Below are 111612 nucleotides of genomic sequence, written 5' to 3' on the forward strand. Positions count from 1 at the left end.
ATTGAACACAAATTACGGTCCAGTGGCGAAGCAAAGGCTTTCGCCGCTGGCCCAGAAGAAAGCTGTTCACAAAGATCTCGGGCTAGAACCCCCACTTTTGTGCTTATCGCCCAAAAATGGGCATTATTTCCGGCATGGGCGTTAAAAAAGGGTTTTCAGATCGCCTGCTTCTCGCCCACTCAAAACATCTAGTTTACATTTTTGAAAATGGGAGTTACCGTGAGCAATATCAAATGGGCGGTAGCGTTAATTTTTTTTTACCTTTTGCCGTAAAGTGTGGCTATTCTTAGCAACGGCATGGCAACGCTCGATTCCCGCGATTCTGGAGGTCGAGGGTCACCATGATATGCGCAGGAGGAGACAGAGAGAGAGGGAGGTCAGAGGGACTGAAGACATGGCTGGGTGTAGTGTGGCTGCTTTGGGAGGAAGGAGGGAGACTTTAAAGCTTCACAGCAAGTAGCCAAACAAAAATTAGCTGTTACCAGCCACATATTTGACCGAATTTGCCCTATGATGGAGAGCGAGGAGGAGGCATCACAGCATGCTGTGGAGACTGATGCTGGAGAGAGCAGCGAGGTGGGAGAGGAGCACATTGGGGGCTGCAAAACAGCCAGGAGGTTCTCGAATGAGGCAAATGCCTCCCTTCTGCAGGAGGTCGAGTTATGCTGGGGTGATTTGACACGCGGAGGGCATGGGAAGCCCACCCCAATGGCCTACCAGAGGATATGGACCGAGATAGCAGAGGTGGTCTCATCGGCGACCAACAAGGTGCATGAGGGCAACCAATGCCACAAACGATGGAACGACCTTGTGGGATCCGCAAGAGTAAGTATTACATTTATTTACATGTACTTATGTATTTATATAATTTGATTTGTAACAGTCAGGAGTGACTATCAGCAGATGTGAGGTCTTGTACTTTTACCGGGAATGTTTTACTCAAAGCCTGCGGTCACGGTGTACATCTTCAGGTAAAGAATAATTATAATCATAATTACATCTGTCGGTTATGTGTTGTATCAGTCTCTGTGACAGTACCTAACAATGATATCACGCAATGATCTCATGCCATATCGTCCTGTCACCTTTTACAGAAGAAACTATCGACGATGAGGTCCTTGCAGAGGCGAACGGGTGGGGGTCCACCAGTCCCTAGCGACATCAGAGATGGAAGAGCAAGTGCTCGCAATCATAGGGAAGCACCCCCGGACAGCCACGGATGCATTTGCAGACCCTGAAGTGATGCCATGTGAGTAAAGTTTACACCATTGTGTCTATAGATGCCACCCACACCCACTCATATCCGAACAATCATATATGATAGATGATTTCTAAAAGTGTCATAGAAATGATGCTGGCCTAATGAGAATCATTGCAATGCACAATGTGTTGATGGTCATGAAATGTGATGTCTGTGATGATTTTGATAACGGTGGTGCTTTTGTCGTGCATATACTGTGTGTAGTGCTGGAATCACCTTGTCACCCTAGCACCCCCTTCTCCTCTAATAACCTCATTTGTGTTTTGCAGCTCAGCCAGCAGCGCGGCCGCAGGCAAGACCACAGAGGCCAGAAGGTGGGGGCACGGGACAGGAGTCGGCGCTGAGGAGCTCCGATTCTCGCCCGTCAATCTGCTGGGTTTGTTCTCGATGGATGAGAGCACGGACTTCGAAGATCTTGCATCGCTATGCTCCATAAGCCATTCCACCCCAAGGCCATCTAGTGGTTCTCCAGTTATTCCCGCCTCCACTCTGGAGGTACCGGCCCCAAGCACCTCTCCACAGGACACGCCATTTGTCCCCAGGACGGCACCGACCCCGCGGAGGCCTCGTGGATGCGGCAGGTCTGTTCCACGAGCGCGACATGACAGCGGAAAGATGGTACAGTTGTCCAGGAGGACTGTAGACATTGGTGACCAGCTCATTGAAGCATTCGGGGGCATATCCCGACAGCTGGCCACCATGACCGAGTACATCCCTCGCATGGCAGAGTCCCTGGATGCGATAGCCAGGAACACTGCTGCCACAGGCCTCCCAGTGGTCCCCGAGCGCGGCACTCCACCCCTAGGTTCTACACCACCACTGCGAACGACAGATGAGAGCAAGGACCAAGATCCTGCTTCTGCATCAGAGAATGTTGCCCCCTCGGCACCTCCTGCTCCCGTACCCGTGCAACCACCGCATCTGCCTTCATCCCCCCCAATAAGGCACTGCCTGAGGAGCTCCTTGGCCAGGTGCCGTCAAGCAAGGAGGGGAAGGGGTAGAGATGGGGAGGAGAGGGGGGAAAGAAAGTGAGGTGCATGTGCTCAGGTGATGGCTCTGTTATATCTCCATCTGGGTGTATGCAATTTGTTGCAATGTATGGGAGCTGGGGATCACGCTCCTGCTTTGCCTTTGTATTCTGTATTGCTGGACATGTTGAACATGTGATTGATATCAATGGTGGAAAAAGTGGGGTGTGGGCAGGGGCTGAGTGTTATTGGCTGTGATACTTATGATTTCAGACCAATGTTGGTATTAAACTTTTGTTATTGAATATAACCTTGTTGCGCATTGTTTCAGATAGCTGGACTGTTACACACTGGTGATTCCTCACCATGAAAGGGTTAAATACAATGTAAACTTTAACTGGCACCAAGGTGATGGGCACTATTGATGTCTAAGCTGCACACACACAGCAGTGTGTCAGCGTTGTCACTCACATCAGTGCCGCAGGGCTCAGTGCTGAGACCTCAGCTCTTTACAATATACATTAATGATTTTGATGAAGGAATTGAGTGTAATATCTCCAAGTTTGCAGATGACACTAAACTGGGTGGCGGTGTGAGCTGTGAGGGGGATGCTAGGAGGCTGCAGGGTGACTTGGACAGGTTAGGTGAGTGGGCAAATGTATGGCAGATGCAGTATAATGTGGATAAATGTGAGGTTATCCACTTTGGGGGCAAAAACATGAAGGCAGAATATTATCTGAATGGCGGCAGATTAGGAAAAGGGGAGGTGCAACGAGACCTGGGTGTCATGGTTCATCAGTCATTGAAAGTTGGCATACAGGTACAGCAGGCGGTGAAGAAGGCAAATGGTATGTTGGCCTTCATAGCTAGGGGATTTGAGTATAGGAGCAGGGAGGTCTTACCGCAGTTGTACAGGGCCTTGGTGAGGCCTCACCTGGAATATTGTGTTCAGTTTTGGTCTCCTAATCTGAGGAAGGACATTCTTGCTATTGAGGGGGTACAGCGAAGGTTCACCAGACTGATTCCCGAGATGGCAGGACTGACATATGAGGAGAGACTGGATCAACTGGGAGTTTAGAAGGATGAGAGGGGATCTCAGAAACATATAAGATTCTGACGGGACGGGACGGGACAGGTTAGATGCAGGTAGAATGTTCCCGATGTTGGGCAAGTCCAGAACCAGGGGACACAGTCTTAGGGTAGGCTATTTAGGACTGATATGAGGAGAAACTTCTTCACTCAGAGAGTTGTTAACCTGTGGAATTCCCTGCCGCAGAGAGTTGTTGATGCCAGTTCATTGGATATATTCAAGAAGGAGTTAGATATGGCCCTTATGGCTGAAGGGATCAAGGGATATGGAGAGAAAGCAGGAAAGGTGTACTGAGTTTGAATGATCAGCCATAATCTTATTGAATGGTGGTGCAGGCTCGAAGGGCCGAATGGCCTACTCCTGCACCTATTTTCTATGGCAGTACACCACAAGGCCAGAACGGTGCCGTACGTGATGCGGGAAAAGGTAGAAGGCGAATTGGACCACCTGCTGAGGGAAGGCATCATCTCGCCAGTGGAATTCAGTGACTGGGCGAGCCCGATTGTGCCGGTGCTCAAGGCGGAGAGGTCGGTCAGGATATGTAGTGATTACAAAGCCACCATCAATCGGGTGTCACTCCAAGACCAGTACCCGCTACCGAGAGCGGTGGACCTCTTTGCCACGCTATCCAGTGGCAAACGGTTTTCAAAATTGGACCTGACTTCAGCTTACATGACCCAGAAGCTGACGAGTGAGTCGAAGAAGCTGACCACCATCACGACACACAAGGGGTTGTTTGTGTACAACAGATGTCCGTTTGGGATTCGCTCGGCCGCCGCGATTTTTCAACGAAATATGGAAAGCCTCCTCAAGTCGATTCCAAGGACAATGGTTTTTCAAGACGACATCCTCATCACGGGTTGTGATACTGAAGAACACCTCCGCAACCTGGAGGAGGTGCTACGCAGACTGGACCGGGTAGGTCTGCGACTGAAAAAGGCGAAGTGCTACTTCCTAGCTCCAGAGGTAAAATTCCTGGGGATGAGGGTAGCAGCACACGGGATCAGACCTACTGCGCCCAAAACAGAAGCGATCCAGAGAGCACCCAGACCCCGTAACACGACGGAGCTGCGTTCGTTCCTGGGGCTCCTGAACTATTTTGGTAACTTTCTTCCCAAATTGAGCACGCTGTTAGAGCCGCTACACGTGCTCCTACGCAAAGGTCGCGAATGGATCTGGGGGGACAGCCAGGAAAGAGCTTTTGATAGAGCACGAAATTTGTTATGTTCCAACAATCTGTTAACGCTATACGATCCATGTAAGAAACTTGTTTTAACGTGCGACGCGTCGTCCTATGGGGTCGGGTGTGTGTTGCAGCATGTGAATGACAAGAGTCAGTTACAGCCGGTAGCTTATGCCTCCAGAAGTCTGTCCCAGGCAGAACGGGGCTATGGGATGGTAGAAAAGGAAGCGCTTGCATGTGTATATACTGTAACGTCCTAACGTCCCTTTTGGCCAAAAACAAGGCCATAAATGCAAATGCATCGGCCCGCATACAGAGGTGGGCACTCACGTTAGCCGCCTATAGCTATACAATTCGGCACAGACCGGGCACTGAAAACTGCGCCGATGCACTCAGCAGGCTCCCACTAGCCACCACCGAGGGGGCAACCGAGCATGCTGCTGAGATGGTCATGGCTGTTGAAGCTTTCGAAAGCGAAGGCTCACCCGTGACAGCTCGTCGATTAAAGTCTGGACAAATATAGACCCGCTACTGTCTTTAGTCAAGAAATATGTCCTGAATAGGGACTGGGCAGCCACGTACGGGGCATGCCCTGAGGAATTCAAACCATTTCACAGGCACAAGGATGAACTCTCGATTCAGGCCGATTGCCTACTATGGGGAAACCGAGTCGTCATGCCCCAGATGGGCAGAGAGGTGTTCATCAGAGAACTCCACAATGAGCACCCGGGCACTGTCATGATGAAGGCAACTACCAGGTCACACGTTTGGTGGCCAGGGATAGATGCAGACCTGGAACTTTGTGTTCGCAGGTGAAACACGCGTGCCCAGCTGGGCAATGCGCCCAGGGAAGCCCCCCTTAAGCCCCTGGTCCTGGCCCGCCAAGCCATGGTCACGCATCCATGTGGACTACGCAGGTCCTTTCATGGGAAAAATGTTTTTGGTTGTAGTAGACGCCTACTGCAAATGGATCGAGTGTGACATTCTCAATTCAAGCACATCCTCTGCCACAGAAGAAAGTCTACGGGCAATGTTCGCCGCCCATGGTCTACCGGACGTCTTGGTCAGCGACAATGGCCCGTGCTTTACAAGCATTGAATTCCAGGACTTCATGGCAGGCAATGGAATCAATCATGTCATAACGGCACCGTTCAAGCCGGCCTCAAATGTCCAGGTGGAACGAGCAGTGCAGATAATCAAACAGGATGCTCAAAATCCAAGGGGGTTCCCTACAAAGCCGCTTATCACGTCTCCTGTTGGCCAATAGATCCCGACCACACTCGCTCACAGGGGTCCCACCCGCAGAGCTGCTAATGAAAAGGACGCTCAAAACCAGGTTATCCCTTATACACCCCACGCTGAAAGAAATTGTTGAGAGCGGGCGCCAGTCACAATGTGACTACCACGACGGGAATGCAAGGGCGCAATGTATTGATGTCAATGACTCTGTCTTTGTCCTCAACTACGCTGCAGGGCCTAAATGGCTCATAGGCACTGTGATTGCCAAAGAGGGGAATAGGATTCTGGTAGTTAAACTTACCAATGGACAAATCTGCTGCAAACACGTGGATCAAACAAAAAGGAGGTTCAGCAACACCATAGAAGCAGAGGAAGAACACGATATAGAGTTCACTCCTCCACAGTTGACCGAACACCGGAACCAAGCGGAGGAGAGCCCAGTCACTGTGGGCAGTCCAGACAGGCCTGAGGCACCGCAAACAGCAAACACTCAGGCCAGCGCCCAACAACCGGAGCGCCAACTCAGGCGCTCTACAAGGGAGCGTAAACCACCAGAGAGACTTAACCTGTGATCCCAATAAGACTTTGGGGGGGGGAAGGAAGTGATGTCATGTATTTAACCGTCATAGTAACCCATGTATAAACTGACCTAAGTTGTGCACTGTGAGAACATTGACCACCAGGTGGTGAATTTGTGGGAGACAATCCTAACCTGGACTTTCAGATATAAAAGGGGACGCTCCACCCACCTTCTGTACTTCAGTGCTGGCTAATAAAGGTTACTGGTCACAGAGAGACCTTCTCTCAAGTATGGGCCTCGTGTGCATTTATACGGTATAGTAAAGACATATTACCGAGCCACGTAAAGAAGTATTAGGACAGATTACCAAGGTTATAAGAAGCGTCTTAAAGGGAGGAGAGAGGTAAAGAGGCGGAGAGGTTCAGGGAGGGAATTCTAGAGTTTAACGCCTCGGCAGCTGAAAGCACTGCCGCCAATGGTGGAGCATTTAAAACGGAGTGCGTAAGAGGCCAGAATTGGAGGAGCATAGAGAGGGTTGTTGGACTGGAGGAGGATACAGAGAGAGGGAGGGGCAAGGCCATGAAGGCATTTGAAAACAAGAGAATTTTAAAATTGCTGGACCAGGAGCCAGGGTGATGAGTGAACAGGGCTTGGTGCAACTTAGGATATGGGCAGAAGTGTTTTGGATGAGCTCAAGTTTACAAAGGGTGGCTGGCCAGGAGAGCACTGGAATAGTCGAGTCTAGAAGTAACAAAGGCATGGATGAGGTTTTCAGCAGATGAGCTAAGGTAAGGGCAGAGATGGGCGGTATTACGGAGGCGGAAGTAGGCAGTCTTGGTGATGGAGCGGATATTAGATCGTCAGCTCATCTCGGGGTCAAATAGGATACCAAAGTTGCGAATGATCTGGTTCAGCCTCAGACTGTAACGAGGGAGAGGAATGGAGTCAGTAGCTAGGGAACAGAGTTTGTGCCCGGGATATGTGGTGGGGATGAGTCAGATATGTTTAACCCTTTCAAAAAAAGGCAATTAATGGATTTAATAGCTATGAGCTGCTTTTAGAAAAGATGGAAAGAAGTTGGAAACTGGTAGATGATATATCAATATTGTAGTGAGGCAGTGAAATACATTAAAAGAACAAAAGGATATAAAACATTTATCACATTGCTGTTTGTGGGATCTTGCTGTGCATATATTGGCTGTCATGTTTCCTACATTACAACAGTGACTACATTTCAAAAATAATTCATTGGCTGTAGAGCGCTTTGGGACCTCATGTGGTCATGAAAGGCGCTATAGAAATCCAAGTCTTTTCTTAAATACGGTGCTGAAAAGACATGAAAGGAACATGGGGAAAAACTCAAAATATGGGACAATGTTGTGGAACGGGGATGAAAACAACAGTTAAATTGAGGAGACAGGAAAGATCCAAAGTTGCTAAAGTCAATATTCAGACAAGAGGGCTGCAGAATACCCAGGGCAAAGAGATATGAGGGTCTATTCCCAATTAGGAAGAGGTGCTGATATAGCCTCCTACGCTGACAGAGTGGTCTGCAGAGCTCACCAAATTTGGCAAAGTCATCTAATTTAATCCTTTAAACATGCTTCCTGCATGTTTTCCATTGTTCAGGGAGCACCATGGCAGCAGGTGGGGTTGGGAGACGAGGGCAATCATCATCATCATAGGCAGTCCCTCGGAGTCGAGGATGACTTGCTTTCACTCTAAAAATGAGTTCTCAGGTGTCTGAAGAGTCTCTGTCACAGGTGGTTGAAGGAAAGGGGTGTCGGAGAGCCTGAGTTGACGCATACTCCTTCCACTGTCTGCGCTTGGTTTCTGCTTGCTCTCGGCGATGAGACTCGAGGTGCTCAGCGCCCTCCCGGATGCTCTTCCTCCACTTTGGGCAGTCTTGGGTCAGGGATTCCCAGGTGCCGGTGCTGATGTTGCACTTTATCAAGGAGGCTTTGAGGATGTCTTTGAAGTGTTTCCTCTGCCCATCTGGGGCTCACTTGCCGTGACGGAGCTCCGAGTAGAGCGCTTACTTTGGGAGTCTTGTGTCGGCATGCGGACAATGTGGCCCGCCCAATTAAGCTGATCGAACATTGTCAGTGCTTCGATGCTGGGGATGTTGGCCTGAGTGAGAACACTGACATTGATGTGTCTGCCCCCCCATGGATATGCAGGATCTTGCAGAGGCAGCGCTGGTGATACTTCTCCAGTGTTTTGAGATGTCTGCTATATATAGTCCACGTCTCTGAGCCATATAGGAGGGCGGGTATCACCACTGCCTTTTAGACCATAAGCTTGGTGCCAGATTTTAGGTCCTGATCTTCAAACTCTTTTCCTCAGGTGAGCAAAGGCTGCACTGGCGCACTGGAGGCAGTGTTGGAGCTCGTCATCGATGTCTGCCCTTGCTGACAGTAGGCTATGGAAAATGGTCCATATTGTCCAAGGCATTGCCGTAGATTTTGATGACTGGGGGGGGGGGGGGGGGCAGTGCTGTGTGGTGGGGGCAGGTTGGTGGAGGACCTTTGTCTTACAGATGTTTAGTGTAAGGTCTATGCTTTCATACACCTTGGTGAAGGTGTTGACGGTAGCATGGAGTTCGGCCTCCGACTGTGCGCAGACGCAAGCGTCGTCTGATTGCTGTAGTTCAATGACAGAGGATGGGACAACCTTGGATCTAGCCTGGAGGCAACGAAGGTTGAACAGATTCCCATTAGTTTTATAGTTTAGTTCCACTCCTGCGGAGCTTGCTGAGGGTGAGCTGAAGCATTGCAACAAGGAAGATCGAGAAGAGCGTTGGTGCGATGATGCAGCCTTGCTTGACCCCGGTCCGGATGTGGATTGGGTCTGGTCCGTTGGTCAGGATCACGGCTTGCATGTCATCGTGGAGCAGGCGGAGGATGGTGACAAACTTTTGAGGGCAGCTCCATAATTCCTCACATTGACCGTGTCAGAGGCCTTTGTGAGGTCAAAGAAGGCCATGTACAAGGATTAGCACTGTTTCCTGCATTTCTCTTGTAGCTGTTGCGCGGTGAAGATCATGTCCATTGTACCCCTTAATGGATGGAATCCGCATTGCGACTCTGGGAGGTGCTCTTCAGCCACAGGGAGAAGACGATAGAGGAGGATTCTCGCGATGACTTTCCCTGTGGCTGACAACAGGGAGATTCCTCTGTAGTTTCCGCAGTCAGACTTGTCCCTTTCTTGAAGATGATTACGATCATGGCGTCTGAGATCTCCTGGCATGCTCTCCTCTTTCCAGATAAGAGAGATAAGGTCATGCATTCGTGCCAGTAGTGCTTCTCTGCCATGCTTGAGTGCCTCGGCAGGAATTCCATCTGCTGCTGATGTGTTGTTGTTCTTCAGCTGACGGATGGCCTTTTCTACCTCGTGCCGGACTGGGATTGTGCTGAGATGGTGGCAGGTAGCATGCTGCAGGATGGAGTCGAGGACACTCGCGTTGAAGACAAGAGTCTCGGTTGAGGAGTAACTTCATGTTACTTCCTCATGCTGAAAGCATCTATTATTGTTTGCATAGTTCATTGATGGCTCTGGTCAGTTATGTGAGAGTATTGTAAAAGTGAATAGGGTGTTAGGATGTTTTACTAGGAGTCACGCCATGACAGGAGCCGACGACTGCTGGACGGACCACTGCTTAATCCGCTCTATCAATATAGCCCCAAAACAGCGACGGCAACAGAAATAATGCCGCAGGAAAATCAATGCAGAGGCACTCAAAGACCCTGATGAGAAAGCTCTATTCAGCCAGCGCCTCACTGCCAATCTGGCGACCCTCGATGACCCAGAGACGCAGAGTGCCCACAGCGTCTGATCTGCCCTCGAGGCTTCCATAATCAGCACCTGCGAAGAGACGCTCGGTCACAAAACCAGGAAACACCAAGACTGGTTTGGCGGGAACAACCAGAAGATCCAGGAGCTAATAAGCCGTAAGCAAAAGGCATTTCTGAACTTAAAGCAGCAACCCAACTCGAGAGTAAGAAAGCAGCTCTACAGACGGCTGAAGGCCGAGAAAAAAACCATGACCTAAAGAATAGATGATGAGTGGAGAAAGCGAAGGAGATCCAGCAGCAAGCCGACAACCACAACATGCGAGGATTCTTCAGCGCAGTTAAGACCAACTACGGCCCAAACACCCAAGGATCTACCCTACTACTGGTCAAGAACGGAGAGGTACTCATGAAGGACAGAGAGGCAGTCAGTACCCGCTGAATGGAGCACTTGGAAGATCTCCTCAACTGAGACCGTCTTCGACGTGAGTGTCCTCGACTCCATCCTGCAGCATGCTACCCACCACCATCTCAGCATGAGGTTAGCAGCTCTTAAAGGGCTGTTGTTGCTGTTAAACAGGTGCTCTTCATTTTTCATTGAACTCAAGTGTTCTGGCGGACTGTCGTAAAGAAGATGCCTGGAGCAAATAATAGAATTGTCCTCTTTGATAAAGTAAGAATGGATGTGATGCTGTAGTAGTTAGAGCAGAGGGACGTGGCCATTTTTGGGATTGAGGGGAATTGCTAAGGTAGAGTTGGTTAAAATGTGCCCACTCAAAAGGAAAAGAATGCATGTAATATGTATGTACCAAATATTGAGCACAATGTAGTGCCACATCAGCAATCTAGCCTTCAAAGTGGGTCCCTCATTCCTTATTTTTTTAGGTTCCAGTTGGAGTATTTTTTTTACTCTTCAACTGTGTTCTTTAATAAAAAATCATTTTATTACAATGGTTTATACATTAAACTTTGAACAATTTTGTTTCCCAAAGCCTTTAGCATCACAGCACATTCAATGAGTTGTTGAGTTCTCAAGCTCTCCATTTTGCAATCAAATAAAAAAAAACATAATTAAAACCAGGATAGCTATAAAACTATTTGCTCAACGGTTAGACAGTTTATACTAGGAGGCAGGAATCTCATTCTTTTTCTCTGGGGGTTCAACTATTTGTAGACATCGATCTGCAAATTCCACAAAAATTGTTTCCTGCATAGCTGTCTTCGTGATGCTTTCTTTATCCTCTGCTTTGTCTACTGTCAATAGCAAACGTCTAAGGTGAGGGTTACAAAGTAAACAATTCAACTCCTCCGATTCCAACAGTTTCAGTTTCTCTAATGGCACCCGATCAGATTCTTCATCTTCGCCCAAGATATCATCTGTGGACCAGTGGTGTCCGTTTCCCCTCAGTGCTGGCGAAAGCTCCAAAATTGTTGACACTGAACCAGACTCTTGTGATTTACAATCACCTTTGTGTTTCTTGTAGCATCCCACAGAACAATAGCACAGGCCACAGCACAGACACCGGTATTTCGGCGGCTGCTCCTCATACATGCAGCAGCTCCTTTTAAAGCCTACTGCACCTGGTATTCCCAGGCAGTCTCCCATCCAAGTACTAACCAGGCCTGACTCTGCTTAGCTTCCAAGATCAAGCATTTTCAGACTAGTCATTTAACATGTCTGTTAAGCTACAGCTGCAACTTCTTGATTGCCAAAGGTACAGGCTTCATTACTGCACATAACTGCTGCATGTTCTGTCACCAGGTTGCTATAGCTCCTCAAACTATTTGCACGCTCCGAGTCATCTTTTAAGACCATGCAGAATGTAGTCTCATCATCGGGGTGCACCTCATGTTACTTCCTCATGCTAACAGCATCTATTATTATTTGCATGGTTCGTTGATGGTTCCTGGTCAGTTTTGTAGGAGTATTGTAAAAGTGAATAGGGTGTTAGGATGTTTTATCGGGAAAAGTAAGTATACAACAAGAAGCACTACCCATTCTTTCTATATGGCATTGTACATTTTGGTGGATATAAAGGACCTGGAAAAGATTTAGAGAGCCACTAAACTGATACCTAGTTTAAGGGTCCTTAGTTACTGGGACTGGTTTAGGAAACTGGGGCTTTTTACTTTGAAAAAGCATAGAGTTTGAAAAGATATAAACGACTTCTTTAAAATAATGAAAGTATGAGACTCAGTCTAAGTGGATAAGCTATTTGAACTAGATAGGTCGTGGAAAACCAGGGAAAAATAAGTATAAGTTCCAAAAGCATAGCTTGGATGCTAAGAGATACTTATTTTAAAGAGTGTTGTCAATCTCTGGAATAAGTTGCGGGCATGTGAAGATTTGCTGTAAACATTCTAAAGAAGCTGGTTGAGTTCCTGAAAGTAGCTAAAGAATCTCCACATGAAAGATAGGTTGATTGTTGGGGTGTTTTGTCACCCAGTCACTGTGGTCTCTTGGAGCTTGCTTGATCATCTTCAGGGGTTGGAGAGGAATTGTTCAGAATTTTTTCCTAAAATATTTTTCTCTCTGTTTTTGCATTTCGAAGGAGATTTCATGGGGTAATGGGGAGGGAGGGGGGTGGGGGTGGGGGCGGGGGCGGGGGCAGAAGCTTGATAGTGACTGGAAGTTACACCATGCCGGGATGGGACCAGCTGGACTTTTCCTGCCATTTTTCATACATTCATATGTTCTTAAAGCAGAAGATACCTATATCCATCAAGAGAGAATCAGCACTAGTAGTGGTGGTTCAGTCAACCTGCATTTGTCCTGAGAAATTTTCCCTCCAAATCACTGGGGTGAAGGACATACAGGGAGTAGCAAAGAACTTCAAGACAGCCCAAAGAGATGTATTTTCTTCAAAATATATGGGGGCTCCTAAGATGTGGCAGAGGGCATCAGGGATGAACAAGAAGCTGGCTATTCATAACTGACACCCATCAAACACTCCTCAACATAGGCACCAGCACAAAAACTTCCACTTTGGGGAATCAGACAAAGAGAATCAGGAAACAACATTTGGTGAAGCACCCAGCACCAATGCATTTCTTCCCTTTGCATCGATTCCTCCAAATCCATGACAGTCCTTGGAGGGCCCAATGGAATGTCCATGCTGAGCAAGGTGATTGGAGATATGCTTGCAGTTGGTGGCAGCAACTGCTATGGCTGCAGCTGTGTACAACAAGAATCCTCTATGGCATGAAAAAAACAGGAAAATAAAAGCTGTACACGCAATAATGCAGAAACAGCACTATTCCAAGACAAAAATGCATCAAAAACACTTTCAAAAACCATGTATATGTGTGAAGTCTAATCTTTAACACATGCTTTATTTCACATATGTGGATGGTTTCATAAACTGCACATAATATTTTATAGGCAATATTCTTTCAGACTCTCATTGAATCTGTGGATGGCTGAGAAAAACTCAATTTGCTTGTAGAACCCAATCATTGCTAGAAGCCTAAGTGCTTGGCTGGAAATAATATACAAACATGGAGGGCCTAAAAGGGAAAGTAACTTTAAAATATATTAATGTCATTTCTTTTATAAAACATTATTTATGAAGTATTCAGCACTAAACACACACATGAATCCTGTGCGGGTTTTATTGCCAGAAGTTCAAAGGGAAAGAACAATGGGCAGTAGTATGGAAACAAAGGACACATTAATAGCATTGAAATTCTGCTGCAAAATATCTTCAAAACAAAATGCACCAGAAAGATCTTTAAAAATAGACGTCTTGAGGACTGGCCAGTGGCCCAGAGGATCATTCTACTAATTTAATGAATCATGGCACGGCATAGGATTGTTCATATGATTTCCCTATATAGCAACTTAACAATTTTAACGTAACATAAGTATTAGGAGCAAGAGTAGGCCATTCAACCCCTCGAGTCTGCTCTGCCATTCAATAAGATCATGGCTGATCTTCTACTGCAACTCCACTTCCTTGCACTATCCCCATAATCCCTTGATTCCCTTAATATCCAAAAATCTATCGATCCCTGTCTTGAATATACTCAAAGACTGAGCATCCACAGCCCTCTGGGGTAGAGAACTCCAAAGATTCGCCACCCTTTGAGTGAAGAAGTTTCTCCTCATCTTAGTTCTAAATGGCTGACTGCTTATTCTGAGACTGACCCTTGGTTTTAGATTTCCCAGCCAGAAAAAACATCCTCCCTGCATCTACTCTGTTAAGCCCTGTAAGAATTTTGTATGTTTCAATGAGATCACCTCTCATTCTTCTGAACTCTAGAGAATATAGGCCGAGTCTACTCAACCTCTCCTCATCGGACAATCCCAGGAATCAGTCTGGTGAACCTTTGTTGCACTCCCTCTATGGCAAGTATATCCTTCCTTAGGTAAGGAGATCAAAACTGTACACAATGTTCCAGGTTCGGTCTCACCAGGGCCCTTTATAATTGCAGTAAGATGTCTTTACTCTTATACTCAAATCCTCTTGCAATAAAGGCCAACATACCATTTGCTTTCTTAATTGCTTGCTGTACCTATATGTTAACTTTCAGTGATTTGTGTACAAGGACATCCTGGTACCTCTGAACACCAACATTTCCCAATATCTCACCATTTAAGAAATATTCTGCTTTTCTATTTTTCCTACCAAAGTGGATAATTTCACATTTCTCCACATTATATTCCATTTGCTATGTTCTTGCCCACTCACTTAGCCTGTCTATATACCCATGAAGCCTCTTTGCAACCTCCTCACAACTTACATTCCCACCTAATTTTGTATCAGCAAACTTGGATATATTACATTTGGTCCCCTCATCCAAATCGTTGATATAGATTGTAAACAGCTGGGGCCCAAGCACCAATTCTTGTGGTACCCCACGAAATCCCGTCCGAACTGACCCCCGTCCAGACGGAATTCCTCATCGGTGCCAAACCCCGGAACCTCCCTCGGGAGCCGGCGCCTCACAGCTTGAGCTGCCTCGGGGAAATCCCCTCCGTTCTGCGCGGAGGGGTTTCCTGTACGGGCTGCTCCTGCACACTCTCAACCTTGCCATCCTCGTCTGCCGTCCGGACACGCCATGGCGTACCATCTTGCCGTCCGGAAGAGGCGGGGGTCCCCGATGGAGTGCACTCTACGCGGGAGTCCTTCCACTATTTATCGGGGACTTGGCCTGGAGGGTGGTGCATGGAGCAGTCCCATGCAATAAATTTTTAGGACGGTTCACGGGCTCCCAGGCCGCCTGCAATTTCTGCGGTCTGGAAGAGTCCATGTTCCACGTTTTTATTGAATGTACGAGGTTGCAGCCCCTGTTCCATTATTTAAATGGGCTGCTCCTCAATTTCTGGTTGCACTTCAGTCCCACACTCCTGATCTTTGGGCACCCTGTGCGGAGGGGAGCGGGTAAGTCCGAGGGCCTCCTCGTAGGACTGCTCCTGGGCACGGCCAAGGGTGCCATCAGCCGGTCCAGGCAGCGGGCGGTCGAGGGGGTCGTTTAGCCTGACTGCCTGCCTCTCTTCCGCGCCTACATCTGGGCCAGGGTGTCCTTAGAGATGGAGCACGCGGTGTCCACCGGTACGATCGCGGCCTTCCACGAGAGGTGGGCGCCGGAGGGACTGGAGTGCATTGTCACCCCCGGCAACCAAATTTTAATTTGATTTTATATGTTTTAAAGTTTAATTTGTTTTAATTGCCGGGTTTTTAGTGTTCCCCATCCACTTTTATAGGGGGCACTTGAAAAAATATGATTTTAGTGCGCAAAAAACCCCCAAAAAAACACAAAAAAGGGCCTTGAAAAATTTTTGTAGTGTCCCCCAGATCGGGGGGCACTTGATTTAATGTCTACTTTTCTCCCCAAAAAGAGTTGTGGTACCCCACTAGTTACAGCCTGTCAACCTGAAAATGACTCATTTATTCCTACTTTCTTTTTTCTATCCATTAACCAATCCTCAATCCATGTAGTATATTACTCCCAATCCCATGAGCCCTAATTTTGTGTAATAACCACTTGTCTGGCCCCTAATTGAATGCCTTCTGAAAATCCAAACACACCACATCCACTGCTTCCCCCTTATCTATTCTGCTGGTTACAACCGCAAAAAACTCTTTAACAGATTGGTCAAACACGATTTCCCTTTCATAAATCCATGTGGATTCTGCCCAATCCTATTATTATTTTCTAAGTGCCCTGTTACCACGTCCTTAATAATAGATTCTAGCATTTTCCCTACTACTGATTTCAGGCTAATTAGTCTGCAGCTCCCCATTTTCTCTCTCCCTCCTTTCTTAAATAGCAGAGTTACATTAGCTACCTTCCAATCTGCAGGAACTGTTCTGGAATCTATGGAGTTTTGGAAGATGACAACCAATGCATCCACTATCTTTATCGCCACCTCTTTCAAAACTGTAGGCCATCCGGGGGATTTAGCGGCTTTCAGTTTCATTAACTTCTAGGTTACTGGGGGAGGATGGAAAGCAGTAATGCGTGGTGGCCAGTTTTTTTTCCTTGGTTGCAGCTAGTTGCAGTTATTTATAAAGGTAACCAACTACATAGGAACAGGAATAGGCCATAAAGCCTCTCGAGCCTGTTCCGCCATTCAGTGAGATCATGGTTGATCTACGATCTAACTTCATATACCCGCCTTTGGCCCATGTCTCTTATTACCTTTTGGTTAGCAAAAAGCTGTCAATCTCCAACTTTAAATTAACAATTGATCTAGCATCAATTGCTGTTTGTGGAAGAGAGTTCAAAACTTCTACCACCCTTTGTGTGCAGAAGTGTTTCCTAATTTCACTCCTGAAAGGTCTGGCTTTAGACTATGCCCCCTAGTCCTAGAATCCCCAACCAGCTGAATAGTTTCTCTTTACCCTATCTGTTTCTCTTAATATCCTGAAAACTTTAATCAGATAATCTCTTAACCTTCTAAATTCTAGGGAATACAACCCTAATTTGTGTAATCTCTCCTCGTAACTTAACCCTTGAAGTCCGGGTATCATTCTGGTAAACCTATACTATGCTCCCTCCAAGGCCAATATATCCTTCCTAAAGTGTGGTGCCCAGAACTGCTCACAGTACTCCAGATGTGGTCCAACCAGGGTTTTGTACTGTTGCAGCATAACTTCTATCCCCTTGTACTCTAGTCTTCTAGATATAAAGACCAGCATTCCATTAGCCCTTTTTGATTATTTTCTGTACCTGTTCATAACATTTTAATGATCTATGTACTTGAACCCCCAAGTCTCTTTCCATTTAGAAAGTACCCTGTTCTATCCTTTTTAGGTCCAAAGTGGATGTTCTCACATTTGCTTACATTGAAATCCATTTGCCACAGTTTTGCCCATTCACTTAATGTATCAATATCCTTTTCTAATTTTATGCATTCATCTACACTGCCTACAATGCCATCTACCTTTATGTCATCGGCAAATTTGGATGTATGACTTTCTATGCCATCATGTAAGTCGTAAATAAATATTATGAATACCCTGTAGTTGAGGCCACAATACAGATTCCTGCAGGACACCACTAATCACATCCTGGCAATTTGAGTACTTACCCATTATCCCTACTCTGATCACTTGCCCATTTTTATAGACTATTAGGACATGCCTGAGTGACCATTTTGCACCCATCAGTTTGCTAGAAGCTTTCCACAATTGGCAGGCCCCATACAGAATTGACTGCCTTATTAATTCAGATTTGACTATTGCTGTTTTAATTATTTAATACTGATTTTACATGGGGCAGAATGCCCATTTTTTTAATTAGTATCTTCCCAATGCAAGGGGGTTGTTTGTAGATGTTCTGGTGATCTCCAGTCTCCAAAACAATAAAGGGTGGTGCGTATAAGCCAATATCACAGTATCTATTACTATTGGGGTGGTGACCCGCCTTTAACATTACTATGAGTGTCAGTATGCTTTAATCGCAAACACAAGATAAAGGCAATTTCTCTGGCAGACAAGTTTAGCTTTAAAGAAAGAAAAAGACTTGGATTTATATAACGCCTTTCACAACCACCGGACGTCTCAAAGCGTTTTACAGCCAATTAGGTACTTTTGGAGTGTAGTCACTGTTGTAATGTAGGAAACTCAGCAGCCAATTCGTGCATAAGCAAGCTCCCACAAACAGCAATGTGATAATGACCAGATAATCTATTTCTTTGTTATGTTGATTGAGGGATAAATATTGGGCAAGACACTGGGGATAACTCCCCTGCTCTTCTTCGAACTAGTGTCATGGGATCTTATACGTCCATCTGAGAGAACAGACGGGATCTCGGTTTAATGTCTCATCCAAAAGACAGCACCTCCAACAGTGCAGCACTCTCTCAGCATTGCACTGGAGTGTCAGCTTAGATTTTAGTGCCCAAGTCCCTGGAGTGGGACTTGAACCTACAACCTTCTGACTCAGAGGCGAATGTGCTACCCACTGAGCCACAACTGATACTTGTTTTAATAAAATAGTGAACTGTCGAGATTGCAGATTTACTTAGCATGCACATATTTAAAAATAGCTGGGGGACATTGCTTGTAGTTTCTGGAAAATCCAATTTAAAATAAACCTGGAAAAAGAATAAAGAAAATGGAAAATTGCTCGACCTGCTTTCATTTACATTTGGAAAGAGAAATCCTGATAAAAATCAGATGTGAATCTATTTTGAAAATATAGATGGATAGATGAGTTAAATTAATCCCACTACCCTGCTCTGTTCCCATTGCCCTGCAAATCTTTTTCCCTTCAAGTATTTATCCAATTCTCTTTTGAATGTTACTATTAAATCTGCTTCCACAACCTTTCAGGCAGTGCATTCCAGATCACAACTTGTTGTGTTAAAAAATGTTTCCTTATGTCACCGCTGGTTCTTTTGCCAATCACCTTAACTTGGTGTCATCAACCAGAAACTGGAAACAGTTTCTCCTTATTTAATGTATCAAAACCATTCATGATTTTGAAGACCTCTATCAAATCTCTTCTAACCTTCTCTGCTCTAATGAGAACAACCCCAGCTTCAGTATCTCCACATAACTGAAATCACTCATCCCTGGTACCATTCTAGTAAATCTCTTCTGCAGCCTCTCCAAGGCCTTGACATTCTTCCTAAAGTATGGTGCGCAGAATTGAACATAATACTCCAACTGAGGCCTAACCATTGTTTTATAAAGGTTTTGCATAACTTCCTTGCTTTTGTACTCTATTCCTCTATTAATAAAACCAAGGATCCCAGATGCTTTTTCCTGCACCCTTTTAAAATTATACCATTTAGTTCATATTGCCACTCCTCATTCTTCCCACCAAAATGTATAATTTCACACTTCTCGGCATTAAATTTAATTTATCCATTTTATCAGTCTGTCTATGTCCCACTGAAGTCTGTTACTATCTTCCTCATTATTTACTACATTTCTGAGTTTTGTATCATCTGCAGATTTTGAAATTATGCTCTGTATACCCAAGTCCATGAACCCGAGTTTAGTCGACTTACCGTCGGTTACCACCGAGTTTTCTCGGCAGTCTCGAATGTTTTTTGGGCGCTCTCCCCTCCGAGCGAGTTTCGGCAGGTCCTCATGCCTGCAGGGAGAGAAGACCGCTGAGGACCGTCCGCTGGCATTCGCTGCCATACAACACCCACAAGAGCCCTCCCGCTCCAGCAGGGGGAAAAACCCGCCGCGTAGAGGCAGGTCTTATCTGAACAGTAAGTATGAAGACCTGCAAAAAAAGTTAGTCCACTTTTCTTTATTTCTTTTGCAGGGATTTAGGTGGATGGGGTCCCCTGAAGGATTTCTGGTGGGTTATTTTTATTGCTTTGAAAACTTTTTATTTTATCAGTTCCCTCCTCCCTGGGCCCGACTCTATCCTCGGCGGCACTTTGCCGAAGATCACATTTGCCACCCAGAATGGGATCTACCGCCCGCTGCCGCCCAGAATTGGCATGCAAGGCCCATTTTTGCCACCGGGCGGTCTTTCCCACATTTTTTCATGAAACATCTACCCAAAGTACAGTCAGGATTTTCGCGGTCCTTTGGGCGGTACTTAAGTTTCACCAAACTCGGGCCCATGTCATTAATATATTTCAAGAAGAGCAGTGATTCTAATACCGACCCCTGGGGAACACCACTGTATACTTCCCTCCAGTCTGATAACTAATCATTCACCAGAACTCTCTGTTTTTAGTCATTTAGCCAATTTTGTATCCATGTTGCCACTGTCCCTTTAATCCCATGGGCTTTAATTTTACGAACAAGTCTATTATGTGGTATTTGTCAAACACCTTTTGAAAGTCCATATTCACAACATCATCACACAGCCCTCATCAAGCTTCTCCATTCAAAGAACTCAATTAAGTTAGTTATACATAATTTGCCTTTAACAGATCCGTGCTGACTTTCATTTATTCGCCCATACTTTTCCATAATGCCAATTAATTAATTTTGTCCCGGATTATTGTCTCTAAAAGTTTCTTCACCACTGACTTTGGGCTGGTGATGCCAGGTTTATCTCACACCCGTTTAAAAAAAGGGGAGAAACATTCGCAATCCTCCAGTCTTCTGGCAGTGTTCCCATGTCAAAGGAGGATTGGAAGATTGTGGCCAGAGCCTCTGCAATTTCTACCCTTACTTCCCTCACATCCCATCTGCACTGGGTGACTTTTCAACTTTGAGGGCTGCCAACTTTTTACATCCCCTTTATCTATTTTTATCCTTTGCAATAGTGCTACTGCCTCCTCCTTTACTGCTTCATTGACAGTATCCTCTTTTCTCGAGAAGGCAAATATAAAGTACTTATTTAGTATCTCAGCTATGCTCTCTGCCTCCATAAGATCTCCTTCTTGGTCCCTAATTGGACCCATCCTATGACTGCCCTTTTACTATTTATATGTTTTTAAAAGACTTGTGGGCTCCCTTATATATGCTAACCTATTCTTATATTCTCTCTTTGCCCCTCTTATTCCCTTTATTAGATCTCCTCTGTACTTTCTATATTCAGCTTGGTTCTCTACTGTATTATGATACTTACAATTGTCATAGCCTCCTTTTTCTATCTCATTTTAATCTCTATATCTTTAGTCATCCAATGAGCTCTAGCTTTGGATGCCCTTCCTTTACCCCTTATTGGAATGTGTCCACTGTGTACCCGAACCATCTCCTCTTTTAAGGCTTTACATTGTTCAATTGCTATTTTTGCAATTGTCATCGTCCGAGCCAGGAATTGCAAGGATGTGCGCTTCACCCGCATCATGACAGGAGCTGTCGACTGCTGGACGGACCACCGCCTAATCCGATCCATCATTAATATCAACATAGCCCCAAAGCGGAGGGGGCAGCAGAAGCAGTGCCGCAAGAAAGTCAATGCCGGGGCACTTAAAGACCCAGCTAAGAGAGCCCGATACAGTCAGCACCTCACAGCTAACCTGGTGTGCCTTGATGACCCCGAGTCGCAGAATGCCCACAGCGCTTGGTCTGCCCTCCAGGCCTCCATAACCAGTGCCTGTGAAGAGACGCTCGGTCACTCAACCAGGAAACACCAGGACTGGTTTGATGAGAATGACCAGGAGATCCAAGAGTTAATAGATCGCAAGCGAAGGGCATTTCTGAGCCTTAAACAACCCAACTCAGGAGCAGAAAGGCAGACGGCTTAAGGCTGAGGTCCAACAAAAAACCCAGGACCTAAAGAACAGGTGATGGATAGAGAAAGCACAGGAGATACAACAGCTGGTCGACAGCCATGATTTGCGCGGATTCTTCATCGCAGTCATGGCCACCTACGGTCCAAAAACCCAAGGCCCCACCCCAATGCTGGCCATGAACGGGGAAACGCTCATCAAGGACACCGAAGCAGTCAGGGCCCGCTGGAAGGAGCATTTTGAAGATCTCCTCAATCGAGACTCTGCCTTTGACTCGAGTGTTCTCGACTCCATCCCGCAGCATGCTACCCGCCACCACCTCAGTAAAACCCCAGCACTGCATAAGGTAGAAAAAGCCATAAGACAGTTTAAGAACAACAAGGCTACAGGAGCAGATGGAATCCCCGCTGAGGCACTGAATTATGGCGGAGAGGCACATACATGACCTCATCTCTCTCATCTGGAGGGAGGAGAGCATGCCGGGGGATCTCAGAGATGCAGTGATCGTGACCATCTTTTAAAAAGCGGACAAGTCCGACTACGGCAACTGCAGAGAAATCTCCCTATTATCAGCCACTGGGAAAGTCGTCGCTAGAGTTCTCCTTAACCGTCTTCTTCCTGTAGCTGAGGAGCTCCTCCCAGAGTCACAGTGTGGATTTCGTCTGCTACGGGGCACAAAGGTCATGATTTTTACAGTGCGACAGCTGCAGGAAAAATTGCAGGGAACAGCACCAGCCCTTATACATGGCCTTCTTGACCTTACAAAGGCTTTTGACACTGTCAACTGCGAGGGTCTATGGAGCGTCCCCCTCCATTTCAGATGCCCCCAAAAGTTCGTCACCATCCTCCGCCTGCTCCACGACGAAATGCAGGCCATGATCCTTACCAATGGATCCATTACAGACCCAATCCACGTCCAGACTGGGGTCAAACAGGGCTGTGTTATCGCCCCAACCCTCTTCTCAATCTGCCTCGCTGCCATGCTCCACCTCAGTCAACAAGCTCCCCGCTGGAGTGGAACTAAACTACAGAACCAGTGGGAACCTGTTCAACCTTCAGGCCAGGTCCAAGACGTCAGACAGCTCCAATGTCTGTCGTCGAGCTACAGTACATGGATGACGCCTGCGTCTGCACACATAGAGGCTAAACTCCAAGTCACAGTCAACATACTTACTGAGGCGTACGAAAGCACGGCCCCCCCCAGTCATCAAGAACCACGGTGAGGCCCTGTACAATTTGGACCATTTCCCATACCTCGGGAGCCTCTTACCAAGAGCAGACATTGACGATGAGATTCAACACTGCCTCCAGTATGCCAGCACAGCCTTCGGAAAAGAGTGTTTAAAGACCAGGCCCTCAAATCCACCACCAAGCTCATGATCTACAGGGCTGTAGTAATACCCGCCCTCCTATATGGCTCAGAGACATGGACCATGTACAGTGGGCACCTCAAGTCGCTGGAGAAATACCACCAACGATGTCGCCACAAGATCCTACAAATCCCTGGGAGGACAGATGCATCAACGTTAGCGTCCTCGACCAGGCCAACTACCCCAGCATTGAAGCACTGACCACACTTGATCAGCTCCACTGGGCAGGCCACATCGTTCGCATGTCAGACACGAGGCGCCCAAAGCAAGTGCCCTACTCGGAACTCCTTCACAGCAAGCGAGCCAAAGGTGGGCAGAGAAAACGTTACAAGGACATCCTCAAAGCCTCCCTGATAAAGTGCAACATCCCCACCGACACCTGGGAGTCCCTGGCCAAAGACTGACCTAAGTGGAGGAAGTGCATCCGGGAGGGCGCTGAGCACCTCGAATCTCATCGCCGAGAGCATGCAGAAATCAAGCGCAGGCAGCGGAAAGAGCGTGCGGCAAACCAGTCCCACTCACCCTTTCCCTCAACGACTATCTGCCCCACCTGTGACAGGGACTGTGGTTCTCGTATTGGACTGTTCAGCCATCTAAGAACTCATTTTTAGAATGGAAGCAAGTCTTCCTCGATTCCGAGGGACTGCCTATGATGATAATGATGCTATTTTGCCTACCAGTTTTTGATTCCAATCCACCTGGGCCATTTCCCTTTTCAACTCAGTGAAGTTAGCCCTCCCCCAGTTAAGTATTTTTACTTTTGATTGTACTTTGTCCCTTTCTATAACTATTCTAAACTTGATGGTATTATGATCACTGTTCCCCAAATGCTCTCCCACTGAAACATTGGGCTGGAAGCACACTGATCAATAAAATTCTCTTGTACACAAATTCAGAAAATTCCTCCCCCTTTACACTGTTACTATCCCAATCTATATTAGGATAAGTGAAGTACCCCATTATCACTCCTCTGTATCTTTCTTTAATCAGTTTAGCTTACTAAACAGCAGCTGATAAAATGAAAGTTCTTGTTAAGAGCATTTTGTCCGGTCCAGGGTGTCCTTGGAGATGGAGCACGCGGTGTCCACCGGTACGCTCGCGGCCTTCCGCGAGAGGTGGGCACCGGAGGGACTGGAGTGCATCATCACGCCCGGCAACCAAATTTTAATTTGATTTTACATTTTAAAGTTTAATTTGTTTTAATTGCCGGTGCTTTTAGTGTCCCCTTCCCTTTTATAGGGGGCACCGGAAAAAATTTGATTTTAGCGCCCCAAAAAAAAACCAAAAAAAAAGAAAAAAAAGGGGCCTTGTAAATGTCTGCTGTGTCATCCAGGGCGGGTGGCACGGTTTAATGTTTTATGTTTTACAGATAAACTCTAAAAGAGTTAAGAGCATTTTGTTAAAAGATCATACATAATTCAAGAGATACAAGATATTAACTGGGGCTATCTTATAATTTATTCTTTACTGTATCATCCACTTACTAATATAGACAAAACATAGGACATTTTGCTCAAAATATTTTAGATTGTGGGAAATATTTTCTTTTGTTTGAAAGTTTTTTTTTAGATAAGTAGATCCTTAGGATGGAAATAAAATATTTTAGTTTTTAAAAAAAAACATAACGACAAATGTAATTTTACTTCATGAAATAGAATGTCCGAGCTCATGTTGTTATTTTACATAATGGGGTAGAATCTGCAGTCGGAGGTGTACCTCCGGCGTACATCTCTGACTCGTAAAACAAATCTGAACCGAACTCCAGGCTGTGGAGAGTTCCAGTCTCAGGCCTCTCGGTGGATGTCAACTTAAAGGCCCATGGATCCCAGGGATGCAGGCGGATCAGAAGCATCCCTGGGATCACGTGGGCCCAGCCCCCCAATCACAAAGGAGGATTCCATTGCAGTCATTTACGAAGGACTCTAATGATATGCAATGGAATCCCCAAAGAATTCTAATAAATATAAATGTACTGAATTTCAGTTTTATTCATAAGTTTTGTCATTGCACCAACCTCAATAAAAAATTAATTTTTTGATAAATAATTTTGAACATCTTAATCCGGACCAATATTTCAATAAGCTAAGTAAGTGTATGTGCATCATTTTTGATTTGTTTAAGGCTTATAAACATAAGAACATAAGAATTAGGAACAGGAGTAGGCCATCTAGCCCCTCGAGCCTGCACCGTCATTCAACAAGATCATGGCTGATCTGGCCGTGGACTCAGCTCCACTTACCCGCCCGCTCCCCATAACCCTTAATTCCCTTATTGGTTAAAAATCTATCGATCTGTGACTTGAATACATTCAATGAGCTAGCCTCAACTGCTTCCTTGGACAGAGAATTCCACAGATTCACAACCCTCTGGGAGAAGAAATTCCTTCTCAACTCGGTTTTAAATTGGCTCCCCCGTATTTTGAGGCTGTGCCCCCCAGTTCTAGTCTCCCCCACCAATGGAAACAACCTCTCTGCCTCTATCTTGTCTATTCCTTTCATTATTTTAAATATTTCTATAAGATCACCCCTCATCCTTCTGAACTCCAACGAGTAAAGACCCAGTCTACTCAATCTATCATCATAAGGTAAACCCCTCATCTCCGGAATCAGCCTAGTGAATCGTCTCTGTACCCCCTCCAAAGCCAATATATCCTTCCTTAAGTAAGGTGACCAAAACTGCATGCAGTACTCCAGGTGCGGCCTCACCAATACCCTGTACAGTTGCAGCAGCATCTCCCTGCTTTTGTACTCCATCCCTCTCGCAATGAAGGCCAACATTCCATTCGCCTTCCTGATTACCTGCTGCACCTGCAAACTAACTTTTTTTTGGGATTTCATGTACAAGGATGCCTACGGCCACACTAGTCTGAAAATGCCCGATCTCGTCTGATCTCAGAAGCTAAGCAGAGTCAGGCCTGGTTAGTACTTGGATGGGAGACTGCCTGGGAATACCAGGTGCAGTAGGCTAAAAGGGCCTTGTAAATGTCTGGAGTGTCACCCAGGTCGGGTAGCACCGTTTAATGTTTTTATGTTTTGCAGGTAAACTCAAAAGAGTTTCATGTACAAGGACCCCCAGGTCTCTCTGCACCTCAGCATGTTGTAATTTCTCCACAAATAATATTCCCTTTTACTGTTTTTTTTCCCAAGGTGGATGACCTCACACTTTCCGACATTGTATTCCATCTGCCAAACCTTAGCCCATTCGCTTAACCTATCCAAATCTCTTTGCAGCCTCTCTGTGTCCTCTACACAACCCACTTTCCCACTAATCTTAGTGTCATCTGCAAATTTTGTTACACTACACTCTGTCCCCTCTTCCAGGTCATCTATGTATATTGTAAACAGTTGTGGTCCCAGCACCGATCCCTGTGGCACACCACTAACCACCGATTTCCAACCCGTAAAGAACCCATTTATCCCGATTCTCTGCTTTCTGTTCACCAGCCAATTCTCTATCCATGCTAATACATTTCCTCTGACTCCGCGTACCTTTATCTTCTGCAGTAACCTTTTGTGTGGCACCTTATCGAATGCCTTTTGGAAATCTAAATACACCACATCCATCAGTACACCTTTATCCACCATGCTCGTTATATCCTCAAAGAATTCCAGTAAATTAGTTAAACATGATTTCCCCTTCATGAATCCATGCTGCGTCTGCTTGATTGCACTATTTCTATCTAGATGTCCCGCTATTTCTTCCTTAATGATAGTTTCAAGCATTTTCCCCACCACAGATGTTAAACTATATATATACTCTTATGCTGATGGGCCTGATTTTGCAAGCGGTAAGAGTTTCGTGGGCAATTGCTGAGCAGTTTTTTCGGCAAATAGCCCAACTCAGTGCCAGCAATTCTGATTTCCCATGCGCCTCGGATGATTTGTCAAGGCGACAGGTTGCAAGTTCCTGATTTCGCGCATGGAAGTTGCGAGGCCCTTCAAATGGATTACGACGGTGTACTCGCAGAGAGTGCGCCGTCACGGAGACCCCAAATTCTGGCCCAAATATGTTATGTTTGTTTCAAACAGTATTTCCTTAGCAGACAATAAGATAATGTAATGTAACCGTTACACCAGTCATTTTGTCACTGAAGAGAATTGTATTTGGACAGTCCAGCAGGCAATTCAATTAAAGATAATAAGCACGTACGGTTATTTTGTTTCTCTGTGACAGAGTTTGAGATGCCTTCCCTCCTGGCAATAATCTGAGGATGTTAAAACAGTTCATTTATTAGCAGCCAAACAAACCATAAGCGGATTCCCACAATGCACGCACAGAAAATCCTAAACCCGTCTCCAACTTTCTTTGGTCCTTTGCATGTGTCGCTTGGTTGTAAATTGTAAATAGTCTGCTTGTGTGGCTGGGTGTGAGTCTGCGGCGTGACGTGCTGGAGCAGTGGTGGCAGACGTTGTGCACAGGGAGAGGCGGCGTCTATTGTCCCGGTTGGTTGGGAATCGACGTGGAACGATGGCTCACCTGAGGCAAATTGGAACGGCAATAGGAGCTGTGGCTGCAATCCTGGGCAGCGTTGTGTTCATCTCGTGGAAATACTTTAACAGAAAAAGGCGTTATTCCGAAGAAGAGTACGACATCATCAAAGAGGTAAAAAGAACCAGTTCAATCGGCGCATTCCTCCACAAGGGGGAAACGGGAACTGGCAGATGTCGATATCAAATCCTATTAAGATTTATGTGGTTTGTGACACGGTTTTTCTTTGCGCAGAGTTAGAACATTGAATGTTTTGCCGCAAAAAGTAACCGAGGCAGCGATCATTGTACCTTTCTAAAGAAAAGATGGCTAAATTTGAAACAGAAGATACAGCAGGGTTAGTACGGTTCGTTTTAGATTTGCCCCAGCAAAGAGTTGGCACAAACCTGATTTGCCGAATGATCCCCTTCTCAGCCATAAACATCAATGGTATAAGCAGGCTCAGAAATGAGCTGCACTAAATGTCATGCTATACTTTACTGAGAAAAGAACATTTTAGGAAAAATATTCTACAGAAATTACTATTTTTTTTTGTTTACAAATGTTCAAAAATAAAATTGTTTTGGCGAATTTTAAATTCGTCTGTGAGTAATAAAAATTACGGTAAACTAACATCATCGTGATAAAACAGTATTTCTATCTTTGTTTTAGTTTTTAATTCGTAGCTACAGACTTCATCCAGCTTAGAGAGTCACGTCTGTTAATTCTTTCTGTGGTTTATACTATGTAATTAAAGCACAGATTATGTTTGGAATTAGCAGTAAACATTCTTCTGCTAATATCTTTTAGCTACAATAGATGAAGACAAAAGTGCCAACGTAAAATTATTGAGAAAGTAAATGGCAATTATGGTTAAAAATGCTGTATATATCTTTGTCTTAAAAAGAAGAAATAACCAAATGGTGTGGTAATGCAATCACAGTTGATTGCTGTAGAACTGGCAGTTATTGGAATCCATAATCAAGGACAGAATGACTGAGCACTGATGAGAAATTTGAGCTGATTAGAGAGAGCCCTACATGCATTTGTAAACAACAACAACAACAACTTGTATTTATATAGCACCTTTTAATGTAGTGAAATATCCCAAGGCGCTTCAGAGAAGTATTATGAGACTTTTACAAAATTTGACACTGAGTCATATAAGTAGAAATTAGTGCAGGTGGCCAAAAGCTTGGTCAATGGGATATATTTTAAGGAGCTTTGAAGGAGGAAAGAGAGGTGGAGAGCTTTGGCAGGGAGTTCCAGAGCTTGGGGCCTAAGCAACAGAAGGTATGGCCACCAATGGTTGAGCGATTATAATCAAGGATGCTCAAGAGGGCAGAGTTAGAGGACCGTAAAGGGTAAATCCTGTCCAACGAATCTAGTTGAATCTTTTGAGTAAGTAACTAAACTAGTAGACAGGGAATGTCTATGGTAGTTTATATGGACATTCAGAAGGCACTCAATAAGCAAAAAGGCTAATGGAATGTTAGCCTTTATAATTAGAGGGCTAGAATATAAAGGGGAGGAAGTTTTGCTACAGCTATACAAAGGCCTGGTTAGACTACATCTGGAGTACAGTTCTGGGCACAGCATCTTAGATAGGATATATTGGCCTTGGAAGGAGTGCAACGCAGATTCACCAGATTGTTACCAAGGCTCCAAGGGTTAGCTTATGAGGAGAGATTACATAAACTAGGCTTGTATTCCCTGGAATATAGACAGTTAAGGGGTGATTTGATTGAGGTTTTTTAGGATTTTGAAAGGATTTGATAAGTTAGAGAGAAACCTTTTCTGCTGGTAGGGGAGTCTAGGACAAGGAAACACAACCTTTAAATCACAGCCACGCTATTCAGGAGAACAGTTAGGAAACACTTCTTCACACAAAGGTTGGTAGAAGTGTCGAAAACTCTCCCACAAAAAGCGGTAGATGGTAGCTCAATTAATAATTTAAAATCTGAGATTGATAAATTTTTCCTAGACAAGAGTACAAAAGAATATGGTGCAAGGCAGCTGGACAGAGTTAAGATACAGATCAGCTGTGATCTCATTGAATGGCAGAACAGGCTCAAGGGGCTGAATGGCCTACTCCTGTTCCTATGTTCCTAAATGTTGCTTGGCTGTATTTATGCATTTCCAATGATTGTGCAGTCATGCCTGCAGCAAATTAGATTTTTTTTGGTTTGGAAATAAATGGCATGGAGTTATGAAAAATCAACAAACTGATCCCAAACCACAAACTCTTCTTTGTTTTGCCCTCCCCACATTTTCTTTCTCTCATTCCAGATGATGTTAATTCCTGTACAGTTACTTACTGACCTCCACCCACTCACCCAAATCACCAGTTTCCAGGTGTGAGTCAAGACAGTGAGTGTTGGCAGGTTAGTCATCTGGTGGGGATAATCACCAAACATTCACAAATATGTATTTTCGAAAGGGATCACTTGATAGCAGATGTCAGTGGGAGCTCTCCCAGATTTTTCTCTTCTCTAATCTAGGGAGATTGAAGCTAATTGTTGAAATCCTATGGCCTGAGATTACCTTACTTAGAACAAACCGGGGATTGGACTGGGAAATCAGTCTCTATGACTTAGTTCAATAACGAGAGAACGCATTTACCAGCTGAGCCACCAGAGCCGTTCTCAAAGCATTAACTCGGTCATTCATCTTTCTTTATATTTTAAATGTTAGGTGTGTCTATTTATACTGTCCTTTTTTTTGTCCTTCTGCACCTGTGTCCTCTCGACTCCGCCCCCGAGGCCTCCCACCCGAAACTGGAAATAGGGCCTCGCAATGGGAAGACCACGTTATTCCTCAGAGCCTGCGGGCGGGGGGAGAGATGGGGGAAGAGAGATAGATGCGGGGGTAGGGGGGAAGAGAGAGAAAGAGACACAGCGGGGGCAAGAGAGAGAGGAAGCAGGAGGGGGGAGAGGGAACTCTGGGAAGACGGATCACATTCTTACAACCCCCTTTACACCCACATCCAATTTCTCGAAAAACTCGTGCATGTGTTACAAGGGACATCGTTCGAGTGGATGGAATCCAAAAGTCACAACACTGTCATTATTCACTTCATACCAAATGTGATATATTCACAGAGCACAGCACACACAGCTTCCTAACATGGCAAGCAGCTCTCTCGGAAGTCTCCGGAAATCTGCCGGTTCTGTTTATTATTAACCCTGCACTTGCAGTACACAATACGTCCACATCCACAGTGTGGGCTACAAACATTACAAGCTTACAGACATTACACTTCCTCCTTAATGAAGAAGTTATTATAACAAACATTATACATAACACAGGATATAAACTTTTTTTTCCATATTTTCAAATTTAACTTTATCACTTGTTTTCTGTTTCGAAGAGGATACCTTCACTCTCTAACAGAACCTTCCAAACATGGTGTCAAATCTAAACTCATTCGAGGCTCATCCTGAGGAACGTTTTCCTCCATGGAATTTCCTTGATTTTCATTTGAACTCACTCTAACTTCAGGCTCTTTGTTTACCTGACTTAGACTCAGACTTTCATTCTGATTCTCTCCTGGAATTGTTTCCAGTACTTTGGATTTAGAATTTGCTACTAGTATATCAAAACTATCTGATGAGTCAGAAATAATTGAATCATTCCCACCTTCAACTCCTTCCATGTCTGTAGGTAAAATATGATCAATATGAACAAACCTAACCTGTCCATTATCAAACATCTTTACTAAATATGTGCGAGGATCACATATCTTCACCACTCTTCCTGGTAACCACTTTAACCATTTATGGTGATGGTTCTTCACTCTCACCTTCTGGTTTAATTTCACACTTCTCTCTTTTACTCTACCTCTATCATGATTCTCTTTCTGTCTTAATTGTGTCTCTTCTACGGACTGTGCCAAATTTGGCTTTAACAACGAGAACCTGGTTCGTGGCTGTCGTTTGAGAAACAACTCTGCTGGTGTTCTACCAGTAGTTGTATGAGGAGTATTTCGATATGTAATCAAAAAATTAGCCAATTTGTGATCCAATGACAACTGTTGTTTCCTTGGATTTGGATCTAACATTTGTTTTATCAGGGCATGTTTAACAATTTGTACAGTGCGCTCTGCTGCACCATTCGAAGCAGGGTAGTATGGTGGAACCTTGGTATGTTTCACACCATTTTTGCTCGTGAATTGTGCAAATTCTTCTGAATGAAATTGTGGTCCATTATCCAAAACAATCTCTTCAGGGAGGCCAAATGAAGAAAATTTTCGTAAAATGTCCAATGTTTTACTTGTTATTTTCCACTTTGGAATCACCTCAACCCACTTCAAATGGCTATCAATCACAATGAACAATTGTTGTCATTCTAACTCAGCAAAATCAATATGTAGCCTTTGCCACACCCTGGGAGGCCATTTCCATGGCTGTAATGGTACTGGTGGTGGTTGCTTGCTTACCAATTGACATGTCGTACACTGACTCATGATGTACTCTATATCTTTATCAAGACCTGGCCACCATAAATAACTGCGTGCAAAACTCTTGGTCAAGCACATTCCCAGGTGCTGGTCATGGAGGTCTCCTAATAATTTGGACCTGAATTTATTTGGTATAACCACTCTTGCACCCCACATGATACAATCTTTATCGACTGATAATTCATTCCCAAGAATGAAGAATGGATGTGTATCTTTGTCTGTTACCTGGTTTAGCCATCCATTTGCAATATACTCATACACCTTTGACATCACTGGGTCACGTTTGATTGCTCTACCAATCTCTTCAGCTGTGACTGGCAGTTCATCAATATATGAAAAATAAACACTTCTTCCCTATCGAGTGTAACTTGTGATGGGGAAGGCAATCTAGACATTGCATCAGTATTACTGTGATCAGCTGATCGTCTGTATTCAATATTATATGTATATACTGACAAAATCAAAGCCCATCTCTGCATTCAGGCTGCAGCTAATGTTGGAACTGGGGACTTTGGATGGAGGATTGCTGTTAGGGGCTTATGGTCCGTAATGATGGTAAACGTACGACCATACAGTATTTGTGAAACTTCTTGACCCCAAAAATGAATGCCAAAGCTTCCCTTTCAATTTGCACATAATTACTCTCACTGGCACTGAGAGTGCGTGAAGCAAAAGCAATTGGTCTCTCCTCCCCAGTACTTAATACATGAGAGATTACTGCCCCAACTCCATATGGAGAGGCATCACATGCTAGCTTAATCGCCTTAGATATGTCATAGTGAACTAACATGGTGCTCTCTACCAATTTGCTTTTACATTCCTTGAATGCTGTATCGCATTCTTTTGACCACTTCCAATGGACCTGTTTTTTCAAACGTTCATTCAGTGGATGTAGTACAAATTTGGTAGGAACTTCCCATAATAGTTCAAAAGACCCAAGAATGAACGAAGTTCAGTGACATTCCTGGGAGTGGGTGCATTTCTAATTGCATCCAATTTTTCCATGGTTGGATGTAAACCATCTTTGTCTACTCTGTACCCTAAGTATTCCATTGAGTTTTTAAATAACTCACACTTACGAGCAGACATTCGTACTCTGTGCTTCTCCATCCGTTTGAGGACTTCATTCAATATGTTATTATGAATTTGCCTATTTGGTGTTGCAATTAGTATGTCATTCAAATAACATACTACCCCTTCAATACCTTGCAAAATGTGGTTCACCACCCCTTGGAATATGGCAGGGCGGAAGACACTCCAAATGGTAGCCTATTAAATTGATATAGGCCTAGATGAGTATTTACAGTCAAACATGACTTGGACTCCTCATCTAGTTCAAGCTGTAAGTAGGCATTCGTAAGATCCAGTTTTGAGAAGATCTGATCACCTGTCAGTGTTGTGAACAAATCTTCTATATTCAGCAATGTATTGGGGACATTACCCTCTAGAACCTGGTTTACGGATACTTTATAATCACCACACAATCTTACCTTATCATCGGACTTGGGGACTTGGGTACAACAACAATGGGTGTAGCCCAATTACATCACTCTATCTTACAAATAATGTTCTCAGTCTCTAGTCTTTTGAGTTCTTGCTCAACTTTCTCCTTGAGTGCATATGGTACGGAACGTGGTTTGTAGTAAACCGATCTAGCATCCTTCTGTGCCCTGACACGCTCCTTGAAGCCTTGGATCGGACTGCCCGTTTCGTAGAACACCTTCGGATACTTCTTGATACCTTATCCGTTGATGAAAATCTCACTTCCACACACTAAATCTTACTCCAATCTAGCTTCAGTGAGCTCAAACAATTTCTTCCTAGTAAGGCAGGCTTGTCTCCTTTCACTATTATTAGAGGCAAGTGCTGAAATTGATCTTTATATTTCACCGGTACGGTGATACGACCTACCACAGGAATTTTCTCTCCCGAGTAGCCTTGCAGCTCTGTCTTGGATTTCTCCAGTTGGGAATCACGCAATTTGTCACGGTATAGTGACTCCGGTACTACACTCACGAAGGCACCCGTGTCAATTTCCATTGATATCTTGAATCCCGCAACATCCATGTGGATTTTGATGCTTTCCGAATCGCTGTCCGTTAACCTCGTGCTCCTGATGACATGTAACTCTAACATCTCGTCCTGTTGTTGTTCTTCCATGCTATGTAGTCTCTTGGGATTTCTACTCATAGCTTTGAACGCTGGACTCATAGCTTTAAAAGCTGGGTTTCCCTTCAGTCGGCATGCCTTCGCAAGATGCCCAGTCTTCCTGCAGAAGAAACACTCTGCCTTCACGTATGGACAACTTTGAGCAATGTGTTGTCCCAGGCACCTATAGCATGTCTTCGACGCTCTGTCAGAATTTCCAGTTTTTGAGACTTTGAGCCCCCATTGTCTTTTACTTTGAACCTGCAGATGATTTACCTCAGTTGACTGACGACCGTAATTATTATTTAATTCTTGGGAATATTGTTCGGCCATGCCCATCAACCTCGCTGTCTGATAAGCAATCTCAAAAGTCAAGTCATCCATCGTCAATAACTTCCTTCTGATCGCATCATTTTTCACTCCACAAACAAAACGATCCCGTAATGCTCGGTTTTGAAAGTTTCCAAAATTACAGTGTATCGATAGCTTTTTTTAATGCTACGATGTAATCACTGATACTTTCATCAACCTTTTGATTCCGAATTCCGAAACGATAGCTTTCAGCAATTTCTAACGGTTTTGGGTTATAGTGCTGCTCCAGCTTCGTTAAAATCTCATTAAGCGTTGTGTCCCTTGGCTTGTCAGGCACAAGCAGATTTACAAGAGTGTCATATAATGCCAGACCTGCCTCCGATAAGAAGATCGCTCTCTTATGTTCCAACACAGCCCGGTTCTGGACTGCATTGTCTGGAATTTCGATTATGTTATTTGCAGTGAAGTACATTTCTAGCCGATCCGCATACGCTTTAACATTTAAAATGTTCCCGGTCGTGTCTATATTTACCCAAATATCCCAATACACCTGCCATTTTAATCTGTATTTTATCTTGGATTTTGTAGCTTTTTTCCAAAAGACAGAAACTTCCAAAGTGTCTCTGTCGGCTGGCTGAATCCCTCACCAACAAAATTTCAGCTTTAAATCAGCCAAAAAATCCCATCCTTGTCGCCAAATGTGATATATTCACAGAGCACAGCACATACAGCTTTCTAACATGGCAGGCAGCTCTCTCGGAAGTCTCCGGAAATCTGCCGGTTCTGTTTATTATTAACCCTGCACTTGCAGTACACAATACGTCCACATCCACAGTGTGGAGCTACAGACATTACACCAAATAAACCTGTTAATAGTCTGTGACACACACACACACAATGCCCCATTGAGGGTGGGCGGGTGGGGGTTAAGGTCATGCAATTGTTCTGAGGTAAGGGACTTCGGCTGGGGGAAGCAGCACTTGTGCTGGGGTAAGGGACTTCGGCTGGAACTTGGTGGCTTTTGGGGAGATCTATCCTCTGTGGCTTCTGAAGTCAAAATGGAGCGAATTGCAATTTGCAAAGTAGTCAGAACTTGGGTTGGGCAGTTCCAGTTACACATTCCAGAGAAACTTCAGGATGTGGCTTATCCTCCAAGGGGACCAATCAGCAATACGTCATGTGATAATGGAGAGCCAATCAGAGACAAGGTGGCCATTTTGGCAATACAATTAAACACTTCCATAAATATTGGCCAGGACACCGGTGATAACTCCCCTACTCTTCTTTGAAATAGTGCCACAGGATCTTTTACATCCACCTGAGAGGGCAGACGGTGCCTCGGTTTAATGTCGCATCCAAAATACATGGGCGAAAGGCTTGGATTAGGATACTGTGAATATAATAGGAGTAATAATAAAACTGGCATATGGTAAATAAGTTGTTGCTAAGTGGAGCCTTTTGATAATCTCTACATCCCAGTATACATAATTCATAGCATCTGGTACTATATGGTTACTGTTTACTTCATTGTCCATTCCCATGGAGGCCACAAGAACATAAGAAATAGGAACAGGAGTAGCCCATACGGCCCCTCGAGTCTGCTCCGCCATTCAATAAGATCATGGCTGATCTGATCATGGACTCGGCTCCACTTCCCCGCCCGCTCCCCATAACCCCTTATTGCTCAAGAAACTGTCTATTTCTGTCTTAAATGTATTCAATGTCCCAGCTTTCACAGCTCTCCGAGGCAGCAAATTCCACAGATTTACAACCCTCTGAGAGAAGAAATTTCTCCTCATCTCTGTTTTAAATGGGCGGCCCCTTATTCTAAGATCATGCCCTCTAGTTCTAGTCTCCCCCCATCAGTGGAAACATCTTCTCTGCGTCCATCTTGTCAAGCCCCCTCATAATCTTATACGTTTCAACAAGATCACCTCTCATTCTTCTGAACTCCAATGAGTAGAGGCCCAACCCACTCAACCTTTCCTCATATGTCAACCCCCTCATCCCCGGAATCAACTTAGTGAACCTTCTCTGAACTGCCTCCAAAGCAAGTATATTGTTTCGTAAATATGGAAACCAAACCTGCACGCAGTATTCCAGGTGTGGCCTCACCAATAGCTTGTATAGCGGTAGAAAAACTTCCTTGCTTTCATACTCCATCCCCTTTGCAATAAAGGCCAGGATACCATTGGCCTTCCTGATCATTTGCTGTACCTGCATACTATCCTTTTGTGTTTCATGCACAAGTACCCCCAGGTCCCGCTGTACTGCGGCACTTTGCAATCTTTTGCCATTTAAATAATAACTTTAATTTTTTTCTGCCAAAGTGACTTTCTAACATTATACACCATCTGCCAAATTTTTGCCCTCTATGTCCTTTTGCAGATTTTTTGTGTCCTCCTTACATATTGCTTTTCCTCCCATCTTTGTATCGTCAGCAAACTTGGCTACGTTACACTCAGTCCCTTCTTCAAGCACTGATCCCTGCGGCACCCACTAGTTACTGGTTGCCAACCAGAGAATGAACCGACAGTGTGTTTTCTGTTAGAAACATAGAAAATAGGTGCAGGAATAGGCCCTTCGAGTCTGCACCACCATTCAATAAGATCATGGCTGATCATTCACTTCAGTACCCCTTTCCTGCTTTCTCTCCAAACTCCTTGATCCCTTTAACCGTAAGGGCCATATCTAACTCCCTCTTGAATATATCCAATGAACAAGCATCAACAACTCTCTGCAGTAGGGAATTCCACAGGTTAACAACTCTCTGAGTGAAGAAGTTTCTCCTCATCTCAGTCCTAAATGGCTTACCCTTTATCCTTAGACTGTGTCCCCTAGTTCTGGACTTCCCCAACATCGGGAACATTCTTCCTGCATCTAACCTGTCCAGTCCCGTCAGAATTTTATATGTTTCTATGAGATTCCCTCTCATACTTCTAAACTCCAGTGAATACAGTCCCAGTTGATCCAGTCTCTCCTCCTATGTCAGTCGTGCCATCCCGGGAATCAGTCTGGTGAACCTTCGCTGCACTCCCTCAATAACAAGAACGTCATTCCTCAGATTAGGAGACCAAAACGGAACACAATATTCTAGGTGAAGCCTCACCAAGGCCCTGTACAAGACCTCCCTGCTCCTATACTCAAATCTCCTAGCTATGAAGGCCAACATACCATTTGCCGCCTTCACCGCCTACTGTACCTGCATGCCAACTTTCAATGACTGATGTACCATGACACACAGGTCTCGTTGCACCTCCGCTTTTCCTAATCTGCCGCCATTCAGATAATATTCTGCCTTCGTGCTTTTGCCACCAAAGTGGATAACCTCACATTTATCCACATTATACTGCATCTGCCATGCATTTGTCCACTCACCTAACCTGTCCAAGTCACCCTGTAGCCTCTTAGCATCCTCTTCACAGCTCACACTGCCACCCAGCTTAGTGTCATCTGCAAACTTGGAGATATTACACTCCATTCCTTCATCTAAATCATTAATGTATATTGTAAATAGCTGGGGTCCCAGCATTGAGCCCTGCGGCACCCCACTAGTCACTGCCTGCCATTCTGAAAAGGACCCGTTTATCCCAACTCTCTGCTTCCTGTCTGCCAATGAGTTCTCTATCCACGTATTACCCCCAATACCATGTGCTTTAATTTTGCACACCAATCTCTTGTGTGGGACCTTGTCAAAGGCCTTTTGAAAGTCCAAATACACCACATCCACTGGTTCTCCCTTGTCCACTTCACTAGTTACATCCTCAAAAAATTCCAGAAGATTTGTCAAGATGATTTCTCTTTCATAAATCCATGCTGACTTGGACTGATCCTGTCACTGCTTTCCAAATGTGCTGCGATTTCATCTTTAATAAATTATTCTAACATTTTCCCCACTACTGATGTCAGGCTAACCGGTCTATAATTACCTGTTTTCTCTCTCCCTCCTTTTTTAAAAAGTGGTGTTAGCCAATCCTCTATCCATACTAATATATTACCCCCAACCCCATGAACTTTTATCTTGTGCAGTAACCTTTTATGTGGCACCTTGTCAAATGCCTTCTGGAAGTCCAAATACACCAACATCCACTGGTTCCCCTTTATCCACCCTGTTTGTTACATCCTCAAAGAGCTCCAGCAAATTTGTCAAACATGACTTCCCCTTCATAAATCCATGCTGACTCTGCCTGACCGAATTTTGCTTCTCCAAATGTCCTGCTACTGCTTCTTTAATAATGGACTCCAACATTTTCCCAACCACAGATGTATGTAGGCTGCAAAGAGGGATACATTGAAAGCCTTCTACAGCAGGTATATTAGTGTTTGAGACTGGGGAAGTTATGTTGATGGTAGAGCAATTATTTGTCTAGCATATTAGATGGGTTTTGTCTCCTAGCCACATGTTACACCAATGTTATCTTTTATGTTCTACGTACTGTGGTTTCATTTCTTTGCTTCACTTTGATTATGTTATATAGCTTGCTTCTTAACTAAATTGTTGGAATTTTTTTCAAACAGACGCCAGCCAGGGAAAAGCAAATTCTGGTTCTCGGTTTAGATGGTGCTGGAAAAACCAGCATTCTTAACTGTTTGGCCACCCGCATAGTAAAACGTAACAGATCACCTACCCAAGGCTTTAATGCGGTCTGCATACATACGGGAGGCTGCAAACTGGACTTTCTTGAAAGTGAGTATAACATTCTGGCTTCAGCATTGTGACAGGATTCAGAAGAGTTGTAAAAAAACTGTTACTATTATGAGGTATGTTGGTCAAATTGGCTCAGATGGGATCAAAGTTTGAGTCTTTCCACAGGAAAAGCTATGGCATAAAAATGGGTTGCGTTTTGACAATCCTACTACTTGAGATTACTGATAAGATGCAAGATCTTATTGAGAAACCAGGGTGAAAAGCCAAGGCACATTGTGCAGAGTTGAAAGGACTAAGCAGAGATGAAATAGTCGTGATAAGATGAAGCAAAAAATGTTTTTAAAGCCTGAAGATTGTAGGAGGGAGGGATGGAGGTAAAGTGTGCACCGTTTTGATATCTTGGGAAAGAATATATTAGTTAATTTCAACAGAGAGGTTAAAGAGGAGGGAAAGTGTACCAAATGGATAATTTTAGTTTAGGAGGAACAAGAGGGGAAAGTTAAGGAGAGCACTTGCCATAGCAGTTTTCATAAATTAGAGACATACAAATAACCTTGTAAAAGAGGAAAGGAGAGGTTAAAGGCTAGAGAAAAATTACTTGTCAGATAACCAGCTTTTTCTATAATCCTGTTGAGAAGTAGGAGAATGGAAGAGCCTTCCCAAATATAGGAACAGTCTTCAAGTCTTGAACAGAAAATAAGAACGACAAGCTTCCTGGAGATAGCTATGGAAGATGTAGGATGAGGTCAGATCAGAGACCGAGATCAAGAATGCCACAAATGAAGGGGTAAAGGCGGAGCTCCAAAAGTAAGGCTGTTCTAGTTTGACTAGTGAGAGATTAAGGAACAATATTTCTGAGAAACTGAGTTTTTTTTTATAGACACATTGAGCAGAATAGAGATCAAGATGTAGTGATTCAGCTACCGCATTGAGAGAGAAATGGAGATTTTGCGCATGAGGGTGTGAAATATAAAGGATGTTGCTGAATGTAAAATGGAATTTTCAGAAAACCGTGGATAGGATTAGATGATGAATTGGGGAGGCCATTGATAATGAAAAAGGAGAGCCATTGGGACCCAATGAATTAATGAAAAATGATTTTTTTTTAAAAGAGCCATTTACTACAGTGCATTGGGGAGGAATTTAGATTGCAATAAACAGAGTTTTGTTGGAGACCATGTATGATGGTAAATTACTCCTTGCAAACATTGTCCGAGGCTTTGGAGGTGTCACAAACAGTAACCACTGATTCACCAGAATGATCATGAGGGTGTAACTTAGGCAACAAGATCACCAGCAAACAAGCATGCTGAAAAGCATACTGGTAATCATTAGCGCAGAACTTTCAAGGTGATGGATAATTTAAGTTAATTTCAATAACCATACAAATGATCAATGTTGGGCAGTGGAGCAGCAGATCTCCTCTTGAAGTTTAGAGAGTGGAGGATCCAACAGATCTGGCAAAAATAAAAATTGATGTCAGCCTTGTTGCTAGAACAGGATGGAGCAATGGAGGAAGATTCTTTCTGATGCTAGAGATTAGTACTGAAAGAGTAAAGTAAAGAGGTCAGCCTTTCAGTAAATGCATAATGTTCTATCTGTACAACATACAGCCATGCAATTTTATAATTGTATACAGAAGTACAGTGGGGGTAACCCATCAGTAGCGGTTTACAGCTAGTACAGGGGCTGATTCTGGTAAGTAATATTGGTCATTCTAGGGCATAGCTATAACTTTATGAATTTCTATAGGCAGGTGGATTATTGTATGTTTCTTTCATGCAGCACTTGGGCCATATGGGGGATGTTGTTGGTGTGACAATCTATCATTGGCAGTAGGTCAAGAATTGAGGGTCAGCTTTCTCTTTAGGATAAATTGTGCAGTCGGGATCAAAGAAGCATAGAGAGGAAGTTACAAGGCAGCTTTGACATGACCTAAAGAAGGGAGGCTGTTGTAGGAGCGGGAACATAGCTGTTTCCTTTCAATGAAATTGCACTTAGCATTGTGACAAAATATGAATTTCTGAATTATATTTTCAATTAATTTAGATAAACAGGATCAGTTTTATTTACAAATGAGCTTCAGCCAGCTGTATCTTTGGGCAAATAACTATGGTCTCTTTGACAGGTGTTACCATTACAAATAACGAAGCCAACCTATCAGCATATTCAATATGGATTGGCTAACTAACAGAAAACAGCGAGTCGGGATAAATGGGTAATTTTCTGGTTGATAGACAGTAACTTGTGGGGTGCTGCAGGGATCGGTGCCAGGGCCTCAACTATTTACAATCTATATTAATGACTTGGATGAAGGGACCGAGTGTAATGTAGCCAAGTTTGCTGATGATACAAAGATGAGTGGAAAAGAAAATCTACAAAGGGATATAGACAGGCTAAGTGAGTGGGCAAAAATTTGGCAGATGGGAGTATAATGTGGGAAAATGTGAGGTTATCTACTTTGGCAGAAAAAAATAGAAAAGCAAATTATAATATAAATGGAGAAAAAGTGCTGCAGTACAGAGGGACCTGGGGGTCCTTGTGCATGAAACACAAAAAGTTAGTATGCAGGTACAGCAAGTAATCAGGAAGGCAAACGGAATGTTGGCCTTTATTGCAAGGGGGATACAGTATAAAAGCAGAGAAGTCTTGCTACAACTGTACAGGGTATTGGTGAGGTTACACTTAGAGTACTGCGTACAGTTTTGGTCTCCGTATTTAAGGAAGGATACACTTGCATTGTTCAGAGAAGGTTCACTAGGTTGATTCTGGAGATGAGTGGGTTGACTCATGAAGATAGGTTGAGTAGGTTCAGCCTATACTCATTGAAGTTCAGAAGAATGAGAGGTGATCTTATCAAAATATATAAGATAATGAGGGGGCTCAACAAGGTGGATGCAGAGAGGATATTTCCACTCATAGGGGAAGCTAAAACTAGGGGACATAGTCTCAGAATAAGGGGCCGCCCATTTAAAACTGAGATGAGGAGGAATTTCTTCTCTGAGGATTGTAAATCTATGGAATTCTCTGCCCCAGAGAGCTGTGGAGGCTGGGTCATTGAATATATTTAAGGCGGAGATAGACAGATTTTTGAGCGATAAGGGAATAAAGGGTTATGGGGAGCGGGCAGGGAAGTGGAGCTTAGTCCATGATCAGATCAGCCATGATTTTATTAAATGGCGAAGCAGGTTCGAGGGGCCAAATGGCCTACTCCTGTTCCTATTTCTTATGTTCTTATAAGGAGCATCTATTCTGAAATAAATGTCTCTACTGATGCATTTGCTTCTGTTCAGGAAGGAACTAAGTCAAAGGTCACTAGGGCAATCTCTGTGAAATATTAGCATATGCGGGTCAATAGACCTGGGAGTAGACAAATTCAGTTTCTCTGGGTAAACCATATGAGAGGAAGGTAGTTAACACCTTACCATACAAGGTGTGGGTCCTGTTGAACACTGGTTGCTACTTGTTCTTCAATGAGCAGCTGTGACATGAAAACTTTCTAATGCAATAAATCAAAACTCTGGTTGCACCATTTCATTTCTATGTAGAGATATGTACTCTTGGAATGGTCAATCACATCAATCACATACAACTTTACACTGTTGAAGGTATATGAAAGATTGTCTTATCCAAGAGTTCTGTTACATTTTAAGCTTTATACTTGAGCATATTGACAAACAACTGGCTTGGCCATCCATTGTCAGATCTGAGTTGACCACATCAAGCTCACTTGAGGCCTCAATGTCCTCTTCCAAAACTGGCCATTACTCGAGGAACTTCCTGGAAAGCAAACTCTGGCTCCTTGTCTCTACTACCAACCACCTCTTTAAACCCCTTTCTCTTGCCCCTCCGCCCCACCTCTAACAAGTGCTAAGAGCTCATGGATTTCTTTGTCATGAAGACAGAGACCATATATTCTGCTGCTTGCCCCTCTCTCTTTGCCCATCAAGCCAAACTTTCATCCAGTCCCATCCCCACTCTAGCCTTCAGCCACCTCACTCCAGTTACTCCTCTACCATCTCCAAAGCTCATCTCATCTACAGGACTTGCATCCTGCTTTTTTAACTCCATTTCCACCATATTGCTGATCACCCAACTTCTCTTCATTGCCCCGTACTAGTCAATATTGTAAATGATCCATTCTCCTCAGGCACTGTCCTCCCCTCCTTAAGAAAAATAACCCTCAATTCCTCTGACCTAGCTAACTACTGTTTCATCTTAAATCTTTCTTTCCTCTCCAGGGTCCTTGAACATATCATTACCTCCCAGGTCCGTGCCCACCTCTCCTACAGCTATCTGTTTGAATCCATCCAATCATGTTTCTACTCCTCCTACACCCTAACAAAAACCATGAACAACATTTTCTATGACTATGACATGGTGCATTATCTGTCCTTGTCCTCTTCAACATTTCCTAAATACATTCAATCACACAATCCTCCTCCAGCGCCTATCCTCTGTTGTTCAGCTCTGTGGGACCTCCCTTGCTTGGTTCCACTCTTATCTATTTGATCGTAGCCAAAGTATCTCGAGCAATGGCTTCTCTTCCCATCCGTCAACATCATTTCTGGAGTCTGCCAAGGATCTATACTTGGCTCCTGGCTCACTTGCATATTTCCGCTTAGCGACATCATCTAGACGTGGAGTCAGCTTCTATGTATATGCCAATGACATCCAGCTCTAACTCTGTCAACTCCTTCACTGCATCTGAGCTGAGACTGCTTGTCAGATGTTCACTTTGGATGAGCTTTCTCAGCGAAATGTTGGGAAGATTGCAAATTCACAACATCTATAACCTCACCACCAATTCCACCCCCCCCCCCCCCCCCCCCCCCCCCCCCCGGGCCACAGTCTCCGGTTGAGCTGAACTGTTTGCAACTTCTGCATCCTGTTTAATCCTGAGCTGAGTTTCGGATTCATGCCTTTGTTGCAGTACAGAGGAACCTGGGGGTCCTTGTGCATGAAACACAAAACGTTAGTATGCAGGTACAGCAAGTAATCAGGAAGGAAAATGGAATGTTGGCCTTTATTGCAAGGGGGATAGAGTATAAAAGCAACGAAGTCCTGCTACAACTGTACAGGCTATTGGTGAGGCCATACCTAGAGTGCTGCGTACAGCTTTGGTCTCCGTATTTAAGGAAGGATATACTTGCATTGGAGGCTGTTCAGAGAAGGTTCACTAGGTTGATTTCTGAGATGAAAGGGCCATCTTATGAAGATAGGTTGAGTAGGTTGGGCCTATACTCATTGGCATACAGAAGAATGAGAGGTGATCTTATCGAAACATGATAATAAGGGAGCTCGACAAGGTGGATGCAGAGAGGATATTTATACTCATAGGGGAAACTAAAACTAGGGCACATAGTCTCAGAATAAGGGACTGCCCATTTAAAACTGAGATGAGCAGGAATTTCTTCTCTTAGGGTTGTAAATCAATGGAATTCTCTGCCCCAGAGAGTTGTGGAGGCTGAGTCATTGAATATATTTAAGGCAGAGATAGACAGATTTTTGAGCGGGCAGGGAAGTGGAGCTGAGTCCATGATCAGATCAGCCATGATCTTATTAAATGGCGGAGTAGGCTCAAGGGGCAAAATGGCCACCTCCTGCTCCTATTTCTTATGTTCTTATCTCAGGCTTAGTTATTGCAATGCTCTCCTAGCCAGTCTCCCATCCTGTATTCTCCGTAAACTTTAGCTCATCCAAAACTCTGCTGCCTGACGAATGAGAATTTCATTGCAATCATTTATGAAGGGAGTCCTTAATGATGTACAATGGAATCCCCAGATAATTATACTATGTACAGAGCTCTAATAATTGTACAATGTAGAGAATTGCTATTTTATTTATAAGTTCCTTCATTGCACCAACCTCAATAAAAATGTAATTTTCTGATCATTTTAAACATTCATTAATTGGGCCTAATATTTGTATAAATTCATTTAAAGTGTATGTGCATCATTTTGAATTTTTAAATGTTTTATTTAAGCCTTATATATACCCTTGCACTGATGCAAGCAGGCTCTATGCCTGCTTTTACCAGCTGTAAGAGTTGCATGGGAAATGACTGGGCAGTTGTTGGGCAAATAGTCCCAACTCTGCACCAGCAATACTCAGTTTTCAGGCGGTTCAGATATGTCAAGGTGTACCTCGACAGATCTCAAGTTCTGGATTTTGCACAACGGAAATCCAGAACTTGCGGCGATTTTCAAAGGGAATACAATGGCGTACTCAGAGTACACCGTCGCAGACACTGCAATTTCAGTACTATTATCTTTTTCTTACAGTTGGTGGCAGCTGCAACTTGCGCTCATACTGGAATCTATATCTAAATAAAGCCCATGTGTTGATTTATGTGGTGGATTCCACAGACCAGGAACGTTTGCCTCTTGCTGGGCAGGAGCTGCATCAGCTGCTGAAAGAAGATCTATTGCTGCCACTGGTGCTGTTGGCAAATAAACAGGCAAGTGCAGCCTCCAAGGGGTGTTTGATGGAGGTCCTCTGTTGGGTGGATGGAAGAGAAGGGAATAGAGAATGGACTGTTGAGCTTCAGGCTTCTTTGTCTCACTCACTAAAAATAATCAATTTCAAGAGAGTATGCTCTGTCTCAAGTTTTCATTCTGTGGATAATTCATGTGGCATTCTAGCTGAGAATTTATTAAACTTACTAAATTTGTGGCTGGTATATTCTAATGACAGACAACTATGAGACTCAGATCCATAATCACAGGTTCATGAAAGGATCATCTTATCTACAATGCTCCCGGGCTTTAAAAAAAAACTAAATTAAATTGTCTGGCTAATGTCCACTCATCATGTTTAGATGGTGGAAATATTTTGCGCTATTGGATTTTGTGGAGGATTTAATACATATACTGTAGAAATGGTGTAGTTTGTGCTACAATTGATGGTAGGACCTGAGTTTGTGTGTCTCGTTCCCTGAACAGCAAGCACTTGCCTCCAAAGCCTGCCTTGCTTGGTTTCACTTTTACCTACCCGATTGCAGCCAGAGCATCTCTGGCAATGGCTTCTTCCCCATCCCTACACTATCTCCTTGGGAGTCACCCAAAATTTCATCCTTGGCCCCATCCTCTTCCTTATCTACATGCTGCCCCTTGCAACATCATCCACAGACATGAGGTCAGCTTTCACATGTATGCTGAGGATACCCAACTCCACCTTGGCTCTTAAACCCTGCATTGCCTCAGTGCGATCAGACTGTCTGACATCCAGTCTTGGATGAGCCAGTTTCCTCCATCTAAACATTAGGAAGACCAAAGTCATCGGCTTCAGCTCTTGCTGCAAATTTAGTACCGTCACTACAGACTACATCCCTCACCCAGCCACTGTCTCTGACTGAGCCAGACTGTTCACAACCGTGGCATTCAATTTGACCCCCAACCTCAGCTTCCCACCTCGAATCTTTTCCATCACAAAGACTGCCTACTTCTACTTCTGCTATTGCTTGCCCCCACCCATCTTCCATTGAAACCCTCATTTAAGGCTTTGCTAATTCCAGATTCAACTATTCGAATGCTTTCCTGGCTAGCCTCCCATCCTCCATAAACTACAGCTCATCGAAAAACAGCTGCCCGTATTCTATCTTGCGTCACTCACCCATTACCCCTATCCTTACTGACCTATATTATATCCTGTCCATCAACACCTCAAATTTAAAATTTGCGTCCTTGTGTTTAAACCCCTGCATGGCCTTGCTTCTTCCTACATTGGTTCCTCTGACACCGGCTTCTTGTGCATCCCTCATTCCTTCACCCCATCATTGACGACTGTGCCTTCAGCCACCTAGGCTCAATACTCTGAAGTGTTTCCTCTCTAGGAACAGTGCCACCACTCTGGGGAGCACAATATGAATGTTTGTAGGATGTGTTGTTCCTTCTGTATTCATTAACTGTTCTTTAGTAAAAAGTAAGTTATTTGTAACCTTTTATTTCAATAGCTGTATTCATTTTGTTCCTATAGGACCTTGATGGGGCTCTTAATATTTCTGATCTTCATAGAAAGCTCCTACTCCATAATGTGAATTATGAAAGAAAGATTTTCCTCATGGCTACTAATGTCACCGAGGATGGAACAGAGATCCCTAAAAGTATCCACGATGTTAAGGAACTTATCACTCAATTAATCTCTCAGAAAGTCTGAGCAGACATTAATTCATGTTTCTGGAGGAGTGTTAGAAATTTACTTACTGGATAATACTGTAATGTTTACCTGTAATTCATCTGTCTTTTCATAATTTATTCAGCCAGATCCAGGGGAGGGAAGAAGGAAGCAATGGATTTATCTTTGCAAGAAATTACATACTACTATGCATACTTAAAAAAACATTTATTTTTAAACAGGAGTCCTTGAATGCAAGGACTACCTTCCATAGCAATAGTGTTACAGCATCCTTGAATATATGTTACGTTTTTGACAATCCTAATGTCAGACATTGATTTCTGTAGCTAGTGGAATTTACTCTACTTTTTCAACCTACATTCTTTGGTGTATTTTTTTCTTTATGGCAAATTGGCTGCTGTATTTGCCCAATAACAGTGACTACATTTCAAAACAAAATCATTGGCTGTAAAGTGCTTTGGGACAATCTGAGGACACAACAGGTGCTGGAAAAAAGGAAAGTTTGTTCTTTTCAAATCTGCATTTTTGGACTTAATTTTATATTTTTTTCAAATCAGTCTTTATCCATGTCTTAACAATCTTCCCATTAATTTCCACTGTTAATTTGGGGGCGTAATTCCAACTTTCATTCTTGAATGTATCTGTAATCGGGAGTTTCACTACGTTTTTTTGCCAAGCTGCTAAACAAAAGTAGCTTACAACAGCAGATAATGCATGTCTGCTCATCAAATATGTATAGACAACAGCAGATTCTCATGGCAGTAGTGAAAATCTTAACAGGCATTTCTTAAATTGGAGGGGAAAAAATCAAATTGATGTAAATAATTATAAACACTACATGGGGTATTCACCTGGAGTAAAGGCAATAAATTGTTTTTGAGCACATTTTAAAGCATTGTTGAAAAGTGAAATAAAAAACATTTCAGGTTGACCACTATTTAACACATTAAATACATTAATTTAGAACATAAGGTAAATGGATACTGGAAACTTTTACTCCTTTGGATTCAGACCTTGCTTCAGAATCTGCATGGAGGCATGGGTAGAGGCTAGAGCCAGAATAGTGTTGCTCGAACGGCAATTTCGCTAGTCATGTGACTAGTAGTTGGCTGCGACGGTTCTTGAGTTAAATACCAAATGATACACTAGACAATGGCGGTACGGTTAATATTCGTTTAATACAGTAAAAGTACAAGACTCACCACTTATACTTTATAGTTACCTAATAAGTTCCTGGATGATCAGTCCCGTCCAAACTCTGTTCTATCAAGAGTTTCTTCCCTGGTGCCTACTTCTGCAGAGTGTTGCTCTTAGTTCTTGCTGCCTAGGTGGGGTTTCCCCTCCTGGTTTATACTATTCTATAATCTGGCCCATCTCCTTTGACTACACATGTCTGTGCCCTGGTGATTGGGTTATTCTAGTTACAATTTGTCCTATTTCCTTGATTATATTTTGTCTGTACCCTGTTGATTAGTATATTCTGTCCCATTGATTACATTTTGTCTGTATCCTTATTGATAGAGAATTCAAACAGGCTGCATTTAGACAGGCTGTGAAAAAACACAGGCCACATTGCATTAAGTCATCAATCAACTTGACATTTTTGGACCTTGGGTAGCGAGCCAATTAAAGTGTTAAAAGACTTTCAATTGAGCCAATAAGGTCAAAGAAGGCGAGTTCTTTTCTGTAAATTGATCCAGGTATAAATACAGCCATTTTGACCATGTGGTTTCAGTAAGACAAAGAAACTGGCAATCGGCCAGCAGCTTGTTACTCTGCTAAGTTTAAAAAGTTAAAACTACCATCGGAGTTTGTATTTCATTAAAATTAAGAGATCTAACAATTTTGGCGCTGCGAGCAGGGTCGCTGAGGAAAGAAACTGAATTTTGGACATCGGAGCTACATACTGAAGTAAGGACATCTCTTTTTCAAAAAAAAGTCCTCGGTCAAAAGTCTAAATTCGCCTCTCCTTCTACGCGATTCCGAAAGCCTCCGGTTTGCGAACCCTCCGGTTGGTAGTCGGCTCGAGGTCCCATAGACGTCTAAACTTCGGCGGGTGTGTTAGTTAATTAATCACTGACCTATTGATCGCCTAGCAAGCCTACGACTCGAGACCCGAGTAAAGAACTCAGTATAATGGCAGCAGGAGATAAGAACAAAGAATTGCCTACAACTGTTAAAGGTGGGCAGGCACCACCTGAAGTTTCGCTAGATTTAATTCTCGAACAGTTGAAAGAATACATAGAGCAACAATTCAACTTATCTAAAACCTGTATTAAGATCGAACAAAAGTACGGAACCTCCAAAGGACAATGGTCCTTGAACAAGATTAAAAGGGTCTGGGGAAAAACGACCCGTATGAAAAATAAAGAGCAAACTAGATGGTCCCGAGCGGTTATGGGACAGATTCGAAACCGGAATGAAATTATAATGCGTTCCCAACATGATCGAGAACTGACCAGTACAAAGGATCAATTGCAAGCAGTTTGTGCACAGCTGTGACAGAAAAAGCTTGAACTTGAAAAGCTGGAAGCGGAAGTTAAAGATCTTAAAGGTGAAATTAAAGAATGGAAAAAATCATTAGGTCAAGAGACAGTAATAGGAAAAGGAAAATGCATTGATCAATTCCCAGGGTACCCATGTTTGGATAAATTAAAAGCGCAAACCCGAAGACACGACCGAGGAATAGATACGAATTCTGAATCCTCCGACAATACAGTGTCGGAGGATGACGAATTAGGGGTGCGCTTTGCCCCGTTTATGAAAAGACGAGTTGTAGTCAAATCAGAAGAGACTGCGGATGAGGGCACAACCAAAAAAACAAAGAGAAGGGTGTATGCAGAATACTTAGTTCATGCTCCGGAAAGGGGGAGTAAAAACGTGGGACCAATTGGACCGCTTAAGAAATATATATCAACTTCATCTCTGGGACGGAGTGCAAATTTTGACCATAATGGTGCCCAAAACACAGGGAAGAAAATTGCACGACAAGGTAGATGAAGCTTTGGGGCAGAATGAGCAAGAATTAGACGCAGGATGGGAGGCGATTAAACACTGGCTGCAAGCCTTCAGTCCAGCTAAGACAGACTGGAGAAAAATTGCAGCCTGCCAACAGAAAGGAACAGAGGAGGTCCTGGAGTATGACGAGCGGTTTAGATGCACGTGGCTAGAACATTCGGGTATGAATTAAAAGGATGAGGAAATGGATGAACAAGTGTTTGGACCCCTGAAAGCAGCTTTCGTGGCAGGTCTAAAGCCAGAACTGTCCAAAATGCTTAAGGTAGTGTTACCAGACTGGGAAGGTAGAGGAACTACCTTTGCAGCATTGGTGGATCGATGTAACCAATTAGATCGGGATATGGGAGCTAAAGTCCGAGCTGTATAGGCTATGGGATGGAAATCCCAGGATTCCGATAAACAGTCATGAGGAAAATTACCCAGAAAATGTCATTATTGTGGGAAAGAAGGTCACTGGGCCAAGACGTGCAGGGCAAAACAGCAAGGTCGTGGCTGGGGAAGAGGACGCAGCCAGGGATACAATTCAGCCAACAAGCCAGGATTGTCACAAGATAACGACCTCATAGAAGCATTTAAGCGACTGACAATACAACAACAGAAAGAGTTACTTGGGATAGCAAAAAACGATTAGAGCCCACCCTGGCCCCCCTCCTCGCACTAATACAACAAAGGGGAGATGGGCTATATATAACTATGAGGGTGGGCGATAAGGATGTGGACTGTCTTTGAGACACAGGCGGAATTAACATGCTTACCCCTATAATATGGAGACTTTTTGCCGTTGGATGGTAGGGCAGGTACAGCCTATGGAGTTGGGGGCCATAAAATGGAAATTAAAAGGATAACACCGGTACTTATAGGGCTGGGTCCACATGAACTAACCACGCCGGTCTGGACAGGCCCAGTAGATCAACCCCTTTTGGGAATGGACGTTCTAATCCAAATAGATTCATCGTTGCATTTCGAGGATGGTCGGGTGACATGGTCAATTAGAACTTTGAAGAAAGAAGAATTGAAGGAACACCCGATATGGGCTAAAGATAAGAACGATTGTGGCCTAATCCAGATGGAGCCTGCGTCATTTACTGGGACCAAGCCTCCATGCACTAAACAGTATCCCATCAGTCCAACTGCCATCGCGGGAATCTTTCCGGTTATTCAGCAATTGGAGAAACAAGGGGTACTCATTAAAACTCATAGCTCCTCCAATAGCCCCGTGTGGCCAGTACAGAAATCTAATGAGACTTGGCGTTTGACTGTTGATTATAGGAAAGCTAACCAGTGTATTGATCAAAAAGCTCCATTGGTCGCAGATCCCGCCACCATTTTCAATGCCCTCAAACCGGAACATAAATATTTCTCGGTTATAGATATGGCCAACGGATTTTGGTCGGTGCCTCTGGCACCGGAGGTTTGACAGTGGTTTGCTTTCACTGGCCAAGGACAACAGTGTACTTGGACCCAGTTACCGCAGGGTTTCCACAACAGCCCTACGGTATTCCACATGGCTTTACAAAGCCATTTGCGAGAATTATCTCCCCTGTCATCCACAGTCATCCAGTATGTAGACGATAGCTTGCTAGCGTCAAACACGGAAGAACAGCATGAACAAGATTTACGAGCTTTGCTGGATCACCTTCGGCTGAAAGGACATAAAGCCAGCATCGACAAAGCACAAATATCCCAAGAAGAGGTTGTATACCTGGGACAAAAGATTTCACAAGGAAAGAGAGAACTGCAGCCATTCAGGCTGCTAAAAAACCCACCACTATTCAGGAACTAAGGTCTTTTTTGGGATTGTGTAACTTTAACAGAAATTGGATTGACTCCTTCACACAGCTTGCTCAGCCACTGAATGATATTTTAAAGGGGAAACGTGCCTCTAAAGAAGCCATCACCCTCACTAAAGTACAGCAAGAGGCCTTCCTGAGTTTGAAAAAGGCTTTGTGTTCGGCACTGGCTCTGGGAATCCCCGACAGTGGTAAGCCATTTACCCTGTTTGTCCATGAAAAAGAAGGATATATGACAGCAATACTGACACAAGAACATGGGGATCGGCAAAGACCTATTGGCTATTATTCAGCAAAACTGGATGTGGTAGCCCTCGGATGGGGAAGTTGCCTAAGGGCCATGGAAGCTACATGTCGAGCGGTAATGATCACTGCGGGTCAAGTCCTCGACCAAAAGCTGATTGTCAAGTGTCCCCACACCGTACATGCTTTGTTGTCTATGAATAGAATGTCTCAGGTGACGGCAGCAAGATGGACCCGCTGGACAGCAGTTTTGGAAGCTCCTAATCTCCATATCGTCCGGGCCAGCCCGGTTAATTCCGCAACTATGCTCCCGATGTCAGAATCGAGGGAGCAAGATGGGGGAGAATGTGAAGAGCATGACTGCGTGGAGATTTTAAAAGAAACAGAAGAAGCAGCCTTAGCAGCAGAGGAGCCTCTGCACAACCCAGACCTCATCCTGTTTACAGATGATTCCTCCTTTATTGACAATGGTACCAGAAAAGCAGGATGGGCAGTTACAACCTTATATGAGGTCGTGGCAAAAGGATGTTTACCCTCAGGAACGTCAGCACAACAGGCCGAGTTACAGGCCCTGTCAGAAGCATGTCGAATAGCAGAAGGACAGACAGCTAATGTCTACACAGATTCGCGTTATGCTTTTGGAGTCGCTCACGACTTTGGTATGTTATGACGGAAAAGAGGATTCCTCACTGCTGCTGGTACACCTATCCGAAATGGAAAAGAAGTCCGAGACTTACTGGAGGCCATACAATTACCTCAGGAAGTGTCCATCCTGAAGTGTAAGGCCCATACCAAGGAAAATACCACGGAATCACAGGGAAATGCCCTAGCTGACCAGGCAGCTAAAGATGCCGCTTCACAGGGCGTTCCTCCAGAAGAATCAACACAGATGTGCAGATTGAAAGCACTCAGGACTCTTACACGAGACCTTCAAACAATGCAAGGCGAGTGCTCCCGAGAGGAGAAATGGACATGGATTGAGGCAGGAATTAAGCTATGCGATGATGGTGTCTGGAGACAAAGAGTTACCGACAAGCCAGTCGCGCCACAAGCGCTTATGCCTTTTTTAGCCCAACAGATCCACTCGTGGGGACACTTGGCCTCACAACAGATGACGGCATGGTTCCAGAAAAGCTGGTGGGGTCGGGGATTTAAAAAACATGCCCAGCTGGTAACAGACCGCTGTGTGGTCTGCCAGAAAAATAATTCTGGACCCATCACGGTAATGCCCCAACTGAGGCCCCCTGTCCCTGTCGGACCATTCCAGCATCTGCAGGTTGATTATATATCTCTTCATTCATGCCAAGGATACACTAACATTCTTGTCATGGTCGACAGATTCTCTAGATGGGTAGAAGCTGTCCCAACTAAAAGAGCCACAGCTAATCACACTGCAAAGGTCTTGTGTAAGGATTACATTCCCCGATGGGGAGTCCCGAGTAGTATTGACTCAGATCAGGGAACACACTTCACAGGTGCTGTCTGTCAAGAAATCTGTAGGTTACTGAACATTACGTGGGATTTACACTGTCCTTATCATCCATAATCATCAGGACAAGTAGAGCGAATGAATCGAACTCTGAAACAACGGCTTGCCAAATATCACCAAGAAGGAACACCATGGCCCCAGGCACTACCAATAGTGCTATGTAGCATTAGGGCAAACCCGAACAGAACTACAGGTCTAAGCCCATTTGAAATTATAACAGGAAGACCCATGTCGCTGCCAGGAACTATCGATTTATGGAAAGCTGATGTTCACTTAATGAGTGACACTTTGTTATCATACTGTCAGAACTTAACCAATGCTATTAGTTCTGTTTCCAGACAGGTATTGGCAGCTTGGGGTAATCCACCCGAAGGAGGACACGACATCATCCCGGGAGTCTGGGTGTATGTGAAAAAGTTACATAAAGAACCTTTGGGTGCCAAGTGGGAGGGACCTTATCAAGTATTATTGACCACCCAGGCAGCTGTTAAAGTCCAAGGAAAGAAAGCCTGGATCCACGCTTCACACGTTAAATGAGCACCCGTAACTGAAGCTGAAATCTAATAAGGACAATTACTTTTCGCGAGAATGTATAAATTTACTGTAGTATTGATTGTAGGTATTCTAGGCATAGGCCTACTTCTTACTAGCCGACCCTCTGCACCAAAGGGAAATAGTAGGGTAGCTAGGGAATTACATGTAAATACCTTTTACTTTTATATTGTTTATGTTGATTAAATGTTGTTGCGACCAGGCGGCTGTAGCTGCTGTCCCGCAGGTGAGACACCTTGCAGGTCCCAGCAGACCGTCTGTACGTGGCACAGGGGTATGTTATGCTTAAGGAAAGGTGGTTTACTGATTGAATTAAGATATTGATTTGGATTAAATTGGAATAAGGTTAATTAACCTACTAAAACCAGACTTCCATTTTGGCCACGATGGAACTCGGGTTGGTGTAAATTTGTGTGGAAGCTACTAGTCCGGACATGTGGCGAAACACATCAACAAATTTTAGAAGGAAACTCTGTTAACATGTATGAAATTATTTTGTAGAATGTTTAACCAGTAATACCTGATGTTTTATGATTCAGTTTGTGAAAGAATCAAAGGGGGGATTGATAGAGAATTCAAACAGGCTGCATTTAGACAGGCTGTGAAAAAACACAGGCCACATTGCATTAAGTCATCAATCAACTTGACATTTTCGGACCTTGGGTAGTGAGCCAATTAAAGCGTTAAAAGACTTTCAATTGAGCAAATAAGGTCAAAGAAGGCGAGTTCTTTTCTGTAAATTGATCCAGGTATAAATACAGCCATTTTGACCATGTGGTTTCAGTAAGACAAAGAAACTGGCAATCAGCCAGCAGCTTGTTACTCTCTGCCAAGATTAAAAAGTTAAAACTACCATCGGAGTTCGTATTTCATTAAAATTAAGAGATCTAACACTTATGATTAGTATATTCTAGTTACTGGTGATGCTAAGGAAGCATGACTAATCAAATTTCAATTGGTAATTCATTTTATGTTCAAGGCACCTTAACCTTACTCTTGGGGGTGTCTCCAATTTATGTTGCCATAGCCTGCATATTTCCACAATAGCCTCAGTTAAGCATGAAACAGTGAACATTTCTAGATTAAGAACTATTACACAGTGCCTCGTTTAGAACTTGTTAATTTTGCTGTGACAGAATTGTTAAACGTGGATTCAAATATCCATCACTATCCGAACTGAAACATACAACTATATATATATGTAAAGGGAGTAAATTGGCCACAGCACGGATAGACTATTCATTGGTTTAAGTGGTTTCACTTGAATTTTGCATTATGTGCTATTGAATGAGTGTGGCATCAAACAGCCCTAGTAAAATTGAAGTCAATGGGAATAGGGAGGGAAAACTCTCCACTGGCTGGAGTCATACCTAGCACAAAGGAAGATGGTTGTGGTTGTTGAAAGGCCAATCATCTCAGCCCCAGGAGATCACTACAGGAGTTCCTCTGAGCAGTGACTCATTCATCTTCAGCTGCTTCATCATAAGGTCAGAAGTGGGGATGTTCACTGATGATTGCAGTGTTCAGTTCCATTCGCAACTCCTCAGATAATGAAGCTGTCCATGCCCGCATGCAACAAGACCTGAACGACATTCAGGCTTGGGCTGATAAGTGGCAAGTATTATTCATGCCACACAAGTGCCAAATAATGACTCTCCAACAAGAGTCTAACCATCACCCCTTGACATTCAATAGAATTGCCACTGCCAAACTCTCCACCATCAACATGCTGGGGGTCACCATTGACCAGAAACCTAACTGGACCAGCCACATACTGTAACCACAGGAGCAGGTTAGAGGCTGGGTAATCTGCAGCAAGTGTCTCAGCTCTTGACTCCCCAAAGCCTTCCCACCATCTATTCGACATAAGTCAGGAGTGTGATGGAATACTCTCCACTTGCCTTGATGAGTGCAGCTCCAACAACACTCAAAAATCTCAAAACTATCCAGGAAAAAGCAGCCTGCTTGAGTGACACTCCATCTACTACCTTAAATATTTACTCCCTCTACCACCGGGGCACTGTGGCTGCAGTGTGTACCATCTAGAAGATGCACTGCAGCAACTCGCCAAGGCTTCTTCGACAGCACCTCCCAAACCTACGCCCTCTACCACCTAGAAGGACAAGGGCAGAAGGCGCAAGGGGACACCATCACCTCCAGGTTCCTATCCAAGTCCACATCATCCTGACTTGGAAATATATCGCCATTCCTGCATTGTCGCTGGGTTAAAATCCTGCAACTTCCCTCTCCCCAACAGCACTCTGGGAGTACCTTCACTACAAGGACTGCAGCAGTTCAAGAAGGTGGCTTACCATCACTTTCTCGAGGGCATTTAGGAATGGGCAATAAATGCGGGACTTGCCAGCGACAACCCCATCCCTTGAACGAAAAGAAAGAAAATGATCGAATGCTTTACTCCCAAAAAAAGCTACACCATTTTCATGATTTTATTTGGCACCAATTTGTGCAAGTTGCGGACACTATACCACAAGTTGATGTTAACATAGAAAATAGGTGCAGGAGTAGGCCATTCGGCCCTTCGAGCCTGCACCGTCATTCAATAAGATCATGACTGAGCACCCCCCACCCCCCCCCTCCCCAGCCGCAAGGACCACATCCAACTCCCTCCCGAACACATCCAATGAACTGACATCAACAACTCTCCGTGGCAGGGAACCCCACAGGCCAACAACTCCCCGAGTGAAGAAGTCTCTCCCCATCCCAGCCCACCCCCCATCCCAAGACCATGCCCCCCCCACCGGTTCCAGACCTACCCAATACCGGGAACACTCCCCCTGCACCCAACCAGCCCCGTCCCATCAGAATCCTTCCCAAATGCCTAACACCCCCGGATGTCGAGCCCCCAGCCCCGGAGCCACATCCGCGCGATGCCAACCACACCACATCCACCAACCGCCATCTACACAGTCAACCCGTTTTTGAGCAGATTTTTTATAACTTTAAATGCGTAAAAAAAAATCTATTCAGCTACTCCACAAAAACTTAATGTATTAACAAGGCATTTAGTGACAACTATATTTTATTTTCTTAAATTATATTTCAGAAGCAGATTGGAAAACTGCAAATGTAATGCCCCTATTTAAAAAAGGAGGCAGACAAAAAGCAGGAAACTATAGACCAGTTAGCCTAACATCTGTGGTTGGGTAAATGTTGGAGTCCGTTATTAAAGAAGCAGTAGCAGGACATTTGGAAAAGCAAAATTTGGTCAGGCAAAGTCGGCATGGATTTTTGAAAGAGAATTCATATTTGACAAATTTGCTGAAATTCTTTGAGGATGTAACGACCAGGGTGGATAAAGGGGAACCAGTAGATGTGGTGTATTTGGACTTCCAGAAGGCATTTGACAAGGTTCCACAGGTTACTGCACAAATGTTCACGGGGTTGGGGGTAATATATTAGCATGGATAGAGGATTGGCTAACTAACAGAGAACAGAGAGTCGGGATAAATGGTTCATTCTCTGGTTGGCAACCAGTAACTAGTGGGGTGCCTTAGGGATCAGTGTTGGGACCCCAACTATTTACAATCTATATTAATGACTTGGAAGAAGGGACTGAGTAACGTAGCCAAGTTTTCTGACGATACAAAGATGGGAGGAAAAGCAATATGTAAGAAGGACACACAAAACCTGCAAAAGGACATAGACAGGCTAAGTGAGTGGGCAAAAATTTGGTAAATGGAGTATAATGTTGGAAAGCGTGAGGTCATGCACTTTGGCAGAAAAAAATCAAAGAGCAAGTTATTATTTAAATGGAGAAAGATTGCAAAATGCTGCAGTACAGCGGGCCCTGGGGGTACTTGTGCATGAAACACAAAAGGATAGTATGCAGGTACAGCAGGTGATCAGGAAGGCCAATGGTATCTTTGGCCTTTATTGCAAAAGGGATGGAGTATAAAAGCAGGGGTCTTGCTACAGCTATATAAGGTATTGATGAGGTCACATCTGGAATATTGCATGCAGTTCAGAGAAGGTTCACTAGGTTTATTCCGGGGATGAGGAGGTTGACTTATGAGGAAAGGTTGAGTAGGTTGGGCCTCTAGTCATTGGAATTTAGATGAGAGGTGATCTTATCAAAACGTATAAGATTATGAGGGGGCTTGGCAAGGTGATGCAGAGAGGATGTTTCCACTGATGGGGGAAGACTAGAACTAGAGGACATGATCTTAGAATAAGGGGCCGTCCATTTAAAACAGATGAGGAGAAATTTCTTCTGAGGGTTGTAAATCTGTGGAATTCGCTGCCTCAGAGAGCTGTGGAAGCTGTGACTTTGAATAAATTTAAGACAGAAATAGACAGTTTCTTAAACAATAGTGGTTGTGGGGAGCGGGAGGGGATGTGGAGCTGAGTCCATGATCAGATCAGCCACGATCTTATTGAATGGCGGAGCAGGCTCGAGGGGCCGTATGGCCTACTCCTGTTCCTATTCCTGTTTCTTACGTTATTATTTGGAAAATCTGGTACTTAAATTAATTTTATTAAGCTCCAAATTTTCCAAAATTATTCTAAAGACAGTGGGATGAGAATTTGAAATTGCATTATTCTAGTGGTTCTATTTAGCAATATTCAAATTACTGTTATTCATGTACACTTGTTCAAACATTGTAGATATTCAATGCTTATGCATAGATCAGAGATAGATTCATATAATTATGGATCTACCAGGGAAATTGAATATAATTATCAGTAATTTATTACTTTCAATTTCAAATAAAAATTGCTGCTAATTTTCCATTGCAGAAATTAACTACATTTACTTTACAAAAGAAACATTTTCAAATTAGTGAATCAAAATTAATTTCATACCATAATACTCAAACTTACTACAGCTTAGAATCTGAGATCGTACAGTTCTTCTGGGGGAGGTGGGGAAGCAAAAGAGAGGGATGAAAAAAACAGGAGAGACAGTTTCTTATTTATCATAGCTGACTATAGTATCCAAAATTCAAGGGGGAATGCAGTGGAATTGTTTAAGGCCACTGTTTGAGAGAATCAATGAAGAGAGTGTTGACAAGTTTGTTGCTGGAGGAAAACTGTAAATAAGAGGGGTAAATGATTAAGCCTGATATTAAATAAAGCGAAAATGCTGGAAATTCCTCTCTTCAGATTTCCAGCATCTGCAGTAGTTTGCTTTTTTAAGCTTGATATTAATGTGGTTTGAGCTTTTGCTAAATTTCAAAAATCTGGCTTATAAAGTGGTAATAAAAGTCAAGAGAGAGGCAACAGCAAACAATGGAATAGGTTATTGGTTTGATGAAACATTCTGGTGCCATAATTTATCAGAAGTTGACATAAATTGCTTACTATTATAGCAGATTATATCCTGGAGAAAGATTTATTTTTAAAGCAATTAAGGTAATGAAGTATTTCATTTTGGAAGTGCTGCAAATTGAGGAAATAGTGTGCATCAAAAAGTATTTGCTTGTGAAACAATTATTTGTAATTAATAATTATTAAAATAGAAGTCGGGTTTCGTATTAATTTTTTGAGTTGTGTATATAAATGGAATGTATTATGTAGCTGGATCAAAATAAAAATAACTACCAATTCTATTTAAATACAATTGGATATTCTCAATTTCAACACGCTTCCAAAAGACACTGCACTTCAGGCTTTCTAAATTGTGCTTATTCTTTTTCTATATAATATTTCATAGTATTTACAGCACAAACAGGCCATTTGGTCCCAACAGGTCCATGCCAGTGTTTATGCTCCACACGAGCCTCCTCCATGTAACCCCAACATATCCTTCAATTCCTTTCTTCCTCGTGTGTTTATCTATCTTCCCTTTAAATGTATCTATGCTAGTCGTCGCAACTACTTCTTATGGTGGAGAGTTCTATATTCTGAGGGGTAAAGACGTTTCTCCTGAATTCCTTATTGGATTTTAGTGACTATCTTCTATTTATGGTCCCTAGTTCTGGACTCTCCCACAAGTGGAAACATCTTCTCTATGTCTACCCTATCAAACCCTTTCATAATCTTAGAGCTTGATCAGGTCACCCATCAGCCTTTTCTAGAGAAAAGAATCCCAGCCTGTTCAATCTTTCCTGATGGCAATAAACTGATCCTGATATAAGAACATAAGAAATAGGAGCAGGAGTAGGCCACCTGGCCCCTCGAGCCTGCTCCGCCATTTCATAAGATCATGGCTGACCTGATCATGGACTCAGCTCCACTTCCCTGCCCGCTCCCCAAAACCCTTTATTTCCATCGCTCAAAAATCTTATCTATATCCACCTTAAATATATTCAATGACCCAGCTTTCACGGCTCTCTGGGACAGAGAATTCCATAAATTTACAACCCTTAGAGAAGAAATTCCTCCTCATTTCAGTTTTAAATGGGCAGCCCCTTATTCAGAGACTATGTCCCTTAGTTTTAGTTTCCCCTCTGAGTGGAAATATCCTCTCTGCATCACCTTGTCAAGCCCTCTCATAATCTTATATGTTTCGATAAGATCACACCTCATTCTTCTGAACTCCAATGAGTATAGGCCCAAACTACTCAACCAATCTTCACAAGACAACCCCTTCATCTCAGGAATCAACCTAGTGAACCTTCCTTAAATATGGAGACCAAAACTGTACGCAGTACTCTAGGTGTGGCCTCGCCAATACCCTGTACAGCTGTAGCAGGACTTTGCTGCTTTTGTACTCTATCCCCCTTGCAATAAAGGCCAACATTCCATTTGCCTTCCTGATTACTTGCTGTACCTACATGTTAACTTTTGTGTTTCTTGCACAAGGACCCCAAGGTCCCTCTTTACTGCAGCACTTTGCAATTTTTCTCCATTTAAATTATAATTTGCTTTTCTACTTTTTCTGCCAAAGTGGATAACCTCACATTTTCCCACATTATACTCCATCTGTGAAATGTTTGCCCACTCACTTAGCCTGACTATATCCCTTTGCAGATTTGTGTCCTCACAATTTGCTTTCCCACCCATCTTTGTATCATCAGCAAACTTGGCTACATTACACTCAGCCCCTTCATCCAAGTCATTAATATTGATTGTAAATAATTCAGGACCCAGCACCAATCCCTGTGTAACCCCACTAGTCACTATTTGCCAACTGGAAAATTACCCATTTATCCTGACTCTCTGTTTTCTGTTCGTTAGCCAATCCTCTATCCAAGCTAATATATTACCCCCAACCCTGTGAACTTTTGTGCAGTAACCTTTTATGTGGCACCTTATTGAATGCCTTCTGGAAATCCAAATACACCACATCCACTGGTTACCCCTTATTCACCCTGCTCGTTACATCCTCAAAGAACTCCAGCAAATTTATCAAACATAATTTCCCTTTCATAAAATCATGCTGACTCTGCTTGATTGAATTATGCTTTTCCAAATGTTCCACTACTGCTTCCTTAATAATGGACTCCAGCATTTTTCCAATGACAGATGTTAGGCTAACTGGTCTACAGTTTCCTGCTTTTTGTCTGCCTCCTTTTTTAAATAGGGGCATTACATTTGCGGTTTTCCAATCCGCTGGGACTGCCCCAGAATCCAGGGAATTTTGGTAGATTACAACCAACAGGATTTATGATATGGATTTAAGCAGGTATGTTACTTTTGTTTTGCAAAATCATCCCTTCGAGACATGAAATTGACTTAATAGCCACCAAAAATGATGGGTGTGGTTGTTTTATCAATATTAATCACCAGGTCAGGTATAGCACAGGCCACACATGGAGTTAAAACTGTCTGCTAATCAAATGTACCCAAGTAATGCTATAAAATGTATATTTTATTATAGTTTCAGATATTACAGGCAAACAACTATCAAAATGCATTTAGAAATCTCAAAGAATCATTATCAAACTGCTATAGTTACTTTTGAAAACAGCATTCAAGCTTCAGCAAAAGCAAAGCTTAATTCCACAATTTCAACAATAACTAGCAGGCCATACCACTCACTTCGAGAGTAGAAATTCACAAATAGCTGTTTAGCTGTTGTCCCTCAAAACTTACAAGATTGGCCATTAGGGCAACATACATAATAATCCCTTTGCAAAATGGAATGGTACGCAAGGACTGAACTACAGAAGTTCTGAAGGCAGACAGTGTAGTTGTTGAATACTGCAGCCAGTTTTTAAAAATCCAGTCTCAAGATACATCCATCTTCCTTTCCTGCAAAGAAGCAACCAAAACATTGTATTCACTTGGATAAAAACGCTGGTATGATTCAATTTTTTTCTTGATCTGATGTGGTGTGTCCTGGTAATAGTTCAACTCATCTCTTGCCATTGCCTAAATGGAAAAATGTAAAACACATGTTCAATGGCTCTGCATTTTCGAATAACTTATTAAATTGTGATTGCAAATCAGTGCATAAATAGTATGGCATTGTACTGACAAAAAGATCAAGAAAGTTCAAGCATTCAGTCCCTGATCTGCCCTGAGTAAAGTGATCTGAGATACAGCTTCAGTAAGGTGCAATAGCTGCTGAGTACAGGAAATTGACCACGGTTCATACTCCCGATTCCTACCAAAAATGTATCTATGAGGACAGGATTAGATTTAACAGTAATGATCCTTGCCCTCCCCCCAGTGGGATGAATTGCCCATTGACTAAAGAGCATTTAGGGATGAGAAAATTAGGTTAATCAAACTCAATTAATTCCCCTAGCCTTCCAACCAACCGAATTTAGATGTCCCCAATGTGTTTCTTTACTACCCTGCCTGACACATTACTTCAAAGCTTTTCCCCTCCAATGCACATTTTAACATTCTCTTTTTATCATTTCCCCATCTTCTGCTTTAAAAGGACAGTTTTCTGGGCACCTCCACAGGGTTTCTCTCAAAGCAGGGACATGGGAGCGTAACTTCAAACTGAACCAAGGGCCACTGCAGGCTGGTTTGAAGTCACACCTCACCACTGTTTGCAATGAAAATGTTCAGCTTGCTTCCCATCAATATTACCAGAGTAGCCTAGCAGGGAAGGAAACCGTACTTATGGCTGCAGGAAAATTACATTCAATGACATTTCAAGGCAAGTTTATAATTTTCTTCTATTAATAAAGGGGATTACTTTGAATAATGACTACTCCCCCTAGATATTCCTGCTCTTAAGTAAAACCCAAATGAGGGAGAAGAGGGAAATATGAGTAAGTGCAAATACTATACATCAGTTAGGATTACAAGGCATGTAAATTTCACCACATAGTATAATTTACATAACAGCAAAATTAAAGTACAATTGTGCTAAATGAGCTTTAAGGATGTATTAATTTTGCACATTTTTATCTCCAGGAAAATAAAATTATACATTACTTATTATGTGGTATTAGTGCTTAAATAGGTTTGGTTAATGAGCTTTAGAATGATTAATACATTCTCTGTTTGACTACATTTTCTGCCCAATATATTTCCAACTTTCAACTGTGAGTGACTATTACAAGAAAAACACTGGGGCCACAATCTTCCCAGCCCTGCAGGTTTGGAGGCGGGTCTACTGCCAAAATGGCTTTGATTGACAGCGGATCGGGATCCCGCTTTAAACCCGCCTCCATGAGAGTTCCTCAGCTGTCAGGTCTGTGTGCTGATCGCAAACCCGACGGCAGGCAGCGGGCCAGCTCATTAACGTACTCAACAGGTAGTTTAGTGGTACTTACGAGGATTTAGGAGATACAGTGTGATGTCCGAAATCCGGATACCTCAGGACTGAGGCCGTTCCGAATTCTGGGTATTTCCGGATTTTGGAATGTCTTTGCTGGGCCGAGGTAGGTGGGGTCGGGGAGGGAGGCGAAGTTGGGCCGCCGAGATAAGGGGGCAAGATCGAGCTGCCGAGAGCCGGGGCGAAGTCAGGCTGCGGAGGATTGGGTGAGGTTGGGCCGCCGGGGGTAAGGGGGTAAGGCCGTTGGGAGTAAGGGGGCGGGCAGCCGAGGTCCGGGCGCCGAGGTAAGGGGGCGAGGTCGGGGCGCCGAGGTAAGGGGGCGAGGTCGGGGCGCCGAGGTAAGGGGTCGAGGTCGGGGCGCCGAGGTAAGGGGGCGAGGTCGAGGCACCGAGGTAAGGGGACGAGGTCGGGGCACCGAGGTAAGGGGGCGAGGTCGGGACGTCGAGGTAAGGGGGCGAGGTCGGGACGCCGGGGTAAGGGGGCGAGGTCGGGACGTCGAGGTAAGGGGGCGAGGTCGGGACGCCGGGGTAAGGGGGCGAGGTCGGGACGTCGAGGTAAGGGGGCGAGGTCGGGACGCCGGGGTAAGGGGGCGAGGTCGGGACGTCGAGGTAAGGGGGCGAGGTCGGGGCACCGAGGTAAGGGGGCGAGGTCGGGGCACCGAGGTAAGGGGGCGAGGTCGGGGCACCGAGGTAAGGGGGCGAGGTCGGGACGTCGAGGTAAGGGGGCGAGGTCGGGACGTCGAGGTAAGGAGGCGAGGTCGAGGCACCGAGGTAAGGGGACGAGGTCGGGGCGCCGAGGTAAGGGGGCGAGGTCGGGACGTCGAGGTAAGGGGGCGAGGTCGGGGCACCGAGGTAAGGGGGCGAGGTCGGGGCGCCGAGGTAAGGGGGCGAGGTCGGGACGCCGAGGTAAGGGGGCGAGGTCGGGGCGCCGAGGTAAGGGGGCGAGGTCGGGGCGCCGAGGTAAGGGGGCGAGGTCGGGACGCCGAGGTAAGGGGGCGAGGTCGGGGCGCCGAGGTAAGGGGGCGAGGTCGGGGCGCCGAGGTAAGGGGGCGAGGTCGGGGCGCCGAGGTAAGGGGGCGAGGTCGGGGCGCCGAGGTAAGGGGGCGAGGTCGGGGCGCCGAGGTAAGGGGGCGAGGTGGGGGCGCCGAGGTAAGGGGGCGAGGTCGGGGCGCCGAGGTAAGGGGGCGAGGTCGGGGCGCCGAGGTAAGGGGGCGAGGTCGGGGCGCCGAGGTAAGGGGGCGAGGTCGGGACGTCGAGGTAAGGGGGCGAGGTCGGGACGCCGGGGTAAGGGGGCGAGGTCGGGACGCCGGGGTAAGGGGGCGAGGTCGGGACGTCGGGTTAAGGGGGCGAGGTCGGGACGTCGAGGTAAGGGGGCGAGGTCGGGACGTCGAGGTAAGGGGGCGAGGTCGGGGCGCCGAGGTAAGGGGGCGAGGTCGGGGCACCGAGGTAAGGGGGCGAGGTCGGGACGTCGAGGTAAGGGGGCGAGGTCGGGACGTCGAGGTAAGGGGGCGAGGTCGGGACGTCGAGGTAAGGGGGCGAGGTCGGGACGTCGAGGTAAGGGGGCGAGGTCGGGACGTCGAGGTAAGGGGGCGAGGTCGGGACGTCGAGGTAAGGGGGCGAGGTCGGGACGTCGAGGTAAGGGGGCGAGGTCGAGGCACCGAGGTAAGGGGACGAGGTCGGGGCACCGAGGTAAGGGGGCGAGGTCGGGACGTCGAGGTAAGGGGGCGAGGTCGGGACGCCGGGGTAAGGGGGCGAGGTCGGGACGTCGAGGTAAGGGGGCGAGGTCGGGACGCCGGGGTAAGGGGGCGAGGTCGGGACGTCGAGGTAAGGGGGCGAGGTCGGGACGCCGGGGTAAGGGGGCGAGGTCGGGACGTCGAGGTAAGGGGGCGAGGTCGGGGCACCGAGGTAAGGGGGCGAGGTCGGGGCACCGAGGTAAGGGGGCGAGGTCGGGACGTCGAGGTAAGGGGGCGAGGTCGGGACGTCGAGGTAAGGGGGCGAGGTCGAGGCACCGAGGTAAGGGGACGAGGTCGGGGCGCCGAGGTAAGGGGGCGAGGTCGGGACGTCGAGGTAAGGGGGCGAGGTCGGGGCACCGAGGTAAGGGGGCGAGGTCGGGGCGCCGAGGTAAGGGGGCGAGGTCGGGACGCCGAGGTAAGGGGGCGAGGTCGGGGCACCGAGGTAAGGGGGCGAGGTCGGGGCACCGAGGTAAGGGGGCGAGGTCGGGGCGCCGAGGTAAGGGGGCGAGGTCGGGGCGCCGAGGTAAGGGGGCGAGGTCGAGGCACCGAGGTAAGGGGGCGAGGTCGGGACGTCGAGGTAAGGGGGCGAGGTCGGGGCGTCGAGGTAAGGGGGCGAGGTCGGGGCGCCGAGGTAAGGGGGCGAGGTCGGGACGTCGAGGTAAGGGGGCGAGGTCGGGGCGCCGAGGTAAGGGGGCGCCGAGGTAAGGGGGCGAGGTCGGGGCGCCGAGGTAAGGGGGCGAGGTCGGGGCGCCGAGGTAAGGGGGCGAGGTCGGGGCACCGAGGTAAGGGGGCGAGGTCGGGGCACCGAGGTAAGGGGGCGAGGTCGGGACGTCGAGGTAAGGGGGCGAGGTCGGGACGCCGGGGTAAGGGGGCGAGGTCGGGACGTCGAGGTAAGGGGGCGAGGTCGGGACGCCGGGGTAAGGGGGCGAGGTCGGGACGTCGGGTTAAGGGAGCGAGGTCGGGACGTCGAGGTAAGGGGGCGAGGTCGGGACGTCGAGTTAAGGGGGCGAGGTCGGGGCACCGAGGTAAGGGGGCGAGGTCGGGGCACCGAGGTAAGGGGGCGAGGTCGGGGCGCCGAGGTAAGGGGGCGAGGTCGAGGCACCGAGGTAAGGGGGCGAGGTCGGGACGTCGAGGTAAGGGGGCGAGGTCGGGGCGTCGAGGTAAGGGGGCGAGGTCGGGGCGCCGAGGTAAGGGGGCGAGGTCGGGGCGCCGAGGTAAGGGGGCAAGGTCGAGGCGCCGAGGTAAGGGGGCGAGGTCGGGGCGCCGAGGTAAGGGGGCGAGGTCGGAACGTCGAGGTAAGGGGGCGAGGTCGGGACGCCGGGGTAAGGGGGCAAGGTCGGGACGCCGGGGTAAGGGGGCGAGGTCGGGACGCCGGGGTAAGGGGGCAAGGTCGGGACGCCGGGGTAAGGGGGCAAGGTCGGGACGTCGAGGTAAGGGGGCGAGGTCGGGACGCCGGGGTAAGGGGGCGAGGTCGGGTCGAGTTCAGGCCGCCAAGGCAGGGGAGTTCGGATTTCGGAACATTTTCCGGTTTCCGGACGACCCCGCCACGGATTCCGGAACATTCTGAATTTAGGAACTCCAGATTTTGGACGCTCAACCTGTACTCTATATGAACATTGGCTGAAACCAAAGTGCCTACCCTTGCGTGCTGTTAGTTGGTATGTTTGGACAAGGAATGATGGTGAGTGTGAGGGGTGGCTAGTGAGATAGGGAAGTGATAATGTAAATAGAGAGGGATGGGTGGAGGTGCAAGGTAAGTTGATGTGAATAAGGCTGTGCAGGAGTAGGGTAGGGAATGCAGAGTGATGGGGATGTGATGAGTGGCACAGCAGGATGAGGTGGAGTATGACTTTGCAGTAACATTTCGTGAACTACTGAGAAAATTGAAAGGTTTGCGCACTGCAGCCTGGTCATCCTGACGACATCCCTGCTTGTGCTCTCCTGTGCAAAGTGCAACCAGGCTGTGTTGGTCTCCTGGAGAGATCTCTTCCGTCCATTGGAATAGAAGAGAACCTCCCTGCATGCTGTGACTCCCTCCATAAGCATCTGGAGGGAGTCATTGGAGAGCCTGGGTGCAGCCGTGCATCTTTGAACTACTGCAAACACTGCACAATGCTGCAAATGACTGCCAGAAGGACTGTCAAAAAAAAGTTGGGAATGGTCCTTTTAAGGAAACTGGCTGATGACGAGTCATCAGATCCGCTTCCAGTTAATTGGCCGGAAAATCCACAAGGTGGGTTTAACAATGCCGCCCGCATTGAACTCGTCTCGGTTGGCAAAATCCCAACAGTTAAAGACTATTCTATCCAACCATACAATAGAAGCACAGACCTCTTCGGTGTCATTATCATGCATTTAAAGTGTACTGTGAATGAAGCAGGTAGCTCAATGCACTTTATTGCAACTCATTCTGTGTTAACTGTAATATGCTTCAGAACCTGCCAACACCGGAGAAAATCAGAGCTATTACACATATAATATTTTTTTCAAATATTTTAAAGTTGAAGGAAGTTAATCGAATGTTATAAGTGCTAAGGAAAGTACAGAAACCATTGTAACTCGGCACCCAGAATGCAGCTGATGTTAACTTTCTCATCAATGTTTAAATTCTATTATTTTTTTTTTAAAGTGGTTATACTTGCAGAGCAATTGTTATTAAAATAATTGTAAAATGTTTTTGCCATGTGACAAAACTAAATTTCAGTTGAATACATGTTTTCTAAAGTTTTCTATAATGCAATTTAATTAAAATGTTTCTAATTCTGAAAAGGTTCACATGTAATAGTGCATGTCACTCCTGCTGTCAGGCGATGCCCACCCTGTTTGGCCATACTCGCTAGTATGTTTTACTGAAATCCTAGCAATTGATTATTGCCAAATCACAATACAACATCGTAAAACTCATCAAAATAAAGTACAGTAAAACACGAATGCCTCATACTTGCATTCTAACTTTCAGACTTTTCTGTTCAATGTTCTAGTTCTAGAAATGACTTTAGTTTTAGTCTTATCTATCCTCAATTTCAATTGTTTGTTTTATTAAGAAATGTAGTTCTAATTTTAACTTAGCAGGTTAAATGCAGCAACTATTCTCCTCCATATGTTAATCACTGCATCTCACCACTTAGTTGATAGTCTGACCAAAGCAAGAGACCATCTAAGGAGCAGTTGTTTAATATTTTGTTGGTCAGCTTTGTATTCTGGCAACTCTACTGAAAGCTGAACAATGTTGCATGCAACTTATTTGTTTTTAGGTACTTCATACCTTGTAATTGTCCTTGTAGTTCTCAATCATATGCCGCACATAGTCAATGAATTCTCTGGAGAGGGTGGACTTTTTTACTTCTGGAAGGCTGGCTTCTGCCTCGAGCTCTGTATTGGGGAAAAATAGTCTGTAAAGTGGGAGTAGTTTATTTTTCACTTTACAAAATTTCTCGTTCATATAACTAAGCAAAATCATTCGTCCATAAATAGGTTCCCATATATTTATGTCAGTTTGAACACCACTTTTGTTATTTATTCAGTATATGTTCCAAAATCATTACTATGAATTAAGCATTCCAACATTCAAATACAGGTGAAGCGTCCGAAATCCGGAGTTCCGAAATCTGGCCCGATCTGTGTGGGGGGCCGTCCAGAATCTGGGAAATGTTCCAAAATCCGGACCCGCCGTCGTGCCGCCCCCGCCCGCTGCCAACTGCTCCCCCTTAAGACATTCCAAAATCCAGAAATACCTGAACCTTGGCCCAGGCATTTCCGGATTTGGGACATTGGAAAGACATTCCGAAACTGAAAATACCCGAAATCTGGAACGGTCTCGGTCTTAAGGTTTTTGGATTTCAGACGCTCCACCTGCATAATCAAATTTTCTCAGATCCATTAGTCTTATCCTCTGCTAATCCACACACAAAAAATAGGTCAGTCTCCCTGATGTAATCTTCAATAGCTGCAAACGGTAAGAAAGACAGAAGAAAAATCTACAAGATATGGTAATGCTGACATAAGGGTATCTAAAAATGAAAAATCTGACCATTGGATACAAACCATTAATGACATACGGCTTAATAACGACTTGTTTTCCATCTATCGAGGCTGTTTCCATTTTTATTTTCTGTAAAACAAATTAAACCGTAAGAATAACTTGCACATTCTGCCATTATTTGCCTACAACATAACACTTGTAAGCAAAGTGTAATTTTAGCAAGACACTAGCGTTGAAAAAGAAATGCAGAATGTTGGTCGATTTTTTATCTAAAACCAATTTCTCCTTCGTGCATAGAAACAGTACAAAGGGTTTTGACCAAAACTAAGTGTATATTTTACATTGCTGCATTACATTGGTACATCTGGGATACTCCCAACAGTCTCCATTTTTTGCAGTGTGCACTGTATGCGGAGAAGGAAAATATGTGGTGCAGTATAACAGACCCAAGACCAATGAAGTGTCTCGAACTCTGTCCAAGTGAAAAGAAAGTAATGCCACTAAAAAAAGTTGTATGTCAGTACTCCACATCATCACGATGGTTAAAGCTCCATCACCCTAAACCTAAGGTTTAAAGTGCAAACTCGAATGCAGCGATTAGAGTTACTTGAAGTTCAAATAATTTGCAGAAATTATTTTGCACACATTTAATAGAAAACAATCTGGTTTATATACGTCCTCATTGCATCTCTCAGAAAAATCACATGCAATGAACTGCTTTTAAGTGCAGTGCAATTAGGTTACAAAGGTGTGTATCATGGAGCCTCAGAGGTCACATATAAAGTTTAAATCCATGTTCCCATTAATGTGCATACATCAATCTGAAGTTACCAAAATAAATCTTGCCATTGAATTAGGATTTATTCCCCCAATAAAGGGTATGTGCCAGAAATAGTCCTTTCCAAATTTCCAGTCTTACAAAATTCAAACCAGATAAAGTAGCAAGTAAGAAACCTAAGTACATATAAAGGTTTGAAGTCAAAAGATGCTGGAGGTGCAAGTTGGACACCCCTATATAGGTGAATGTCAGCTATTTTGCACACAACAGTGTACCACAAACAGTAATGAGATCAATTACCAGTTAATTTGTTTTGGGTAATGTTTGCGAAGGGAAAGATTTTGGCCAGGTGAACAGAATTCCCTGCTGTTCTTTGAATTGTGCCATGGGTCTTTGAACTTCCACCTGAACAGGCAGGCAGGTGCTTGATTTAAGGTCTCACCCAAAAGGCAGCACTTCTGACAATGCAACCCTCCTGACAATGCAACCCTCCTATGACACCCGAAAGAAGGGTAAGCCTAGATTTATTGCTCAAGTCCCTGAAGTAAGACTTGATTCTAGAGGCAAGTGTGCTAGCAATTCAACCAAGACAACACTAATAGTGGTTCATAGTTTGCAATCAAGGAGAATGTAGGTGAAGCAGTATTTTGAATGAAATTGCAATAGAATTACACAAAAGCAAAGACTTTTCAGCGAGATGTTTTAATAAATTTAGAATCTTAAGTCCTGATCTAACATACACAACTTTACAGTTGAGGCCCAAATCCAGCTTCAGTCAACCAATATTCTGCATCAGTTCAAAGAACATAAGAAAAAGGAGCAGGAGTAGGCCAGACAGCCGTTCGAGCCACCGTTCAATAAGATCATGGCTGATCTGATTTTGGACTCAGCTCCACTTCCCTGCCCACTCCCCATAACCCCTTAACGTTTAAGAAACTTTCTATTTCTGTCTTAAATTTATTCAATGACCAGCTTCCACAGCTCTCTGAGGCAGCGAATTCCACAGATTGACAACTCTCAGAGAAGAAATTTCTCCTCATCTCAGTTTTAAATGGGCAGCCCCTTATTCTAAGATCATGCCCTCTAGTTCTAGTTTCCCCTATGAGTGGAAACATCCTCTCTGCATCCACCTTGTCAAGCCCCCTCATAATCTTATACGTTTCAATAAGTTCATCTCTCATTCTTCTGAATTCCAATGAGTAGAGGCCCAACTTACTCAACCTTTCATCAAAAGTCAATCCCCTCATCTCCGGAATCAACCTAGTGAACCTTCTCTGAACTGCCTCCAGAGCAAGTATAACCAAGGGAAACTAAACCTGCATGCAGTATTCAAGGTGTGGCCTCACCAATACCATGTATAGCTGTAGCAAGACTTCCCTGCTTTTATACTCCATCCCCTTTGCAATAAAGGCCAAGATTTCATTGGCCTTCCTGATCACTTGCTGTACCTGCATACTATCCTTTTGAGTTTCATGCACAAGTACCCCCAGGTCCCGCTGTACTGCAGCACTATGCAATCTTTCTCCATTTAAATAATAACTTGCTCTTTGATTTTTTTTCTGCCAAAGTGCATGACCTCACACTTTCCAACATTATACTCCATTTGCCAAATTTTTGCCCACTCACTTAACCTATGTCCTTTTGCAGATTTTTTGTGTCCTCCTCACACATTGCTTTTCCTCCCATCTTTGTCGTCAGCAAACTTGGCTACAAACTCAGTCCCTTCTTCCAAGTTGTTAATATAAATTGTCAATAGTTGGGGTCCCAACACTGATCCCTGCAGCACCCCACTAGTTACTGGTTGCCAACCAGAGAATGAACCCTTTATCCCGACTCTCTGTTCTCTGTTAGCCAATCCTCTATCCATGCTAATATATTACCCCCAACCCCGTGAACTTTTATCTTGTGCAGTAACCTTTTATGTGGCACCTTGTCAAATGCCTTCTGGAAGTCCAAATACACCACATCCACTGGTTTCCTCTTTATCCACCCTGTTCGTTACATCCTCAAAGAATTCCAGCAAATTTGTCAAACATGACTTCCCCTTCATAAATCCATGCCGACTCTGCCTGACCAAATTTTGCTTTTCCAAATGTCTGCTACTGCTTCTTTAATAATGGACACCAACATTTTCCCAACCACAGATGTTAGGCTAACTGGTCTATAGCTTCCTGCTTTTTGTCTGCCTCCTTTTTTAAATAGGGGCATTACATTTTCAGTTTTCCAATCTGCTGGCACCTCCCCAGAATCCAGGGAATTTTGGTAAATTACAACCAATATTTCTCTTAAGATCCTAGGATGCAAGCCATCAGGTCCAGGGGATTTATCTGCCTTTAGTCCCATTATCTTACTGAGTACCACCTCCTTAGTGTTTGTGTTAAGTTCCTCCCCCGCTATCGCCCCTTGACTATCCACTGTTGGGATGTTGTTAATGTCTTCTACCGTAAAGACTGGTAACAAATATTTGTTCAGAGTTTCTACCATCTCCATGTTCCCCATTACAAATTCCTCAGTCTCGTCCTCTAAGGGACCAACATTTACTTTAGCCACTCTTTTCCTTTTTATATACCTATAGAAACTCTTGCTATCTGTTTTTATATTTTGTGCAAGTTTATTTTCATAGTCTATCTTCCCTTTCTTAATCATTTTTTTAGTTATTCCTTGTTGGCTTTTAAAAGCTTCCCAGTCTTGTGTCATACCACTAGTTTTGGCCACTTTGTATGCCCTTGTTTTTAATTGGATACCGTCCATTATTTCTTTAGTTAGCTACGGATGGCTCTCTTTTCTCTTACACCCTTTCCTTCTCACCGGAATATATTTTTCTTGACGGTTGTGAAATATCTCCTGAAATGTACACCACTGTTCATCAACCATCCTACACTTTAATCTATTTTCCCAGTCCAATTTAGCCAACTCTGCCCTCATACCTTCATAGTCTCCTTTATTTAAGCTTAGTACATTGGTTAGAGATCCAACTTTCTCACCCTCCATCTGAATTTGAAATTCAATCATGCTATGATCACTCATTCCAAGGGGATCCTTTACGAGGAGATTTTTTATTAATCCTGTCTCATTACACAGGACCAGATCTAAGATAGCCTGCCCCCTGGTTGGTTCCGTTACATACTGCTCAAGGAACCCGTCCCTTATGCACTCTATGAACTCCTCCTCCAGGCTACCCTGACCAATTTGATTTGTCCAATCAATATGGAAGTAAAAATCACCCATGATTATTGCTGTTCCCTTTTTATAAGCCTCCACTATTTCCTGGTTTATGCTCCGACCAACAGAGTTGCTACTGTTAGGGGGCCTATAGACTCTGCCCACCAGTGACTTTTTCCCTGTATTATTCCTTACCTCCACCCAAACGGTTTCAACATCCTGATCATTTGAGCCAATATTGTTTCTCACTACAGCATTGATCTCATCCTTTATCAATAAGAGCTACCCCACCTCCTTTTCCTTTCTGTCTGTCCTTCCGTATTGTCAAATACCCCAAAATATTTAATTCTTAGCCCTGGTCTCCTTGCAACCACGTCTCTGTAATGACTATCAGATCATACCCATTTGTCTCAATTTGTGCCGTCAACTCATCTATTTTGTTACAAATGCAATGTGCATTTAGACAAGAGTGCCTTTAAATTTATTTTTTTACCCTTTTTTCCTGCTTGTTTCCTCTCTCCTTCAAACTCACTTTCTTTATTTTTGCTTTCTAATTCTAGCTTTACTCCCCTCCTTTCTGTCTTTTGCTTCTGTCTCCATTTTGTTGCCCTCTGTCTCCCTGCATTGGTTCTCATCCCCCTGCCATATTAGTTTAACTCCTCCCCAACAGCACTAGCAAACACTCCCCCTAAGACAATGGTTCTGGTCCTGCCTAGGTGCAGACCGTCCGGTTTTGTATTGGTCCCACCTCCCCCAGAACCGGTTCCAATGCCGCAGGAATTTGAATCCCTCCCTGCTGCACTACTGCTCAAGCCACGTATTCATCTGAGCTATCCTGCGATTCCTACTCTGACTAGCACGTGGCACTGGTAGCAATCCTGAGATTACTACTTTTGAGGTCCTACTTTTTAATTTAGCTCCTAGCTCCTTAAATTCGTCTCGTAGGACCTCATCCCTTTTTTTTTTTACCTATATCGTTGGTACCAATGTGCATCACGACAACTGGCTGTTCACCCTCCCTTTTCAGAATATCCTGCACCCGCTCAGAGACATCCTTGACCCTTGCACCAGGGAGGCAACATACCATCCTGGAGTCTCAGTTGCGGCCGCAGAAACGCCTATCTATTCCCCTTACAATTGAATCCCCTGTCACTATCGCTCTCCCACTCTTTTTCCTGCCCTCCTGTGCAGCAGAGCCAGCCACAGTGCCATGAACTTGGCTGCTGCTGCCCTCCCCTGATGAGTCATCCCCCTCAACAGTACTCAAAGCAGTGTATCTGTTTTGCAGGGGGTTGACCGCAATTTTATCTTTACAAGACATTTCCAACACCACCCCCACCCCCCTTTTTACCTGACTGACCTCGGCTGACAGTTGGGAAAAGAAATCCCAGGATAATACTTACGATCCCTTTTGACAGTTATTTTTTTAGCCTTAGGAAGGTTGGTTTACTGGGCAGCTGGAGTGAATGTTGCCTCTCCCAGTTCTTCGGTCTCCGGTTCTTCAACTGGTTGGCCTCGGAGTGTTGTTGGGTGTGCGGCTCAGCTTCTCGAGACGATGTTGGGCCTCTCGGTAGTTGGATTGTATATTCTGCACATAAGTCGAGTCCAGAGCCGGTTCGATGGTAGGTTTCCCAGCCGGTAACAGTCTATCTCCGTTCTCTCTTGGTTTCTGTCTGTTTGCTCCTCGACTCCTCCTACTGCTCCAGCTGCTTCTCTCCTCTCGGTGGTTCCGTAGGTCCTATATTTGTATCCAATTTAGTTCTGGCCTTTTCGCGCCCAAACTCAGTTGGTGGTCCATTGTGTAAGTTTGGGCGGGGAGATAGCTTTGAATATTTAATCAGAAGATGTCACAGGTACAAGTAGATGTGAGGACAGGGGTATTGTTTCAGTGCACACTGGTGCCTCAAAGTCTGCTGGTTCATTGTAACAGTCCTGGGAGTCAATCGGTTTGGGCCTCCCCTTTGATGGGCCGTCACCGCAGTGATCTCAGGACTATTGTCCACTGTCCATATTAATTAGGTAGATGATGGTCCACATCATAATTTGATTAGGGGTAAGTCATATTTTCGAACTGGGCCAGATAGTCCCCATTGGTTGAGGATTTCCCCGCTTCAGGCCCGACTCGACCCCTGATTGGCCTGCCAGAATGCACTTTTCCCCCATTGGCCAGTGCCTCTGTCTCGCTTGTGAGCCAGACTCCACAATGTCTGTATCCGCCCACACGTTTCCCAGCCTGCCTGGTCTGAGGATTTTACTTGGCCCAAAATGTTCATTTAAAATGTATAGGAAGATCCCTTTAGTTTTCTTGTTCTTAGGGTGTTCCAATAAAATGCGGCCGTGGATTTTCGAACCTTACACCGACCAGCACTCAAATGTCTGACCTGTATTCCATACCCGTCGCTCCTATCGATACCACCACTGGATTCTCCTATATAAATGGGAACGGAAAAAGGACCCAGATCCCCAGTGAACTTAACCCCGTCCACCTGTGTTACAGCCACTTCACAGGGCTGCAATGGGAAGATGGCAGTAGGTCCTGGGAAACAGCAGCAACTGCTCCGAAGTACCTCATGGAGGCCTCCTTTCTCTCCATTGCACCATCAACACATACCTGCTCAAGGCCCTGGTCCTTTTGGACCTGCCAGTCCAATTTCTGCTCCTTTAAAAAGGTTCCTCGTCAGCCCTGCTAGGGTTGCAGCAGCAGCGCCCCCCCCCCCCCCCCGGATGTGATGTATTTGGATTTTCAAAAAGCATTGGATAGGGCGCCAGATAGGAGGATATTACACTAAATTAGAGCTTATGGCAATGGGGATAATATATTAGCATGGACTGAGGATTGGTTAACAGACAGAAAAAAGAGAGGAGGAATAAACGGGTCATTTTCAGGTTGGCAGGCTGTAACTAGTGGGGTACTGCAAGGATCAGTGCTTGGGCCTTAGCTATTCACAATGTATATGAATGTCTCAGATGATGGGACAGAATGCAATGTATCCAAGTTTGCTGATGATATAAAGTTAGGTGGGAAAGTAAGTTGTGAGGAGGACGCAAAGAGGCTGAAAAGGGATATAGATGGGTTAAGTGAGTGGGCAAAAACTTGCCAGATTGAATGTAATGTGGAGAAATGCTAAGTTATCCACTTTGGTAGGAAAATAGAAAAGATAATTTTTTTTTTAAATGAGAGAGACTGGGAAATGCTGGTATTCAGAAGGACCTGGGTGTCCGTGAATCACAGAAAGTTAATATGTAGGTACAGTAAGCAATTAGGAAAGCAAATGGTATGTTAGCCTTTATTACAAAAGGATTGGAGTACAAGAATAAAGAAGTCTTATTGCAATTATATAGGGCCTTGATGAGACTACATCTGGAGTACGGTGTACAGTTTTAGTCTCCTGACCTAAAGAATGATATACTTGCCGTAGAAGGGAGGCATTAAAGATTCACCAGACTGATTCCTGGGATGGGGAGGATTGTCCTATGAGGAGAGTAGGCCTATATTCCCTCGAGTTTAGAAGAATGAGAGATGATCTCATTTAAACATACAAAATACAGGGCTTGACCGGGTAGATGCTGGGAGGATGTTTCCCCTGGCTGGGGAGTCTAGAACATGGGGTCACAGTCTCAGAATAAGGAGTAGGACTGAGGAGCAATTTGTATAAAGGGTTGTGAATCTTTGACATTCTCTACCTCAGAGGGCTAAGGACACTAAGTCATTGAGTATATTCAAGACAGAGATTGATAGATTTTGGGATATTGAGGGAACAAGGGATACTGGAGGAAGATGGAGTTGAGGTAGATCAGCCATGATCTTATTGAATGGTAAAGTAGGCTTAAAGGGCCAAATGGTCTACTCCTGCTCCTATTTGTTATGTTCTTATTGCTGTGTAGTCCCCGGTGTGAAGGAGTTGGCATCGTGACTGGCCCATTGCACTCCTGATGGCAGGGCTGACTTGGTGCCTGACACACGCAAGAGTCAGGCACCACAGACATTGAGGATATACAGGATCATAGGATGATGGAATTAAAAACTATCATGAAAACCATTCCTGGTATTAAGGGCCCAAGTTTCCACATGATTTGCGCCTGATTTTTAGGAGCAACAGGTGGAGAACGGACTATCTTAGAAATCGCAATTCTCCACATTTTTTTTTCTGCAGTTCTAGTCAGGTAGAACAGTTCTACTTTGGAACAGAATTTTTTCTTCAAAAGGGGGTGTGTCCGGCCACTGACGCCTGATTTGAAAGTTTCCACAGTGAAAACGTACTCCAAACTAAAGTAGAATGGAGCAAGTGAAGATTTTTGTAGAACTGAAAAAACCTGTTCTACACATTAAAAAATCAGGCGCAGGTTACAAATTAGGCGTCCAGAACGAGGTGGGGGGGGGGGGGGAAAGGGAACTCATTAAATTCTACAATAAATCCTTATTTATACTTCTACAAATATTATACAAATAAATCCAACCTGAATAAACATTTATAAGCAAAGAAAAGATTAAATAAACCATCTTCCTACCTGTGTGAAAGTGCTTCAGGCACGGAGAATTCTGCAGTCAGCCTAAGGCGCCCGTTCTTCCCGCGGGGGGCGGAGAGGAGGCGCCCGTTCTGCCCGCGCAGGGGGGGGGGGGGGGGGTAGGAGGCGCCCGGGGTGGGGGGGGGGGGGGGAGGGGAGAGGAGGCGCCCGTTCTTCCCGCGGGTGGGGGGACAGTGAGAAGGCTGCAAGTGCTGATGGCAATGTGCTTTTATTTTTAAAAAATGTTCAAAAATTAAACAGCTACAAAGAACTACAAAAATGGCCGAGTGCCAATGTTTTTTTCATACTGCGCATGCGCGAACGCTCCAACGCGCACGCGCAGCATTGCCGGCAGGAAAAAAACTAATTTAAATAGTACCCGCCCCCTCCCACTTACAAAATCGGTGCGAGTGTAGGCACCGCCCCTCTGGGCGCCACGCCAGGCAGACAAGGAGCTGCAGAACGCTCCAGAATCGCGATTTTTTTTTAAGGCGCCGTTTTAGGCGAGAAAAACGGGCGCCCAGCTCAGAGGGGCGCCCGTTTTTTATCGTGTGGAAACTTGGGCCCAAAGTGTTTGCTGACATCAGTCCTGAATTTGCTGTTTATTACCTTGTCCCTATATTGGTGACTTAATTTGTAATTGTGCTCTAGATTATTTTTTTCTATTGCACGTAGTATTTTGTACACTTTTACAATGTTCCCTCTTCGTCATCTTGCAAGGCTGAAGAGCGGTTCCTCATAACTCAGTCCTCTGACACAACCTTCTCTGCACCACTTTGAGGTTTCCTGTGCTTCAAGGAACAGAACTGAACACAGTATCAAGGTGTGGCATGACCAGAGCACTATACAGCTTCAACATAATGGCCTCAAACTAGTATTCTAATTAAGGAACACAAGAACATGAGCAGGCCAGCCAGTCCCTCAAGCCCATCATGAAAGTCCTAAGATTCCCTACATAATACCAATGCCACAAAGAGGAAAACAACCACCGATTTCTCAGGGCAACTGGCCATGGATTATAAATACAGCTTTGACAGTGTCTCCCACATCCTGGGAACAAGTACAAAACTGTATCAGAGGATTTTCCAATGTCCACTTGAGATGTAATTCCATCAAAAAAGTCAAGCAGCTTGAAGCTGTGCTTACTGTCATTCATTAATCATTTTCATGTTGGTGATCTTCAAGTTTGTTTTAACAATCAATTCCATTATTTTGCAAATTAACAACATAAGCAGTGGGTGAGAAGATTCTCTTCATTTTAGACACAAGCAATAAATTAAGATGTAGGTTATGCAGTCAGGTCATCATGGAATATTGTCCATATTCTACAATTGTATGTCATATACACTACGAGGATTTCGTAAACACAGACAAATTATTTTAGCATTAATACAGAATCACAGTACAGGTAGTACATACCGTGCTCTTCTTAATGGGAACTGTACAGTTTGGGTCAGATGCCAAACCCATATCAGCTAGATTCTGAGCAACCGATTTCTTGATGTTCCATGCTTTTCTTATATGTGCACTAGAAGAAAAATCAATCTTCAATTAAACACTTTGCTCAGTTATTAAACTCTTTTCGAAGTCAACATTGTTATTGTTATAATTTGTCGCAAAAATTATCTGGAATATCCCAGAAGAAGAATTTACTGACGACTGCAAATAAACATTACAATAGGATAGCTTATTCAAAAGCGAACAAAATGTTTTTACTTAAAATATTTCCCCAACCCTACTAGGAAAGTACAGGACCAGAAAGTACTCTTCAGTCCATCTGGTCAGTTCCAAAAACAAATTGATCTGTACCTCAAATAACTAATCAATTCTTCCTTAAATTTTGTCTACAGTATCCGTCTACATTACTGCCCTTGTTATTCGATTCCACACATTTAACACCTTCTGCAGAATGTAGTTAAATCTTAACTGTTTGTGCATCTTTCCTCTTCTAAGCTTCAGTCTGTGCCCTCTGGAATTTGTGGCAATATTGACTACATCAAAATACAATGTTTTTGTTTAGGAATCTTGAATAAAATCTCACCTAAGCCTTTATTCCAAAGTAAGCAATCCGAGCTCTTCAATCTTCCCTCAATGCTCAGATGCCTCAAGTTAAATATTAGTTTAGTTACCCAATTCTGCACTGTCTCCAGTGCCTGGATATCCTTGCTGTAATACGTTAACGAGATTGCACAAGTCCCACTCCAGAGGCTTGAGCACAAAATCTAGGCTGACATTCCACTGCAGTATTGAGGGAGTGCTGCAATGTCGGAGGTGCTGTTTTTCAGAATACCCATTAAACCGAGGTCCTGTCTTCATTCTCAGGTGTAAAAGATCCCACGGCACTATTTCGAAGAAGAGCAAGGAAGTTCTTCCCGGTGTCCTGGGTAATATTTATCTCTTATCTAACATCAATTAAACAGATTATCTGGTCATTAGCTCATTGCTGTTTGTGTGATCTTACTGTGCGCAAATTAGCTGTTGTGTTTCCTACAGTAAAACAGTGATTACATTTCAAAAGTATTTAATTGGCTGTATAGTGCTTTGGGCCTCTGAGGTTGAGAAAGGAGCGATATAAATACAAGTTCTTTCTTTACCCCAAGTGCAAATACGCCAATGTCTTATATCAGCACTTGGCATTTGCACTCTATCCCTTTGGCTATACAAACCAACAATCCATTTAGCTTTCTTTACTAGTACCTCACACTGTGTTGTAGGTTCTGGTAGGCAATCCACCAATATCCCAGGACCTGCTCTTGTGATGTGTCCTTTACAATTGAACCATTTATCTTATTTTAGCATGATGTATTTTCCTTCTCTAGAGTCATTACCTTGTCCACATTAAATGCTATTTGCTAATCACCAGTCCACGTTCCTAACCTATTCCGATCCCTCTACATTTGGTTTACCTACTGATGCCCCTCTGCAAAGTTAAGACAGCTTTGTTTCTGTCCCCAGCCTTTAACCATTCATATATACTGTAAACAGCAGTGGCCGTAGAAATTATCCATGTGGCACACTGCTCTTAGTCCCTTGGCATGTCGAAGAAGTGCTTTCACAACTGCCCCTTTCTTTCTCCGCTTTAACCAAATTTCAAAACCCCTCAGAAGTTTGTCTCTTATTTCATGCCTAGCTATCATGTGGATTAATTGAAAGAAAAAGAAACAGACTGGCATTTATACAGTACCTTTCATGCCCTCAGGGTTCCAAACTACTTCACAATTACTTCTTGAAGTGTAGTCACTGTTGTTTTGTAGGCAATGCAATTGCCAATTTATGTAGAGCATGGTTGCCCTAAGTGGAGGAAGTGCATCCGGGAGGGCGCTGAGCTCCTCGAGTCTCATCGCCGAGAGCATGCAGAAATCAAGTGCAGTCAGCGGAAAGAGCGTGCGGCAACCAGTCCCACCCACCCCTTCTCTCAACGACTATCTGTCCCACATGTGACAGAGACTGTGGTTCTCGTATTGGACTGTACAGCCACCTAAGAACTCATGGTAAGAGTGGAAGCAAGTCTTCCTCGATTGCGAGGGACTGCCTATGATGATGATTGTAACACCACTATTTCCGGCCAGAATGCAGATGATTGGATCATTCCCCTGTCAATCACTACTGTATGTGACTGGGATCGATTTTACACGTAGCTATCCTCCACTCACTGCATTCTGCTAGAGAAATCACCCTGCTTCGGTCACAAGTTCTGTTTGCTGTAATTTCTAGAGATTGATTTTAAATAGGCTTTGTGGACTGTTTGTAGCGCACTGTTTAAACAGACTCTGTTTGCAAGTAAATACTTATGTTTGCTGTAAAATGGACAGTTTGTCATGAGTCCTGCCATAAGTCCTGCCCCGCCATCATATCTGGCTGACATAATGGTGTCGTAGACACTCTGCCCAAAAATAGAAACAAGATTAATGACCAATTACATGCAATTTACATCACAAAAGCAGGGCATTTGTTTATGATCCACATGAGCCTCCTCCCACTGTTTACGGCATCTCACCAGATCAACGTATCCTTCTATTCCTTTGTACAATCTCATGTACACAGCTAGTTTTCCCTTAAATGTTTTGGTAGTGCTCATTGTAAAATGAATGTTGGGTAGCACACCCCAGAACGTCCTGCTTTACTTTAAGGATGCATTTATTTGTACTAACTGAGAGGCAACCGTTTCTCTCATTGGCTCTCCATTATCACAACCTATTGCTGATTGGTCCCCTTGGAGGATAAGCCACACCCTGAAGTTCCTCTGGAATGTGTAACTGGAACCGCCCAGCCCAAGTTCAGACTGACTTTCCAATTTGTAATTCAATCCATTTTGACTTCAGAAGCCATCTCTCCAAAAGCCACCAAGTCCCAGCCGAAGTCCCTTACACCAGCGCAAGTTTTGCCTCCGCCAGCTAAAGTCCCTTACCCCAACATATGTGCTGCCTCCTCCAGCCGAAGTCCCTTACCCCAGCGCAAGTTTTGCCTCCGCCAGCTAAAGTCCCCTACCCCAGCGCAAGTGCACCCTTCCCCCAGCCGATGTCCATTCCCAAGCGCATTACCTTACCCCCTCCCCCCCGAGATGGGGCATTGTGTGCAGATTGTTAACAGGTTTATTGGGTATGAAGTGAATCTGGATTTCATCCACCCCAACGCGATGTCCCTTGTAACACACGCACCGAGCTTGCACCCACCGGGGAAAGAACATGATCTGTCTTCCGAGTTCGTTCCCTCCCCCGGCTCTCTTTTCTCCACCTCCCCACCTGTGTCTCTCCCCCCAGCTCTCTTTTCTCCCTCCCCACCCACCTGTGTCTGTCTCTCCCCCCCCCCCACCTCACCCAGCTCTCTCTTTTCTCTCCACCCCCCCCAGCTCTCTTTCTCCCTCTCTCCGCACCACCCCCCCCCCCGCGGCTCCCTCTCTCCCTCCCAGGCTCTCTCTTCTCCCCCTCAGGCTCTCTCTTCTCCCCCCCAGGCTCTCTCTCTTGCCCCCCCCTCCCCAGCTTTCTCTCTCGCTATACTCAGTGTCTCTCTCCTCACGGAGCACTTTACGGTGCTGCTTGCTGAGCTCTCCTGGCCAACCCGCTTCTCTCTCTCTCTGCCGACCCGCCTTCCCTCTCTTTCTCTATCCATCAACCCATTTCTTCCTCTCTCTCTCCCCCCGTCGACCCGCTTCTCTCTCTCCCCCCGTCGACCCGCTTCTCTCTCTCCCCCCCTGCCGACCTCGCTCTTCACTCAAACTGCCGCTGAGATAGGAACTGGCTGTCCACTGCCTAACTGGAGGCTCAGGGCTGCTGATGGATTGCAAGCTCAGTCGAAACAGTGGAGGCAACGTGGTGCTCAGGGCTGGGCACCTGGGGGGGGTGGGGGGGGGCGGGGGTGGCGGCGGCTGGAGATGGAGAGGAGAATGCATGTGCAGGTAAGGGTTAGTGGAAATTGCGCTGAGGGCGGGGGTCAGAGTCGATGACTATTTGTCCTAACTCTCACTTCTGCACTTGAGTCAGGAGACGCATGCTCAGAAGCGAGAGTTAAGACAAATAGTCACTCCGTTACTTTAACATCTGATTCAAATAAGGCACCCTTGACAATGCAACACTCATAAGAGCATAAAATAAGAAATAAGAGCTAGAGTAGGCCATTTGAGCCTGCTCCGCCTTTCAACAAAATCATGGCTGAAATTCTACCTCAACTCCACCTTCCTGCACTATCCCCATATCCCTTAATTGACAAAAATTGGTCTTGAATATACTCAACGACTAAGCATTCACAGCTCCCTGGGGTAGAGAATTCCAAAGATTCACAACCCTTTGAGTGAAAAAATGTCTCCTCATCTCAGTCCTAAATGGACGACCCCTAATTCTGAGACTGTGATCTAGATTTTCCAGCCAGGAGAAATATTTTCTCAGCATCTACCCTGTCAAGCCCCTGAAGAATTTTATGTTTCAATTACTCTCGGGAATATAGGCCTAGTCTACTCAACTTGGGCCTCAGCTTTTTACAATCTATAATGATGACTTGGATGAAGGGGCTATGTGTAACGTATTCAAGTTTGCTGATGATACAAAGTTAGGTGGGAGAGGAAGATGCAAAGAGATTGCAGAAAGATATAGGCAAGTTGACTGGGCAAGAACATGGCAAATGGAATACAATGTTGGGAAGTGTGAAGTTATCCACTTAAGTAGGAAAAGCAAAAAAGAATAATTTTTGAATGGTGAGAGACTGGGAAATGTTTGCAGTCAGGGACCTGCGTGACATTGTACATGAATCACAGAAAGTTAATGTCCAGATACAGCAAGCAATTAGAAAAGCAAATGATATGTTAGCTTTTGTTACAAAGGGATTAGAGTAAAGAAGTCTTACTATTATACAGGGCATTGGTGAGGCCACACCTGGAGTACTGTGTACGGTTCTGGTCTCCGTACCGAAGAAAAGACATACTTGCCTTGGAGGGAACGCAATAAAGGTTCACTAGACTGGTTCCTGGGATGAGGGGATTGTCCTATGAGCTCATTGAATGGCGGTGCAGGCTAGAAGGGCTGAATGGCCTGCTCCTGCACCTATTTTCTATGTCTATGACAGGTTGAGTAGACTAGGCCTATATTCCCGAGAGTAATTGAAACATAAAATTCTTCAGGGGCTTGACAGGGTAGATGCTGAGAAAATATTATGATTATCTAAGTGCCCTGTTATCACGTCCCTAATAATAGATTCTAGCATTTTGCCGACTATTGATGTCAGGTTAACTGGCCTATAGTTCCCCGCTTTTTTCATTTCCTCCTTTTTTAAATAGCGGTGTTATCTTCCAATCCTTGGGGACTGTTCTAGAATCTAGGAGATTGTGGAAGATTAATACCAGTGCATTCACCATCTCTGCAGCTACCTCTTTTAAAACCCTAGGATGCAGGTCGTCAGGGTCCAGGGGATTTGTCACCACTTCGTGCCATTAATTTCTCCAGTTCTATGTCTTTACTTATACTGATTTCTTTAAGTTCCTCATTCTGTCTAGAATCTTGGATCCCCTTTATTTCCCTCAATAGAGCACAGAGAAAAGCTCCATGTCTGCACTGGACTTTGGGTTCCGGTTCTTGAACACACTCTTCTGACTCAGGTGGAAGGGGTAGCAGTGGGAGAGCATTTTAGTGCGAGTGATCACAATTCAGTTAGATTTCAGGTAGTTATGGAAAGATAAACCAGGAATAAAAGTTCTCAATTGGAGAAAAGTCAATTTTGCTGAGCTGAGAGGTGATTTAGCCATAGTGGACTGGAAACAGCTACTTGTAGGTAAATCAGTGTCAAAGCAGTGGGAGGCATTCGAGGAGGAGATTCTGAGGGTACAGAGCAAATATGTTCCCTTAAAGAAAAAAGGTGGGACTAACAAATCTAGAGCCCCCTGGATATCAAGGGACATATGGGATAGGTTAAAGAAAAAAAGGGAGGCGTGTGACAGATACCGTGGGCTCAATATGGCAGAAAATCTAGGAGTATAGAAAGTGCAGGGGTGCAATTAAAAAGATTAGGAATGAAAAGAGAGAGCATGAAAAAATGTTGGCAAGTAAAATCAAGGACAACCCAAAGATGTTTTATAAATAAATTAAAAGCAAGAGGATAACTAGAAAAAGAGTGGGGCCTATTAAGAGTCCAAAAAGGTAATCTGTGGAGGTGGAAGACATGGGTATGGTTCTGAATGAATATTGTAAGGTGTATAGAAGAATTGTAAGGAAATAAAATACGGTCACTAAAGTGGAAGTAGACAGACAGATAGATGGTCACTAAAGTGGATACTGAAGGTAGTGAATCGATCTGACACATGGTATTAGGAGGTTCTGAGGAATCGAGAGTTCCTCTACCTTATGGCAGGGATTGTAATACATCGTAAATTGACAAATTGTATGTAAAACTCGCTTATGTATGTAAAGCACGCTTATAAAACTCGTTTACATTGGGTTTTAGAAAGGGGAAGCAGCATAGCTCGCTGTGCAGCAAAGCTTGATGGTTAATGAACCATCCGTTGTGTTAACCTTAGTACAGACGGATGGAAACTTACGTTTAGTACAGAACAATATCCACCAAGGACAGGAGGGAGTCAACAGTCTAGAAACATAGATTGTAGCAGCATCTGAATCTCATGAGAACGAGAACATTTTGACTGGAGTTTTCTTGGGAAAGGGATAAGAAAGCAGGTGTTTGGGAAGAAGATAGCAAACCCTGGGAAACATGGTTAATTCACACGTCATGAGGAATTGAGACAAAGTTGACACCACTGAACAACACATTCCGGAAGGGTGACATGTGATGGGAGATGGACAGGTGGGGGGAATCACTCAGCCAGTCTGTTGAGGGTCAACAAATCAATGTAACTTCACTGAAAGCAGGCGGCCAATCGGTGGTTTTGTAGGAGGGTCGCACACCGTGGAAAATGTATAACTGTAGATGTAAAACCTCTGTTCTTAGAAGGGTCATTTGTGAACGCTTCCCCTGCATGCTTGAAGAAAGACCGGTTGAACCGGGTTTCGTCTGAGTGATTTCGTAATTGCATTAACGGGCGGGTGTCGATTCCTTGTTTCAGGGAATCCACCTTGGAGAAGTCTTGCTTTTACCCCAACAAATACTTTGCGTCTGTTTTCAAAAAAGAGAGAGGCGATGCAGACATTGCAATCAGGGAGGAGTGTGAAATAGTAGATGAAATACACATAGTGAGAGAGGAAGTATTAAGGGGCTTAGTAGCTTTGAAATTGGATAAAACCCCAGGCAAGGGTTGAAATGTATCCCAGGCTGTTAAGACAAGAGGAAATATCAGAGGCTCTGACGATCATTTTCAAATCCTCTCTGACTGCAGATGTGATTCCAGAGGACTGGAAGACTGCTAATGTTGTACCATTGTTTAAAAAAGGGATAGACCAAGTAATTTCAGGCCAGTGAGCCTAACCTCGGTGGTGGGAAAATTACTGGAAATAATTCTGAGGGACAGGATAAACCTTCACTTAGAAAGACACGGATTAATCAAAAACAGCCAGCATGGATTTGTTAAGGGAAGTTCGTGCCCGACTAACTTGATTGAATTTTTTGAAGAGGTCACACCAAGGATCGATGAGGGTAGTGCGTTTGATGTGTATATGTATTTAGCAAGGCTTTTGATAAGATCCCACATGGCAGACTGGCTACGAAAGTAAAAGTCCATGGGATCCAGGGCAAAGCAGCAAGTTGGATCCAAAATTGGCTCAGAGGTAGGAAGAATAGGGGAAGTCATGTTTGACAAATTTGCTGGAATTCTTTGAGGATGACACGAACAGGGTGGATAAAGGGGAACCAGTGGATGTGGTGTATTTGGACTTCCAGAAGGCACTTGACAAGGTGCCACATGAAAGGTTACTGCACAAGATAAAAGTTCACGGGATTGGGGGTAATATATTAGCATGGATAGAACAGAAAACAGAGATGGGATAAATGGTTCATTCTCTGGTTGGCAATCAGTAACGAGTGGGGTGCCACAGGGATCAGTGCTGGGACCCCAAGTATTTACAATCTATATTAACGACTTGGAAGAGGGGACTGATTGTAACGTAGCCAAGTTTGCTGATGATACAAAGATGGGAGGAAAAACAATGTGTGAGGAGGACATAAAGAGGATGCAGGAGGACATAGGCAGGCTACGTGAGTGGGCAAGAATTTGGCAGATGGAGTATTATGTTGGAAAGTGTGAGGTCATGCATTTTGGCAGAAAAAAAATCAAAGAGCAAGTTATTATTTAAATGGAGAAAGATTGCAAAGTGCTGCAGTACAGCAGGGCCTGGGGGTACTTGTGCATGAAGCACAAAAGGATAGTATGCAGGTACAGCAAGTGATCAGGAAGGCCAATGGAATCTTGGCCTTTATTGCAAAGGGGATGGAGTATAAAAGTAGGGAATTCTTGTTACAGCTGTACAGGATATTGGTGAGGCCACACCTGGAATACTGCGTGCAGTTTTGGTTTCCATATTAACGAAAGGATATACTTGCTGTGGAGGCAGTTCAGAGAAGGTTCACTAGGTTGATCCCGGGGATGAGGGGGTTGACTTATGAGGAAAGGTTGAGTAGGTTGGGCCTCTACTCATTGGAATTCAGAAGAATGAGGGGCGATCTTATAGAAACGTACAAGATTATGAGGGGGCTTGACAAGGTGGATGCAGAGAGGATGTTTCCACTGGTGGGGGAAACTAGAACTAGAGGGCATGATCTTAGAAAAAGGGGCCGTCTATTTAGAACTGAGATGAGGAGAAATTGCTTCTCTCAGAGGGTTGCAAATCTGTGGAATTTTCTGCCTCAGAGAACTGTGGAAGCTGGGACATTAAATAAATTTAAGACAGAAATGGACAGTTTCTTAAACGATAAGGGGTTATGGGGAGCAGGCAGGGAAGTAGAGCTGAGTCCATGATCAGATCCGCCATGATCTTATTGAATGGCGGAGCAGGCTCGAGGGGCCTTATGGCCTACTCCTGCTGCTATTTCTTATGTTCTTATGTTCAAAGGGTATTGGTCGATAGGTGTTTTTGTGGCTGGAAGTATGTTTCCTGTGGGGCTCTGCAGGATCAGTACAAGATCCCTTGCTTTTTGTGGTATATATCAATGAATTAGACTTGAATATAGGGGATATGATTAAGAATTTTACAGATTGTTATGTATGTATGTAAACCTGTAATTACCATGTCTAACCACCAGAGGGCCTATCCTCTGGAGTCCCAAGGGATCCCACAATCTCTTGGGAGCACCTATATATAAGGAGGCACTCTGAGATCTGCAATAAAGGACTACGGTCACACTTACTTTGAGCTCGCAGTATCTAGTCTGACTCTTAATCCAAGACATAACAACTGGCGACGAGATACAGATAACGAACCCCACTGCAGCAATGCAGAGAACTGTGGGTATCCTGGAGAAATTTTCGAAGGAAGATGATTGGGAAACCTTCGTGGAGCGACTTGACCAATACGAGCTGGAAGGAGAAGCGAACGCTGCCAAACGAAGAGCGATCTTCTTCACCGTTTTCGGGGCATCAACCTATGGCCTCATGAAAAACATGCTCGCTCCTGCAAAACCCACAGACAAGTCGTACAATGAATTGTGCGCACTGGTCCGGGAGCATCTAAACCCAAAGGAAGGCATTCTGATGGCGAGGTATCGGTTCTACACATACAAGAGGTCTGAAGGCCAGGAAGTGGTGAGCTACGTCGCCGAGCTAAGGCGCCTTGTAGGACATTGCGAATTTGAAGGACACTTGGAGCATATGCTCAGGGACTTCTTTGTACTTGCAATGGCCATGAAGTAATACTTCGCAAACTTTTGACTGTAGAGACCCCAACCTTGAGAAAAGCCATAGCGATAGCCCAGGCGTTTATCACCACCAGTGACAATACCAAACAAATTTCCCAGCACACTAGTGCTGCTGCAAGTACGGTGAACAAAGTAATGTTGTTTTCGAATCGAAATGTACATGACAGGACTTACACACCTGTAGCTGCACGTCCGCAGATGACTCAGAGTCCGCCATCAAGGGTGGTGAATACAAGGCAATTAACACCTTATTGGCGCTGCGGGGGTGATCATCGATTCCATTCATGCCGCTTCAAAGGATACGTTTGCAAGGGCTGTAGAACAATGGGACACCTCCAACATATGTGCAGAATTCTTTACTGCATAAAGGAAATTAATGGGTATGGGGTAAAAGCCAAGAAAATGCCTTTGAGAAATCTAGGAAGCTGTTATGTTCAAATTGCTTGTGTTGTACGATCCATGTAAACGTTTGGTACTTGCATGTGATGCATCGTTGTACGGGGTCGGGTGTGTATTGCAACAAGCTAATGAATTGGGGAAATTGCAACCGGTTGCTTATGCATCCAGAAGTCTGTCTAAGGCCGAGAGGGCCTAAAGTATGATCGAAAAAGAAGCGTTAGTGTGTGTTTACGGGGTAAAGGAAATGCATCAATATCTATTCAGGCTGAAATTTGAAGTGGAAACCAACCATAAGCCGCTTATATCCCTCTTTTCTGAAACTAAAGGGATAAATATGAATGCATCAGCCCGCATCCAGAGATGGGCGCTCACATTGTCCGCATACAACTATGCCATCCGCCATAGGCCAGGCACAGAAAACTGTGCCGATGCTCTCAGTAGGTTACCATTGCCCACCACAGGGGTGGAGATGGCACAGCCCGCAGATTTAGTTATGGTAATGGAAGCATTGGAGAGTGAGCATTCACCTGTTACTGCCCGACAGATTAGAACCTGGACGGCCCTTACGAGCCTTAGTAAAAAACTGTGTGTTCCACGGGAGTTGGTCCAGTGGCCCGTTAAGAGACACAGGAAGAAATAAAGCCGTTCCAGCGGCGCAAAGATGAAATATCTATCCAGGCAGACTGCCTCCTCTGGGGCAATCGGGTAGTTGTGCCAAAAAAGGGCAGGGACACTTTCATTAGTGATCTCCACAGTACCCACCCAGGCATTGTAATGATGAAAGCGATAGCTAGATCCCACATGTGGTGACTCGGTATCGATGCAAACTTAAGAGTCCTGTGTGCACAAATGTGATACATGTTCCCAGTTAAGCAATGCACCCAGGGAGGCGCCGCTAAGTTTATGGTCTTGGCCCTCCAAACCGTGGTCTAGCGTTCATGTCGACTACGCAGGCCCATTCTTGGGAAAAATATTTAGTGGTTGTAGATGCATACTCCAAATGGATTGAATGTGTGATAATGTCGACAAGCACGTCCGCGGTCACCATTGAAAGCCTACGGGCCATGTTTGCCATGCACGGCCTGCCTGATGCCTTTGTAAGTGACAATGGGCCCTGTGTTACCAGTGCCAAATTCAAGGAATTCATGACCCGCAATGGGGTCAGACATGTCACGTCTGCCCTGTTTAAGCCAGCGTCCAACGATCAGGCAGAACGAGCAGTTCAAACAATCAAGCAGAGCTTGAAAAGGGTAACTGAAGGCTCACTGCAGACTTGCTTATCCCGAGTCCTGCTTAGTTACGCACAAGACCCCACTCGCTCACCGGGGTGCCTCCCGCTGAACTGCTCATGAAAAGGGCACTTAAGACAAGGCTCTCGTTAGTCCACCCTGATTTACACAAACAGGTAGAGAGCAGGCGGCTTCAACAGAATACATATCATGATCGCGCAAATGTGTCACGCAAAATTGAAGTAAATGATCTTGTATGTGTGTTGAACTATGGACAAGGTCCCAAATGGATTGCTGGCACTGTTTTGGCCAAAGAGGGGAGTAGGGCGTTTGTGGTCAAACTCGCAAATGGACTCACCTGCAGAACACACTTGGACCAAACCAAACTCAGATTCATGGACTATCCAGAACAACCCACAATAGACTCTACCTTTTTCAACCCTCCAACACACACACACACGTGGCAACTGGCCCAGTGGTAGATCACGATGCAGAACCCATCACCCGCAGCTGCCCAGCAAGGCTCACCACCCCCAGCAGTCCAGCAAGGCCAGCTGTGCAGCAGCCCAGCGAAGGCCCAACAAACGACTCACCAACACCAGCATTTGCACCGAGACGATCAACCAGGGAAAGGAAGGCCCCACTCGCTCACCGATCGACTCACATTGTAAACAGTTACACTATTGACTTGGGGCCGGGGGGGGCAGGGAGGGAAAGAGTGTTGTTTTGTATGTATGCAAACCTGTAGTTACCATGTCTAACCACCAGAGGGCTTAACCCCTGGAGTCACAAGGGATCCCACAATCCCTTGGGAGCACCTGTATATAAGGAGGCCTCACTGGCTGGAGAAGCACTCTGAGATCTGCAATAAAGGACTATTGGTCACACTTACTTTGAGCTTGCAGTATATGATAGAGAAGTATAGAACAAAGGGACCTTGGCGTGCAGGTCCACAGATCCCTGAAGGTAGCAGGCCAGGTAGAATACGGTGGTGAAGAAGGCATATGGAATACTTGCCTTTATTAGTCAAGACATAGAATACAAGAGCAGGGTGGTTATGCTTCAACTCTAAAACGTAAGGCCACAGAATGTGTGCAATTCAGGTCACATCATTACAGGAAAGATGTGGTTGCACTGGAGAGGGTACAGAGGAGATTTACGAGAATGTTGCCTGGTCTGCAAAATTTTAGCTATGAGGAAAGATTGAATAGGCTGGGTTTGTTTTCCTTGGAACAGAGACGGCTGAGGGGAGAGCTGAGTGATGTGTATAAAATTGAGGGGCCTGGATAGAATGGATAGGAAGGACCTATTTCCTATTTGGCAAAGGGGTCAGCAACCAGGGGACATTGATTTAAAGGAAGAGGTAGGAGGTTTATAGGAGATGAGGGGAAATGTCTTCACCCAGAGTCTGGAACTCAATGCCTGAAAGGATGGTCGAGGCACATTCAAGGGGTGCTTGGATGTGCACTTGAAGTACTGTATCCTACTGGGCTACGGACCAAGAGCTGGAAAGTGGGATCAGGCTAGATAGCTGTTTGTCGGCCGGCACGGACACGATGGGCCGAAATGGCCTCCTTCCGTGCCGCAAGTTTCTATGACTCTGATTGTGCTGCCGACTGACACCGCTCGAGAAGGAAACAGAAACTCTCCGGAGCCCAAAGAGAAGGATGACAGACTCTCAAAAATAAACACGAGGGAGGAAAGGGCCAAAGGGCAACTGCTACCCGGGGATTGCTTTATAGCCCCACCACCCTCAAAGCCAGCTGCCATCGTCATTTTCCGCAGGAGCAATGCCCGATTAAGGTTTCCATTTTGCCTTAAGGTAACATTCCTGCGGAGGAGAAGCTCGTGTTAAAACAAACGGGAGCGGCGGCACCCGAGGCTCCTCACAGCCCCCGCTTCCACTCACCACTCGATCCGCGGGGCCGCTTTCTTCAACATCTTTCGCTTCAGCTTTTTCCGATCAGACTTGTAATTAAACTTCTTCCTCCTGTTTTTCCCTTTTGCTTTCGGCATCTTCCAGCAAGTTCTAGGCGCGTGTCACGCGGCTCGAACTCAGCAGCGTGTCTCGTGTCTCACCCCCTCAACTCTGACCTCCGACCTTCGCGGTGAGTCACTGCCACAGTTGCACATTACTATCGAAATAAATCAGATCTATGCTACAAAACAGATAATGTACAACGAGTAATCTTCGGAATATTTTTATTTTAATTACTTAAATAATTCAGTTGTGATAAAATACAGTATTAACATAGCAAGCCCCGCCCTTCACTGTGATTGATAGTTGAAGACTGCCGGTTGGAGGCGAGCTGTTAGCTGTCAATCACAGGCCGAGGCGGCGCCGCCATTTGTGGTCTGTGTCACGTGTCCTGGGTTCCTGGCTTCCTGGGCTGGAGGAAGAAGATGGCGAAGCCGGTGTCTGCGGCCTCGGTGCTCGATATGACGAAGCCTCCGGTCATCGAGGATTTTACCCCCGTACCCAAACCTAGGGAGGAAGGGTTTCGGGACAAGTTTATTAGGAAAACGAAGGAGAATCCATTCGTGCCGATCGGTGAGTGCTTCACCATGACCGGGTCCCTGCAGGGTCAGCGGCTGGAGGTTTATATAACAACTGCATAGAATCACAGAATGGTCCCAACCCCCCTCCCCCTCCCCCTCCCTGTAGCCCACCAGTTTTTCTTTCTTTCAGGTACTTATCCAACTCCCCTTTGAAAGCAGTGATTGAATCTGCCTCCACCACTCTCTTAGGCAGTGCATTCCAGATCCTAACCACTCGCTGTGTAATTTTTTTTTCTTAGGTCGCCTTTGGTTCGTTTGCTAATCACCTTAAATCTATCCGCCAATGGGAACAGTTTCTCTCTTAACTACTCTTTCTAGACCCCTCGTGATTTTGAACACCTATCAGATCTCCTCTCAATCTTCTCTGTTCTATGGAGAACAACCCCAGTTTCTCCAGTCTATCCATGTAATTGAAGTCACTTATCCCTGGAATCATTCTCATAAATCTTTTCTGCACCCTCTAAGGCCCTCACATCCTTCCTAAAGTGCAGTACACAGAATTGGACAACTCAAGGTGAGGTCGAAACAGTGTTTTATACAGGTTCATCATCATTGCCACACTTTTGTACTCTATACAGGTTGAACCTCTCTTATCCGGCACCATCCCTCGTCTGGCACCATTCCCAGGTGGCGCATGCACAGATACATTTTTTTCGTACTCCCTAATATTCTCTGCTCTCCTGAAGACGAAGACGGAGACTCCTTCCTCAGTCTGATTCTGAAGACACTGATTGCCTAAGTGGCTTTGAGAATGGTTATTCAAGTCGGTGGGTGGGGACGAGAGGTTCAACCTGTATTACTAATAAATATATTTTGAATTAAATTATAGATGAAAGCTTGATTTATTTTATTCCCTGCTGCTGTCGGCGCCCCCTCTGGGGTCGGGCCAGCAGGCCGTGTCCTCGGGCTGGTCGCTCCTCTGCTCCCTGCTGCCGTTGGTGCTCCCTCTGGGGTCGGGCCGGCAGGCTGTGTCCTTGGGCTGGCCGCTCCTCTGCTCCATGCTGCTGTCGGCACTCCCTCTGGGGTCGGGCCGGCAGGCCATGTCCTTGGGCTGGCCGCTCTTCTGCTCCCTGCTGCTGTCGGCGGCGCTCTCTGGGGTCGGGCCGGTGGGCCATGTCCTCGGGCTGGCTGATCCTCCCTTCCCCACTGCCCTTGGCGCTCTGCCAAACAAAAAAAAAATACCTCTTCATTACTTTCAATGAGTCTTGGAGATCACGGCGGGGTTGGTTGGGGATCTCTCTATTGGGGCAGGCAGTTGTAAAAGACAGTCGAACACGTGACCTCCCCTCGTCCAGCAAAATCCCTTATCCGGCACAGGCCAGGTCCTGAGGCCAGATAAGGGAGGTTCAACTTGTACCTCTATTATGAAGCCCAGAATCCTGTAAGCTTTTTTAACTGCTTTCTCAACCTGCCCTGCCATTTTCAACAATTTGATCACATACACCCCCAGGTCTCTCTGTTCATGCACCCCCTTTAGTTTATATTTTCCCTCCTTATTCTTTCTACTCACTTCACACTTTTCTGCGTTAAATTTCCTCTGCTACGTGTCCGCCCATTCCACCTGTCGGTTTTCTTGACGTCTATCACTATCCTCCTCACTATTCAGTATACTTCCAAGTTTTGTGTCATCTGCAAATTTTGAAATTGTGCCTTGTACACCCACATCCAAGTCATTAATATGTCAAGAAAAGCAATGGTCCTGGTACCGACCCCTGAGGAACACCACTGTATACCTTCTTCCAGTCTGAAAAACAACCGTTTACCACTGCTCACCACTATCCATGTAATTGAAGTCACTTATCCCTGGAATCATTCTCATAAATCTTTTCTGCACCCTCTGAGGCCCTCACATCCTTCCTAAAGTGCAGTACACAGAATTGGACACAATACTCAAGGTGAGGTCGAAACAGTGTTTTATACAGGTTCATCATCATTGCCACACTTTTGTACTCTATACAGGTTGAACCTCTCTTATCCGGCACCATCCCTCGTCTGGCACCATTCCCAGGTGGCGCATGCGCAGATACTTAGCCAATTTCATAACCATGCTGCCACTGTCCCTTTTATTCCATGGGCCTCAACTTTGATGGCAAGCCTATTACGTGGCACTTTGTCGAATGCCTTTTTGGAAATCCATGTACACCACGTCAACCACATTATCCTCATCAACCGTCTCTGTTACCTCATCTAAAAACTCAATCAAGTTGGTTAAACACGATTAGCCTTTAACAAATCTGCTAGCAAGTGAGTGTTGATTTTGTCCCTGATTATTGTTTCTAAAAGCTTCCCCACCACCAAGCTTAAACTGACCGGACGTAGTTCCTTCGTGAAGACAGATGCAAAGTACTCATTTAGTACCTCAGCCATATCCTCTGCCTCCGTGCGTAGGTCTCCTTTTTGGTCCCTAATCGGCCCCACCCCTCCTCTTACTACTCGTTTACTATTTATATGCCGATAGACTTTTAGATTCCCTTTTATGTTAGCAGTAACTTTTATTTATGTAGCACCTTTAACATAGTAAAATGGTAGGAATGGTAGCAAACAAAATTTGACCACCAAGCCACATTTGGAGATATTGGGGCAGATGAGAGATTGGCTTTGAGGAGGAAAGAGGTGGAGAGGTTTATAAAGGGAATTCCAGAGCTTAGGGCCTTGGCAGCTGAGGACATGGCATCCAATGATGGAGTGATTTTAAAATCAGGGATGCATTAGAGGCAGTTGGTAGCTAGGGAACAGAGTTTGTGGCGGGGACCGAAGACAATGTCTTCATTTTTTCCAATATGTAGTTGGAGGAAATTTCTGCTCACCCAGTACTGGATGTCGGTCAAGCAGTCTGACAATTTAGAGACGGTAGTGGTGAAGCAGAGCTGGGTGTTGTCAGCATACATGTGGAAACTGACACTGTTTTCGGATGATGTTGCCAAGGGGCAGAATGTTGATGAGAAATACATGCAATGAAAGAGTTTAGATTACAGGGATTATGTGAAAGTAATAGGGTAATCTCTTTGGAAAAAGGGCCCATTAAAGTATAATTAATCTTAGAGCAAAAGGAAGGGCTCCGATAATCTAAGGAGTTAAAATTCAGTTTGTCAATATCAAGTCTGCATTTTTAAATTGAACCATGGTTTGCAGTTGAATTATAGGAACAGGAGTAGGGCATTTACTCCCTTGAGCATGTTCCGCCATTCAGTGAGATCGTGGCTGATCTGTGACCTAATCTATATATGCGCCTTTGCCCCATATCCCTTAATACGTTTGGTTAACAAACATCTATCAATCTCAGATTTAAAATTAACAATCGACCTAGCATAATTTGCAGAAGAGAGTTCCAAACTTGTACCACCCTTTGCATACAGTTACACCACACGTTTTTTTTAAATCCCCACACACTGGCACCTTCCACCGTTTAAGATGTAACTCATTGTAACACCTGTGAGTCCATCTTTTTTTGGTGTGAAGAACGTCATCCTTCTTACGAGGGACTGCATAGAAGAAAACAGTTGACAATATAGAGCTGGAATTGGTTGTTAAAAGTACTGATCGTTCAGTGTTGCGTTTTATTAACTCTTTTAAGTGATCATCACCACTTGATGTTACAATTGTAAAACAAAAATAGAATGAAAAGAGCAAATCTCTATACTATACTCTATAAATGAAAACTTTATGCAGGTCAAAAATCTGGATTGTCCTACTCTCAGAATCAAAACTTAATATCCTATAGATGACTGCAAAAATAGGCCAAATATAAGGCTCCATCTTGAACATTATATTGGTCAGCTGAACTGCAGTGATGAATGGTCAAGTTCAGTATTGCTGTACATCTAGATGCTATAGAACTTGTTTTGTGATGGCCTTTAGTGAATAACTAGATTTTTAAAAATATTCATTCTAAAATGTGCCCCTGTATGCTGTTGAGCAATAAAGAAAATTATAACACATCAATTTTAGTGTTCTACTGCCACACAGTGCCAATCCACCAAAACTTGACCAGTGAAGACAGTTGAATTGGTCAGGTTATACTCCAACCTTGAATAAAAGTTTCTGAGTTAAGTGCCAAATGCTTTGAATAGTGAAAAGTGCTATTGTGTTGTTAAAATAATGTAGACAAAAGCCGAGGGCCACATATGAACTTCAAAGTCAAGACAACTCTGTCCTATTTGTGCTTATATTTGTGATTTCTTAAATTAGAAAGTTTGGTTTTTGGCACTGCTGACTCATTAGTGTCAAGGCCTAAATCAGAACATTAAGATTTATTAATAACTTGTTTTTTTCAAATTAATGGGAACACCATTTTAACTTTATATGTAATTCCCAAGGCTTCATATGCATGAAGACAAAGCTTGAATGCCCTGGACTAGTTTGTTTTTAAATATAATTTAAGATGAATAATTAAATGTTTTCTTTTTTATAGGAATGTTGGGTACAGCAGGTGCTCTTACCTATGGTTTGATCGCTTTTAAACATGGAAAGACCCGGCAATCTCAGCTATTAATGCGAGCACGTATCTTTGCCCAAGGTTTCACTGTTGCTGCTATCTTGGTGGGTGTGGTAGCTACTGCAATGAAGCGCAAGGGATAAGTGCATTTTCTACTCTGGCGGTGTTTGTGCAGGAGCATCTGAATCTGGCAAATGCAAAATAGTGAATGTACAAAGTTTCTTCATGCATCCTTTCTAACAACTGAAGTATGAAAGTGATTGAAACTCACTCTAGAAATACAATTTCAGCATTCAACCTTCTGGTGTTACCTTTTTTAAATTTAGCGAGTTTCCATTATCAAACCTATTTTTATATGAGCATTGTTGGCTGCATTGTTACTGGAAGTTTTTGTTGAAAAGGAAACCCATGCTAACAAAAATGTTGGATTTGTAACAAGGCCAGGACTTCAAATCTTATTATTTCACCGTTCCCCCTTGCACTTTCTCTGGCCATGCACAATTCACAGACCTTGATGTCGAGCGGGTAAAGTTTTGGCACTTCACCATTGCTGTTTTCTGATTTACCCTGTGGAGACGTGTCTAGCCCCCACTCTCTTTGCCGAGCTGAGGTTTGGTTTTGCCTTGTCAAGAATTATCGGCTTCCCATGCCAACATGCTCCACTTTATTAAAAAAAATTGAATAGCACTATGTATAAAAACTGTAATAATCAAAAAAATCTGTTTTGAGTAGCAACCTAACTAAACTGCTTTAATTTAGCACTGTTGGTAACAGTGCCCACCCAGAATGCCTGTGTACCTTTTTACGATGGCATAATCTTTGGATTTTAGTAGATTATAAAAATGTATTCTGTGAAGTGTTCACGTAATCTTCAATATGTTGAAATAGGTACTTCAGAAATTCTATAGAAATTGATATTTAAGATATTGCAATGAAAATAAAATTAATGTTGAAAGTTTACTGTCTTGAATTTAATGCACTCATTTGTTCTACACTGTGTTCAATCAAACTTGTTATATCCACTCTCAGGAATTACAACAGTTTTCAGGTTGTGAGTACAGATGACATACTAGATTTCTGGTGGTTCTTTGTGAATGGGACTAAATAGTTACAGTAAATTCATTAGGTAGAAAATAGCTAGTTTAGTTATTTAATTGTTAAAAGTAGCAATTTTAGTTTAATTGATTTTTTTAAACAAAACAATGTGGAGTATATATCTTATGGTATCTTAAATTGCAACTCTCGCTTTTCAAAATTAGTTGTGTTTGTACTTAGTTATTTACAAGATTTTTAAATGTATTGGTGCCTAAATCCAGGCACCAATTAAGTACTTGCAAGATGTTTGCGAGAAGGGGGAAAATTGGCAAGGAAAAGTTCAAATATGCCCCATTTCTGTTAAGACAAAACAATGGCTACAATTAACATCTGTTACACCGTTATCATCAGTTTGTGCTGAAAATGAACAGGACCTGCTAATAGATCATTTAGTTGTCTATTCAAAAACTGCCAAATTTTGAATGAGTGCATTAGCTGCATATGAAAAAATGTTTTCTTTGCCTTGTTTTTAAAAAAAAAAATCTGTTGTCTGCAAGTCAGAAGTAAGGCCATCAGTTATACGCAACAGTTCATCTACCGAAGAAGTGTCATGGTGTAGAGAATTGCTGGATGCAGCAAGTCACTGTGATGGAGTAGAACTGTTAATCTGTACACAGTGCTTTGATAGTACAGCAGTGTAAACCAGTCAAGTCTTTTGCTGAAAATTGGACTCTGCATCAATATTTGTGAGACATGTTGATCTCTAAAATGTTACCATCTGTCACGCGGCAGATTAATGTTTATCTACTACCTCCAACAACATCATTGTATTTTGGACATGCCTCAATTACTCCAAGAGGTGTTGGTTAACCAGATCTTCTTTGCCGATCTATGACAACCAGAATAGAAGTGTTACTGGAATGAGGACAACCTTTCTGGGGCGAATCTACCAAGGTCAGATAAACTGAAGGTTTCTTTTCTGTGCAAAGCATCGCTAATGGATTGATTTTGGGTATGTGTGCCTTGAGCTTGGTCTGTTTGTCTGCTATACCAGATTATAGCTTTATCCATTAGGAAGAGCTTGGACTTGCACAGATTACAGTTGGATAGTCTATCGTTTAATTTTATTTTTTACTTGCCCTAATCTCTGATTTAAAGAGGGGCAATAAGCCAAACACTTGGGACTGTAGTTGTACCATTTTGCTGTTACAAGTATGATTGTCATGTGTATCACCGCTAGGTGGCATCATTGCATATCTGTGGCCGGCCTTCACCCACACTAAAGCTTAGTTTATATTGAAGCCTGATGTGTAATGTTGAATATTTTTATTCATTGGTGGATTTAATGTCACTGTCTCATTTTCTAACTGACAGGCATCAACACCAAATATTTCTTTAATTAAAAAGTAATGTGCAGATGTAAACATTTTGAAAATGTGCTTTTATTTTTACATATATAAACAGGGTAGCAAACAATGCAGCATGCTGCTGGCAGGGGGCGGGGGGGAAGGAAAAAGACAGCTGACTTTGAATTTGGGTCAGGAGTATATTCGCAGGATTGATCCATGACTCGAGATTGGGTAATTTGTAATGGCAAAATTAGATTTGATTTCATAGCCAATCCTCTCTTTAAGCCTGCTTCTCCATTCCTAGGTTTACCCTGAATTTTCACAGCTTTGAGTTTGTTTAATATCCTTTTTTGTGGAATTTTGTCAAAGGCCTTTTGAAATTCAAGATACACAAAGGACTTATCTCAGTCCAATTGGGTTCTCACTTTCTCGACGTTGAATAGTTGGTTAAGCAGGATCTTCCTCTTATGAAGCCATGTTAACTGGTGAGATTCCAAATGTACAGTTGGTCCTCATGTTAACTCCCGATCATTCTACATTTTACATATAATGAAATTAGTACAAAAGCATTTGTAGTTGCCGGTGACCATTTTATCACCTTTTTCAAATATGAACACATTAGCCTGTTTCCAATCTTCCGACATCTCCTCAATGTCCAATGACTCTCGATGATTGTCAGTGCTTCACAAATCTCTTTCAACACTCCAGGACAAATAACATCCCTCCCTGTGAATTTGTTTTGATTTCACTTAGCCTGTCTAGGACTTCCATCTCATTTATAGCAAAAGTAATCATTTTACTCAGGATATCTGTTTTGAAGAGCGCAAGTTGCTCCTATCCCTTGTGAATATTTGGAGTAAGTATTCATTCAGAATATCTACTATTTTGTGCTTGTCCTCTGGCAAAAAGATGCCAACAGGTTTGAAACAATCAGTCACAAATGACATCCACTATGGTGCGTAATCCATTCTTGACCTCACTGCAGCTTTCAGCATGGTCAACCACATTATCCTCCTCCAAGGCCTCTCCTCTGCTGTCCAGCTGTGAAGGACTGCCCTCCAATCATAACAGAGCATCTCCAGGAAAGTCTTCTCTTTCCACTCCTGCACCATTACCTCTGAAGTCCTCCACAGATCTATCCTTGGCTCCCTACTCTTCCTTAACCTCATACTGCCTCATGGTGACATCATCCAAAGACTTAGTATCAGGTTCCACATATATTCTTATGTATTGTGAGTGGATAAGAAATAAGAGCAGGAGTAGACCATACGGCCCCTCGAGCCTGCTCTGCCATTTAATACGATTATGGACTCATGTCCACTTTCCCACCTGTTCCCCATAACCCCTCATTCCCTTACAGTTTCTTAACTGATATCACTGTCTTAAATCAATTCAATCACAGCACTCTGAGGCAGTGAATTCCACAGATTTATAACCCTCAGAACAAATTCCTTATCATCTCAGTTTTAAATGGGCGGCCCCTTATTCTAAGATTATGCCCCCTAGTTCTAGTCTCCCCTATCAATGGAAACATCCTCTCTGCATCCATCTCTGTCAAGCCCCCTCATAATCTTATACGTTTTGATAAGATCACACCTCATTCTTCTAAATTCCAATGAGTAGAGGCCCAACCTACTCAACCTTTCCTCATAAGTCAACCCCCTCATCTCCGGAAGCAACCCAGTGAACCTTCTCTGAACTGCCTCCAAAGCAAGTATATCTTTTCGTAAATACGGAAACCAAAACTGCACGCAGTATTCCAGGTGTGGCCTCACCGATACCCTATTATAGCTGTAGCAAAACTTCCCTGCTTTTATACTACATCCCCTTTGCAATAAAGGCCAAGATTCCATTGGCCTTCCTGATCACTTGCTGTCCCTGCATACTATCCCTTTGTGTTTCATGGACAAGTACCCCCAGGTCCCGCTGAACTGCAGCATTTTGCAATCTTTCTCCATTTAAATAATAACTTGCTTTTTGATTTTTTTTCTTCCAAAGTGCATGACCTCACACTTTCCAACATTATACTCCATCTGCCAAATTTTTGCCCACTCACTTAGCCTGCCTATGTCCTTTTGCAGAATTTTTGTGTCCTCACACATTGCTTTTTCTCCCATCTTTGTATTATCAGCAAACTTGGCTACGTTACAATCAGTCCCTTCTTCCTAGTCATTAATATAGATTGTAAATTTTAGGTATAAATTCTTCCTGTTGTGTCTCCAATGTTTTCTGTTTTTATTTGATTTCCAGCATCTGAAGTATTTTGTTTTTTGTGCACAATAACTTATTTCACTTTAATTAGTGCAATGGAGTATTTTACCCAAAGAGGTACATGGCTCAGTTTAGCATTTCATCCACAGGGCAGTAGCTTTGATAATGAATTACTTTCACTCAAGTATTAGATTAGGATCTGAAGTGGGGCTTCAACCCATAATCTTTCGCAGAGACCAGGAATATTACCCACTGAGTCGAGGTGACACTTTTATCAAATAGAATCAATATACAAGGTAGTGATTATCATGAAAAATGTCTCCAGTGTTTCAGTTTTAATGTGTGTTTTCTTTAAAAGCAGTGAACTGGTAACTTGTGTGTCACAGTTATGCACATGTGTAAATTATTAACATTATTGTCCTTCAAACCAACCTGTTCCACTTCAGACCTGAGCCTTTAACCTCTTTTTACACTTCCTTCTCACGCTTTTTCTCTTTTTCCCTCAATGGTCAGTATCTAACTTGTAAAATTGTTGTGGAGCGCCTTGGGACGTTTTACTATGTTAAAGGCGCCCGGCCTGCGAGCACCATCTGAGCAGGCCGGGGAGCGGAAGGAGCAGCGTGGTGGCCTGGCCCAGCAGTCTGCGCGGCCCCCGGCCTGAGAGCACCATTGGAGCAGGCCGGGGAGCAATGTGGCGACATACCACTCCAGGGAGCAACAGGTGCTGGAGCAGGAGAGCAATGGCAGCAAAGAGGCCGACGGGATTGGTCATCACCAAGATCCAGGTTGCTGATTGGAGCACGGGCAGGTACTGCAGGAGCGGCGAGAGATTGTAGAGGGATGTGATCGAGGCCAAGGAGGGGAGAGGGGCCCAGGGGCCGCCCCACACTGCGATATGTGTGCATACTAGGTCTATGCAGCAGAGCTGGTCTTCAGTCATCTTGGATAACCCTTGCCACTGGACCAAGACCTATGTCAAGCTCATGTGGTGGCTGATATGCAACTGCCACCACACGTTAAAAAAATCCACGCACTGGCATCTTCCACCCTTCAAGATTTAGTTCGGGACCTGGAATATTAGGTCCTTCATTGAAACACGTGTGAACTTTTTGGCGTGAATGCAAGTCATCCTTGACTCGAGGGACTGCCTATGATGATGATAAATAAATTATTATTTCAATACCATTTGATAGTTTAATTAAACTAACATATTTACAATTTTGCACAAGTTTGTAACCTTTTATGATTTTTTAAAAATCCCATTTGGTACCACACTACCTGGATCATTCATAATTACAAGACAGAGGCAATTATTAAATCAATTTAGTGATGGAATGGCTTATTTTGGTGGGATATTTCAAATTGGCTTGGGAAAGGGTTCAACTCATTGGACTGCTTTTCAATACAAGGATTAACAGTTGCTGCAAGAAGTGATAGTCGATGCAGTATTTAGTAGTGAAAACTGAAACCATGGAAAATGTGGAGGTTGGAGAGAGCTCAAGTGACAGTGGTCATATCATTACTAGATCTTTTATATGCTACAGCAAGAAGCGATACAAATTAACAAACCAAATTTCAGTAGAAAAGTTTTTTTTTAATAAACTAAGAAAAACAGAACACAAATTATGCTGTTTGGGAGAGTATATGAACAAACTCTGCATCAACTAGAAGTAGATAGATAATGCTAAATCCTAGACACAAGTGGCAGAATGTGGCAAGATTGTGTACGATGGATTTAAAAAAAAATATGGCTCGAGGAAAGAGGGAAAAATCAGGCATAATGAATAATTTTCACATCTCCCACTCTGGTGAAACATAACTGCTCCCATGTGCAGACAAAACACATATGGGATATACAGTATGTAAATGAATGTACAGCCTCCACAAATACCAGGCAATCTTGACCACTTCCTAGAGATCTATTCATCATAATCATCCTTTGGAACACAAACATTTCCCCCTAACACTACCTCTACAAAGTCACAACTGAAAACGTTGCAACCTCCTTCTGCATGATACCACTCAATCATAGTTTTGTTTTCACTCATTGCATGGACATTAACTCAAACTGTGTGATGGGAGTTTTTGTCCTCATCAATAACCTTTCTTTATTATCTTAATTTTAGAGATGTGATAAATCCAATCTTAAAAAGATTTTTAATTCACTATTTCTAGAATACCGTTGTCTCAGACATGGGGTGGCCAATGAACACTGCAAATCAGATCAATATATTCAATGATAATTTGTTGACCTTGTGTAGGTGCCATTGCCCATATTCAGAAATGAATTGGGTTAAAGACCACTTAGTGGTAAAGGCCATCTCTTGAAATGCTAATATATACAGATGAACAAAGAGAAATGATTGTATCTATTATTTCTGATGGCTGAACCATCAAGGGGAATGTTTGAGAGGAAGACAGTAATGTCTCAATATTAACAACTTTGAGGGGTGAATTAGTGAAACTTAAAATTCATTCAAAGGATGTGGGTGTCATTGGCATAGCCAGCATTTATTGCCCATCCCTAATTGCCCTCAAGGAGTTGGTGGTGAGCTGCTTGCTTGAACCGCTGCAGTCAGTGTACTGTTGGATAGCACCACACAGCACTGCCCCCCCAGACATCAAGATCCACAGCGCAGCCCTGGACAACGTGGACCACTTTTCATACCCCGGGAGCCTATTATCAGCAAGGGCAGACATCGATGACTAGGTTTAACACCGCCTCCAGTGTGCCAATGCAGTCTTTGGCCGCCTGAGGAAGAGAGTTCAAAGATCAGACCCTCAAATCTGGCACCAAACTTATGGTCTACAAGGCTGTAGTGATACCCGCCCTCCTGTATGGCTCAGAGACGTGGACCATATATAGTAGACACCTCAAATCTGCTGGAGAAATACCACCAATGATGCCTCCACAAGATCCTGCAAATCCCCTGGGAGGACAGAAGCACCAACGTCAGTGTTCTCGATCAGGCCAACATCCCCAGGATCGAAGCACTGACCACACTACCAGCTCCGTTGGGTGGGCCACATCCGGACACAAGACTCCCAAAGCAAGCGCTCTACTTGGAACTCCTACATGGCAAGCGAACCCCAGGTGGGCAGAGGAAATGTTTCAAGGACACCCTCAAAGTCTCCTTGATAAAATGCAACATCGCCACCAACACCTGGGAGTCCCTGGCCAAAGGCCGCCCTAAGTGGAGAAAGAACATCCGGGAGGGCACTGAGCACCTCGAGTCTCGTCGCCTAGAGCAAAAAACAAGCACAGACAGCGGAAGGAGCGTGAGGCAAACCCGACTCCCCACCCATCCTTTCCTCCAACTACTGTCTGTCCCACCTGCGACAGGGACCGTAATTCACATATTGGACTGTTCAGTCACCAGAGAACTCACTTTTGGAGTGGAAGCAAGTCTTCCTCGATGTCAGGGGATTGCCTATGATGATGATATTGGGTAGGGAGTTCTGGGAATTTGACCCAACGACTATGAAGGAACAGTGATATATTTCCAAGTCAGGATGTTGTGTGACTTGGAAGGGAACTTGGAGGTGGTGGTGGTGTTCCCATGCATCTGCTGCACTTATTCTTCTAGGTGGTAGAGATCGTGGGTTTGGGAGGTGCTGTCAAAGAAGCCGTGGTGACATGCTGCAGTGCATCTTGTAAATGGTACACACTGCAGCCATGGTGCACCGGTGGTGGAAGGAGCGAATGGGGCGCCAAACAAGCAGGCTGCTTTGTCCTGGATGGGGTCGAGCTTATGGAGTGTTGTTGGAGTTGCAGTCATCTAGGCAAATGGAGAGTATTTCATCACACTCTTGACTTGTGGCGTGTAGCTAGTGGAAAGACTTTGGGGAGACAGGAGATGAATCACTTGCCCATGTTTGGACCAAGGCTGTAATGAGGTCTGGAGACCGATGGTATGGTAGAACCCAAACAGAATCGGTGAGCAGGTTATTGGTGAGTAATCACCGCTTGCTAGCACTGTCGACGACACCTTCCATCACATTGCTGATGACTGAGTAGACTGAGGGGATGATAATTGGCTGGATTGTATTTGTCCTGCTTTTTGTTAACAGGACATACCTAGGCAATTTTCCACTTTGTTGGGTAGATGCCAGTGTTGTAGCTGTACTGCAACAGCTTGGCTAAGGGCCCAGCTAGTTCTGGAACACCAGGTTTCAGCTGGGATGTGTTTGCGGGGGGGGCATAGAGTTTGCTGTTTTGAGGAGGTAATTGGCCAGATTGTGTTTGTTCTGCTTTTTGTGGACACGACATACCTAAGCAATTTTCCACATTGGTGGGTAGATGCCGGTGTTGTAGCTGTACTGGAACTGCTTGGATAGAGGTACGGCGAATTCTGGAACACGTCTTCAGCAGTACAGCTGGGATGTGATTGGGCCCCATATCCTTTGCTATATTCAGTGCACTCAGCCATTTCTTGATATCACATGGAGTGAATCGAATTGCCTGAAGACTTTCTTCTATGATGGTGGGGACATCAGGAGGAGGTTGAGATGGTTCATCCACTCAGCACTTCTGGCTGAGGATAGTTGGAAATGTTTCAGCCATGTCTTTTCCACTGGTCTCTGCCATCATTGAGGATGGGGATGTTCTTGGAGCCTCTTCCTCCCATTAGTTGTTTAATTGTCCACTACCATTCATGACTGGATGTGGCAGGATTGCAGAGCTTTGAGCTGATCCATTGGTTGTGGGATCGCTTAGCTCGGTCTATAGAAAAGCTGCTTCCAGTGTTTAGCATGCATGTAGTCCTGTGTTGTAGCTTCAACAAGTTGCCATCTCATTTTGGGTACACCTGATGCTGCTTCTGCTATGCTCTTCTACACTCCTCATTGAACCAGGGTAGAGTGAGTAATATGCCGGGCCATGAGGTTACAGAGTGTGGTGGAATAGAAATCTGCTGCTGATGGCTCACAGTACCTCAGATACCCAGTTTTAACTGCTAGATATATTCTGACTCTATCCCATTTAGCAGGGTGTTAGTGCCACATGGTGTCCTCAGTGTGAAGAGGGGACTTCATCTCCACAAGGACTGGACGCTGGTCACTTCTACCAATACTATCATTGTCAGATATATCTTCAACAGGTCGATTGGTGAGGATGAGGTTAAGTACGTTGCTCCCTCGTGCCACAGGCCCAATCTGGCAGCTATGTCCTTTAGGACTCGGCCAGTAGTGTGATGTTCCCAACTCAGTACATTCTATACCTTAGCTGCCCTCAGTGCTGATCAATATGGAGTACTAATTCATCAGCAGAGGATTCCTTGCCAATATTTGACCGGATGTCTGGAATAAATGTTGAGAACTAGCAGGGTCAACTAGGATGGGTGTGATTTTATCATGGCTGAATCTGGTGCCTAGGTCAATGCCAGGTGGTCCAGCTGGTTTTATTGTTTTTCTAGCAGTTTGATACAAGAGTGACTTGCAGTAGAAAATTAACCACATTGCTTTGGGTCTCAAGTCACAGGCAGATTGGGTAGGAACAGATTTTATCCTGAATGGCAATAGTAAACCAGATCAGTTTTTCCAACAAGCCAGTAATGTTATAGTCACCATTATTGATACTAGCATTTCCAGATTGTTATTTAATCAACTGAATTTAAACACCTCAGCTGCAGTATTAGTAGGTGATCTTCAACTGAGGCTGTTATGATAGACTCCACTTTAAGATACAGCAAAAGCTCTATTATTAATTTATTTAACTGGCACATGATAAAGTGCTACCACAATGGTTAAATAAATGCCCACTTATTTGCACATCTGCAAAAATGAATTATGATATTTTAATGCCTATGACTTTTTAATATGTAAGCTTATTAGACTACACCTTAAAACTTAATAGATTTATTTTTATGGTCTGATTGTATGGTACTGTACTTGGCTCCTTTAAATAAATCAGCTTTACAGAATTTGAAACCCAGGCTAATAAAATGCATGAGTGAAACTTGAAATTGATCAACAAAATTCACCCCCAAAAAAGGCAATCAGAAGGGCTAGACTGCAAGAAAATAGAATGTTACAGATGTTCAATTTACTTTATCTTACCAGTTGAAGCACTGGCTACAGCAATATTGGTATCTTACAATTGAAGTCTGTTTACTGGAAATTCAACTGACTACAGACTCAATAGATGTCTCAAATATAGGGAAGGGCAAAGCACCTATACAAAATATTTAAGGTGCGTTGCAATTAATATTGCAACACAAGATGAGCTAGTTACACCACCAATTCCTTTGTGAATATTCAACAGTAAAGAGTTTGAGGGTTGTAAATCTGTGGAATTCTCTGCCCCAGAGAGCTATGGAGGCTGGGTCATTGAATATATTGAAGGCAGAAAGAGACTGATTTTTGAGCAATAAGGGAATAAAGGGTAATGGGGAGCAGGCAGGGAAGGAACAGAGTCCATGATCAGATCAGCCAGGATCTTATTAAATGGTGGGTCAGGCTCAAGGGGCCAAATGACCTACTCTTGCTCCTATTTCTTATGACACTGCACCCAAGAGCCCAAGTGATTCACAACTGGCTGGGGAAGAATTTAACCTGGCCTTGTGTACTGAACACTCCCTGGCATTAGTCACATGCATTCTCTTTTGCACCAATTACATCATTCTAAGAGTATCAAATTTCAACTGTGGTTGAAATTGGACAGAAGAGCTACTGGCCCAGAAATTGCAGTTAGAAGCTTCCCATGGACAGATGCCTCAGATCTGAAAAGTGTCTACGAATCTCCGGTAATCCAGGAGGTTCAGAGACATGTGGCCTTGGGCCTTTACATGAATGCCCTTGTAGAGTCCCACTTATCCCAGGGACTTGGGCGCTTTGCACCCTTCGCTGGGATCACATGGGCCAGCCCAACCAATCCAAGTAAGAGTATTCTGTACAGCACAAGTATGAATGGGAATACCCCAAAAACAAATTTAAATTCCATTTTGATTAAAATATGTACATTTACCAAAATTTGTTAAAGGGTCTAAGGATTTTAAATTGTAAATTATTGAAAAAATGTCTCCTTTAATTATGCTGATAAAAGCAGTCATAAGAATTTGAAGAGCATTTGCTAGGCAGAAGCACCCAACTGAAGATTGACAGATGGCAAGTTCCGGCAGCTGCACTTTGCATGCCTAAACCCAGAACTTGCAGGACCCTGACACCCGTACCTCGTACATAGAAGATTTCAGGGCCATTGGATATTCCAGCTGGTGTAGTTAATTGTGCAGACAGGTGGTGGATAAGTGAAGTCAGTGTTGGAGATTTTTTTTTTTTTTTTTTTAAATTCCACACGGGTTGTAAACTGGTTACTTCAATAAGTGATGTGATAATCTAAAACAAGATTTATTCAATTACGAACTGTTGGAAATACACAGCAAATCAGCCATGTGGAGAATGGGTAGGTTAGCATTTTGGGAAAAATCCTGCCCAGCACTGAAGACTGTGCCCAAGGAGAAAGGGGGAGAATTCCAGCACAGAAATTGAATTAATTAGGTTGAATTATCTTCAACCTGGTTAAAAATGAGTAGTCAAGTAACTGAAATATGAACTTGCATTTATTTGGAATAAGCACACAAAAAAGTTTAAAAATGCAGAACCTGGACATGCAAGATCAACAAAGAGGAAAGAAAAATGGAGCAAATTGGAAAATAAAATAGTGCAGATCTGAAATTAAAACAAAGTGCAATATCAGAGGGGAAAAAAAAAAAAACAGGCCAACACCAGGGACAAACTTCGGGTCTCTACCACCCACCTCCCCAAAAAGATAGTATTCTTAAAATCAACCCAATGCTCCTCCCCCAACAAACCTACCCCATATCTGTTTTTCTGCATTAAATTACTTCACAGCACATTCAAATATCAAATCTGAAGTGAAGCAACTAATGTCAGCATTTCACACAAGTTACCAGAATTAAAAAAGGTAGAACAAAAATAGAAGTTAATTCAGATGAGAATTAAATTTATGGTGGATCCATTATGGTATTAACAAAATTTAGTTCTAGAATCTGATTCAAAGTTCTACACTTGCATCAGAATTATTATGCAATGTACACTAAACTAAAGTGCAAGACTAGGTACAGCTACAAACTAAAATAATTTGTGCAGCCCAAGTTACAGTATCCAGGTTGATCATGTCTGATGGAGAATTCATGCAATAATGTTTAAATCTGCCCCACTAAGGGAAGTTGTGTACCAGGAGAAACAAGATTTACAGATGGTAGATCTTGCTTGACATTTACTAGTAAGACTTTAGCAAAACACTGAGCATTACCACAGATTACAAGATAGAAAACACATAAAATGGGGTGGGATCATTGAAAGAATCTGAAGTGTTTAACAATCTGGCAAAGTTAAAAGCTGCAAAGATGTGTTAATGAAGCAGCTCGAGGAGTGAAACAGTTGGCTACTGCAGGGATTGGAGGAGACCATTGTGGTTTTATTAAAAGAATCCAGGAGGAAGGAGCACCAAAGCACTCCAAATTTGCTGGAATTATAAATAGTGAACAAACAGACCAGTTGCAGAGGTTCATAACTTTAGAATATGGTTTGGACACAGCACACCACTAGGGCACCAGCCAGGTTGGGCTAATTGCAAGTCCTTTGCAAAAGCAAGCATTGAACCACAGAACTTTACTCAGACTGTACAAACCCAACAACTGCCCAAACCTAGAGTGTAGCCATCCAGCTAGGTGCACAGCAAGTCAGCTATAGAATGGGGTATAAAACAAGCAATAAAGCCAGCATATTACCTCACATGGTTTACCTGCACATCTGTGGACTCCAAACAATGCAAGAAAGGATCGAGATTCCCTGCACAAGGCAAGGGCAAACTGGTCATGGTCACTGCTGATGAGAGAATGACAGAATTCAGTACATCTGTGGGCCTGAACTAGGAGTCAGACCGTAACAACATTCAGTAGATTTTGGAATGGGCTAACTATGGTGCTAAAATCTGAATACCCAATGTCAAAAGGGTAAACAAATCTATGGATATCTTTAGCAAGCTCCCACTGTTACTA

General features: G+C 44.3%; 3 protein-coding genes and 2 pseudogenes across 3 annotated transcripts; 3 read left to right on the forward strand and 2 right to left on the reverse strand.

Moving 5' to 3' along the window:
• Positions 1–11175: 11175 nt before the first annotated feature.
• On the reverse strand, positions 11176–11658 carry LOC139262473 (zinc finger HIT domain-containing protein 3 pseudogene; annotated as a pseudogene).
• Positions 11659–25874: 14216 nt separating this feature from the next.
• Positions 25875–25993, forward strand: LOC139263665 (5S ribosomal RNA; annotated as a pseudogene).
• A 1501-nt stretch (positions 25994–27494) lies between these two features.
• On the forward strand, positions 27495–47414 carry LOC139262133 (ADP-ribosylation factor-like protein 9). Its single transcript, XM_070877281.1, has 4 exons — positions 27495–27629; positions 38932–39100; positions 45346–45521; positions 47039–47414. Exons 1-4 carry the CDS (start codon positions 27495–27497, stop codon positions 47216–47218), a joined length of 660 nt encoding a protein of 219 aa, XP_070733382.1. The 3' UTR covers positions 47219–47414.
• A 14631-nt stretch (positions 47415–62045) lies between these two features.
• On the reverse strand, positions 62046–93106 carry nop16 (NOP16 nucleolar protein homolog (yeast)). Its single transcript, XM_070878475.1, has 5 exons — positions 92913–93106; positions 79512–79620; positions 69709–69775; positions 68930–69036; positions 62046–62566 (listed from the first exon to the last, which is right to left on the reverse strand). Exons 1-5 carry the CDS (start codon positions 93017–93019, stop codon positions 62423–62425), a joined length of 534 nt encoding a protein of 177 aa, XP_070734576.1. The 5' UTR covers positions 93020–93106; the 3' UTR covers positions 62046–62422.
• A 244-nt stretch (positions 93107–93350) lies between these two features.
• higd2a (HIG1 hypoxia inducible domain family, member 2A) lies at positions 93351–98955 on the forward strand. The gene is made up of 2 exons (XM_070878476.1): positions 93351–93554; positions 97974–98955. Exons 1-2 carry the CDS (start codon positions 93407–93409, stop codon positions 98138–98140), a joined length of 315 nt encoding a protein of 104 aa, XP_070734577.1. The 5' UTR covers positions 93351–93406; the 3' UTR covers positions 98141–98955.
• The last annotated feature ends 12657 nt before the right edge of the window (positions 98956–111612 follow it).

The sequence above is a fragment of the Pristiophorus japonicus genome, chromosome 4, assembly GCF_044704955.1.
Source record: "Pristiophorus japonicus isolate sPriJap1 chromosome 4, sPriJap1.hap1, whole genome shotgun sequence".
In the NCBI taxonomy this organism is placed as follows: domain Eukaryota; kingdom Metazoa; phylum Chordata; class Chondrichthyes; family Pristiophoridae; genus Pristiophorus; species Pristiophorus japonicus.

Excerpts from the sequence above, each read along its gene's own strand:
- higd2a (XM_070878476.1), top strand. The coding sequence starts at position 93,407 with ATGGCGAAGCCGGTGTCTGCGGCCTCGGTGCTCGATATGACGAAGCCT. Across the intron at positions 93,555-97,973 it reads GAATCCATTCGTGCCGATCG|GAATGTTGGGTACAGCAGGT; the intron begins GTGAGTGCTTCA and ends TCTTTTTTATAG.
- LOC139262133 (XM_070877281.1), top strand. The coding sequence starts at position 27,495 with ATGGCTCACCTGAGGCAAATTGGAACGGCAATAGGAGCTGTGGCTGCA. Across the intron at positions 27,630-38,931 it reads AGTACGACATCATCAAAGAG|ACGCCAGCCAGGGAAAAGCA; the intron begins GTAAAAAGAACC and ends TTTTTCAAACAG. Across the intron at positions 45,522-47,038 it reads TGCTGTTGGCAAATAAACAG|GACCTTGATGGGGCTCTTAA; the intron begins GCAAGTGCAGCC and ends TTGTTCCTATAG.
- nop16 (XM_070878475.1), bottom strand. The coding sequence starts at position 93,019 with ATGCCGAAAGCAAAAGGGAAAAACAGGAGGAAGAAGTTTAATTACAAG. Across the intron at positions 69,776-79,511 it reads TTCCCATTAAGAAGAGCACG|AAAATAAAAATGGAAACAGC; the intron begins GTATGTACTACC and ends TTTGTTTTACAG. Across the intron at positions 69,037-69,708 it reads TAAGCCGTATGTCATTAATG|AGCTCGAGGCAGAAGCCAGC; the intron begins GTTTGTATCCAA and ends TCCCCAATACAG.